The 128,307-nt window shown below is 37.3% G+C and overlaps 1 non-coding gene and 1 pseudogene across 1 annotated transcript; one reads left to right on the plus strand and one right to left on the minus strand.

The window, feature by feature from the left end:
- The first annotated feature begins 37,851 nt into the window (after positions 1-37,851).
- On the plus strand, positions 37,852-118,525 carry LOC109109200 (annotated as a pseudogene).
- On the minus strand, positions 112,154-112,227 carry trnaf-aaa. Its single transcript has one exon. It is a non-coding gene; the product is annotated as a tRNA-Phe (tRNA).
- Positions 118,526-128,307: the final 9,782 nt, after the last annotated feature.

Below are 128,307 nucleotides of genomic sequence, written 5' to 3' on the forward strand. Positions count from 1 at the left end.
CTAGAGCTGATCCGTGCTGGTCGCTGAGGAAATACATCAACTTCGCGCTCACCGTGGACGAAGCTGAGTCCAGCCCGGGGTCGTCACATGTGGTTGCCGCGAGCCCCTGCCGCTCCTTCGTCAAATCCGCCATCCGTTCCTCGTTATAGCCGCTGGCTGCCACTCACTCAAGCCCCGGGCTGTTCCTCACTCAAGCCGCTGGCCATTCCTCACTGTGAGTCAGAAGCACCAGACTGTCCTTGCAAAGGAGTAGGTAAGTAGGTTACAAATGTAAAGGATTTGTCACTGATGATTCAAACGTGAATTTTGAGCAGAGTAGAGTAGCACTTGTTGTTTGTTGTTTCTCCGATCACAAATGCAGACAAATGGTTTTATGTTTACACGGCACGATATGCAATGCAACGCGTAAAAAGACAGTATAAGTCATTATAATCAGTAATTATGTCCCCACTGGATGCAACAACTGCCTCGTTGTAATGGGTTTTATTGTTTTTGTCCTGTCTTGCCGGTGTTCTGACACGCCATAACAGTATATGTTGAGGGGCGTAACATTTCCGTCACACGCTTGAGGCATTTGGCCAATCACAACGCACTGGATAGCTGGCTAATCAGAGCACACCTCGCTTTTCAGAACAATGAGCTTTGTAAAAATCGAGGCATTTCAGAAGGCGGGGCATAGAGGAGAAACAATAATGTACATTATGTGGAAAATAATGTGTTTTTTTTAAACCTTAAAAACCGCAATAAACACATTTCATTACACCAAATACACAAAATAATTTCTTTTTAGCAGCATCATATGACCCCTTTAAAATGTTTCTTCCTAACTTCAGGTCTTATTCTCTATGTCATATATAACTGTGATGTTCTGCAAACAACAAACTTTAAAGCACTTTTTTCTTCCTGGAGAAAATCAGATGGTTAAATCTGTATTTTCTCTCAGGACTTTGTACATCACAGTGTAAGTCTTCACAGTGAACATTACTACATCACTCTCGTAAACGTAGTCCATATCGGTCGGAGTCGGAGGCTTCATGGGCCCTCTTGGTTAGTCATTTGCCCTTTGCCCACTGATTAGCAGGGGCTCATCAGCCAGTAGGGCCTGTCCGCCAACACCGTGACCTATTCCAGTCGAGGCAACTTGGGCCCTCCTAGTCGGGCTATTCAATCACATTGCTCCTCCCTCATCGGCCGGTAGGGCTCACCCGTTCTAACGCTGTGAGGTGCTACTGGTGAGCATTGGCTTGTGCCCTCCCTCCCCAAACCATGTAGTCCAATACCAGCAGCCGGTAGGGCCTACCCTTCCAAACCCATAAGTCGCTCCCACCAGAGTACGTAGGCTCTTCCAGCCTGCCAACCAGCTGACTTCCCAAATAGTGACGTGACATTCAGCCAAGTATGGTGACCCATACTCAGAATTAGTGCTCTGCATTTAACCCATCCGAAGTGCACACACACAGAGCAGTGAACACACCACACACTGTGAACACACACCCGGAGCAGTGGGCAGCCATTTTATGCTGTGGCGCCCGGGGAGCAGTTGGGGGTTCGATGCCTTGCTCAAGGGCACCTAAGTCGTGGTATTGAAGGTGGAGAGAGAACTGTACATGCACTCCCCCCACCCACAATTCCTGCCGGCCCGAGACTCGAACTCACAACCCTTCGATTGGGAGTCCGACTCTCTAACCATTAGGCCACGACTCCCCCACAAAAAATATCAGCCCCTGCCAGATCTCAATGCTATATTGGGGGGGTCCTTAGTCTGGCGGCTGTCCTTTTGCTATTGCCTTTTGTGGGTTATACAGGGTTCGGACCATTCCCGAGCTTGGAGCTCTTCCCCGGACAGCACGCCAAATATGCATTATAATACTTCAGCTAATTATACAGGTGCTTCTCAATAAATTAGAATGTCGAGGAAAAGTTCATTTCAGTAATTCAACTCACATTGTGAACTCATGTATTAAATAAATTCAATGCCACACCAACTGAAGCAGCTTAAGTCTTTGGTACTTTTAATTGTGATGATTTGGCTCACATTTAACAAAAAACCCACCAAATCCCAATCTCAACAAATTAGAATACTTCATAACACCAAAAACCAAAAAAACATTTAGTGAATTGTTGGCCTTCTGGAAACTATGTTAATTTACTGTACATGTACTCAGTACTTGGTAGGGGCTCATTTTGCTTTAATTACTGCCTCGATTCAGCGTGGTATGGAGGTGATCAGTTTGTGGCACTGCCGAGGTGGTATGGAAGGCCAGGTTTCTTTGACAGTGGCCTTCAGCTCATCTGCATTTTTTTGGTCTCTTGTTTCTCATTTTCAGATTCTCTCTGGGTTCAGGTCTGGTGAGTTTGCTTGCCAGTCAAGCAAACCAACACCATGGTCATTTAACCAACTTTTGGTGCTTTTGGCAGTGTGGGCAGGTGCCAAATCCTGCTGGAAAATGAAATCCGCATCTTCAAAAAGCTGGTCAGCAGAAGGAAGCATGAAGTGCTACAAAATTTCTTGGTAAACAGGTGCAGTGACTTTGGTTTTCAAAAAACACAATGGACCAGCACCAGCAGATGACATTGCACCCCAAATCATCACAGACTGTGGAAACTTAACACTGGACTTCAAGCAACTTGGGCTATGAGCTTCTCCACCCTTCCTCCAGACTCTAGGAACTTGCTATCATCTGAAAAAAGGACTTTGGACCAATGTCAACAATCCAGTTCTTCCTCTTCTTAGCCCAGGTAAGATGCCTCTGACGTTGTCTGTGGTACAGGAGTGGCTTTAAAAAGAGGAATACGACAACTGTAGCCAAATTCCTTGACACGTCTGTGTGTGGTGGCTCTTGATGCCTTGACCCCCAGCCTAGTGTTGTTTTTGGCGGCCTGTTTTGAATTTTAGTTTTAGTCTAGTCTTTTTGTGAAGCTGTCATTTCAGTTTTTTATTAGATTTTAGTCCACGTTCATACTCTTTTTAGTCTAGTCTAGTCTTAGTCGACGAAAACTGATGACTGTTTAGTCTAGTTTTAGTCGATGAAAACTGATGACATTTTAGTCGTTTTAGTCGACGAAAACTGATGACTTTTTAGTAATGCCATTCTATTTTACCCAGTCAATATAGTACAAGTACCTACAAGTATAGACAAAACCAACATTTTCTTTTAGCCAAACCCATTTCAAACAAGGTTATCTGAATATATTATTTTACCTTATAGACTCAAGAATACATCCATTCCAGACACGGAAGACGCTCTGATTTGAATTTACAACATTTATTTTACCAACCAAACATGTTTAAAAGTACGCACACATAAATTTAAATAAAATAAATAAAAACAATAAATAAACTAAAATTAAATCTGCTAATTTTTTTCCCAAAAGACGAACCCCGGCTGGCCAGTCATTGGTCCCTTTCTCTGTGTCAAGGCTGATTTATACTCGACGCGTCCGCAATTTCGCTTAGGTGAGCGCGGAAAATATGACGTCATCACGGTGTTGCCGGGAAGTTCTGCTGGAAGTTGCTTTGAGTGCACCCCACTGATCTATAATATAGAACATATAGTCATATATAGATGATTGGTGATTTCTTGTTGATTTGTTGTGGGGGTTTTTTCAGCATTTTTGCATAGCTCCGCATCTGAACATGCACGAGTTCAGGGCAATGTAGCCGAAAAATGCACGTCTGTGCCGGCGTTTATTTGAAACAGAAGCCGAGTTTAATATGAAGTTCAAACTCCATAAGGTGAAGGGGAAATTTTTTTTTTTGCATAGTTTGTCCAAGGCTTCTTATTTGAAGTATGTTTTTTTTATTGTATAAAATAGAATTAGAATTCATTTAGATATTAATTATACAGTATTGCTTAAAGTGTCTTGTGTTTGATGCAAAATACAGCCAATAGTTTAAGATTGTTTTAAGTTTGTACATAAAGAAATTATTAATTCATCAACTCATTCATCACAAGACTTGTACTGGCAAATGACTTCTCACCGGTGATTCCCGACGGTTTTAGAGGACAATAACTCCTCGTCGCTCCCCTGTCGTTTCAAAGAATAGTACAACGGCGAACGCGACAAGTATAAAAGCCTCGTCGTTTGGGACGGTGCGCTCGCAGTCGCAGTCCAGCGGAGCCATGCGAAAGTATAAATCCTGCTTAACTTTGTTTGTAGTCATCTTCTTAATAATGCCGCGGGGGAAGTGACCGTCAGTTGCGCGCTGTGCAGTGTGACCTGATGCAGCCCTGAAGTGAGACGCAGGAAACTGAAATACTGCAAAATAATAATAATAACGCAACTAAACGAGACGAAATAACGTTATAACATTGCGTTTCGTCTCGTTTTCGTCAATGAAAATGAAGAGACATTTTAGCATAGTTTTTATTTTGTAAACCACATTTAGTCTCGTTTTTATTCGTCAACAATATTGCATTATACATTTAATTATAGTCATCATCACATGACCAGCATTTTCGTTACGTCTCGTCTCGTTTTCGTCACGTGATAAAGGTTTGTTGACGATGATATTTAGTCATAATTTTCGTTGAAGAAAGCAACACTACCCCCATACTCAGTCCATTCCTTGTGAAGATCTCTAAAATTCTTGAATCGATTTTGCTTGACAATCCTCATAAGGCTGCAGTTCTCATGTTGGTTGTGCATCTTTTTCTTCCACAATTTTTCCTTCCACTCAACTTTTTTGTTAACATGCTTGATTCTGTGAACAGCCAGCTTATTGGCAATGAATTTTTGTGACTTACACTCCTTGTGAAGGGTGTCAATGATTGTCAGAGACCATTTTGAAGGCTCAGGAAACCTTTGCAGGTGTTTTGAGTTGATTAGCTGATTGTCATGTCACCATATTCTAATTTGTTGAGATAGTGAATTGGTGGGTTTTTGTTAAATGTGAACCAAAATCATAACAATTAAAAGAACCAAAGACTTAGACTACTTCAGTCTGTGTGCATTGAATTTATTTAATACATGAGTTTCACAATTTGAGTTGAATTACTTAAATAAATGAACTTTTCCTCGACATTCTAATTTATTGAGAAGCACCTGTATGTAAGCGTGAACTCGTGCAACAGATGTTTACATACAGTCCCCATTGTGTTTCCTTCTGGAGCATCAGTAAATGTTTGCAACCCTTTGTAATAGTTGTGTGTGAGCTTCTCAATTGTTCTAAAGTTTTGTAAATGGAACCAAAAGAAATGTGCAGGATCCTGGAGGATGTTTTCCACTGAAGAACAGTGAACAGTTTAACTGCTCAGGACAAAGAGGGAGTCATGAACAACCATCACAAAACAAAAACAAACAGTTGTTTATCATCAGCTGGTTTTAAAGCTCACAATATGTTGGATCTTACATAAATTTTCAATTCAAAACCGTTTTCCATTAATTATCTAGACTCTAGGCAAACCATCTGTGCATGAGCTGTTGCATTTTGGGAACACAGTTTGCGCTAGTTATGTTTTATTTTAACATTTGTATAATTTCCAAAATTATTGTGGACAGATGATTACAGGATTTCACTGGATTTGTAAAATAAAATAAAATGTGAACCTTCAGTTGTATTACAATAGTAATATACTTCTGTTTTAGAGATAATAATAATAAAATTGTTTGACTTGCTAAAACTCCAGTGTGAATGTAATGTGGACTGAGACACTATCAAAACTAAAATGAGGTTTGATTTCACTTTTAAGTATTTCGATGCATTTACTCAATTTTTTCAATTTGGTCACTCGAAAGCGGTTTTTGAGCTCAAAAATATTGAAATCGGACATTGCTCTACCATGGAAATGGTACTTTAAAATCTTTTGGTGGTCTCCTCCATCTTATTGGGTGGTGTCAATGTGACGGTCACGGAAAGACCGCACGTTCAACATGGACTTTAATACGCACATACTCACAAACACACACAGAGACTGTTTAGTGATACAAGAGTTTATTGTAATTATTGATCAGAGAGTGAATGCAATACCTGTAAACTATGTGTATTGTTCCCATGTAGCATAACCATTTGTCCCGTGATTTTTTAGAGTAGGAAACAATGGCAGGAATTATTGGTTCCGCTTAGGGGGGGGAATCTACTATGTATTAATTGAGCGTGGGGGTTTCAGGGGCAACGCGGCCGAGTTGTTGCTGTTATTTCCTGTTTAATGTGAATGACTTAATAACATCAAAGTAGATATATTAATTAGAACATCATGCCAATGTTTCTTTTAGACTCTGTATATTTAAGGGAACATGTGTAAAAGTGTTGTATGTGAGTTTGTCCCTCCCCATGGGGTAATGGTGCTGGCCACCAGTATAAATGTGAATGACTCTGTAATGGAAGGCAGTCTGGTGTTTGTTGCTGCAGTGGAGAGTGTGGCCTGAGGGTTGCAGGTATTTTGGGCACTTTGTTTATGCTTTTATTTTGAAATTGACCTTTTTTGTTAAGGAAGTTATTTTTTGGAAACTTTATTTTGCATTTGAAATTAATTTGGATTTTTCTTTTTGGTTAAGACTTTGTTCCTTCTATTTTTTTGTCATGTTTAATTATATTATTGGGCTTGGATGATTGTCCTTTTGTAAGTTTAAATAAATATTTATTTACATTTCAAAATTGTGTATTCATACTGCCTCTGTTTAATTTGGCTACAAAATTTGTGGTGCCCATTATTGGGGTTACCATTACAGTCAAGTGTCATATAGTCTTGACAGAATACATATGATTGGAAAGGTCTGAGTCTCACGATTCCATCGAAAAATGCATTAATAAAATTCAGTGGAGTTTGGATGGAACCCGGTGGCATAACGCCCTAAATCAAATCTCACAGGAACCTCAATTTTTTTTATATCAACTTCGATATGGAACATAACTTATTTAGTCAAAAGGCTTTAATTTTATAGCAATTTTAGATAAAACCTGTTATGAAAAAATATTTATTTTATATGAATAAAAATAGTGCATTTTCTTTACAGTAAATTTAAACTTCTGATAGCTTTTTGATACTTTCATATTTTGAAGTAATTCCACTTCAGTGCAATTGTATGCAATAATTTGGTCATTGTTTTCTTTAAAAACTGTCCAGCTTTAGGTCTGTATTCAAAAGCGTTCATGAATTATAACAATTTAAGTTTGGATAGTGCAACTTTCATGTCTATGTTCAAACATGAGGGGTGACAGTTAAAGGGTTAAAGGTAATTTTAAATAAGTGTTTCTGGTAATTACTTTAATTTTCATTAATGCTTGTTTGTTTCTTTCTTTTCTCTTTTTTTTTTCTTCCTTGAACGGGTTAAGAGCCCTGATTCCAAGAAATTAAAAAAGGAAGAAAGTAAAAAAAGAAAAAGAAATAAGAGAGAGAAAAAAAAACAGAACCGAGAGGATACTTCCAGATTTTACAGAAAAGGGTATTTTAATGCCTTTGTCTTTGGAAAACTTAATTTTAATGAATTCTTGACATCTACACCAAATTGTATGATATTCTGTATTCTTTTCTCTAAATATGTATCAAAATGTTGATGCTAAAACATGAAGCCAACATGTATGTATCATTTACCGTAAACTGGATGTTTGATTCAAACATGTATAATATGATGCAAGACAAGTTCCACAACACAGTAGGTGGACAACCAAAATGCCTAACAGTGGTGTGCACAGACCTCTGGAGGGGCAGGGGTGAAATGGCGTTACGAGGGCACAATCGCGGACCGGGGGAGGTGGGGGTGATGGTTGGGGGGGATGGGTAGGGTGTATTGGTTTGTTCGGGTGGGTGATATGATAAAAATGTAAAAAAAATTTTTTAGAAATATGATTTTATCATGATTGTTTGTCATGTTGGTTTTTCTATTTTGCAAGCTGTTTGAGCATTACAGCCAAACTAATATCCCTATAAAAAAGACAAAGCTTGTTACATTAAGGTAACAAAATATGAAAAAGTATGGCGGATATTTAGACCAAAGTGGGAGAAGATAAAAATCTTTGTCATTACTTTTTATCTTTGGTATTAAAAAAAAAATAGAACAAAGATACACTTACAAATACACAAATAAAAATAAACAGTGGTTTTATTTTCAGGTACAATAGGTATATTTAGCAGGAGCATTCAAAAAAACTGAACAAATCAAAAATAAAACCACTATATATACTGATCCTATTAAAGCAACTGTTTTAAAGTTTTTCAGTCAAGAGTATTGAGTGATTTTTCTCTTTGTGTTTGGTGTTTTATTTAACATTAAAGGAATAATTCACCCAACAGTTTAAACGTACAGTATGGAATTTTTGGCCACCAGGGGTCACTCAATCAAAATAATAACAAAAGACGTACTTTGAAGATGTCGGGAAAGAGCGTGGGCTCATGGTACAGTATGGAATTTTTGTGAAAAAGGGGTATCTAGCTTCTCCAGCAGAAAACATGTTCACTGACGAGGTAATGTATTGTTATTTGTATTATATTTCTATTCTTGTTACGTTTAGTTATGGCTATTCCACTTCATGAAATGCCATTCTAATGAAATTGCCCCGAAGTAACGTTAACTAATAAAACGTTAACTTGCTAGGTTTTCAGTAACATTAGCTAATGTAAGATGAGTCTACTAACGTTAATGTATTCAGGCGTCTCCTACCCTGGTCCTGGTGAAATACTGTCCGGACTTTTTGCACTCCAACCCTATTTTATCACACCAAATTTGAATGATTAGCTGTTTGATACGCTGAATCAGGTGACATTATGTGTGCTTGGAGTGAAAATGTTACAGTATAATGTTGATCTGTTAAAGAGCACATCATTTTGAAATTTGCATTTGAACCAAATGCTCAAAAATACATTTTGAGATGAAAATGCACCTCAAATAGATACACTACTGTTTAAAAGTTTGTGTTGGTAGGATTTTTTATAGAACAGATGTGGATTTACATTATACTACACATGAGAGCTAGTCCGTCTGCGTTTTACACAAGACATCATCGTTTCACAAAATATACGGATAGATATAGTTAACTGAATGGATGCATACCTGTTTATTAGATGCAATGCAAGCGAGTTCGGCATCTCTTTGTAGATTCAGCTTGTCACGAAGCTCTCTCCATCTTGGAAATGCAACTCCAATATTTACCTTTGTCTTGTTTCTTCTCTTGTCCCAAAACCTTCTCGGGTCATTTATTTCACCCGTTCGTTTGCGCTTCACAGAACGTGCAGGCAAAGCATAATCATGATCCATAACTAACGTAAGTGATTGATTGAGGTATAAATACTAATATAAAACAATATAGATATAAAATATAATAATCTCGATCAAGGCTAGCTACTACTTTTTTCTTCTTCGTCTGTTCTTTGCTTCTGTTGGCTCTGTGTTCACCTTTGTATTTGGCGGTTCCGCCGTGTTCCGCAGGAAGTTAGAGAAACTAGAGAGGTCAAAGGTTATATGACGCCATAGACGGGCGACAAAACGGAAATAAAGAAACGTGCCGTGTCTTTTAATTAAACTATAATTTTCTCCGGATTTGAAAGTTTGTGGAAACTGTCGAGATAATGTAAGTACGCAACTAAAAAAAATATATAACATAGAAATAGTGATTTCTGCTATTTTTAAAGCAGAAAAATTACATATTGTGCATTTAAAATAGGTTAGTGTTTTGTTTTTTATACCTTCATGTACCCACTCAAAAATAGTTTTAAACCTGAATGAGTTTCCTTCTTCTGCTAAACATAAACTCTATTTTGAAAGAAGGTGGAAAACCAAACCATTTGCTGGTTCACAGTGACTTCCAGAGTATTTTTCCTCCCACTATCAAAGTCAATGTGGACCAGCAACTGTTTGGTTATCCAGATTCTTCAAAATATCTTCTTTTGTGTGCAGCACAAGAAAGAAATCAATAAACTGTAGGTTTTGGAACAACATGTGAGTGAATAAACCATGACAGAAATTAAATTTTAGGGTGAACTATCCCTTTAATTACAGTCGGCAGCATGTAGCCTACTGTCCCTTTAAGACCTGCACGCATCTAATATACAGACATGCATCTGTTTCTTTCAATTTAGACATAACCAACTGAGGCTATACAATAAACCTTGTGTGTTTTGACAGTATCTAACACAAAACATAAACTTAGTTCAGTAATCAGGCACAGTTTGAAGGGTTTTTCGTTTTTTGTGCACGCGCTTTGAGTGTGCTCAGAAAAAAACGCACATCAGAACAGCACACAAATTAAACATTTAAATAACCAGTAGGGCTTTAAAGCAAATGCAAAAATTTTTACTTTTGTGAATAAGTGCAGTGTCCCATGAGAGGGACAATGGGGGATGTTAATGGTAACCTCCTGTGTAACCTCCTGTCTATGCAGGGCCGCTGCTGGCCAAATGGGTGCCCCAACCCAAATTATTATGGAAGTAAAAAACAAACAAACACCATACTATAGGGGGTCAAAAATAGAAACTTTAATAAAATATAAAAGTAAATAACTAAATTGTAATTAAATGTTATTATTTACAAATTACAATTGTAGCTAGACAGTTGCCTATGGCTAGGATTTTACTATCTGGTTGATTTTATAGTCTCAAGCATTCAGAAATGACACAAAAAGAAAAATTTTACTTCATAAAAAACAAGGATTCGTTTTTGTTAAGGGTTGTGATGTCCACATGTTTTTGTTGAAGAAATTATAGAGGCTAGTATTTCTATCGCAAAATGGGTGGCCAAAAATGAAAGATTAAGTGGATATTTGAATTAAATGAATTAAACGGAACATTGAAAACTGTAAGAGAATATTAAGGCAGATACAGCGGTGATATTATCACCGACATTAAAACACGTTATTAACTAAATGTTATCAAAATCCAAAGACGTTTAACAGGATTATAAAAGTACGTAAAAGTGATGCACGGGCCTCATCTTTGGGGCTTTTTTTTCTTGTCCTTATCTCGGTTGCCGGACTGCTGTTGTCTTTTCCCGGGCAAAGTTGCCCATCAGATCATTTGAAGACAGCCGCAAACATGAGGTGAGAGTGAGCGCGGGCATGGATGCGTGAATGGCGCGTCACGTGTGCTTTGCCTGTCTACTGTCTTCACCGTGAAACACATTTATTTACGTATACATATATGTTAATATACATATAAAACGAAAGGTTTTTTTTTTGTTTTTTGAGCAACTGGGATGGTGCCCCCCTGGTACAAACTGTGTACTCTGTGTATAGGAAGCGGCGGCGGTACTGGATATGTCGCAGTATATTAATTCCGCAGCGCCGGAACTGCAGCTGATGAGAATGTGCGCTGCAGCACAATACAACGATATTCTTTAAAAGCATATCGTGGAGACATTTTTATCGTCCACGATCAAAAATCATCATATCGCACAACACTTCCCTCGGAAGAAACAGCGGACTGAGGGCAGACGGACCGAAAGGGCACTTTTAGTGTCGGACCTCAAAGGGGCAGGGGCTCAAGCCCTGCATGTTATGTTGAGTTGTGAGAAATCAAGATTAATAGGCTAAAACTCTGACATGAAAATCTAGAAATCATACAAAAAGTACGATATTAACTTAGTTAATATTTTGGAATATTTAGATTACATTTAAGGAGGTGTGCATTATGCCATAAAAATAAAACGATTATTAAAAAGGTGGCTTATTGTTGAGTGTATAGGCTCAACAATATTTGTAAACTTCGAATTTGGAACATAACTTATTTAGTCAAAAGGCTTTAATTTTATAGCAATTTTTAGATAAAACCTGTTATGAAAAATATTTATTTTATATGAATTAAAAATAGTGCATTTTCTTACAGTAAATTTAAACTTCTATAGCTTTTTGATACTTTCATATTTTGAAGTAATTCCACTTCAGTGCAATTGTATGCAATAATTTGGTCATTGTTTCTTTAAAAACTGTCCAACTTTAGGTCTGTATTCAAAAGTGTTCATGAAGTATAACAAATTTAAGTTTGGATAGTGCACTTTCATTTCTATGTTCAAACATGGGGGGGGTGACAGTTAAAGGGTTTAAAAGGTAATTTTAAATAAGTGTTTCTGGTAATTTACTTTAATTTTCATTAATGCTTGTTTGTTTCTTCTTCCTTGACACTGGTTAAGAGCCCTGATTCCAAGAAAATTAAAAAAGGAAGAAAGTAAAAAAGAAAAAAGGAAGAAGGAGAGAGAAAAAAAAAAACAGAACAGAGAGGATACTTCCAGATTTTACAGAAAAGGGTATTTGTAATGCCTTTGTCTTTGGAAAACTTCATTTTAAATGATATCTGTTGACATCTACACAAATTGTATGATATTCTGTATTCTTTCTCTCTAAATATGTATCAAAATGTTGATGCTAAAACATGAAGCCAACATGTATGTATCATTTATCATAAAATGGATGTTTAATTCAAACATGTATAATATGATTGCAAGACAAGTTCCCACAATACAGTAGGTGGTGTTACGACCAGCTCGTTTTAACGCCGCAAACATAAGAGGGATCAAACAACAAAGGATATCAATGCAAATACTTTTATTGTATTAAAACTAATACAACAGCAGTCAGTGATAATAATAAACATAAGTCTAGGATAATAACGAAAAAGTAAAATAAATCTCACAACAAAACTTTAACTACATGATATAAGAAATGCAAAGGGGAACAAACGGTTATCATAATCAACAAGCTCTTTACAGTAGGTGGACATCCAAAATGTTGCTTTCTACCGCCGCTCGTACCGCCGCCGCGGGTCTGCAAAGTGCATTGGCAGCTTTTGACCGCTGAGTGGCGCTTTAATCACAGGTTTTCAAACAAGCACATCAAAGCACATTTTCGCAAATAGGAAGTCAGCTTTGCCTCACCCGAAGTGTTATATTTGACTGCAGTCGGGGAAAATGAAAGAAAACAATATTTAATATTCACAGATGAATGTTTAGTCCTTATGAAGACTATGTGCGTTTCTTAGAAGGAATTCAAGCAGGATAAATGTCAAGCCTCTGAGCCTGTGCTTATATTTTCTCTACACCATATTTTAGATTAGACACTTTTTTAAATAGTGTCTTGCCGTATATTATTTATATAATATGAATTAGTGTTATTATTATTAAAAACAGAAACGGGGTTTACTTTGCATCGGCAGCATTAAAAGTATGATAGCCTATTGTGAGCTAGGGCTTGCGTGTTTTATCAATTATTTTCTTTATTTTAGGTAAAACGTAAGGCACTGTATAATTTCACTCCCATTATTTAGGCCCTAATTAAAAACAAGAAACGAATAAATATTAAACCTGCACGATTTAAACTAAATTCACAATTTGCGAATAACTCTAAAGAATGGATGGATTGTGAACAACGTCATCACTTATCAACAAAGTGCACACGATGTAAAAAAAAAAAAGAGCTTCATTAATTGACAACTTCAGTGATTTTAAATGGAGTCTTCTTTGCTTGTTTTATATAATTTAAGTAAAGTAAAAATAAATAAATAAATAAAATAAATAAATAAATTGCAGCCGCATTTAAATGCAGGTTTGTATACTATTCCATAAAATAATCAGTGCAAGAGTTTGCTTCTGCATGATGCTGCGTGCACGTGCAGAATTGCAGCATTTATTCTTACCTTTGTCTACATATTTTATCTCATTACAAATTTGTTTGGTTTATTTGATGAATTGCATGTAAAAAATTATTTACTTTTGTAATGCATATGCAAAATGTGAATTATACTATTCATATTTCAAGTGTTTGTGCAAAAATTATTAATGCGCAATGCCGGAAGGGCAGGGAAGCGCCCTCTCGGTCACATAATTTTTTTCCTAATAATGAAATAACTGAAAATCTGGGTGTCTCAACATACATGAGAAATATATCTACAGAACAGCTTGAAATGTCTTTTTAAACGAATCAATTCAAAACGAAAGCATTATGTAATCTGTGAAGGTTGTATTTGTTTTTAAAGGCGCGTCCATGTGGAGGGAGTCAGCACTGTGAATTTCATATTGCAGCCGACAAGAAAACATTTGTTTATTAGGTAATTATTAGGACTACTCTCTGCCTGTGCTTTTGTGACAAACTTAATGCCTGTTCTTGAGCATGGAATATGAGTTAAGGCTGGATTATAGTTGTAAATTTAATATAAACTTGCGATTAGTTGAATAATGACAGCAATGAACGACTAGTAACTAGAACAAATCTTACGTGGGAAGCAGATCTATTAAACACCCTCTAGACATCTCTGTTAAAGTTTTTTAAGAAATTTTATACACATTTGCATAAATTCTTCCTTCAGAATGGTCTGTAACGGAGAGATGCCTTAACAATGACTTTTTTTTTTTTTTCCTCTGAAAACACACAAAAACGAAAATTGAAATAAAATCAATATATTATGTTTTGAGAATGATTGGGCTCAAGCCTCCCCCGCGCGTTTGAGACACGCTGCCGAGCAGAGTATGAGCGGAGCGGAGTGATTCTGCCTGAAGAGGAGCGGATTTTTTTTTAAAAGTCGGAGCGTCGTGGCTTGTCACTCGCTCCAGCACCGCTCCATCACAAGTACAAATTCATGCCAACAGCCCATAATATAACTGCGAATATTTTAGCAAGAATTACATGATAAACTATTTAGCTATAGCTTGATACACATAATCTCTCCGATCAGAAGACTATAAGGAACGCAGACGCAATAGTCAGAGCGGGATGTTACAGGCTAGTTCTCAAGGAGTTTGTCTCCCTTTACTGATTATTTTCGGGTAAGGTTTAAAGCATGATTTAAACAGATACCGCAACATCCACACGCAATCGCTGTCACAATAATGCATTCAAACAAATGTAATCTTACAGTACGCTACTTCATCTGTATTGATTTGATGAATGAGCAGAAATCTGTAAACAAATGCATCGATCTGTAGATAAAATAATGATGAAAATGGGTATACTGTTATTTTCATCACAAACAAAATGTGCACAGCAGAAAGCAGCAATTATATACCTTTAATGCTGACAATTTTATTAGTTTGGCGTTTGGTAGGAAAAAAGTTTGCACACAATAGCCTTAATCCCCTTTGAAACTCTCCTGTAATTTTATTTATTTATTTATTTTATTTTTATAAGCTATTATGAACATAACATTTCAACTTTAGCCACGGGGTGAAGGCGGAGCAGTGTTTCTGGTATCAATGAACGCGGAGCTTAGTGATTATTAAATGCTCGGAGCGCGGAGGGAAATTGTTGCTGCTCCACTCTCACATACTCTGCTGCAGAGTGAGAGATGTTTCGCCCTATATGAACAAGGCCGTCCGGTGTAGACACTGTTAGACAGTGTCTGCTATATTTACAAATAATTGATATAAGAAATAAAAATAAATACATAACCTAAACCATAACGAGATGAAAATATAAAAATTGATTTAGGCCTACACTTGGTCTGTCCTCCGTCCATGACACTGACTCACTGCGGAGCTGCCAGTTTTAATCTGAACAGCTCTTAACGTCGAGTGGATGGCATGATGGGCTAGTATGAGCTGCCAGTTTTTTTTTATATTAAAACTTGTTTTGAACAATTTCTTTGTCATTTGAATATTGATTTTAAGTAGGGAGGCAAAAAAAAAAATCGATTTAAATTGTAAATCGGATTTTTTTGTGAAAAAAATCGGGGATTTTTTTTTAGGTCATAGGCCTATCGCCCAGCCCTAATGCAACAGTTTTTTTTTTTTTTTTTTTTTTTTTTTTTTAAGTTAAGGCAACTTCATCTGAAATTAAGTTATAATAACTAATAAACTTTATTGCGCTGTACAGTAGTCAACATTTGAAGTGATCAAACCTTTCTTTAAAGTTGTCCTAAAACCTGTTCTGCAAGTTTGATACCCTCATAAGACTGTCCATATGAAAGAGCAAGAGATTCACACCTTTATCTCGACCCCCACAAGCTATACAGAACTACCCCCAGCCCCCTCCAGCTGAACTGAACTCGGTCTGTTTTTTGGCTGTGAGGAAAGGTTTATTGTCATGTTACTGGGTTGAAACATGCCTGCACTCACAGCAGCCCCTACACTTTTATTCATTATTTTCCCGCAGCCCATATTATTATTTTCACTAGACCAAAATAATAACAAATTATCAATTGATAATTAATCATTATTTTTGCCAAAATCATTGTTATTTGTGAACGTAGGCGTTTGCAGAAGGCTTTAAGACCAGGCGGAATCCTCCGTAAGCTGCTCCCGCTTCACAGCGCGCGGGACTCGCGCAAACTGACCCAACATTTAGCAAAACAGGAAAACACTCAGTCTGCCTGAAGGAAGACGTATTTCATTGTAAGTTAATGCTGTTAAATAGAGAGTAAAAAAAATAAAAATAAAATAAAAATACAACTAGTGTAGGCTATCCTTAAACTTGGAGCTCATTATATTGAAGTACAAATCCAAACACCAGAAGCAACCTACACTCTCAGTGTTCTTTCACTGAAAAGTATGCATTTTATTTATTTATTCACAGGCTATATGGTTGAAATAGTAATATTTTAGTTGAAAACTTTAAGTGCCATTGTTTAAAAAAATGCATCAAATGTTTCATAGACCTTCAGTTGTCATGCTTTAAAAATCCATGCCATTTGTAATTTCACTGTATTTTTAACCTCCTAAATTACTAAAATTTATTCAGACCGATGGCATTTTTTATGACATTTTTTATTTTTATTTTTAGAATAGGCTAATTGTAACATAAATTGGATGAATCAAAACAAATATAACTTTTTAACTGCAGGCAGATATAGGCCTATATTATTGTACATTACAAATATTTGGATCGTCCCTTATTTTATTAAAGAATAAATACTTATTTTCTTCAAGAATAAACATTATAAATAAATAATTAAAGAGAGAACCTCTATTAGCCCTTATTTGTAGGTTGTAGGAGATATGCGAGCGATTAATAGATTTAAAAAAGAAAAAAGTGGGTGCTTGGTTTCGGAAAATGAATACAGCTCGTAAAAAATGCTATGATGAAAAAGTCATGCTAACTTATTAATTCCTAGAAATAATTTAATTAAAAATTTTTTTTTTTCGAGATTCAACTTGAATTTCAATACTATTAAACTGACTTTAAAATCTCAAGGAGTTTATAAGTTGGAACGGTAAAATGTCACAGTGCATGTTAAATAGCCTAAATGAACTTGTATCTTATATAGTATCCGAAGACTTGATTGCATGTTAGCATAAAACTAACAATATATTTTGATTTTTTTTTTTTTTTTAAATGAACAATTCCTGTATAAAATGTGACAGCAACCTTTATATTAAACATTTTGAAATCGTCCACAGCTGAGCAACACGAGAGGCGGATCTGAAGTTATATTTGTTTGTTCACGAAGTGAATGTGATGCACAAAGTCATTTTTAGATGCAATGGAAAAATAAAGCTGGATAAAAACATACACGAAAACATGCTAAAAAATAAATTACATTTGTGAGAGTTGCATTTTATTACATTCAGAAATAATAACGGCAGGCCTAATAATGCTATAGTCTAATCTACCAACAGGACATTTTTAGTTCCCTTCACTTTACAACAAATCCTTTAAATTTAAAAAAAATTATCAGAACAGAACAAGAATTACAAATATATAATTCTAATGGATAAATATAATTGCAGCAGGCTATATAATAAAGTCACAAAGTCATAATTCACAATTTTTGGTCACACAGTAAAGGCATAATTCAAAAATGCAAAGTGTTAGCAGTTTGAAAAATCAAGAATAATAACAGAGTTAATAAGAATTATTTGTAAATGCTGGACCGTTCTCATTTCGCTCTGCAAATGGAACCTGAAGATTATTATTATTATTAAACCAAGAATGAACCGAAATGAAAACATTTTAATCCGTATATATATATATATAGTGACTGTTTTAAAACAATAGCATGCATAAGAGCCTTTGTGTAAAGGTTTATTTTTTTTTTTTTGATGAGTAGACTGTAGCCTAAGACTATCCTATTTTTTAATGGCTTTTAAGGATGTTATAATGTATATTATAATGTTATTGTTTTACGTCTTCCTTTCATTTTACAATTACATTCAGTTCGCAATCCGTCCCTTTGCGCCACCTGGCGGTAGTTTCGCGAATGATTTTAACACGCGAGTGATTTGCAGTTAACGCCGCGGCCCTGCGGCGGCGGTACGCGCAGCGGTAGTACCCATTTTGGTTGTCTACCATCTGTACATCCAGAAACTTTCCAACAACAAAAACAAGTCTCTTTGAAAGTATTTTATACAAGTTAAGTAAATATATGGTAGTTTGGAACATGTACTAATACCATGTAGAACAGGGATCCTCAAATCTGGCCCAAGAGATCCACTTTTTTTTGCAGAGTTTGGCTCTAACCCTAATCAAACACACCTGATGAAGCTAATCTGGGGCTGCATCCGAAAACTGAAAAATGCTGCCTTCGGAGGACACATTCCAAGGTAGGAAGGCATCAAGGCACGTCCGAATTTAATGTTAGCTTCAGTTCCTGTCTCCTGAGATTGCCTTTGATATCCCACAGTCCTGTGCGTTCCATTCTGTGACAGTTAAGCCAAAAAATAAAGATTTGTGTTTATATGTATGTTTTTGATCAATGTCTTCCACTTTTGATGTCATTTTCCAGCGAGAAATCAATATTGCAGTAATTAAATATCCACTTAGTTATCACCAAAGTGCTCTATATTTTGCTGTAGATCATTAAACCATTACTCTGCCTCAGAAGCCTGTACAAAATCAATTTCATGAAGTGCCTTCAAACGCTGTCTGCAAAGTCATTGCCTGATACGGCAGCGAGGCAGCAAGTCACCTGCCTAAGTTTTTGGATGCAGCCAATGTCTTCAGGATCATTAGAAAATCACAGGTAGGTGAGGTTGATCAGGGTTGGAGCTAAACTCTGCAGCGCATTGGCCCTCCAGGGTAAGATTTGAGGAACCCTGATGTAGAGCATGAAAACATAAGAACTTAAAAAATACAGGTATTACGATAGGCAGCTCCCTGAAGTAAAGTGTGTGTTTTTCCATCCATGTGCACCTGTCTCAGTCCAACACGTCACATTTCACGGCATCCCGTGAAACTGCAAAAAGCAGTTTGTTTCAACTGTGATGCAAAGGTGCAAGTCACATTTGCTGCACTTCATGCGGACGATCCATTTGCACCCAGGGTATTTGCACTTTCCTTTCTTCACCATGACAGGCCAACTCTGTACTCTTCCTATTGCCCTTTCCATAAAATATTGCTGTATTCATTTTCTGAAAAGAAGACATAATTTTGTTATACATAAATACAACTGGGATCATTTTATTGATGCTACTATCTATTAAAAATCCCAGTGGGGAAATACATTACTGCAATTCCACTGTGGTACAGTCTATTTTTCAATAGAGGTACAGAGTTGCCATATGGCACCTTTGATATTTTCTTAATTTACAGTAAAACTATGTTAGACAAAATTGATTTGTGAATGAAAATATCTAATTTACTTACCAAAGATTTTACAAAAAAAAAACCCTTGAAAAAAGATGTTTAGAAATTAGGTTAATAGAGCAATTTCTGGAGCACTTCAACAGGTGTATTCTGTGTGAGGGTGACAGAAGGAAAAGGAGTTTTGGAGGGACATTCAGTTGTTATGTGATTTAAAAACAGTGCATCATTGGCTACTTTTAGGCCTACCCTTTTAACTCTCATAATGCAATATATTGTAGTTTTTTTTCCAGAATAACAAGGAAATGAGTAGAAATTAATTGTTACCATAGAGGTACGGAGCTCTAGTCAAAGTATTTTATTAATGTTTCCACAAATGAAGCAGCACAACTGTTTTTGAGATGATAAGAAATGTTTCTTGAGCACCAAAACAACATATTTTAATAATTTATTTTGGATTGTGAGACACAGAAGACTGGAGGAATGGCTGCTGAAAATTCTAATTAAACATCATAGGATTTAGTAATATTGTAGCATCCTGCAGGTGCAATGTTTTGTTATTTTTTAAGGCCACAAAGGCCCTACACAGGTTTATGTCCACATTTCCCTTCAAAGTGTGGGCATGCTGTGAGGTCTACTGGGGCCATGGGTAAACATTTTCAGCTGGGACACTACTTAGGACATATTGAGGGCATACTTTAGGCCCACAGTGTACCCACACTCTCCCCACTGTGTCCACACCCAGCCCACAGTGTACCCAAACTCTCCCCATTATGCCCAGAGCCAGTCCATACTCTCCCCACCCGCACTCTGCTTTGTGTGGGCCAGCTGACAGATTTTCAGTGCAAGAGCGCCCTCTGGCCATTGGATGGAGATTTACTGCTGATCACAGAACTGTGCTTCACTAAAAGATATGCAAGACAATCACAGCTTCTGCCTAATCGCGATTTATTGCCTTTGCGATTTAATTTCAATTAATTGTGCAGCCCTAATGACACCTCAGCCAGATCAGATAAACCTTTACAACCTAATGGCATGTTTGAGAGTTCTCCCTCACTACATTTTCCATAGGAGAGACATATAATGCTCAGCAAAATGGACTCTTCTCTTATTAATTCATAGAAAATCCTTTCTTTGAATGAACACACATGTACTTCAGGTCATTGTGTATGTTGTTACTGTTCTTGGTTATTGTCTTTTGTGTATGGTATATGTTTAATGTATGCTTATGATAGAACCACTCATTCATGTAATCTTACCTATGTGCAGGGTGCGATTTGCCGGGGGGGATGGGGGGGATTTCCTGGTCTATGCATCCCTGCCTCTGCTGAATAACTTTTATCCCAGGTGGGGATAAAAACATCATGCAAACCTGCTCTGACGTCCCGATCTGAATCAAATGATTCGCTATACACGCTCTGACGTCCAGGGCTGCATCTGAAAACTGAAAAATGCTGCATTCGGAGGACGCATTCCAAGGTAGGAAGGCATCAAGGCACGTCCGAATTCAATGTTAGCTTCAGTTCCTGTCTCCTGAGATGCCTTCATCTGGCTGATTTCTGAAGCAAGCATAGATGTATCCTTCACTGCCTTTGATATCCCACAATCCTGTGCGTTCCATTCTGTGACCGTTAAGACAAAAAATAAAGATGGCGTCTGAAAGTTGCGGTCGGTGGTCAGTTTGTGTGTAAATGTATGTTTTTGATCAACGTTTTCCACTTTTGATGTCATTTCTAGCAAGAAATTAATATTGCAGTAATGAAATATCCACTTAGTTATCACCAAAGCTCTCTATATTTTGCTGTAGATAATTAAACCATTACTCAGCCTCAGAAGCCTGTCCGAAATCAGTTTCATGAGGTGCCTTCGTGCAAAAACGCTGCCTGCAAAGTCATTGCCTGATGCGGCAGTGAGGCAGCAAGTCAGCTGCCTAAGTTTTCGGATGCAGACCAGATCTGAATCAAATGATTCGCGATACGCAATCCGATTGGAGCGCTTCGAAACAGTGAATCATTTTGCGACGCAATGGTTTAACTGATTCAGAGTTTCAAAAAGCTCTGTTATGTTCTTTGCTCACTTTCTCGATGTAATTTGTTGTTTGAATAACCGTGGACATTAAATCGTTACAATGCATATGCCTAACGTAGGCTTACAATGTTTTTATTAAACTGAGATCACACTAAATACAATTTCCGTCGTATTAAAAACATTTCATACAATTTTTCAAAAGCATCCCCCCTTCTGTTTGTGAATTGGTGGGTTTTTGTTAAATGTAAGCAAAATCATCACAATAAAAAGAACCAAAGCACTGAATTTATGTAATACACGAGTTTCACAATTTGAGTTGAATTACTGAAATAAATGAACTTTTCCACGACATTTTAATTTATTGAGAAGCACCTGTAGATATTTTATAGGACTGGTTATGTTCCTTTGTGCTTTAAAGTAACCCAGTGCTTTCATTGTGATTTAAACAGGACTCTTTGTACAATGTAAAACCTACTGCTCCAGTAGGTTTTACATTGTACAAAGAGTCCTGTTTAAGAGTCACCCAAGCTGAAGCAGCCATTCCTTCCAACTCAACAGCTACATGTACCTCCATGGGCTTGTCCTCATCTACTTTTACAGTTACCGCTGCCTCCATGGAGTCATCCACCTCTGCTGTTCCCTCTGCCTCCATGGACTCTAACGATCCAACCGTTTCCTCTGTACACAACAAAATCTTCAGTGTTGAAATCCTAGTGTTGGGTATTTTTAGAGTAAAGTTATAAAGTTGTGGTGTTGAATTTTAGATGATTAACACTAGCTAGTGTAAACAGCCCCCTCTGGCCGGTGTTAATACGCAGAGTTACCTTTATTAACACTGTTGAGTGTTAATAGTCACATCCGGGACATTTGCTCGTGTGCGCGCCTGACCCATCTGAAATATTTTTCACAGACGTCATTTTCTTTGGTCGCGATGCGGTGCATATGAGGTCGGAAAATGAAATAAAGTGTTTAATCTTACTCATAAAATGTGTTTTGTAATATCATATCGTTTTATAATGATATGTATTTGCTGTGTGCGCATAAACTTTTCTCAACGACATTTCCTTTCACTCAAGATGCGAAACAGACGAGGACGTCAATTATTTTCTATAAGGGGATTCTGAAAGTAAGTTAACTTAAGTGTTTTTATCTCATTTAAAATATGTGTTTAATAACATTATATTGATTTAATATATAATATAAGATATTTTCTTTCACTCACGATAGGGAGAAGATGGGGAATTTGGTTTTATCAAAGGAAAACACCATAAGTAAGTGTTTTACCTCGTTTACATGTATTTTATAAGATGATTTTACTTTATGACGATATTTAAATGCTGTGCGCGCCTATTATTTATGTATTTTATGTATTTCATAAAATAATATTTAATAATGATATTTGTATGCTGTGCATGCCTTGATGTGTCAATATATTGGATTTGTGTGATTTTTCCACACACACACACACACACACACATATATATATATATATATATATATATATAATGTATGTATGTGTTTGTTTCATATGTCATATATATTGATATATTTTCATATATATTCATTTCTATATATTTGTAAATAACTTTTCAATATACTCAAACTCTCTATACTTCATGAGTTAAATTGTTCACCATTCAAAGTGAATTTGTGCCCTCACAAGACTTGGAGTATGACACATGGGTAGCATGAAATACAGATCAGATATGATTTTTTGGTATGCTTGTACTGTAATTTATTTATCTGCTGTCCCGTTTATGCGCATTCATTTTGATAGACAGAGCCCTGCCTCAGCGCAATGAGATCAGCATGGAATTCAGGAATGGCAACCTATTTTCCAGTAAGACGGACTTCTTTTTACAACAAAAATATATACTTTTACAGTGAGTTTAATGCTTTTCCTTAAAGGGATAGTTCAAATTTTAATAATCATTTACTCACCCTTGAATGTGTCTTATGTCATATGTTTCTTCCTCAGACCACAAAAGGAGATTTTAAATGAAATGTCCCGAATATGCTTGCCCATATAATGTCAGTATATGGTGAATAACATCAAGCTTTTAAAATAGAAGCAAAAGTATAATAGAGTGGTCTTATGTATCATGTGATGTATATTCCAAGTTTTCTGCGGGTATTCAATAAGGTTTGGTGAGAAACATACTGAACTTTTTCATATTATTTAACAAACATCCTGACTTGATTGTTGGTCTCTGTGCATGACTGTGTGTTCATGAGACACTATTTGTTCAGTTCACTCTGAATTGCACAAGACTTCTGAAAAAAAAAATCAAGATTTATAAAAATGTGACTCCGGACTGGAGCTTCGGTTGTTATGGCAGTCAAAATGACAGCTGATAGATGAACGTGATCACTTCCTGTTGCAACGAGCACAGCAGATATATTTACCTCAGAGAAAAAAGCACATAGATTGTATTTCATGCTATGTTTTTATTAATCTTGATTGTTCACAACTTGTGTGCTTTTTCTAGCTGAGTTAGATTGAATTGCTTTGCTAATAGATTCTCATGAACGCACATTCATGCACAGAGACCAACAGTCAGGTAAATAAATGATGACATAATTTTTTATTTTTTTGGGGGGCGAAATAACCCTTAAAACAAATTGTTCACCTGAATTGTTATTTACTTATACTCATGCCATTCTACAGACACCATGTAAGACATGTATGTCATGCAGGTTTGGAACCACATGAGGATAAAAAAAAATTATGACAATTTTTGGGCAAATGTTTTGATTAAACTATTATTGTATTGAAATTGATATTTGTCTCTGATATTTCACCTGTTAATAATATTTTTGATAAATGGATGTGAAATTATTCTGTTTTTTTCTCCCCAATTTTACAGGAGCACTTTTGTGATGCTGCAAGTGGGAGTGGATTTCTCGCTTAGCTGGAAACTGCAGAGAACCACGTCTTGTCGTGCTGAAAAAAAGAAAGAGACTACTTTCTCCAAGGAGGTCCAAACCCCATTGGCACAGACTTTGTTCAGTGATCAGTAACATACATTCAGCCAGGGCCGTCCTTAGGGGGGTGCAACTGGTGCGGTCGCACCGGGCCCCGCACTTGAGGGGTAAATGGACTGAATGAGCCACCCACCCCGGGAACGCTCCCTATTTTGCACCGGGCCCCGCATCAGATAAGTACGGGCCTGGCATTCATGGTTGATGGTAATGAATGAGATGCTTTGGTTTAAGCAGATAAATGTAAGCACTATCCACCTTTTTCCTCAACGCAGAAGTAAGTCTATGTGTGAGAAATTAGTTTGTTTGGATTCTGTTTCGTTGGGAGTTATAATGTGGAGTATAGGGTAATGCTGTTTTGTGGTACAAACAAGTGTGTTCTTAATATAGATAACAGATTAAAATAGTATGATAGGACACATCAATTGTCAATATCAAGCAGCAAAACAAACTATTTTGTATAGCTAAAAATAGCTGGACGCAAATGAGACTGGAAGCTACACCCATAGAATTTAAAAATGGCGGCATCCATTTTTACGTCAGGAATCCAGAATACATATGGACCAAATAAGAATACGTATTTTGTGCCTTTACTCTGATTTGCTTTGACATTATGTTTTAATTTTTGTAAGAACATGTTGTTTACATATATTGAAAACACTGAATGTGAAGACGTTTTGGTGCAGGGATAAAGTTAAATAAATAAATAAATAAATGAATCCACAAATCAATACATGTTTACATTTATTTATTGTCATATATACATTCCAGGAGTGTTAAATTTGACTTGAATTGAGTTAATTGTACACTGGCTTTTTTGCTGTGCAGGAGAGTTTTTGTTATGCTAACTACACTGGAGTTAAAATATCTAGAGTTAAAATCTATCTTAAAGGTGTTAAATTGTAACTCTTTACACTGGTATTAAGGAAAAATCAACACTGGACCAGAGTTGTTTTTTAACTCTATACCGTGTACATATAACTCATTCATAGTGTTAAACATGTAACTCTTTGAAGAGTGTTAATGTAACTCTGAAAAGATTGGGACAATATGCGCAGTTTTTCGGAGTTGATTTTAACTCTGCTAGAGTTGAAATTAACACTTGCAATTTTGCTTTGTATATATGGAGGCATCTACCTCCACTTCTGATGTTAGTTCTGCCTCCATGGACTCTTTTTGAAAAGACTCTATGGACTCTACAGCCTTCAACTACACCAGCACAGCAGTGAGTGATACTAGATAATTTTTACTATTTTTTTCTTCACAATTTTACAACGTAACTGTAATTGGTCATCACTATGCTCATTGTATGTGATCATTAGCAGTGGCAGTGTTCACTGATGCATTCAGTTTGTCACTGTACATTACTACAGTACAGGTGCATCTCAATAAATTAGAATGACGAGGAAAAGTTCATTTATTTCAGTAATTCAACTAAAATTGTGAAACTCGTGTATTAAATAAATTTAGTGCAGACAGACTTAAGTAGTTTAAGTCTTTGGTTCTTTTAATTGTGATGATTTTGGCTCACATTTAAGAAAAACTCGAAGTTTCATTGTATGGGAAAATTAGAATACTTCATAAGACCAAAAAAAAAAAAATTTTAGTGGCCTTCTGGAAAGTATGTTCATTTACTGTACATGTACTTAATACTTGGTAGGGGCTCCTTTTGCTTTAATTACTGCCTCAATTCGGCGTGGCTTGGAGGTGATCAGTTTGTGGCACTGCTGAGGTGGTATGGAAGCCCAGGTTTCTTTGACAGTGGCCTTCAGTTCATCTGCATTTTTTGGTCTCATTTCTCATCTTCCTCTTGACAATACCCCATAGATTCTCTCTGGGGTTCAGGTCTGGTGAGTTTGCTGGCCAGTCAAGCACACCAACACCATGATCATTTAACCAACTTTTGGTGCTTTTGGCAGTGTGGGCAGGTGCCAAATCCTGCTGGAAAATGAAATCAGCATCTTCAAAAAGCTGGTCAGCAGAAGGAAGCATGATGTTCTTTTAACCAACTTTTGGTGCTTTGGGTGCAGTGACTTTGGTTTTCAAAAAACACAATGGACCAACACCAGCAGATGACATTGCACCCCAAATCATCACAGACTGTGGAAACTTAACACTGGACTTCAAGCAACTTGGGCTATGAGCTTCTCCACCCTTCCTCCAGACTCTAGGACCTTGGTTTCCAAATGAAATACAAAACTTGCTCTCATCTGAAAAGAGGACTTTGGACCACTGGGCAACAGTCCAGTTCTTCTTCTCCTTAGCCCAGGTAAGATACCTCTGATGTTGTCTGTGGTTCAGAAGTGGCTTAACAAGAGGAATATGACAACTGTTGTCAAATTCCTTGACATATCTGTGGTGGCTCTTGAAAAGTCCATTCCTTATGAAGTTCACTCAAATTCTTGAATCGATTTTGCTTGTCAATCCTGATAAGGCTGTGGTTCTCTCAGTGGTTGTGCATCTTTCTCTTCCACACTTTTTCCTTCCACTCAACTTTCTGTTAACATGCTTGGATACAGCACTCTGTGAACAGCCAGCTTCTTTGGCAATGAATGTTTGTGGCTTACCCTCCTTGTGAAGGGTGTCAATGATTGTCTTCTGGACAACTGTCAAGATCAGCAGTCTTCCCCATGATTGTGTAGCCTAGTGAACCAAACCGAGAGACCATTTTAAAGGCTCAGGAAAACTTTGCAGGTGTTTTGAGTTGATTAGCTGATTGGCATGTCACCATATTCTAATTTGTTGAGATAGTGAATTGGTTGAATGGGTTTTTGTTAAATGTGAGCCAAAATCATCACAATTAAAAGAACCAAAGGCTTAAACTACTTCAGTCTGTGTACACTGAATTTATTTAATGCAATTTAAAAACAATTTTATAGGTGATACTACACTGTAAGATTTAATCCATTCCTGATAGCACTGCAGAAATTAAAACTGCCATTACTTCAATCTTCATTTTGACATGAGCTGTCAGACAGCTTTCAAATATGCTTATTCACCACACTTGAAACATTTGTCTTGATAAATGTTCAGTGTACTCGTTACACTCACTCTACGCTGGCAAATTCCTGTTCTTGTGACTATTGGAGCCTGTCCTCCCAAAAATAACCATGTAGGTCATTTTTGAAAGCAGCTAAATACAACCTATATTTACACATTTGAAATTTATGTGCCCTCTTGCTGGCTTAAAAATAATGACATTGTCATGTTGCGTATGTTGTCATTCATGACATATGTCCATCATTACCAATCAAATTGTTCATTTAAATGCAATGTGTGCACATAATTTGTTTTCACATAATGTACAACCCCTAGTTGCAAGACAGATAACAATCTGCATTCTTCTTCTGAATAGTATTGTTCATTCCACTTGTCTAAGCTTATCCAGAGGAACATACAAGGTGTTAGGGATGATAATATCATTCTGCATTGTTCATGGTGGGGTGGGACCCCTAGTGTTGGCTAGAAGGCTGTATTCACAGCTGTCAGGGATCCCTGCTCCACCTGTGAACATAGTAGAGGTTCATGACACTGAGCTGCATGACCAGCTGGATAAGGTAAGATATAGATTTGTCAGTTATACTGTTTTTGGTCTTTAAGATGTAAAAAAGTTGATTCTGTAATGTAATTAACACCTTAAACTCAAGGGCAAAATCACCTCTACGTATTGTTCTATTTTTTGTTTTTGAAATGGGGTGGGGGTGGGGGGTGTTGTTGGTCTGTTGAGTAGATATAGATGGATGGTTTGTAAATATGGACATATCAAACATTTATTTAAAATGTTCTGCCATGTTGAAATTCAAATTTGCACATCTAAAGGACATTTTTTTGTAAAAACAACTACAATAACAATAGAGACCCTTGTGCCAACAAGTTATTGGTTGACTACATTAGCATTTACTTTCACTCAACAGTGACTAATATTTATACCAGATGTTACTGTCATGATGGTATGCTAAAACAAAGTAAAATAACTACCCCAATTTTTTTTTACACTTTTGTATGTTCATCACAGTCATTTATTGTACTACATCTGTCATTATGTATCTATTGTGGACATAAGGATAACCAGTTCACATTGCCAGCAACAAAAGGTTATTTCTAATAAATCCTGTTCTCTTACTAACTTTTAGATCCAGTGGGCAGAAACCATTACAGAGGCACACACAGCCATGTTGGAGGTTTCACATGGTGCCACATGCAAGGTTTCAACCCTTAAAGAACGACAGGATCTTGTCAATGCAGCACTAACATACTATCTGGAGGGACGGATAGAGATGCCTCTCAAACAGTAAGATTACTTGTTTGATCAACCATTTTTTCTTAATATTAATAAAGGTGTTAAAATTAAAGGTAAAAACAACTTACATTTTAGGGGTCAAGTTTTCATAAATTTGTTACTTGTACACTTGTGTTGTATATAAAATATTGATAGAACTCTACCGATGATTAAGAAATGTTTGATTCTGACAACATATGTACTTGTCTGATTTAAAGACTTAAAGAAGGACTGGAGACATTGGGGGTGCTAAATGCTATAAAGGAGCACTCTTCCATTATGGAGGAACTCTTTTGTGGTAGTCCAAACACCTTGTCAGCTGCCTCCTTGATGGACCTCTTCACAGTACATTACTCCCCAAGAGGAACTGACAAGAGACCCTTGGAGGAGGTGGCAGTTAGTCACTGGCGGGATTGGATTATTGAAGTTGAAGGTTAGTCCATGTAATTTTACTTTTAGCACATAGTTTGGTAACACTTTATAATAATGTTCTGTTATAAGTCATTTATAAATTATTAGTTAATGATGAGCTAATCATTTACAAAACATGACTATACATTCATAAATGATTAATAAATAATAAGTTAACATTTTAGTAATGTTTTATTAATTCAGTTATAAGTCACTTATAAGTTATTGGTTAATGATGAACAAAATCATTTTACAAAACATGACTATATGTTCATAAATGATTAATAAGTGGTATGCTAACAATTTACAAATGTGTTGTAAGTTATCTTAAAAAAAGTTCAAATCATGAAATAAATCAAATGGATCATTAGTAGATGGTTTATAAGTTATTAGTTGATACATTATTTATCACTTATAAATCATTGAAGTATTTATGTCAAAATTGTTTTGTATAATTATCTCAATAAACAATTGTTAATCATGAACAAATGATGAATAAACCATTAGTAAATGATCAGTATATGATTTATTGGCAAATTTGTTAGCTGGTCTGTGTTCAAAAGCACAAACATGCAGGTATGCTAAAGCACTATTTTTAAGAAGAGTAATTCATTTGTTTTGAAGTGGATAAACATTTATAAATGCCTTAGTCAGGTGATTCCAGTGGCTTGTGTTAAATCCTTTCACTCATCAGTGCAGATTTGTGTTCTGTGTGGAGTGTGTGGATCTAGTGATGAAGTGAACCCCTTCCACTGAAGCTCACATCAGGTGCATAGAGTTAAAGACTCCATGTGTGTCAGAGAAGACAGCTGTCTGTACCCTCACCAGTCAGTACTTAGTACACACTACAAAGTGTTCAACACCTGTTATAGATGATGTGTAAACGCATGAATAAATCATTTACAAAGCTTTCTGAATCCCCTAATCTAAAGTGTAAACTATCCATCCCTTGTAAATGTGTTACATATCATTTGTAGACCTTTCTTACCTGTTACCAAATTATTTGTATATGTACACAAGTCATTTATAACACTTTCTGCATCCCCTAATCTAAAGTGTAAACTATCCATCACCTGTAAATGTGTTACATATCGCTTGCAGATCTTCCTGTTACATGATCCATCTCATTCCATCACTTTACCCAAGCTTGAACTTAATTTTTTTTTTAAATAAATAAATGAACACTCTGCCACCATTTAATCAGCACTTAATTGTTTATTTTTTATTTTGTTTCCCTTGGGACAGCTGCTCACCATAACATGAAAACGCACCATAAACGTAACTTAGTCCATTATTTTGTGCATTTTATTCCAAGTCTTCAGAAGTCGTACGATACCACTGTGTGAGAAAAAAGATTTGTTTTCCGTAATATAATCATTATACATTAATAACAGTACATAGCTGTCGTCTCATCCGTTAAAACTTTCAAAATTGGCGCTCCTACACAACGACACTGGTTTGCGGCATTGACGTCAAACCTCGCTCCTTATTGGCTGTCACTTGTGATTTGCGACCACCATAGATTGTTTGCGACATGCCAAATTGTGTTGAGTGAGATGCGGCGCGACGCTTTGAAGGATGGAAATGATCAGGAGAATGTTTGTAGTGGTTAAACACTTTATTTTCATTCTGTAACACACACAAAATTGTTTTGCCGTCAGATCACTGGTAATGTAGCACACGCGTCATTTTATCTGTTCTTTATACTGCTTTTTGTAATGTTTTAAATAAATTATTGTGACTAACGTACATTTATCTGCCTGTTACACTTTGTATATTGTCAAAATGGTTATGTTTAAGATTATAGAGTGGAGTAGGGAGCTTAAAATGATCTTTTTTATACAATAGTATATTAACTAAGATAATAGTCACTGTCAATATATCTATATTGCTTTTTTATTTTTGTGAAGTGGCTAAAACGTCATGTATAAGGGATGTGTTAGGGGCTCAAATATATCTATATAATAGTAAAATATATTTGCATAAAAATATTTATAATTTAAATATCATATAAGGGATTTGTATAGATTTGTATATCCTGTAACTAAAAGACATACCACAACCTTTGCATATGGCAAATACATGGTAAATTTACAAACTGCAGTTTGTACATAATTTATAAAGATCTGCAAATGATATGTAACACATTTACAGGTGATGAATAGTTTACACTTTAGATTAGGGGATGCAGAAAGTGTTATAAATGACTTGTGTACATATACAAATAATGTGTAACAGGTTAGATATTTTAATGATATGTAAGACATTTACAAGTGATGAATAGTTTACACTTTAGATTAGGGGATGCAGAAAGGGTTGTAAATGATTTATTCATGCATTTACACATCATCTATAACAGGTGTTAAACACTTTGTAGTGTGTACTGCAGTGTAAGTACTGACTGGTGAGGGTATAGACAGCTGTCTTTAACTCTGTGCACCTGATGTGAGCTTCAGTGGAAGGCAAAACCAGTTCACATCACTAGATCCCACACAGAACACAAGTCTGCACTGATGAGTGAAAGGACTTAACGCATTGGAATCCCCTGACTTTAAGTCATTTTAAAATGTTTATTCATTTGACAACTATTAATTTATTATTCTTAAAAAAAAAAATTGCTTTAGCATAATTGCATTTTCGTGGGTTTTAACCAACCAACTTACAACCTTAACGATGCATCAAAATATGATATACTTATCAATTACTAATGTTTTGATCATCATTTGTTCATGATTAACAATTGTTTATTGAGATAATGGTACATTGACATTTCAGTGATTAATAATATATTAACTAGTAACTTCATAACCATTTACTAAGGATCTGTTTGATCCTTTTATAATACGCTTTTTTTTAAAATAACTTAAGACAGATTTGTAAATTGTTGCGGGCTTATAACTTAATAATCATTTATAAACGTATAGTCATGTTTTGTAAATTATTAGTTTATCATTATCTAATCACTTGTAAATAATTTATAACTGAATCTACAAAACATTCAAAAAAAGTAACAATTTATTGAACATTTATGATACGTATAGTCATTTTTTGTAAATGATTAGTTAATCATTATATTATTACTCGTAAATTACTTATAACTGAATCTGCAAAACATTAATAAATAATTTACATATCACTTATTAATCATTTATGAACACATAGTCATGTTTCATAAATGATTAGTTCATTATTTACTAATCACTTGTAAATTACTTGTAACGGCATTTACAAAACATATATAAAATGTTAGCATGTCACTTGCTAATCATCTATATATGTTTTGTAAATTATTAGTTCATCATTGACTAACCACTTATTAATGACTTACAACTGAACGTTATTATAAAGTGATATCCATGGTTTTGTTATTGATTTTATTGGCAAGGTTGTAGCATATCAGACCTGAACCAGACAAATAAAAGATTCGATCAGGACCATGGTTGAAACATGAGGAGCTGAATTCCTCAGAAAAGCAACAGGATGTTGTAAATTAACTCCTAGCACCACAGTCTGAAGCAAGATAACCAACCAGCTCTTTCAGAGAACAGCTTTCAACATTAACACCATTAGAACAATTATTGATAATTTCAATTCGGAGAAGAGATTGTCAAATTTGGGGCAAGTAATCCAGATTGATGGTCAAAGAGATGCACAGTGTGACCATCACATGTAAACCCATGATAGTAATCATGATCACAAGCTCTTTGGATTGACTTCCCCCACCTAGAAGGAAACCAGACTGAAATTCCTAAGGAGACCTGTTAAACTCTCTGGTCTTCACAGGACATATCCTTACTCCACAGGAATGGCACAGAGAATGCCTTACAATGCATATATTCACCAAAATGAACTCAAAAAAGACTTCTAAATGGATATCATTCCATTGCTTAACTCCATATCATACATGTAACCCACACATTTGATTATAATGTTCTAATCACTTATTGTGTATGTCTTTTTTAATAACTCTTGAATAGCTTAAGGGATCATATTCATGTTTAGTATGGTGTGTGTTTGAATCTTCCTGTTGAAACGTTTCTGACCATCAGTTATTTGTCAAATGTATCATATTCTTGTTATAGGAAATCATGTCAAAATTATTCCCTGCAAGGGCGGGAAAATTCAGACCATGCGATTGGTAAGATAACACATGATTTATGAATGGGTGGGACAAACATCGCAACACCCCGAGCAAAGACAATATCTAATTGGTCAAGACAACATTTGAGGTGTGGCTGAAAGGCCAGTTTAAATACTCAGGACACCATCAAATTTTGGGGCTTTTAGCTTGCGTTTAGCTTTTGCTATCAGTCATGCCACCTTTTTAGCCTGCCTTTTAGCTTTGGCTTTTAGCCATGCTTTTTGTCATTACGTTTGGCGTTCTTTGAGCGCTGTTCCAGCGTGTTTCGGCCTGCACGCCTGCTGCTACTTAGCCACGATGAGAAGAAACACCACCTGGTCTAGTCAGGCTTTGCTTCTGTTCTTTTACTTTAGTTTCTTTTCTTTTCCGTTGAGAGTTTCGTGTTCTGAGTTAAGTTTTGTAACACCATGTGTCTCCGAGTTTGACCTTGCCCGTTCAACTTTAGCCAGCCCACAACTCGGCATCTTCAGCCTACGCCCATCCACGGGCTTCCCAAGACGTCACTTCAACGACTACTGAACTTCCAGCCAATCAGCAACCTCGGGAAACCCCCTTTTCAGCGATAACAAAGGGAACCCCGTTAAACAGGCAACGCAAGTAACCTTAACCTCCAGACTCTGATCTGTACTGGTTTATCTAATATAATTTTAACCTCATTGAGGAACTCAAGTGCGAGGGTTAATTAAGTGATTAAATGGTTGTTCATGTCTATGCAATTTCACGTATTGCTGTAAACTTGGGATTTCACATTTTCATTCTCTTAAACTCATTCTTCCCTAACATTCTATCTTCCTGCAACTTGTGTGAATGTGAGTGCTTATGTGTTAGATTAGTTTATATGTCTTAGATTTATCTAATAAAGGCTCATTCATATTGAAAAGAGAACTATCTTGTGTTTTGTGCTTATGAGTTAATGTCTTAAACTGCCGATCTTGTTACTGTGCTAATTAATAGTGTTGTCACTATACTTTGGATATTATATCCAGCATATAAGTGATGTTAAACGGCTCGTTCAGTGAATCGCTGGCCGTTTCAGTGATCAGCTGTGAAACAGCGATTCTGTTCAAATTCCCTTTAAAATCTTAAATGAGCTAAATTGACCTGTTTCCCTTACAAGGTATACTATTAAGCAGAGATGTGCCCGGAGAGTACCTCCAATTTTGCAAAAGCATGGCAAATGAATAGTGTTTTCTACAGTGCCCTTAAAGAAACATGAAAGGTCTTGCTATGGTAGGTTATCTCATTGTATGTAGGTATGCTATATATCATTTATCACATGAAAGTAGTAAAGACAAATGACTTACGGGACAATTTTGGAAGTTTTGCAGGTTTTTGTTGAAAAAATAAATTGTAGGCTTCAATGAGTGTTTGTTGGGGTGTTGGTATACAGTTGTAGAGCAGGTGGCTAGGGTACTAAGGGTGATAGATAGTTAGTTAGTTAGTTAGTTAGTTAGTTAGTTAGTTGTGGAACTCATGCTGTAATAAAGAGTCTGCTTCCTGTATCCACACCTGTATAGTCCTCTATATGGTTTTCACAAATTTGATGATGGGGGTATATAAGTGGTCACATTGTCCAACATCGGGGAGGGGAGTTGCTTTGTATGCATTGGGGATATTTGCATAAACATTATCAAGAGTGTTGTCTCCTCTTGTAGGGCAAAAAAAGTTTTGATAAAATTTGGGAAGTGCTGTACTGAAATTGAAGTTGAAATCAAAAGCAATGCTAAAAGCTCCATCTGGGTGCACCGTCTACAACTTACTAACAGCAGAATAGAGTTCTTTCAAAGATATTTAAACCTTAGTATCTGGGGTACAGACACTGAAGCGATTATGATAATTCAGGGGCAGTTAAAACGATCTGCAGTGTTGGGGAGGGCTCCAGGACAAGAGTTAAGAAACAGTGTCATCTATTGTAAAGTGTTACCGAAAACTCTCATGGATGGCTCCACTATAATAGAACCTGAGTACCAAGGATATCTTCTTCTTTTATTTAATGTCTTGTGTTTTCATGAGCCATAATACTGAAGACCTCACTCTGTTTTACTTCTATTATTTTTGTTCTAACCATGTCTGCTAAACAACTCAGAAACTCTTTCTGAATTGCTTTGCTGGTGTATATGCCATTATGGATAGAATGCAACCTTTATTTCACAGTTTTTTCAATTGTTTGTCAATTGTTTTCAAGATTGCTATGAAGTTACCCCTGTTTTCTGACTCTGCCGACTCACTGTGTCCTCTTCGAGCAATGTTCTGTGTGGCAGTTAGTAGTAGTACTTCAGCTATTGTTTTCATATAATCCCGGTTGTCTTTACTCTTCTTGTTGTGTTCTTTAAGAAATTTAGTTTTTCACTGCTGTCTCATAGTCTTTCAATGCAAACATGGTTTTCTTGTGGCATTCTGATCTTGCATGAATTCTAAATCCCCCTTCCTTTAGTAGGTTGCTTTCTTCCAGTTTGTAGTGATTCTTCCAGTTTGTAGGGAGTATAGTGACTCTGACTGTGATGGACTGTCAGGCAAAAAGAGGGGCAACAAGCCTCACACAAATAATCAATACACTGTACAGAATAAATCATATATTAATTACTTTTACTGTTATTTTATTTAATGTTGTCCCTTTTGGAGCATGACAGAAAAAAATCAGACAGTATAAGTTAAATATTGCATTCTAAATTTCCTTAACGTGTTACATCTGTTCTCTGGTAGCTGCTGACTCTTTGCTAAGTTTGCAAAGTCATGATTGCTTGATATGTAGTATAATGTCTAGTTCATCTCATACCGACCTACAGGCAGAAGCTGAAATCAGTTAACCCTGTATAAAGGACTGTAAAAAGATGGACTAATGAAGCAGAGCAGGATTTACAAGCCGATTTCTACTGCATTGTTTGGAGTGTTTTTGAAGCTGCAGCCACTGATCTGGACGAGCTCACAGAGACTGTAACTTCATAAATCAGTTTCTGTGAGGATATGTGCATTCCTACCAGGACTATTTAACATTCAACAATGACTAACCATGGTTCATAGCAGAACTCAGACAGCTTCGTCAGGCCAAAGAGGAGTGCTGAAAGAGTCTTGTACAATCAGACAAGGAACACACTACAAAGGAGATCAGAATTGCTAAGAGGTGCTACTCTAAAAAGCTGGAAAAAACAGTTTTCAACAAACAACCCTGCTTCAATGCGGAAAGGTCTGAAAGACATCACAAATTGCAATCTCCTCATCGGCAAGGGAGAAAGGTCTTAAGCACATCCAGTGAGACACAAACCAATGTCCTTAGTCTCCGGCCGGTGTGGTAAGAGGGAATAGCAGATACAACATGTCCTGAGTCTCCGGCCCAAGTGGGAGAGACATTAACAGACACAATAAAGTTCGCAGTCTCCAGCTTTTGAGGCAGCAACAGATATGAGACAGATATCTTCCTCATGAAGAATGACTGCAAGGCCTAGAGCAGTAAATAAAAACTTAGCATTCAATACAACATTTAGATTCTGCACTCAGTAAAACACTTACTCATTTGATGGAGTGTAATTTACTGTCTGAATAATTTACTTTGTATGCTTGAAATGGACAGATGATAGAACGATTTCCTTATTGCACTTGATATTTTATGTCTCTTGGTTGTCTTGCTGATCACTGTTTCTTGTTTGGTACCCAGCAAATTCATTTTAACTGGTGAATTTTTCTTCATCGTAATGACATTAGTTTGGTGTTTATTGAGAGCCAGATGGGAATCTTCTCGACCGCTGTGCAAACATAGTCTTGTAGACAACCTTGTAGACTGATTATATAAGACTATTGAGTCAGCTGAATTGTGTATGTAAATGAGCAGACAGAAACGTGACAGCAGAATATTACTGTATTCAGACGAGCAGACTGAATATTGTAAGAGCAGACTGAGTATATAAGACTCTGAACTTTCTATGTTTTATGAAGCAGTGATGGCACTGTGCTTGTGACTAGAGGTGCTGTAACAGAGGGTAAGATTAGGATGAAGCTTGTGTTTTGGTTACTGTTTCCTCAAATTTAATATCCTAACTCCACCCAAACATTCACAGGGGAAACTGTGGGCCGGATTTGTGCAGGACAGAGTTTTAGCCTGTCTCATAGACTCAGATAGTCCAGCACTTGCTTTCTTCACTGATACATACTGTATAAACAAGGGCAAAGAGCACTTCTTATCTCTTAAGGATTCCTTTTGTGCAATCTTTATCACTCATATCATTACTGTTATAATTATAGCCTTGTGTCATAAAACATGCAGTGAGTTTATCTTGAAAAAGTGGGTGGTGCTGTCATGAAATTTAAATACTGAAGTAGAAAAATTAAGTCTCTAAAGGTACAAATGCAGTAAAATTAGTGAAAATGAAAATAATGGATAAAAAGAAGTTTTAAGAAAAATATAATTTATTTAATATAATGAATTATAAGACCTCAATATACAAACCAGAGTTATATAATGACCATTATAATTCATAATTCACACAGTTTCTAATTCATACTTACATGTGCTAGAATATAATTTCCAGTCTATTTTACAATAGCTTGTGTTAGTTTGTACTATGACCTGAATCTGCCTGAGTACAGAAAAAAATGAAATCTTTGACCTGTGCAATCACTGACTCCACCCAATAGACACACACACACACACACACACACACAGAGATCTCTTGCTGCTTTTAATGAAGACAAACATCAACTTAACATAAAGAAACTTCACAGGTAATCTTAAAAAGACCGTTTTAATGTAACTTTGATAAATGAAACATGAATGTAAGATGCTGCACACTAAATGAACCATTTGGTTTAATCATGAGTGTATTCAATAATTGAGTAATCTATAGTAACCACATAGATTCACTAAGTTTTACTTGAGACAGGATTGTAAGAAGTACATCAGTGTCAAATGTGTTGAATGTTAGAAAGTTGAATATTATCTTCAGATTATGCGTTATGACAGAAAACAGTAGAATTATGGTCTGTGTTTATTTCAAAAAAATATAATTTACTCATGATGTAGAAAATAAAAATAAAACTTACTGAAGGAAAATAAATAAATAAATCAAAGTGATATCAGGAGTCAGAGAAGATGATCATCTGAATCTAAAAGAAAAAGACAGGAGCAAGTGTTATTTGTACTGTAATGTCATCTCAGAGGTGAATGAGACATATGGTAATCTGAAAGTGTTGTGTTTGACTCTTCACCAACGCCGTCTCTCGTAGCACTTTGTAGACTCTGCTCTGACTGTGTGTTCATGTGTTCTGGATGAGGAACGGCTGTGAGCAGATCTCTGAAAGGCTGAACATTTTATTATAGTCTATTAGAAATAATTGCAGTGTGAACAGAGTTACTGTCACTATAGAGCACTACAGTTCTGAAATAGTGGACTGTAAGTCTTAATGGGCCTGTCCCAATACCCACACTTGTGGTCTTTGCATTTAAGCGCTTGTCTGTTTAAATGATGGATTTCCTGTATTTGGCCAAAGTGCTCTAGTGGGTGTGAAGACTGCAAGTGTGTAAAGAACTTTTGATTGACTGATGAGACACACTTGAGCAGCAGAGAGTGAGAAATCCTTATTTATCCGGGAGAGCAGAAGAAGGTTGTCCATTTTGTTAGGTAGAGACTGGAGATGTGCCAAATGGACACTAGGCAACGGTGTTCGAAATCTGCATTTCTTGAGCTTGACGAGAGCGCCGGCTTGCTTCCCCCATCTGCGTGTCCTGAAGCGTTTGATCAGCGCCGCTGCTCCGCCAACTACAACGTTCAGCAAAACATCCGAATAATCAAAAACTGGTAGGAGACTTTGTGGTGTGTTCTGCCGAATGTTCAGCAGTTCATCCCTGGTGAAACTGGTTGAGTATGAAAAACAAAAAACAGAAAACTAACTAAAACAATTGGAGAGCGAAGCACCTCGGCTGCCATGTGCGGCGCCATCAGGACTATCGATTACTTTTGTGATGCAACACTGAGTCAAATATTTCTGAGACCTGAATCATAATATAACATCATAGCAATATTTTTAAGTTGACATTAGTCAAACACTATAAAAGTATGAACAAACCATAGCAGTTGGACTTATACAACAGTAGGCTTGCCTCCATACTGGAACTGATCTGAACAGAAGGGAATATATATAAGAAATTGTCACAAGTTTAGTTCTCTCTACCATTGTCACTACTTAAATATGGCTTTCATGTTGTGTGTGCATTGTAGCATGTGAAAGAAAAAGAGATCTCTCTGCAATGTGAGATCTCTCTTCTGCATCTCTCTGCTGGAAGGAGCAGGACGGGTCAGTGCAACTGAACCTTGATCAAACTCAAACTAAAGTCCTCTGGGTAAATTCATTATCTTTGACCATGTTATACAAAGTTATTAGAGTGTTTACAGGTCATAATTTAAAATCGGATATTTTACATTTACAGAAATGTTTAATATAGTTTTTTTAAGAGTTCTTTGCTCTTCTATTATATTGTTTTTATGAACTCTGTAACCGAATACTAGGGAGGACAGCCTGTTGAATAGGCAATTGAAATAACCATGTATTCTTGCAGTTGTTTTTGTAATCACAAATATTTAATTATAGTGCATTTTTGTACATCTTACAAATGAATGATAAGTTAACGTGTAGTTTCATGGTCTTAACATATAAACCAAACAAGATCAAGCTAGCTTCACTGAGTTACATCACTCACTGTCAATGAACATATTTTATTAGACTTAGGCCTCGTTAACACTGCCAGTTAAATGTGACCCAATTCCGATTTTTTGCTCATATGTGACACAGATCGGATCTGTTCTATGACAGTGTAAACAGAAAAAAAAAGTGCATACGTTTGGATACTTCGAGAACGGTTTCAGGCCTCATTCATATGTGGAAATAAATCGGATCAAATCAGATATGTGCCAGTGCGACTGTCTTGTAAACAGGCAGATCGGATTTTCTGAGGCATTGCGTTCTGTACGTCATTAAAACTGTGACAATTTGGTACTTCTCCGCAGTTTAACAACGTCATATGTGACCCGTAATGGCAAAATTAGAGTAAATTCGCACAGGCTATTTTGACCTACAGGCAAAAAAAATATAAAAAACACCCTGAAAAAATGCTCCAAGTAGTAATTAAACATCTGAAATGATCTTTATTTGTACATTTTCTGAGAGGATTACCTTTTCTCTGCTCGCTTCTTGCGCTGCCTGTCATCCGAAGTGTGTGCATATAATGGTGCTTCTGACGGTGCGTGATCCCGATAAATATGAAAATTTATTTGGTGGATATGTTATTCTTTGTTTCTACCGCCGCTCGTACCGCCGCCGCGACGTCTGCAAAGTGCATTTGCAGCTTTTGACCACTGAGTGGCGCTTTAATCACAAGTTTTCAAACAAGCGCATCAAAGCACATTTTCGCGAATAGACGTCAGCTTTGCCTCACCGAAGTGTTATATTTGACTGCAGTCGGGGAAAATGAAAGAAAAAAATTTAATATTCACAGATGAAAGTTTAGTCCTTATGAAGATATGTGCGTTTCTTAGAATGAATTCAAGCAGGATAAATGTCAAGCCTATGAGCCTGTGCTTATATTTTCTCTACACCATATTTTAGATTAGACACATTTAAATAGTGTGCAGTATTATTTATATAATATGAATTATGTGTTATATTATTAAAAAAGAAAATGTGGTTTACTTTGCATCGGAGCATTAAAAGTGGTAGCCTATTGTGAGCTAGGCTTGCGTGTTTTATAAATTATTTTCTTTATTTTAGTAAAACGTAAGGCATTGTATAATTTCGCTCCCATTATTTAGGCCTAATTAAAACAAGAAACGAATAAATTAAAGCTGCACGATTTAACTAAATCATTGCAACTCTAAAGAATGGATGGATTATTACAACGTCCTCACTTATCAACAAAGTGCACACGATGTAAAAAAAAAGAAGAGCTTCATTAATTGACAACTTCAGTGATTTTAAATGGAGTCTTCTTTGCTTGCTTTCATATAATTTAAGTAAAGTAAAAATAAATAAATAAAATAAATAAATAAATTGCAGCCGCATTTAAATGCATAATATAAAATGTATAATATTCCGTAAAATATCAGTGCAAGATTTGCTCTGCATGGTGTTGGGTGTTTGTGCGGCGTTTTTACTTATTTGTCTACATATTTTATCTTCATTACAAATCTTGTTTGGTTTTATTCTGGATAATTGCATGTAAAAAATGATTTACTTTGTAATGCATATGCAAAATGTGAATTATTATTCATATTCAAGTGTTTGTGCAAAAATTATTAATGCGCACGCATGACAGGGAGGCGCCCTCTCGATCACGTGAGTTTTTTTCCTAATAATGAAATTAACTGAAAATCTGGGTGTCTCACATACATGAGAAATATATCTACAGAAAGCTTGAAATGTCTTTTAAACGAATCAATTCAAAACGAAAGCATTATGTAATCTGTGAAGGTTGTATTTCTCTTTAGAAGCGCGTCCATGTGGAGAGAGTCAGCACTGTGAATTTCATATTGCAGCCGACAAGAAAACATTTGTTTATTAATAAATAATTAAAATGTCTCCTTTTTCACTATTATTAGGCTACTTCTGCCTGTGCTTTGTGACAAATTTAATGCATGTTCTTGAGCGTGGAATATATTAAGGCTGGATTATAGTTGTAAATTTAATATTTAATATTTAATAACTTGCGATTAGTTGAATAATGACAAATGAACGACTATATAAAAATCTTACGTGGGAAGCAGACCTATTAAATACCCTCTAGGCATCTCTGTTAAAGTTTTTAAAGAATTTTATACGCGTTTGCATAAATTTCTCTTTCAGAACGGTCTGTAATGGAGAGATGCCTTAACACTGATTTTTCCTCTGAAACACAAAAACGAAAATTGAAATAAAATAAATATTTTATGTTTTGAGAATGATTGGGCTCAAGCCTCCCCCGCGCGTTTGAGACACGCTGCAGAGCAGAGTATGAGCGGAGCGGAGTGATTCTGACTGAAGAGGAGCGGATTTTTTAAAAGTGGTTTTCACTCGCTCCAGCACTGCTCCATCACGAATACAATTCATGCCAACAGCCCGTAATATAACTGCATATTTAGCAAGAATTCACATGATAAACATATTTAGCTATAGCTTGATACACATAATCTCTCCGATCAGAAGATTATAATGACGGCAATAGTCGAGCGGGATGTTACAGGCTAGTTCTCAAGGAGTTTGTCTTCCTTTTACTGATTATTTTCGGGGTTAAAGCATGATTTAAACAGATACAGCACATTCACACGTAATCGCTGTCGCAATAATGCATTCAAACAAATGTAATCTTACAGTAGGCTACTTCATCTGTATCTGATTTTGAATGAGCAGAAATCTGTAAGAAATGCATAGATCTGTAGATAAAATAACTGACGAAAATGTAAGCTGTTATTTTCATTACAAACAAAATTTGCGCAGCAGAAAGCAGCAATTATACCTTTTAATGCTGACAATTTTATTAGTTTGGCGTTTGGTAGGACAAAAAATTTGCACACAATAGCCTAATGAAACTGAAATGAAACTCTCCTGTAATTTAATTAATTAATTAATTTATTTATTTTTATTTTATTTTTATAAGCTATTATGAACATAACATTTCAACTTTAGCTATGGAGTGAAGGCGGAGCAGTGTTTCTGGTATCAATGAACCGCGGAGCTTAGTGATTATTAAATGCTAGGAGCGCGGAGGGAAATTGTTGCTGCTCCACTCCGCTCACATAGGCCTACTGTACTGCCGAGTGAGAGAGATGTTTCGCCCCCTATATATACAAAGCCGTCCGGTGTAGACACGGTTAGACAGTGTCTGCTATATTTACAAATAATTGATATAAGAAATAAAAATAAATACATAACCTAAACCAGCGGCATAACGGAATGAAAATATAGACTAGGAAATTGATTTAGGCCTACACTTGGTCTGTCCTCCGTCCATGACACTGACTCACTGCGGAGCTGCCAGTTTTAATCTGAACAGCTCTTAACGCCGAGTGGATGGCATGATGATGGGCTAGTATTAAAAAATAATATATTGTTATATTAAAACTTGTTTTGAACAATTTCTTTGTCATTTGAATATTGATTTTAAGTAGGGAGGCAAAAAAAAAAATCGATTTAAATTGTAAATCGGATTTTTTTGTGAAAAAGTTAAGGCAACTTCCTCTGAAATTAAGTTATAATAACTAATAAACTTTATTGCACTATACAGTAGTCAACATTTGAAGTGATCAAACCTTTCTTTAAAGTTGTCCTAAAACCTGTTCTGCAAGTTTGAAACTCTCATAAGACTGTCCATATGAAAGAGCAAGAGATTCACACCTTTATCTCGACCCCCACAAGTTATACAGAACTACCCCCAGCGCCCTCCAGCTGAACTGAACTCGGACTGTTTGTTGGTTGTGAGGAACGGTGTGTTGTCATGTTACTGGGTTGAAACATGCCTGCACTCACAGCAGCCTTACTCTTTTTATTCATTATTTTCCCGCAGCCCATATTATTATTTTCACAAGACCAAAATAATAACAAATTATCAATTGTTAATTAATCATTATTTTTGCAAAAATCATTGTTATTTGTGAACGTAGGCGTTTGCGGAAGGCTTTAAGACCAAGCAGAATCCTCCGCTAGCTGCTCCCGCTTCACAGCGCGCGGGACTCGCGCAAACTGACCCAAACATTTAGCAAAACAGGAAAACATTCAGTCTGCCTGAAGGAAGACGTATTTCATTGTAAGTTAATGCTGTTAAATAGAGAGTTAAAAAAAAAAAAAAAAAATAGTGTAGGCTATTCTTAAAACTTGGAGCTCATTATATTGAAGTACAAATCCAAACACCAGAAGCAACCTACACTCTCAGTGTTCTTTCACTGAAAAGTATGCATTTTTATTTATTTATTCACAGGCTATATGGTTGAAATAGTAATATTTCCGTTGAAAACTTTAAGCGCCATTGTTTAAAAAAATTCATCAAATGTTTCGTAGACCTTCAGTAGTCATGCTTTGAAATCCCATGCCATTTGTAATTTCACTGTATTTTCACCTCCTAAATTACGGCCCCAATTCTATAATGGTAAAATTTATTCAGACCGATGGCATTTTTTATGACATTATTTATTTTTATTTTTAATTTTTAGAATAGGCTAATTGAAGCCTACATAAATGGATTTATCAAAACAAATATAACTTTTTAACTGCAGTCATAGGCCTATATTATTGTACATTACAAATATTTGGATCGTCCCTTATTTTATTAAAGAATAAATACTTATTTTCTTCAAGAATAAACATTGTAAATAAATAATTAAAGAAAGAACCTCTATTAGCCCTTATTTGTAGGTTGTAGGAGATATGCGAGCAATTCATAGATTTAAAAAATAAAAAAGTGGGGTGCTTGGTTTCAGAAAACGAATACACCTCGTAAAAAATGCTATGATGTAAAAGTCATGCTAACTTATTAATTCCTAGAAATAATTTAAGCAATTAAAACCTTTTCTATACTAGATTCAACTTGAATTTCAATACAATTAAACTGACTTTAAAATCTCAAGGAGTTTATAAGTTGAAACGGTAAAATAACACAGTGCATGTTAAATAGTCTAAATGAACTTGTGTCTTATATAGTATCCGAAGACTTGATTGCATGTTAGCATAAAACTAACAATATAATTTTTTTTTTTTTTTTTTTTTTTTTTTTAATGAACAATTCCTGTATAAAATGTGACAGCAACCTTTATATCTAACATTTTGAAATCGTCCACAGCTGAGCAACGCAGGAGGCAGATCTGAAGTTATGTTTGTTTGTTCACGAAGTGAATGTGATGCACAAAGTCATTTTTAGATGCAATGGAAAAATAAAGCTGGATAAAAACATACACGAAAAAAAAACGCTAAAAAATAAATTACATTTGTGAGAGTTGCATTTTTATTACATTCAGAAATAATAACGGCAGGCCTAATAATGTTATAGGCTAATGTAGCAACAGGACATTTTTAGTTCCCTTCACTTTACAACAAATCCTTTAAATGTAAAACATTTATCAGAACAGAACAAGAATTACAAATATATAATTCTAATGGATAAATATAATTGCAGCAGGCTATATAATAATATAGGCTTATAAACAACAACAAAAATAATAATTAAAATAATTTAAAGCGATAGGCTACATAATGTAAGGTTGGGCTTATCGCTCTCATTCGGGACAAATCCAAACATGTTGCCCATTTGAAGCTAAACTCTTATTTATTAGGTAAAATAGACTTTGGATTTCACACGTGTTTCAGTATCGACGGGGAAAAAAAATCATAATTAGCAAAAATATGCCAAAGTGGCCCGCTGCTCGCGCCGCATGGCTCGGTGAACGACTGCTGTTTCTAATGAATATGTGCGCGTGAGGCACCAGCGCGATCAAAGTCACAATTCACAATTATTGGTCACACAGTAAAGGCATAATTCAAAAATGCAAAGTGTTTGCAGTTTGAAAAAATCAAGAATTATAACAGAGTTAATAAGAATTATTTGTAAATGCTGGACCGTTCTCATTTCGCTCTGCAAATGGAACCTGAAGATTATTATTATAATTTTTTTTTTTAACCAAGACTGAACCGAAATGGAAATTTTTAATCCATATGTATATATATATATAATGACTGTTTAAAAACAATAGCATGCATAAGAGCCTTTGTGTAAAGGCCTTTCTTTAATTTTTTGATGAGTAGACTGTAGCCTAAGACTATCCTATTTTTTTAATGGCTTTTAAGGATGTTATAGTGTATATTATAATGTAATTGTTGTTTAACGTCTTCCTTTCATTTTACAATTACATTCAGTTCGCAATCCGTCCCTTTGCGCCACCTGGTGGTAATTTCGCGAATGATTTTAACACGCGACTGATTTGCAGTTAACGCCGCGGCCCTGCGGCGGCGGTACGCGCGGCGGTATTACCCATTTTGGATGTCTACCTACTGTATACAGAATTAAAGTATTTCAGTATTCATGCAAACATAATCTGCTCTGTCTTAAGTGAACGCTTGGGGAACTGTTGGAGGAAAACATTTGATGTGTAACATTATATTAGATCTGTGCATTACAGTAGTCTATAGGACATCTAGTATCATGTATCTTTATGTTAATCTAACAACAAAAGAAAAGAGGGAATCACTCCATGCACTTCATTGAACTGCTTTTGTAGTTTTAATAATCAGTTTATTTGTAATGAACACTTAAGTTATTTTTACATTTGATTATTTGTTTTTCATACATGAATGCTTTAGATATAAAATGATAACGGTAATGCATTATTTGTTTCTTTCTTGGCTATTTTTTGCATCTGTTCTTATTTATAATAGCAAAGATAAAATAGAAAAATAGCTGTATTGTGATTATTATCATAGTAATTAATGATAAGAAAAGATGGAGGACTTCACTCTATCAACATTTTTTGTCCGGTTCTAACAAATCATAAAACATTTTGAAGATATTTTATTTGCTCATTGTGAGTCATTTTGTCAGCACAGGGTCACAGTATTCTCAGGAGGAAGTACATGTGGGGGTGGTAAATGACAACAACGCATGCGCAATGTTTCAGGTGGTATAGCAAGTGTAAACAAATGAATCGGCAATATGAATTTGGCATCGAGACCAGCAGTGTAAACGAGGCCATAGACAATAGCAATGACATAGCTAATACGACAAAATCAAGGGGTGCTGTTTTGCAGGCTCCCAGGTAGAGATGCACCAATTGCAATTTTCTCAGATTCTGTTTTTCGATTTTTGTGTAAATTTGACCTGCCAATACCGATGTTTGTTGATTCCGATTTTCTTTCTAAGAACTATAATTGACAGCATATATAAACAAAAATCAGCTTTTTTTTTTTCAATGCAAAATTTTATTTTTCATAATAAAAGTATTTATTCAACATTACAATTTCTCCCAAACTGCTCTAAGTTACAGAATGTTCTATAAATAAACAACTCTCAAAATAAAGTGCTCTGTGACTGGAAAGAGATATAAATAACAATTAACTGAAATTGAGCTACTGTATATAACAAAACAGATGTCATTTTCCACGTGTTTATAAATGGGCTTTTTTTTTTTTTTTTCCCCTTTTTTTTTTCAATATATGTATCATCTTTCACATCAAATTCTTAAATGTTATCAGTTAATTCAGAATAATAAGACACTGTAGAGTAGGGGTGTGCGATATGAAGATTTTTGATCGTGGACGAATAAAATGTCTCCACGATCTACTTTTGAGGAAATATTGTAGAATCGCGCTACAGCGCACATTCTATCAGTTTCACTTTTGGTGCTTCCGTCTCAATATACTGTACAACACCACATGCATTTACATGAAATGGTGCAGCAGAGTTACACTCACGGGACACTGAACTTATTCACAATCAAAAAAATTACATTTGCATGTGCTTTAAAGCCTTGCCGGTTAAACATTTCATTTGTTTGCTGTTCTGACATGCGCTTTTTCTGAGGGCGCACACCTGAAGCGTGTACACCTAAAAAGCCTGTCAAACAGCGCCTGATTACTGGACTAAGTTATCTTTCACATCCGATTGCGCTAATACTGTCACACAATGTTTACATATAAACACAGTTGTTTATATCTAAAGTGAAAGTAGACAGTTGCGAGAAAAATGGATCCGTGCCTGTATATTAGATGTGTGTAGCTCTTAAACCGACAGTACTAAACATGCTGCCGCTTGTTATTAAAGGGACAGTTCACCCTAAAATTAGATTTCTGTCATTATTTACACACAAACCTGTATTAATTTCTTTCTTGTGCTGAACACAAAAGATTATATTTTGAAGAATGTGAGTAACCAAACAGTTGCTGGTCCCCATTGACTTTGATAGTAGGAAAAAATATTATGGAAGTCCCCGGGGACCAGTAACTGTTTTGCTTACCCACATTCATCAAAATAATTTTATGTTCAATAGAAGAAAGAAACTTATTCAGGTTTAAAACAACTTGAGACTGAGTAAATGAATTATTTTTTGGGTGAACTATACTTTTAATGTTAATAAAACAACAAAACACAGAGAAAAATCATCGCTGCTATTGACTGAAAAACTTAATTTTAATAGTTGCTTTATTAAGAATTAATGTATAATTGATGTATATAGTGTTTTATTTTTATATTTGGTAATTCTGTTTCTTGAATCCTACTGCTACATATGCCTACTGTTCCTAAAAAATAAAGCACTGTTTATTTTATTTGTATCATGTGTATTTGTAAATCTGTATCTTTGTTGTTATTTATAAAAAAAAAAAAAAAACAAAGATAAAAATAATGACAAAGATTTTTAAATTTGCCCACTTTGGCCCAAATGGCTGCCATTCTTGTTTATTATATATTTTGTTACCTTGCAAGTTTTTTTTTTTTTTTTTTTTTTTTTTAGATAGGGAGATTAGTTTGGCTGTACTGTTCAAACAACTTAAATAGTAAAACCAACATGACTAAGAATCGTGATAAAACCGTGAATCGTGATTTTCCTGAAAAAAAAATTGTGATATGATATTTTTGCCATGTCGCCCACCACTACTGTACTGTTATTACCATTCAAATGAAATCAGTATCAACAAACTACATCTTTCCACTACAGGAAACACAGAAGCTGCATCTTAAGTGGCATTAGATGTATTTACATGTTTAATGAAGCTCAGAGGTGCCATACATGAATTTACAACACAAAATTACAAATGCATAAATGTTATAATATAAATGTTTTAAATATTTTTTGAACATACAAATAAGAAATGTTGGGAAAAATGCAAGGATGCTTTTAAATATGAAACCAAACCACCAGATGGTGGAGGCAAATGACTTAATGAGTTAGTCATGTAGGCCCAATCCCATTTCTACCCCTTAGCCCTTCCCTGTTCCCCTACCCCTCCGTTCGGCACGGTCACATGAAGGGGTGTCTCGATTCGCTTTTTGTTGGAGGGGTAGGGGTAGGGGGAAGGGCCAGATAGCCCTTCAAACAAAGATTTTTCAGGATCCACACTTCAAACGAAGGGGTATGAATTATCTCAGCATAAACCATCTGCAGCAGCAACACGCTGCACAAGCGAACATGAAGACCCATAAATGTAAGCATTGTTGGCATTAATAAAGATTTAATGAAAAGTAATAATTTGTTTTATGTTACATTCAATCATGTGTTCATATTTACAGTCATGTTATTCAAAGAAATGTTTGCAAAAAATCACTAAGGTTTGCTAATGTCATATCAGTACTGCGAGATATACCACAACATATTTTCATGTCTGATCAGGGCGATAACCACCATAGACATTGAGGGGGGCTAGTCCCCCCAATAATTAGAAATGGCTAAACTTTTTCTCAAGTATTGCCAATTCGAGAGAGAGATGTGTGTATGTGCGTCTGTGCATCTCCCTTTCATTGCTGGAAAATATAATGTAGCGAGTAGGGGTGTGTCTGAAGCCGAATACCTTATTCGGAAAGGCACGGATAATGGCTTCAAAAACGAATAACATATAACGAATAGTTCTGCCCGAATATTCGGCTGAGGCTGCAGCACAGTCTGGTGTTTGCTAGATTCACAGGTGAGCCAGTGGATCAGCGCAATATTTTACACAGACCTCTAAATTCACTCAGTGAGTGTGTGAAGTGAATGAACGTGAATTAAAAGAGCGCAAATCATGCACCGCATTGCTGTTGCCACGCGTGCATCTCTCAGAAATCAGAGCTTGGCAAGAGCAGGCCTAATATTACCTGAAATATTACATCATACATGTTCTACTATTTGTGTGTATATAAAAGGCAATGATTTAAACCTTATAGGCTACGATATGAAACGAATGAATGAAACAAGCACAGCGCGATTGCCAATCAAACTGCGCATCTCCATCTCTCAAAAACCAAACCAGCTCTGTCTAGAGTATAGACTAATAATCAACTTAAATAAAGATACATTTTCTACTAGGTCTACATGTTTGCTTCCTTAACTTTTGCTGGTTTGCGTGAGAAATGCACATTTGTTTAGCGAAGTTAAAAAAAGACATAGTTCTGCATAATGAAATTTTAGCCTTGAATTAATTAATTCACTAAATGTTTATGATGAAATCTTCCAACTTGTATGATAAATGTATTTTAGAAATTATTAATTTTATATTTAAGAACAATGAATAGGAAAAAAAAGAAAAAAGGGAAATATTTTTCCATACTCTGTTCTCTTTTTTCCCCATAGGTTTTCCAGACCTGCGAATTAAGTGAAATACTTTTTTAAATGCAGGAACCGGTGAGCCAAAGGAATTCATGTTGTTTTACATAATCCTCTAAAATTACAACACAGTAACAAGTGTGTGAAGTAGCTAAACGAGTTTATAAATTAAATAAGCGCAAATAAAATAGCAGTGTTGCAGTTGCCTTTTTCCATGCATTTCCTGGAAATGACTTAAATCATTTTCCATATTTGAAAGTGAAAGTGAAAGTGACGTGACATTCAGCCAAGTATGGTGACCCATACTCAGAATTCGTGCTCTGCATTTAACCCATCCGAAGTGCACACACACAGAGCAGTGAACACACACACACACTGTGAACACACACCCGGAGCAGTGGGCAGCCATTTTTATGCTGCGGCGCCCGGGGAGCAGTTGGGGGTTCGATGCCTTGCTCAAGGGCACCTAAGTCATGGTATTGAAGGTGGAGAGAGAACTGTACATGCACTCCCCCCACCCACAATTCCTGCCGGCCCGAGACTCGAACTCACAACCCTTCGATTGGGAGTCCGACTCTCTAACCATTAGGCCACGACTTCCCAGATGGATTGGGGGTACTAGTATTTAAAAATTTTGGATTGGCTTTCCTATTTCTAAATTGCATAGGAACCCTTACTGTTTTAATTTAGATACTTAAATATCTATTTATTGGATCACGAAAGGTCCTCAAGCTGGGACTCAAACTCACGTTGCTCGAAGCACAACCGCACTGTATCTCGAAGCACCGCCTATACGAAGAAAATCGGCTCCAACTGTTAGAAGATGTTTAAATAGGCTAAATGTTGTAATCATAAAAAAAATATTATTTTAGTTAAACACTGCATATTTGTACAGTTCTGGTTCAAGCTCTGCCTACTTCTGGTATTATCCGAATACAGATACAGATATGAATAATTTTGTGATTGATACAGATACAAATACTGGCTTTGCTGCACACCCCTAGTAGTGAGTATTTAAACTGTTATTAATAAAAGTCGCAGGGCAGCGTTGACAAGTTTCTTGGCTCCTGGATGTATGAGCTGCGCGATCTCCGATGTGTGAGTGTGTGTGTGTGTGTGTGCTTGTGTGTGTTGCAGTAAGCAGCGCATTATTATAGAACGGTAAGGCTCTAATGCACACCAGGTGTGTGTAATGTTGGAGCTAGATGACTATGATCTCGTGTAACGGTGCAGTATGGTGTCCCATTTCTTAGGGGGATATTTTCACCCCTACCCCTTGACACTCTGTTTCAAGGGACAAGGGGAAGGGGTAGGGGTGGATGAAGGGATATAAAATAGAATTGGGATTGGGCCCAAGCGGCTGATTCATTCAAAAAGGAGGTTTTATGAGTGGGTCACTGAATCATTGATTCACTCAGTTCGTTCAAAAATGTGGATTAATTCAGTAACAAAACACTGCTGTTTTGCTCTGAGACACAACCGTTCTGCTGTGGCTTTGACTGGAGCTATTTTTGACAGGAAGATTGAGTAAAAACTATTTTGTCTGAACAGTTGTAACAAGTGCTGGTGTGCTAAGTAAACACTTGACGAAGGAGATAAATAAGGCAACAAAACTGACCAATTCACCAATTTGGGCTGAGCATGCAGAAAATTGGCCAATTCCGATACCTGGCTGGTCAATCGGTACATCTCTACTAGGGTTGAGATCCTTTATTCACCTCACGATCCGATCCGATTCCGATTTTGGGAGTCACAATCCGATTCCAGAACGATTCTTGATCTGCTTTTCCCCCCCTTATTAATTAATCAGTTTACTGACTTGAGAATCTTAAAATCCTTACATTTACATATCCTAACATAAGTAATTAAGTACTTTTAAAAATAATTACAAATTGAAAGAAATAATTAAAACAGCTGTATGTTGAGAATTTTAGACTAATGTAACTTCAATACATTATTAACTAACATTAACCCTCTGAAGTCGATTAACGCGAATACGCGTTTTGTGGCATCTTCTCCTGATAACACCGAAAAGAACTTAAATTACACTTTCAGTTTTGATCGTACAGAGAAGAGCAATACATCAATCAAATCTGTAAAGGGTCTACTTTTATTTGTATACATGCATAATAACAACAAAACTTTGTGCATTTACAAAATAAAGAATACAATCAAGGTGCGCTGTCTGCAGCCTCGGTCTGCGGTGATCTTCATTTAGAAATGCGTCATTAAAATGAACTGTAACTCAGCAAATTCTCAACAAAGAGACATGAGAGATATATCTATAGAAAGCTTGACATGTCTACTTTTAAACTAAGCAAGTGCTACCGAAAACAAATATTCTATGATAAAGTAATCCATATGAAAACAACGCGATGTCCCGTCTTTTATGTCTCCCTTCATTATATCTGATGCGACTATCCCCACCCGCTGAATGCGCTATTGATATTATAATGTTCTATGTGAAGCTCGGTGCGTGTAAACGCCCATACCACAGAAAACAAAGCAGCGAGACTGTTCAAGTTTTTTTTTATATTTTACTGTTCGCTTTGCGCTGAGAGGAATAAGACATAATTCACCGCAATAAGATGCGCTGAGGATTACCTCAGGATTTGAGTTTTGGATTTCCTCAGAAAAATAATGAAGAGCTTGATCCAGCAGAGATCATAAACATGAGTAAGTCTTTTTTTTATTCATCTACTTGTATTAGTTTTCACACGTTCACATTTTACTAGTTAGACTTTTTCCAAACTATAATTCCTGACTAAATGTATAATCAAGTGAAACATTATGAAGTTTCATTCACATCATCTAAATGTTCTACTGTACTACTAGTATCATTGACCATCAAAATAATGTTAGATTAGATTAGATTAGATTAGATTCAACTTTATTGTCACTGCACATGTAAGGTACAAGGCAACGAAATGCAGTTAGCATCTAACCAGAAGTGCAATAAGCAGTAAGTACAGAATATACAAGGTCTACAATATGTACAATAACTATACAGATAAGTATTATGGACATAATTTACAGATTTAAATTTTAAAACTATCAGCATGATATACAGATAGGTGTACTATGAACATACTATACAGATGGAATATGTGAAAGTGTATATACACTATAAGCAGAAACTATGAACATATGAACAATTTACACTATTGCAATGGAAAGTAAAGTGCATAGAAATATTTCAGTGTGCAAATGGGTTATTCAGTGTTTCTGGATGAACAGACAGTAGTGCAAGTAATAGCAAGTTTACTGATTTTGTTGTTGTAAATAAATAATAATAAATAAATCGGTCAGATGTAGTGATGAAGTGGGGGAGGAGTCTGTGTGTATGGTGTGGGGGGTGTCAGAGGGCAGAGTTCAGCAAGGAGACAGCTGTAGAGAAAAAGCTGTTCCTGGATCTGCTGGTCCTTGTCCGGAGGCTCCTGAAGCGCCTCCCGGAGGGCAGGAGGTTAAATAGTCCATGGTCAGGGTGAGAGGAGTCCTTAAGAATGCTGCGAGCTCGACGTAGACAGCGTTTCCTCTGGATGTCCTCAATAGCAGGAAGTCGTGTCCCTGTGATGCGTTGGGCAGTTTTCACCACCCTCTGCAGTGCTTTGCGGTCAGCCACCGAGCAGTTCCCATACCAGACTGTAATATAACTGGTCAGGATGCTCTCGATCGCACACCGGTAAAAGTTCACCACTATGGCTGAAGACAGTTTATAATGTAGTTTATCATTTAGTTTATTTCAGAGCACATAAACAATATACACTTTGTAAATGCTAGTTATGTGATGTTCATTTATATATTTCAACATTACACAATAATATTAGTCAATACCAGTTTGCTAAAGCGCTTGATGGCACTCCAAGATGGCGCCGAGCATGGCGGCTGTGTTGCGAGCTCCGAGTAAACGTTGCAGTTTTTCGTTTGTTTTACTTGTTATTTTGTTGTCCTACGTGTTGGATGTTGTTTGTATAACTGTCTACGATAGACACGTGCTTTTAAACAAAGGTTCCTAGGTCGTGAAACGCAAACCGGACTTTGAGTTCTTGAACACTGGTGCTTTGTTTACAAACACCGCATCAGAGCCCTTTGTCTGGGCCGCACGGTCACGACCGAGGAAACGCTGCCAGAAAAGGGGGAAGAGAGGTTTTGTCTTATCCTGAATCACTACAGTACACCTATAATAAGTATTTATATTCAGACTATTTTAGTCTGGTTGGGGTCGGCAACGCTACAGAGTAGCACAGTACCTGCGTGACTCGCCATAGATGTAAACAGAGAGAAGTAGCTCCGGCTACAATGTTCTTCCGCCAGACGCGAGCCCCAAAAGTTACCAACTGCAGCTTTAATGGTTCACACAAAAATGAAATTAGTCAATTTACCCAGGTTGTTCTAAACCTGCATAAAGTTCGTTCTTCTGTTGAACACAAAAGAAGATACTTTGAAGAAAGTGTTTCAACTAAACAGCTAATGGTTGTAACTTCCATAGTAAGGTTAAAAAACAAAAAAAACAAACTTCATTAGGGGACCAGAAACAGTTTGGTTACCCACATTATTTAAAATATTTTCTTTTATATTGAACAGAAGAAATTAATTATTACAGGTTAAGAACAACTTGTGGGTGTGTAAACGATGACAAAATGCTTTTTTAGGTTAACTGTCCCTTTAAGTCAGACAGTCCACCATGAACAACTGAAATGCCTCTCTGCAAACTGCGCTTTCATCATTAGTTACTGGACGGACACATTAGCCGGGTTTCCATCCTAATGTGAAGTGAATCTTTTCAAAGTGCGCAAAAAATTTTTTAAATCCCAAATGCGAATTAGATGCGTTTCCATCAAGTTGTTCACGCGGCTGACTGATAAGTAACCCAGTAACCAACAGTAACAAGAAAAGCATAATGGAGACAGGACTGCAGTTAGTAACGATTGGGCAAGTTTTAAATCTCCTAGCAGTGCAGTTTGCAATTGCTAAAAATAATGCTATGCACAGAAGACGAAATTCAGAATTTTTGATTAATGCCCTGGCAGCAAGGGCATTAAGATGACGTCGAGGCCCATACATACGGGAAAGACAACGTCAGCAGGATTTTTGGGAGGTCGGAGTGACCAGACATTTTATGCCTGACCGGCTACAACATTTCAGAATGTCAGAGGACACATTTGAAATGTTATGCAACATTACAGGGCTCTAGACTAACTTGTTGCACTGGTGCGACTAACTTTTTTTCTTAGGTGCACCAGCACAAAAGTTAGGTGCACCCAAATTTTCGACCGCATCGCATTTAACACTACAGTTTTACAAGTTCACTTTTTTTTTTTTAATCGCTGTCCATATAGGCAATATTGACTGTAAATGATTAACTAACAATCTGGTCAACATAAAGTTCTTTATTTGAAGCACAATTCAACAAGAAAGGTAACTTACTGAAAAAGTGTTGGTGTTTAAAGTGCTTCACTGAGCTAAAATTTAAACTTAAAATATCTCAAGTTAAATGAAATAAAAAGAAGATCTAAATTAAGTGTGTTAAATGCTTCAAACTAAACATCTCAATGGACTATCCTCCATTGCAGTCACATGCCCCTGGGATGGCCAACTCCTGTAGTTTGGCCTTCTTGATCTTTGGCCTTGGCTAAACCAGCTGGCCACACTCTCTCTAGCATCAAACTCTCCAAGCTTGGCCCCTCTACACTGATTCTTGTATTGTGTCTGATTGTGTGTGTGTGATGGTGTCTGATTTGAGTTAAACAGTCCCTAAACTGCTTATACTACTAGTTCAGTTTTGTATGTAATAGTATGTCTGATATATTTTTTCCAGTTTTTTTATTAAGGTTAATTTAAATTTTTGTTTGTTAACCGTTTGTTTTTTTTCAGCGGCAGACAGTGAGCCTATGTTTGATCAATTTAGCCTTCTCAAATCATCACAAGCCTAAAATAAAAGCTATAGAATGAAAAGCATATAACAATGTTTAAACGTTAAACCTAGATAAATGTGCGCTATATCCAATAGTTTGTGCAGAGACACTTCAGGACATTGAGGTTCCAGCGTGATCAATTGCATTTTTTTCAGCAGATACGCCGTAATTTTTGCTCATAAAGGTAAGAGTAATCCAACATTTGTTACTGCAAAGGGTCTACTTTTATTTGTGTGCACTCACAATATCAATAAAACGTTGTGCTTTTACAAAATCTGAGGAGATGCGCTGAGTCTCAGGAGTATGAAAATGAACCGAAACTCAGTGAATACCTTTCACAGACACATATCTATAGATAGCTTTAAATGAATACTTAATGAAATAAAACAAATCGGAAACAAAAACTCTTTAATTTAATCATAATCCGTAAAGATGCACTTCCCTCTGAAGGCGCGTCTGAGGAGATGGCGAGTCAGGCTCGGCAACTTCATCCTTGCGACACAGACTCAGAAAACAGTAGTTTATTAGTAAATAATTCAAATATCTTACCATTTTCCCCTATCACATTTATGGTAATTACTTTTGCCGGTGCTTTGCGGCAAACTTAAGCCTATTGCGTGTATTTGAACGCAGAACTGTTCAGCTGCACTGGCCACACACACCATACTGCTGCTGGCAGGACACTAAACACTGTCGAGCTGTTCTTGACAGTCTTGGTAGCACGTCTCGTGTTTTTTCCACCAGCGCGGCAATTTTTCTTCACTAATTGATGGATGTCTAAAATATAGAAGTAAGGAGAAGTCTAAAACAGGCGGGAGGCCCGGCCCGCATCTGAACTATGACGTGAAAATTGTGGGTGAATTGGGGTGATCTAGTGTATGTTTTTGGTGTATGTTGTTGATTTAAGGGTAGAGTTTAGGATTTTTTTAGACTTTTTTTCCTCTCAAACGGCTGGTCGCACCACACCATTGAGAAATTAGCCAAATTGGTCACACTCCAGAGCCCTGCATTATTGGTCCATCCATTGCAGCAGCTGAATTCCCTGGATGACGTTGATCACAACAAAAAAAGAATTGCCATTTCGTTGTACAAGTTGGCCAGCTGTGCTGAGTTGTCGGACAGACATTCGGCGTGAGCAAAACCACCATTCACCACTGTGCCTATGCCGTATGCAAGGCTATACGGTTTAAGATGTTAAACCAATTCGTCAAATTACCCGACTTGCCTGAGGTGCAGGCAATAGCGCACCACAACTTAAGGGCACCCCTTGTACCGCAGGTGTACGGCGCACTGGATGGGACCCATATCCCGATACTTCCCCCATCAGATGGATTACGTGAACCGGAAAGGGTGGCCCTCCATAGTCAAGTTTTGTTTTTTACTCCTATCTGTTGATTTGTGAAACTGAAGTTTTTATTTGTCGTTTATTACCTTTTGTAGCACATCAGCACCCAACATTTGTAGGTTGTACCTGTGCATATGACAAATAACTCTGACTTTCAACAGATTTTCTGAGAGACACCCCCAAGCCAGCGTAGATGTAGAGGGCATGCAGGTGCCTCTACTCATAGCTGGAAACACAGCTTACCCATTACTCCCATGGCTTATGAAAGGGTTCTCCGGTCCACAGGAGGAAAAGGCTTTTAATGTTCAGCTCAGTGCTATTCGGGTTAAAGTTGTGCACAGATTTGGCCACCTTAAGGCAAGATGGCGTATTCTTGCAAAGCGATCAGATGTGCACCACTCCTTCAAGCCAACAGTTGTGACTGCATGTTCTGTATTACATAATATGTGTGAAAAAGAGAAGCAACAACGCCCACCTGTCTACCTGGACCCCCTGTAAACACCCAACCTCAGCCAAACACTATAATGATCCTCCAAACGGAGAGGCACAGGAAATCAGGAATGCCCTAGTCCGTCATGTGGCAAACAGTCTTTGTTTGGCAGTTCCCTAATCCTACAAGTACATGTAACCATTCTTATCTGAGTACAATCAGTTACTTTATTATTGTGCATTCTTTGTCATTTTTTTTTTTTTTTTTTTTTGTTCAGTATGGATTAAGATATGTAAGATATGCCTTGTAAACTGGAATATAACATTTGTTGAGAGTGTCAAAAAAATAAAAGAATTCTTAGATCATTCTATACAGTCAAATAAAACAATACTGTTTTGAGAATGAAGCATGTTTTGGTTTTATTTTGATATTGTTCAAAAGTAAAGCACACAATAAACAAGATATTTTGCTTAGGCACAAACAGTACCATTAACATTGTAATTGTAACATGTAACTAAAGCATTACAAAATCAAAAAAAAAAATTAGAGCAACAGAGCATTTTGCAATCAACATATAACTCAAGTTTTGCTCTTTCCCCGGATAATGCAATCATAAACAATTCTCTCAAAAAAAATACACTTTTATGAGTGCAGTTGCCAACTTCTTAAAATGTAGGCCTACATATACATTAAATACATACTGCTATTCCAATGGTCTTCCATAGTGCAATCTGTAAACACAGATAACTCTTTCCCTTAGTTGAAAATAAGATCAAAAACATAGCTGAGATCATCAGGTACTACAAGTAGAACAACTGGCCTTAAACAAATATAATAAGGAACTAGTGTTCTACAAAATTATTGTAAAGGGAACAGTTTCTGTTGCCTACTTCCTACTACTAGTGTTGTCAAAAGTACCGACCGCGATACAATTCGGTACTGAAATTTTTAAAAACGTCCATTTCCCACTAAGATGAATGGTATTGTGGTCGTACTTTTGATAACACTAACTACTACAGGTTTATGTATGATGTGAATGACACATTGGTATCATGTCTGTCAGCAGGGGTACTTGAACATTGGTTGTAGGGGATTGGATGATGTTGGTTGTGAGGGGTAGACTGTTTGGGGCTGTTGGAAGTAGACCACTGTTGGTTGTAAGATGTTGATGGCTGTTGGTTGTAGGAGGTAGACTGCTCATTGTGTGGGGAAAATTAGGGTGTAGGGAAATGGCCTTGTTGCCCCAAATAAGCCAGGGCCTCATAAGCACTAGCTTGTCTCTCTGATGCTTGTGCACAGCGCTCAAAGCATTGAACTGCACAACCAAGAACAGTGGAAATGGACTGAATAATCTTTGTCTTTGTCAGCTTGCTCCTGCTGTTGTCTTAAGAGGGCTTCAAAAAAGGATGTCAGCTCCCCAATTCTAGAAGTAGGCCTTGCAGATGAACGGGTCCAGACATGTTGGTGTCTTGATGTTGTGGAACCATCAAGCTGGGATTCATTTGGTGAAGATCTGTCACTGTCTGCTTCTGAACTCACAGAGTTAGAAATATCTGCTGACTCTGTTAAATTTCAAAGGAAAAACTTTATGTTAACATTAGCCAACAAAGCTCTCTTCCCATCCCAATAGTTGTAATAGCACCGATGTGGAAATATTGTGTCAGACTAGACCAGCAAATGTCAAAGTTGTATAGTAGTTCCACAGTAAACAGGCTTCAGAAGTTTAAGTTAAAAATGTAGATACAACAGCTGTAACAAGATGTGATGCAAAATGCTATGAATTAGGGCTTTATGGTACCTATTGAATCAGTGGTGCTCTGTGTGTTTTCATGCTTCATGAAAGTCCTCCACATTTACCTTTAAATGTTATCCAGTAATTTAAATGAATAACTTCACACCAACCTGAGCTGTTAATGACAGAAGACAGACTAGTAACGATAGGTCTGTGGCTGAAAATCTTATCCATTTTGTCGAAAAACTTGAATTTGCTGTTTCTCCCCCCCAGAACCGCTTTGGGAGAGCTCCCGCTTCTCGGCCATGTACCACTGTTTCAAACTTTTCCACTTACTTTCATAAAATGTTCCAGGGCTTGTCAAATCCTTTAGCTAGCATATAGTCTCGAAGTTCCTGGTAGATTGTGGCATTGTGCTGTTTACCATCTAAAATGGCTGTTACATTTTTTTCGAAAATAAGGCAGAGGAATATTTTAGTTTCCTCATCTGTCCAGACGCACATGTTGCTGCTGGCAGCCATGATGTTATGGAGGTAACGTACCTGCAAGACACCATCAGCGGAAACAGCTGATTAGTCACGTGGGTTTAATGTTCACTACGGACAAATTTATTCGGCAAATGCGTTTCCACCTAACATTTTTTACATTAATTCTTTTTCGCACAAGTCAAAAACCACCTCAAGCGAGTGTGATTTGCAGCTGCATTTAAATGCAGGTGTGTATCATATTCCTTAAAATATCAGAATGCAAGATTTGCATGGCGAGCATGATGCTGAGTGCGACACACAGCATTTATTCTTATTTGTCTAAATATTTTATCTTCATTACAAATCTTGTTTGGTTTTATTTTGGATAATTGCATGTGAAAACTTTATTTACTTTGTAATGCATATGCAAAATGTGAAACTTCCATCTTATTCGCAGTCTATAGCATTTTATAATTATCTGTACAATTATATTTAACTTAACCTGCTTTGTATGTTTATTATTTAATGCAAAAGAGATTTATTAAAACAAGTTTATGAGAGTTATGCATCCATTAAATCTTGATCAAGAACAACTAATGATCAAAGAATTGGAGCAACATCGGCCGTTAGATTATTTAAAAATGTCAAATAGCCTTCAATTTAGCCTTCATCTGTCTCTGTTGTAGACTTGTAAAGATTTATTTTTAATGCGGATCCCATACTGTAACCTAAAAGAAATGTACTCTAATAATTTTCGCACAAATACTTTAATATGAATAATAATAAAGTGCATGCATGACAGAGAGGCGCCCTCTCGATCACTTGAATTTTTTCCTGATAATGAAATAACTTAAAATTGGTATGTCTCACATGCAAGAGAAATATATCTACAGAAAGCTTGAAATATCTACTTTTAAACGAACCAGTTCAAAACGAAAGCATTATGTAATCTGCAGGAAGCGCAAAAAGACAATAAAGTGTGAGTTTATCTGTGCATCATGTATTCATTCAGATAAGGAAAAAATTAAGATGTTCATAAGAATATATTTGAGAACTTATTAAGAGTTTCTCAAGAATTACACTTAAGAACATTCTTATGAACTTCGTGGAATTTATCTTAAGAAATTTTCTAACTTAGGCCTATTTCTTAAAAAGATTTTTGTGAATCCGGCCCCAGGTTTGACTGCGATTGTCACATCAGTAACGAATTGTCCAGTAATGGAACTAAAATAATTAGGTCTACATAATGTCTTGGGATAGTTTCTTATTACTGTAATATATTTTTACATTTGTATTGCCAAAACGACTGCAGCATTTCTGCGTACAATTAAAACAGTGCAAAACTGAAAATATACAAAGCAACAAATACATTGAGAACAAAAGGTTTTGTCTCTTTGGCAGATGCACGTCTCTTTCGCCAGTTTCTTGGTCTCTCTCTCTCAGAGGTGCCTCATCTCTCCTGAGAAAAAAACCAAACATATTATATTGTATTTATGTAATACTCTGTATGCAGTTGCAAAAATTACAAAAGCCAAACCAAACAAGGCATTTGTCCTACTTTGCCTAAACCTGCTCTGCAAGTTTGAAACCCTCATAAGACACTGTCCATATGAAAGAGCAAGAGATTCACACATTTATTTCAACCCCCACAAGCTATGCAGAACTACCCCTAAACTCCTCATGACTTTCACTTTCACTTCCAAACCCTCACGACTTTCACTTTCACTTTCAAACCCCAACCCCTCCAGCTGAACTGAATTCAGTCTGTTTTTTTGGCTGCGAGGAATGGTGTGTTGTCATGAAAGTGAAAAAAAGTTAAAGTCTTGACATTTGCCAAATATGGTAACCCATACTCGGAATTGGTGCTCTGCATTTAACCCATCCAAGTGCACACACACAGCAGTGAGAAGTGAACACACCATGAACACACACCCGGAGCAGTGGGCAGCTATAGCCACTGCCCGGGGAGCAACATTTAGCAAGGCAGGAAAACATTCAGTCTACCTGAAGGAAGACGTATTTCATTGTAAGTTAATGCTGTTAAATAGGGAATAAAACAACAACAAAACTAGTGTAGGCTATACTTAAACTTGGACCTCATTAAATTGAAGTACAAATCCAAAACACCAGAAGCAACCTACACTCTCTAAGTGTTCTTTCATTGAAAAGTATGCATTTTATTTATTCACAGGCTATATGGTTAAAATAATATTTTAGTTCAAAAGTGCCATTGTTTAAAAAATGCTTTATTGACTAACGTTTCATAGAGCTTCAGTTGTTATGCTTTAAAATTCCATGCCATTTGTAATTTCACAGTATTTTCACCTCCTAAATTACTACCCTTGTAAAGTCACAATTTTATAATGATAAATTTACTCAGGCCGATGGCATTTTTTTTGTGTGACATTAATTATTTATTTTTTTTTTTGAATAATTGTACTTAAATGGGTGAAGCAAAACAAATATGATTATTTCTGATAACTTTTTAACTGCAGGCAGATATAGGCCTACATTATTGTACATTACAAATATTTGGCCCCTTATTTCTGTCCCTTATTTTCTTAAAGAATAAACACTTTTTTTCTACAAGAAAAAACACTATTTTCTTAAATAATAAAAGAGAAAGAATCACAATTAGCCCTTATTATCCATTTTTGAAGTTAATTGGCAACCCTAATGATGATGTAATTATCTTTTGACGCCCCTGACAGTGGCTACGTTTACATGCACCCAAATAACCCATTTGTAATCGGATTGACAGTTCAGTCGAATTGAAAAACGTTCATATAAACACCTTAATCGATCCGATTGAGCTCGATCGGAATGAAATTTCGATCTGATTGAACGATTGGCTCTTCCTTTTGAATAAAGTGTTGTATAAATGCGTGTCCTGTCATTTAAAACTCTCCTTTCACTCGGCAACTGTGAAGTGGCGCAGGACAACCTTGTGTTGGATACTCATCCACAGGGAACCCGGTTTGGGCGCTGGGAGGGTTTTTTTTTTGTTTTTGTTTTTTTGTGTGATAAATATGAGCAGCACAGCGGTTTATATGTATATTTATCCATAAATGGGTAAATATTAATTCTGCTGTAAAAAACAAATAAAGAAACCGTGTAGGAGATAATTATTATGTGCAAACAGTGAGAAACTATATATTATCTGTCACTTTCACTTTCACTTTCACTATTTGAGCAGTGTGCGCATGTCTAAAAAAATCTATTCCGATTTGAATCTTGTGACATATAAACACGCACATCAACCCGATCACTTTATTTAGCATAAACACTACAATCAGATTCAATTATGCTTGTTTCATTTAGATTTAAACATTAAGTGTGTATGTTTATTTAGAGATTGTGACATTTATAGGTAAAAATTATTAGGATTTTTATTAAAAAATGAACAATTCCTGTATAAAATGGGACAGCAACCTTTATATCAAACATGTTTAAATCGTCCACAGCTGAGCAACGCGGGAGGCAGTTTCTTCACGCACAAAATGCTTTTTTTGTTTCTTAGAGTAATTTTCAGATGCAATGGAAAAAAATGGATAAAAACATACATGAAACTTGTAAATAGTTAACAACATAGCCTAGATTAGGCCCAGACTCTGTTGCTAAGTATACTATAATGTAAATTTGTTAACTCACAGTAATACATTTTAACTGATTAATCGCCTATTTTTGTTTGCTGCATGTTTTTTAAAAACATGCTAAAACTAAATTAAGTTTAAAAAATATATATACAAGTCATAAGTTGCATGTTGCAAAACCGTGAGGTTTTAGGAGGGACCATCCTGGTGGTGGTGGGGTGGTTGGAGGGGAAGAAACATCCTGCGGTGGTAAGGAAGATGGAGAGAAGAAGCTTTGTTATTGGTGAGGGAGGAAACCATCTTGGTGGTGGAGGGGTGGATGGTGGTGAGTGAAGCGTTCAGCATCTGCAAACTCAGACAAGTGTAAGCACAGGTCCTTTATACTTCTATTATTAGAACGTGATTGGACAATTGAGAAGGTAAAAAGTGACGCTAACAATTGAGTCTTCCCGGCAGAACTTATGCTAAAGCTTCCATTTCCCAGGTGTGTCTCCTTAGTCCCTCGTTACCCTGTCTTTAAAACCCATGTCCTTTCAGTCTGTGTTTGTCGAGTCTACCAGTTCCATATGTGTGTCTATAGGCTTAGTTTTAAACAAACAAAAAAAAAATAATAATTTAAAGCGAAACATAAGGTAAGGTTGGGCTCTCTCATTCGGGACGAATCCAAGCATTTCCATATTCGTGATGTTGCCCATTTGAAGCTTATTATTCATTTTGTAAAATAGGCTTTGTAATTCACGCGTGTTTCAGTATCGACTGAAAAAAATCATAATGAGCAAAAATATGCCAAAGAAGAATGGCTCAGTGAACGGTTGCGCTGTTTCCAATGAATATGTGCACGTGAGGCACCAGCACGATCAAACAGCTGAAACAGAAAATACTCAATTTTTGGTCACACAGTAAAGGCATAATTCGAAAATGCAAAGTGTTAGCAGTTTGAAAAATCAAGAATAATAACAGAGGTAATAAGAATTATTTCTTTATTATGGTTTTTTTTTTTTTTGGTATGTTATTGTTTCGTGATGAATTTTTTTTTTTAACCACGAATGAACTGAAATGAAAACATTTAGCTTTTAATCCATGTATGTGTATATATATATATATATATATATATATATATATATATATATATATATATATATATATATATATATATATATATAGCCCTATATATGTAATGACTTTTTAAAAACAATAGCATGCAGTTAGAGCCTTTGTGTAAAGGTCTTTCTTTTAACTATTTATGCGTAGACTGTAGCCTTACTGTGCGTTCACACCGTGGCCGGAAGTCATTCATTTTCAATGTGAGCCAGTGGCGAGCTGAAATCAGGGCAACTTTATGGTAATGAGCTATGACGCTGTTCGGCGGCAACCAATCGGAACGTAGAAGTCCACCGCTTGAGAGGATTCCAGAGAACGCAGCTCCGACCACATTAGTTCCCAAGCAAAATGGAGGACAGGGACATGTATGTGATGTGTCCATGTCTTTGATTTGTGGCTGTTTGATTAAAGTGATATGTGTAAAAATGTTTCTTGGATTGTGGTGTCTGAGATTGTTCATGTTATTTGTGGTTTCATTATAGGAATAATAATCTAATGAATAAATAATAGTACAGTAGTCCCAGTTTACTTTTAAACAAATTTCCTTGATTATACTTACATTAAGTAATGTTTATACTTGATTATATTTACTTAAGTAACATTTTCAATGCAGGACTTTTACTTGCATCAGAGTATTTTTCCAGTGCTTTATACATTATTAGGTAAAGGATCTTAATACTTCGTCCATAACAATATTTAATGAGGTTAACTTATAACGTTACCTTTCTTGTGGTTAGTCTGCACAAGATCAACAAGCATGTTTGCTTTGTGGCCACTTTAAATACAAGATAAGCATTCGATCTACGTCAGAGCGTCCACGAATCTTTCTGCAGCATTGTTAGCAGGGCGGCCAGAGCGATTTTTGACGCTCTTGAAGGCGGCGGTGTGAACGCACAGTTAGACTATCCCACGTTTTGAAATTAACTCACTGTAAATTTTCTAATGGTTTTTAAGGATGTTACAATGTTATATTATAATGTTATTGTTGTTTTACTTCGTCCTTTCATCTCTGTTTACAAACCAACATTTAACAATTACAGTCAGTTTGCAATCAATCCCTTTGCGCCACCTGGCAGTAGTTTCACAAATAACTTTAACACACGACTGACTTGCAGTTAAAGCCGTCGCCCTGCGGCGGCGGTATTAACTATTCTTGTTGTCCACCTACTGTAGAGAATTTGCCTTAGAGTGAATGATCCTGTTCAGTGCTGTTGAATGCAATGGACAAACTTCTGATTAATTCAGTGGCCTCTTACGAAAACCAGGATGTATGCATCATGACTGTGACAGAGATTTGGTTCAGTTTGATGTCCCCCGATGGCCTGTCAAAGTCGATCATTTTACATGAGTCTTTTGTGGGTCTATGATTAGGTTAATGACTAGTATGGTTGTATCATGTTGAGGAAGTGATAGAGATGTAAGAACAGTTTCTGGCTTACATTTCAACTTGAGGGTAAATTATGACAGAATTAACATTTTTGGGTGAACTATCCCTTTAATAGTGATGATTCTGTACCTTGGCCACAAATGGAACATTGTTAAGGTTTTTAAAGGTCTTGACATCATAAAAGCAGCTAAGCCAGATAGTATTTCTGCCTCTAACCTGAAAACCTTTGCGGAGGAATAAGATGTTTTTCAGAGGTCCATTGATTTAAACATTATTCCAGATATTTGAAAAAAAAAATCCATTATAATAACTTATGTTATGCGTGAGGTTCCACCTTCCAGGAGGGGTAAGTATTGTCTGGATCACCAGTCACTATGCATGCGCACTATATTTCCCAGAATCCCTCCTGGCTCACACCTGCTGACAGTCCACAATCTCCACACCTGTCTGCCGTTAGCCCCATCAATTGGTCCCAATAAGCCAGCACCAAACACACACACATTGTCTGGTCACATCTATGCCTCGGACAAAAATAACTTATCTGATTACTAATCCTGGACTCTTACCTTCTTTTAGCCTGTCTGCAGTTCCGGTCTTCACCCTGCTTGTCCACTATGCTAACCAGTACCTGCAAAAACAAAACAAGTGCTCAAGACTTTGACTGAGCTACATAGTTGCATGCTTGCATTGCTGCTTTTCTGATAAAGCTGTTCATGTTACCACTGTGTCTTCCTCTTCTGCTGTTGAGACAATTATCATATCATAATCACTATATCTAATTGTATTTGTCAACTTCAGAAAATGCATCAATAGACATTTAAGTAGCTCCTTAACCTGTACACAGGTAAACATTTATAAAGTTATGTAGAATGACTAAAAAAAAATCCTTTTCGTTTTTTATTATGGAAGGAATAATGTATGTATATATGTATTCCACAATGTACCCTTCACAATCAGCTACAACACTATTGAATCAATTGAGCCTGCTGAGATCAAGTAATATTCAGCTGGTCATGTAATTTCAATCTTGTTAGGTGACCCACTGAAATAAAACACATCAGGCCACTGATATGGCTAGAATTTTCATCTCATTTGAGTGCATGTATGTTTTAACGTATAATAATGATGATGATTTTGGTTTAAATTTTATTTAATGTGGGGAAAAGTACTGAGGAATTTTCCATGACTTTTCATGAAAAACATCATTAGAAAAAAATAAAACTGTTATGCAATTTGTACAGAGCTCCTTTAAAGTTATGAAACTAAATCAATCTTCTTAGAGACACTTAGTCAAAATAGGCCATTGTTACAATAAAGGCAATTTTTTTTCTCTTTTAAATCATCGCAATTTCTGTTTTCAAATACAGAACTGAAACTTTTATTCAGACGCAGAAGAGCACTGCCTCTAAAATGAGCCTATATGAAGAGAGAGAGGAGGGACATGTTGTTCCCTACCAGAATCAGAGAGCAGACTCTCCAAAGCCCAGCTGTGTGTCTATGAAGAGTGAACAATCCATGGGAGCACCCATTCTCTTTAGTGATGAAGCAGTGACCTTTAACCCCAGGTGAGAGAATAAGTTTCATTGGAGACAAGAAAAAGAATTATAACTTAAACAACTTGAAGGCACAGTTTCTTCCATTTTTTGGGCTTTGCTATCACAAATGAAGGTTTAGTTTCTTCCATTTTTTGGGTCTTGCTGTGGCATGAGGAGCCCACACAAGGGGGAAAAAAATTGAATGCATGATTTTACAGCCAATTTTAAAACACATCAATATCATATAATGAAAAAACACACTTTTAACCATGAATGCATGAATTTTTCCCCAATCGTTATCTTTTGAAACTTGTAACCGATCTGTTTGAACAGATTTTACCATTATCACTGTCTTTGTCAGAATTCATTCAGCATCTTAAAAAAACAGTATTTTTATCGCTGGCAGCTTATTCACCAAATACAACATTAAGTTCCATTGACACTAATATTTGATTGCATATAGTATACTTGCTCCTCAGTAAATCACTGAACCATTTCAAGGTTTGCTGATGATATGCTTTTGTTTTGTGTCTGTGATAATTATGAGTGAAACATCACGCCATTATTGTGTATCAAACTGTGCTACCTTGAGGAATAAAGGTGAATTGCACTTATTGAGTCATCAGATCTTTAATTACTGTTGTGCAGGAAAAATATACACTATTGCATACCTTAGGTCGCTATGCACTTTTTACAATAAATGAATCAGAAAAACGATATTGTTTTATAATTTATGTTTTAGTTTTTTTCTTATTTTGTCATTGATGATTAGATTGAGGAATACTAAGAAGGATAATGTCTAACTTCAAAAAATAAATGATGGGGAGGGTTGTGAATGACGTCCTGGGTCAATAAAGACCCAAGGTATGTGTTTAAGGGTTAAAATTAAATTAACATTACATTTGAACTACTGCTACTAGATGGCTGTAGAATATAACTCAAAGGCTCATATACACTGCTTGGCTGTTTGGATTTAAATAAGCAAATACTTAAGATTACGTAAGATCATTTCATTTTTACAGCGATTAATGTTTCTGGCATGTTTATAAGCAAATACTTATAATTACTGAATCATTTTTACAGTGATATGTTTTTGGCATGTTATACATTTTGCAACAATTCTTTTAACCATAACTAATGCAGTGTAGTTTTTCATTTTTTAAGCAGCCATGTTGGAAGACACACCCATGACCATATTCCAGGATGACAAAACAGTTAGGGCCCAATGAATCTTGGCTTTGTCATCCTGGAATATGGACATGGGTGCGTCTTTCAACATGGTTGTTTAAGACACAAAAAGCTAAGCAAAGCATCAATTAGGGTTATTTATTTATTTATTTTTTATCAAATGTAACATGCCACAAACATATTAATCACTGTAAAGAATATTAAATAATCATAAGTATTTGCTTATAACTTTCCAGAAACACATTAATGCAATATATCAATATATATCAATTTTATATTTGTTTAATTAATGTGTTTGTTTAATGTGTGTTTTTTTTTTTGGCCTGGCAGTGTACCATTCCCAGGGTTTGTAGTTAGATTTATGTTTAGACTTAAAAAATAATAATAATAATTATTATTACAACAATAAAAATATGACTTGTTTTTGTAATACTTTTGTGTCATCTTCTCTTCCGATTATTCAATTCAAGGTGAGATTTGAGGTCAAAAAGTCTCCAACATGTATCAAAATGTATCAAAGCTTTTATTGTGTTGCAGCTAGTTTGAAAATGACACGCATATCTTCATAAAAAGATTCATTCTTTGTGTGGTTCTTGTTTCTGCTGTGTGGGTAGAGATGATCAGACTGGAGACCTGGCTTTTCAGCAACCATTAGATTATGAACTACAGCAAGTCAAAAAACAGCACAAAATTAGTATGAAGAACAAGTTTGAGACCATATTTGAGGGAAACAAACTACAAGAGAATCAAACCCTCCTGAGCAGGATCTACACACAGCTCTACATCATAGAGGGAGAGGGTGAAGGAGTGAATAAAGAACATGAGGTTTTACAGATGGAGAAAACAGCCAGAACACAACACTCACAAGACACTCCAATCTGCTGCAATGACATCTTTAAAGCCTCATCTGAACCAGGATATGAGGAGGAGAAAGACCAGATCAAGACTGTTCTTACTAAAGGTATTGCTGGAATCGGAAAAAAAAAAAAAACGGTCTCTGTGCAGAAGTTCATTCTGGACTGGGCCGAGGGGAAAAGCCAATCAGGATGTAGATTTCATGTTTGTGCTTCCGTTTCGAGAGCTGAACTTGATCCGAGATCATCAGTACAGTCTTCACAGGCTTCTGCTGGACTTTCATCCTGAACTTCAAGATCTGGACTCCAAGATTTATGAGAAGTGTAAAGTTGTGTTCATCTTTGATGGTCTGGATGAAAGCAGAATCACACTGATGTTTTCAGATGCTCAGAAAGTTTCTGATGTGACGGACACTTCATCAGTGGCTGTGTTGATGTCACAGCTCATGAAAGGAGAGCTGCTTCCCTCTGCTCTCATCTGGATCACCTCCAGACCAGCAGCAGCCAATCAGATCCCCTCCAAATACATCAACCGTCTGACAGAAATTCAGGGTTTCAATGAACCTCAGAAGGAGGAATATTTCAGGAAGAGAATCAGTGACGAGCATCAAGCCAGCAGAATCATCTCACACATCAGAAGATCAAGAAGCCTTCACATCATGTGCCACATCCCCGTCTTCTGCTGGATCTCATCCACTGTGCTTCAGATGCTCCTGAAAGAAGATCTGAGTGCAGAAATCCCTCAAACTCTGACTGAAATGTACATCCACTTCCTGCTGATTCAGATCAACATGAGGAACCAGAAGTATGAAAAGAGAGATCCAGAGAAACTCCTGCAGTCCAACAGAGAAGTGATTGTGAAACTTGCTGAACTGGCTTTCAAACAGCTGATGAAGGGCAATGTGATGTTCTATGAGGAGGACCTCATTGAGAGTGGCATAGACCTCACTGATGCCTCAGTGTATTCTGGGATTTGCACTGAGATCTTTAAGGAGGAATCAGTGATTCATCAGAGGAAAGTCTACAGCTTCATTCATCTGAGCTTTCAGGAGTTTCTCGCTGCTTTCTATGTGTTTTACTCTCATCTAATGAAAAAAATGGAGCCATTTGAGTTGCTTCTGGATGAGGAGTATGAATATTATAAATATAAGCTGGACAGGTCTGAGGGAAACTGTCTCTGTGAGTTACTAGCATCAGCAGTTAATAAAACTCTTCAAAGAAAAAATGGACACCTGGATCTGTTCCTGCGGTTCCTGCTGGGCATCTCACTGGAGTCCAGTCAGAGACTCTTACAGGATCTACTGACACACACAGAGAAGAGCTCAGAGAGCATCAGGAGAACCACACAGTACATTAAAGAGAAGATCAAGAGAAGTGAAAGTCTCTCCTCTGACAGATCCATCAATCTGTTTCTCTGTCTGCTAGAAGTGAATGATCAGACGCTTTCCAGAGAGATTCAGGACTTTGTGAAATCAGACAAAGATTTAGAGATTTCTCCTGCTCACTGCTCAGTAATCGCCTACATGCTTCAGTTGTCAGAGGAGGTGCTGGATGAGTTAGACCCAGTGAAATACAACACATCATATGTGGGTAGAAGAAGACTGATACCAGCTGTGATCAACTGCAGAAAAGCTCGGTGAGTAAAGTTATGTTTTTACTTGAAATATACACATCAATATACTGATTTTTTTCATCACCCTGTTTTTATTCAGATAACACAAACACAAAATTTTATAATAATAATAAATAATAATAATAATAATAATAATAATAATAGATGATTTTTATTTATTTTTTTAATGTCAGAAGCCTTCTGACTTTGCTGACTTACAGCCAAGTTTCCACATATATTTATCTTTCCATGAGCTCATTCCTCATCAAAATATTACTGAGAATCAGTGTTCTTTTAACTGAGCACTGTAGAAAAAATAAATAAATACATTTTAAAAATGGGAATTCGGAACATATTCATTATTTGAGTGAAGTCACCACCAGGTGGCACAAAGGGATGCTCTGCATCATTGCTCAATAAAGCTGGAATTGTGACTTTCACTTGGGAATGAAGATAAAATAATGAAATAAACATTGTGTAACAATAACAATAAAGCATTATAACATTTAATCTCGATAATTATTCATCATAGATAGCTGTAACATTATGCATTTAGAGTCTGAGTACTGTTACAGTGGAAATATTGCAATGACAACAGGGTTTGAAGTGTGCTTAATATTTTTAAACCGTATTAGTCAGTATTTCAGATTATTGTACATTTAAAGAGGTGCGCATTATGCCATAAAATAAATAAAGCAGTTAAAGCATTAGAAAATGATTATAGGGCTAGTCTAGTTCCCTTACAAGGGAACTTTGAACTGCGTCCTCTAGGGGTCGCTATGGGGAAACGCCTCGTCGTGATCCGTGTCTGAAGAATACATTGAAAAACACCAACAACACGATGGCCGGCGACAGTCCATGACGTTACTACCGGTGCAACTATAGTATAAATAGGTGCGGCAAGAACACATCATCCTCTTCTTTGTCTTCACTGACTGTTTTCATTGAAGCGTGCATTTTGAATGTGGTAAGAGCCAGGGGCGTCGGACTGGGGGTAAAACCAGTACTGATTACCAGGGCCCCAAAGGAAGAGAGGGCCCTTGAAGAGTCTGGAATATATTTTATTTTACCTGGATATTGGTAAAACTTGGTTGATTGACTGACAGTCTTATGATCCCAGCCCCCTTGCTAATGCGCCAAATGGTTTAGTCCATCTGCACGCAGTTTGTTTATGTTAGTTGAGCATCTGGTGGAGCGCTGTAGAAATGTCTTTCTCAAAGAAAGCCAAATCAGGCCACCAAAAAAGAAAGGAAAGACAGGAGAAGGAAAGAGAACAAAATGAGGGGAACAATTGGTTACTGACTTCTTTTCAAAGAAAGGTGAGCACAAACTAGAACACGAAATTTATAGTGTTAAACTGCTTGAATAGCCCTGCGAATCATGCTAAAAATGAACTGAGACAACCCATTGAAAGAGCAGAACATACACTTTCAGATGGCTATACATGTAATCTCAGGTAAAGGCTACATAAATAAACTGTACACTAACAATGCTGTTTGCATACAACACAACATTATAATAGCGTAATTTTGAAATGTTTAATTTTAAATGAATAGGCTATAATATCTAAAATTAGCAATAGTAGGCTAATCAGTGTCATAGGTAGCTTGTTAGCTCATCAGTAGCTACAAGTGAAACTGGAACAATTAGAATATTGTGCAAAAGTTCATTTATTTCAGTAATTCTAATATATAATATATTAATATATTGGTATAATGGTATAACTAATATATTATATAGACTCATTACATGCAAAGTGAGATATTTCAAGCCTTTATTTGTTTTAATGTTGATGATTATTTATGGCTTACAGCTTATGAAAACCCCAAATTCAAAATTAGGATATTGTGAAAAGGTTTTCATAGCTGTGTAAACCATAATCATCAAACTTATAACAAATAAAGGCTTGCAACATCTCACTTTGCATGTAATGAGTCTATGTAATATATTAGTTGAAGTAATGTAGCGTAATAAAAATAAATGTTCTCTCAATTAAAATTGAGACTATATACCAGACTATGATAAGAAAGTCTGAGATGATGACTTAATTACGTTTTGAATTAATATTAGGCTACCTTCAGTGGTATTTACTGAGAACACTCCAATGTCATATAAGCTACCTGTTCCCTTTGTCTTGTTCATTCTGCAAATAAAATATGACTGAATCAAGTCTAGGTTGGTTATCATACAGTACGCAGTTTTGTTCATAGGACTGCCTATGCATAGGGCCCGGGATCTTGTGCAGGGCATATGCAGCTCTAGGTCAGGCTGTGGCTTCATGCACACGATGGTGGTGCTCCATGCATATCAGGTTGATCTACTGAAGGACCTGGAAAAAGGCGAGGGCCCTTCTCCTGATGAAGTAGCTGAGTTGTGCCACACCACAGATCTCCCTCTCTGTGCTACGAAGCAGGCCGCCTCCGCCATGGGCAGATCTATGGTGGCCATAGTAGTAACGGAGAGACATCTGTGGGTGAACTTGGCAAGTATCAGGAAGAAAGAAAGGGGTTTTCTTCTCGATGCTCCGGTTTCGCCTTCCTAACTTTTCAGTAGTTCCGTTGAGATGGTGGTCGAGAAGTTCAGGGAAGCGAATGTGCGCTCAGCGACCTTCAAATCCTTCATTCCACGAAGGTCCAGGTCTGAGCCCGAACAACATAGGGGTCCTGGTCAGTCTTGGTCTGAGGATCAGAGACGGGCACAGAAGGCTAGTGTCGCAGCCCACGCTCCTCCCCCACCTGTGGGTAGGGGTAGGAGGAATAGCGGGTCAAACAGAGGTAGGCAAGGTCAAAGGGATGTGATCCAGACAAGGCGTCAGTGCTTTTGTCCAGATCAGGGTGATACTTGAGTATCTACTCATTCCCTTTGGGGGTTTTTACATCTGCCCTTATCTTTCCCTTCCTAATTCCCATATAACCACCAGCTCTCCATCTGACCGAGGTTAGGTGGGAACTTCCTGCATTACAGTCTCCTATGCTGGACCTATGATGTTGTGGTTGGTTCTATGGCTTCATAGTGACCACCCTACCTGAGGGTCCGATCTAAAGGCTTCTTTGGAGTTGCCTTGGGGCTCCAGTGCAGGAACCATGGTGGGTGAGTATGATCAGTTCTACATATATGTGTATGTGTGTGTGTATATATGTATGTGTGTGGATATATATATATATATATATATATATATATATATATATATATATATATATATGTGTGTGTGTGTGTGTGTGTGTAGTAATGTGCTGGAGGTTATGGTAGTTCCTCTGTGTGCCCCCCCCCCCCCCACCTTTTGGTGGGATTCAGAAACCTGGTGCTCGACTTGCAGTGTTTCCTCACTTGTCGATATTATGTCCGGCTGGTTTAATAGCCCTGGTTCCGGCTTCATACTGCCTGGATCATGCGGCCAGGTCATAGGCTTCTGTGGGAGCCATCTTGATCGTCAGGCCCATGGCACGGCACTGCAAAATTTCCTAGGTTGCTCTGAGAGGCTTCCTGGTCACTAGGATAACCCCTCTTGCTGAGGCATCGGGCGGGAAGTATAGGTGGCATTTTAAAAAACCTTCTTGGGTAATGCTGACTCAGGCAGTGCTCTCCTCGCCGTAGAGGGTTGTATTTGAGCTTGCCTCTCCCATTTGTCTCAGTATACGCGTTTTGGGGTATTTTCTCCTGATAACCCCGAAAAGAACTTAAATTACACTTTCAGTTTTGATCGTACAGATAAGAGCAATACATCAATCGAATCTGTAAAGGGTCTACTTTTTTTTGTATACAGACATAATAACAACAAAACTTTGTGCACTTATTAAATAAAGATAACAAACAAGGAGTGCTGTCTGTAGCCTTTGTCTGCGCTGATCTTCATTTACAAACGCGTCATTAAAATGAACTGTAACTCAGTGAATACTCAACGAAGAGACATGAGAGAGATATCTTTAGAAAGCCTGACATGTCTACTTTTAAACTAAACAAGTGCTGCCGAAAACAAATATTCCGTGATAAAGTAATACATATGAAAACAACGCGCTGTCCGTTTTTCACGTCTCCCTTCATTATCTTCTAATGTGACCATGTCCACGCACTGAACGTGCTTTTGAGATTCAAATGTTTCACTGAAGCGCGCGGCTTTTGAATACGCCCACACAACAGAAGACAACGCAGCGAGACTGTTCTTCAAGTTTTTTTTATTTTACTGTTTGCTTCGCGATGAGAGGAATAAGACATAATTCACCCCAAAAAGATGTGATGTGGTTGAGGATTTGAGATTTGGATTTCCTCAGAAAAAAAGAATGAAGCACTTTATTCAGCAGAGATCATAAACATGAGTAAGTCTCTTATTTATTTATATACTTGTACTAGTTTTCACATAACGTGTAAACATTTTACTAGTTAGACTTTTTCCAAATACTTTTTTCCAAACTATAATTCCTGACTAAATGTATAATCAAGTGAAATATTATGAAGTTTCAATAACAATATACACTACTATACCATTCAAAAGCTTGATGTAAATAATATAAATGTACCAATAAATGTAACTGTAACAAATGTAACAAACAATGCTGTTCTTTCAATTTATCTCCCCTAAAAAACCTGAAAAAAATATTCTCAGCTCTTTTCAACATTAATAATAATAATAATAATAATAATAATAATAATAACAATAAATGTTTTTTTTGTAGAAAATAAGATTGTTTAAAAGGATTTCTGAAGGATTGTGCGACTGGAGTAATGATGCAAAAAATTCAGTTTGAAAGTCAGCTTTGATTTTTCCTAATAAACTGTTTAACTGCACTCACAAGTGAGTATTAAATTATGTTGTGGGATAATTAAATATATTCTATATAAACTACAAACATAAAATTATATACATTTATTTTGTCCTCACATTCTTTCTTGTAACTCATCCCTCTCAGTGACACAGCTGACTGAATGGCTCATTATGCAGCTCATTATGCAGGTTTTTTGTCTTCTCAGGTGTGAATTCATGATAGTTTGACGCCTACTCGCATATGACTTTTACCAACAAAAGTGTCTTAGAAAATTTAAATCAATATATTTTTTTTCTGTAAGTGAGTAAACAAGATGATTTTCACATAATTTAGAAAGAAAAATTCTAGGCTACAAGCTCCAGTTCTCAAAAGTCCCGGGAACCAATGTTTCTGTATGTGTTTTATTACCTTATTCAAGTGATTTAACATTTTTTAGTTTTTCACTAACCACGCATAACGTTTTTTTTCTCAAAAACGCAATCATGTACATACATGCTGCTCACATATTATTATAGCCCAGTTTGTGCTGATTACAGTGAGATTAGACTTTAGCCATTTAGATATTTATAAGAAACTGAAAAAAGCACAAATGTCAGGGCATGACAAAACATCTCCAGGCCCCAAAAATACCCTTAGACTCCAGAGGGTTAACCCTCTGGGGTCTCGGGGGGTTTAGGGGGTTGTCCTGACTTTTTCTTTTCAGTTACTTATAAACATATACATGCCTAAAGTCTGAAAACACTATATTAAGTACAAACTGAGCTTCAATAATATGTAAATAGCATGTATGTACATGATTGTGTTTTTGAGAAAACTATGTTTATGCGTGGTTAGTGAAAAACTACAATTTTGAAGTCACTGAAATAAGGTCATAAAACACATACAGAACATTTGTTCACAAGTCTGTCAACCTGGATCTTGTGGCTCTTGTGTGAATTTTTGCTTCAAAATGATGTGAAAATCATCTTGTTTACTCACTCACAGAAAACAATAGATTGATTTTGAGATCATGTGACCCTTCGATGGCGGTGCAGACACTGTCCTTCGCTCTGCTCATTTTAGCAAATATTCTACAATCCTGATAGTAAATTTCTAACCACTTTCTATCAACTCCATCATGAGTACTTCAACGGTCAAGGACAATCGGAAAAGAGTGATTGAGCAATCGCCAATAAAGAAAAAATTCAAAGATTCCACCTTCACTAAAGAAGATCTCGATGGCGCCATTGCTAACAGTATCAAGCTAGCACTTAAAGAGCAGCAAAGTACTTTGGATTCGGTTGTGGCCTCGACAGTAACAGATGCGATAGACTTTGTACTGACTGGGGTATTGCGTGACCTACATAGGGACATATTAGCGACCAACAATTGTGTAAAAGAGCTAAAAGCACAAGTTGAAAAGCTAGCCATTGCGGTGAAACAAACACATGACTGGGTCGATTCCATTCAAGCAGCTGCACGTGAGGATAGGAAAACAGTCACGAACCTAAGAAAACAGCTAGAACAACTTACCAATAAAGTGACGAACATGGAGGATAGGAGAAATAACGTGCAACTAGTGGGGTTGCCAGAGGGGTTGGAAGGCTCTGATCCAGCCGACTTTCGCCGAGATAATCTTTCCAAGTGGATTCCTGCACTGAAAGGATGCAATATTGAGATTGAGTGGGCTCATCGCATGAATGACGGAAGAAAAAGTAACTCTGGCTGCGTACTCTTATCTTTCGTGTGTTGAGATGGCAAGACAGATTGGCGATCCTGAAGGGTTTCGGCAGGTATACCCGGTGAAATATACGCAAGATGGTGCCACGCTGCTGTTTTTTCCTGACTTCAGTCCAGCCACATCTGCCAGGAGAAGGAACCTCAAAGCAGTCCTTGGGAGAATGACAGCACTGGGTCTACGGCCATTTCTCATCTATCCAGCGATTATTAAACTACGGCACAATGGTGAGCAGATGATGTTTGACTCTTCTCAGAAGGTGAAGGATTTTATCAGCTCACTGCCACAGAAGAAGGCATCTTAACTGCCCAGGAGAGGAGAATAACAAGATGGACATGGACACTTAAGTTTTTGCTGCGATCTTCTATCCTGCAATCTTGTCTAGTGACTGATTATTTATATATGAGAGGAGAATAACAAGATGGACATGGACACTTAAGTTTTTGCTGCGATCTTTGTGCGATCTTCTATCCTGCAATCTTGTCTAGTGACTGGTTTTTTGTGTATAGGTTTTGCGCTGGTGTGGATCAGTCACGTATCCAAATATTATTATTTTATTTTTATTTAGGCAGACCTATATTCTCTGTAATGTGTGGCCTGCTTTGGTTCTTGTTCAAAGTTGTTTGTCGTTTCCTTTTCTGTGCTACTTTTATTTTATACAACAGACATTAATATCTTTATTTCATTTGAATTTTAAAAGGATTGCACACTCAGGTGGTTTGGCATATAGAGATACTTTAAGGAGATCTCATTTTGTGCGGGATTGGATTGCAACATCTTCTGGTCAACTATCTGTTTCCTCGGTGTGTGGTGAAATTGTTGATTGCATTACAATGCCTTTTTCTGTCAAATCTGTTTGGAGTCTGGAATTATCTGACCTTAGTTTATCTGTCGACTTGGGAGAGGGTGTGGTCTAGCCTCATTTTGACCTCTGGAGGCTTGGCTCATCTGCTTATTTATTTTAGAGTTATTTATGGAGCATGTATCGTAACTCCAAGTGTGTGAATGGTGTCTGTTGTTTTGATGTTTTATGTTTGTTGTATGTATAAAAATAAAAATTTGATCACAAAAAATAAAAAAATTGATTGCTTTAAATTTTCTAAGACACTTTTTGTTTTGAAAGGGCATATGCAAATAGGCATCAACTATCATGAATATTAGTGTGATTCACACCTGAGAAGACAAAGGCCCGCATAATGAGCTGCATAATGAGCCTTTCGGTCAGGTGTGTGACTGAGAGGGAAGAGTTACAAGAAAGAATGTGAGGACAAAATAAATGAATATATTTTTATGTTTGTAGTTTATTTAGAATATATTTAATCATCCTACAAAATAACTTGAGATTCACTTGCGAGTGCAGTTAAACAGTTTATTAGGAACAATTAAAGCTGACTTTTTTTAGCATCATTACTCCAGTCACACGATCCTTCAGAAATCATTGTACTATTCTGATTTGCTACTCAAAAAAAACATTATTATTATTATTATTATTATTAATGTTGAAAAAAGCTGAGAATAATTTTCAGGCTTTTTGATGAATGGAAAGAACAGCATTGTTTGTAACATGATAAATGTCTTTATCATCACGTGTGCTAAATAAAAGTTTTAATTTCTGAACTTCCGGTTATGGCGGCCACGTGAAAGGACGTGTTTTGAACCGCTCTGCTGTTATTGTCAAAATTTCTTCAAAAACCTCTCTTTTGGCAAAAAAGTGGTGCGTTAATACACTCGTGTGGACAGAATTATGCCTAAAGCAGCAAAAGCTAGCCAAGAAGCAAGCGAAAAATCAAAACAACCCAAGCTGACGGACTATCATCTTCGTGGTGAAGCATGGAAGGCTAATGCTAACCCGAGTCCTTGCTCTAATGCTAGCTCTGTTCTAATGGCGGCGTCCGATGGAGAAGATAAACAGAAAACCCAAAACAACAAGTAAGACGAAATACTGTCCACTGTAAACTCCATGAAAATGGATTTTTCCTCTAGATTTGACAAAGTGTTTGAGGAAAGAGATAAATGACTGTATCCGGCGAGTATCACAAACGGAAACCCGCATCTCTGATGCAGAAGACGTGATAGAAATCCTACGTGCTAAAGTGAACACACTGGAATCCAATGAGAAAGTACTGGAAGACAAAGTTATGGACCTCGAGGCAAGATCTAGACGAAACAATCTAAGACTGGTCAATCTGCCGGAGGGAGCTGAAGGACAGGACCCATGTGTGTTTTTAGAGAGGTGGTTACCGGAGATGCTCGGCACAGGGGCAGTTGTCATAGAACGAGCGCACCGAATTGGACCTAAGAGGGACAGCAACACACCACCTCGCACTCTCATAATGAGATTCCTCAACTACAAGGATAAACAGGTGATTTTTGCAGCAGCACGAGCAAAAAATGACATTCGGTTCCAAAATCAACAGGTATGGTTGTATACGGATACAGCAGCTGGACTACATCAACTACGGAAGCAGTTTGATTCGGTTCGAGTGGAGTTACGCAAACTTGGACTGCGGCCGGCACGGAGTGGCTAATCTGGCCAAACTATTGGTGACTTATAAGGGTCAGACTCATTCCTTTACCAACAGCAGCGACGGCACGAGAGTTTGTGAAGAAAGTTCAGAAGGCAGCAGAAGAGGATGAATCACTGCCAGCTTTGGACTAAATCACACTTTCTCTTTATTTTCTTATCAATGAGAAACTTCCAGGTACGCTGTGCTGTAAACACCTGTTTTTGTTTAGATTTTTGATATTGAGATAACTCGAAATGTCTGAAGTTTTGAAATGTTCAGTTTTATTGGTGGAATTATTTTTATTTATTTTTTCTCACAAGGGCATAGTGATTGGATATGGAGGCGCACTTATTGTGCATTATAAAAAGAGCACAAAGGGTGTAAACTTGCAGTGAAACAAGAGTGGTTAATTGATTGTTAATAATAGTGAACAGCATCGGTAGTAAGGGTTCTGGTTTGGCTAGAGAAAAGTGGTTAGACTGCTCCTCAATGTGTGTGGAGTGGTCACATGCGATAGCGGGAGATGTACTGTCGAGGGAGGGATACCCAAACGGGGAAGTAACGAGGGGTAGTTCGTGTTCATGGTGTTGGATATATGTTCTTATATCCGGGTTGGTTACGCTTCTACATGAAAAAATCTTATGAGGTAAATACGTATTTCTTGCAAATGTCACAAACACTGAACCTGAAGTTTGTTACGTGGAACTGCAGGGGCCTACAGCGCGTTAAGAAGATTAAACAAGTTATAACTAAAAGATATGGACTCTAAGATAATATTTCTGCAAGAGACACACCTTGTGGAGGAAGATGAGAGAAGGGTTAGGAGGAGGTGGCGGGGCAGTGTATTTACAGCAGCATTCACATCTAGAGCAATGTTATGACTCTGATCCATGATTCCATTCCATTTCATGTAAAATTTTTTATTAAAGATAAGAAGGGCAGATATTTAATAGTTCGGGGATCTTTATTGTTAGAGAACTTAAACTTGGTTAATGTATATGGTCCTAATCTAGATGACTCTGGGTTTTATCAAGATTTATTCCTTTTACTTTCAGCACTACCAGGGCGCTTTGTGATTGCAGGGGATTTTAATTGTACCCTTCACCCAGGCATAGATAGATCCGCAGGAACAGACCAATCACATAATAACTGTAGGATGACTTTACAAAGCTTTATAAAAGATCTTAGATTGCTGGATATCTTTAGGGAATTGCACCAACAAACCAAAGTCTATTCATGCTATTCGGCAACATTTCAGACATACTCGAGAATAGATTATTTCTTAATTTCATCAGAACTACTATCCAAAATCCAAGATTGCTTATACGACAGCATAGTAGTCTCAGATCATGCACCTTGTTGTCTTATATACAGAGACGACAAACTTACATGTGATCCACCTAGATGGCGCTTTCAGCATAAATAGCTGCAGGATGAAGAGTTTGTTAAGTATATTGGACATCAGATTGAAGAATTTTTTCAAATAAATACAAATCAAACGTCAGCATGCGTGAGATGGGATGCTTTTAAAGCATTTCTTAGGGGGCATATTATTAGCTACACGGGCAAAAAATGTAAGGGATAGGTTGGAATTAGAAACTAAAATCAGGACTATTTAGGAAAGGGTTTATCAAACAAATGACACAGATTTGAAAAAAGAACTGCTGTTACTAAGAGCTGAATATGATAAAAGACTAGACGCAGCCCTAAAACTAGATTGTTTAAGACTAAAACAGTCATTTTATGAACAAGGAGATAAAGCAGGAAAATTATTAGCCTGGCAAATTAAACAACTTGAATCATCAACACCAATTACATCTATTAGAACACAGGAAAAAACACTCACAGATCCTAGAGATATTAACAATGCATTTAAAGACTACTATCAGAAGTTATATGATTCCAAAGGAAATCACGATGGTAACGACTTAAAAATCTTTTTGAATGCGCTAAATATTCCAGTTATTTCAGATGATTCGAGGGTTAATTTAAATATAGGAATAAATAAAGTGGAAATATCACAGGCAATTGATGGAATGAATTCTGGTAAGCAAGCAGGACCAGATGGTATTCCTATTGATCTTTATAAAAAATTTAAAGATAAATTGCTAATACCTCTATTAGATATGTTTACAGAGGCATTTGAAAAAAGCGAACTTCCATCTTCCATGAATCATGTCCTAATCACTTTGCTGCCAAAGCCTGGTAAGCCCCCTGATAAATGTGAAAACTTAAGACCTATCAGTTTACTAAATTCTGATCTCAAGATCATTTGTAAACTTTTAGCAATAAGGCTTCAAAAAATCCTGCCGGACATAATAAATAGGGATCAGAATGGGTTTATAATTGGAAGACAAGGTTATCATAATGTAAGAAGGGTTTTGAATGTTATTTGGTCTAAGGAAAATACCCAAGACACTGCGCTCCTATCGTTGGACGATAGGAGCGCAGTGAAATTAAACAGAGCCAATTAAAATTAAAAAGGGTTGTAGGCAGGGATGTCCGCTCTCTCCCTTGCTATTTACGCTAGCAATAGAGACTTTGGCAACAGCCATTCGCAAAAGTTCATGATCTTCGGGAATTACAGTGGGACCCACGGAGCACAGGATCTCTTTATTTGCAGATGATGTCATCTTATTTTTGACAAACCTCAAGACCTCAATCCCGGCGGTGGTGAAAGTAATTCAGGAGTTTGGGAAAATATCAGGTTACAAAGTAAACAATACTAAATCCTCCATTCTTTTATTAAATGTAGCTGAAAGGAACAATCCTATTTGTGAGATTACTCAATTTAAAGTAGTGGAAAATTTTACCTATTTAGGTGTCCAGAATTTTTCAGTATTGAATCAGGTTGTTAAAACTAACTATGAGAATCTAATGAAAACAATAAATGATTCAATTAACAGATGGACAACCATGCCTATACCCGTAATTGGAAGAGTCAATATTCTAAAAATGAATGTACTGTCAAAGTTACTTTACCTTTTTCAAAATGTTCCACTGCCACCTCCTCCTGAATTTTTTTATATGGTTGAAAAAAATTACTGTGGGCTTTATATGGAATAATGGGAGGCCTAGGATTCGTCTTTCCTTACTCTATTTACCCTTCGATGGTGGAGGGCTAAAATGTCCCAACTTCAAATTCTACTATTGGCCCACACAGTTAAGGACTATCATCTTTTACTTTTCAAGCAAAAACCAATCCACATTGGGTCGAAATGGAGTCTCATGATTTAAAATTATCTCTCCCATTATTCATGTATTCTGACAGGGCAAAAAATCTACGGAAACAAACTAGAAATCCAATACTTAAAAATATGATTAAAGTCTGGCATGATGTAAGTAAATCGTTCAAAGAATCAAATATTTTGGTCCACAATTTTACCCCAATATGGGGCAACCAGCTCTTTGTACCAGGAAGGGGAGATGCAACTTTCAAACGATGGGCATCGGTAGGACTTAAAACAATTAATGACCTTTATCCATCAGAGTCTGATATATTTATGTCCTTTGAAGAGTTACAATCCAAATTTAAACTTGATAAAAAAACATTATTTTAAATACCTTCAGTTGAGAAGTTTTGTGAAAGCAAATTATAGTAATCTAAGTAAACCTCCCCTTACATCGCTTGAAAAGTTGTTGGTTAAAAATAAATTGAGAAAAGGCATTATTTCTGATTTTTATAATCTGTTGATCTCCACTGTAGCAGAGAAATTCGAGGGATAAACTTGTGTCATGGAATGTGGACCTGTCATTATCGCTTGGAGAGCAGGAGTGGGAAAGGGCTTGTGTTAAAACCCATACCATATCTATAAATAGCCGTCTTAGAATGCTACAATATAAATGGCTCATGCGCGTATATATTACATCTGTACAACTAAATAAATATAATAATATAAAGAGTGTGGCTCTTAAGGGACTCTAATACATTGCATGTGGGAATGCAGGCAAATAAAAATCTTATGGGAGGGTAAAAAATTTAATGAAAAAAAATTACTTCCAAACATTGTTTTGGACCCAAAATTGTTTTTATTAGCTTTATACCCAGACAAACATAATTATAGCAAAACTGAATGTACTTTTATAAATATAAGTTTGTTGTCTGCAAAGAAATGTATAGCTTTGTCTTGGAAGAATGTGAATGAACAGACCCAGCGCCACCCAGTGGTTAAAGCAGATGATGTCCAGCCTCCCCCCAGAGAGAATAACATACATTAGGAAATCTAAACAACATTTATTCGATAGGATTTGGGGACCTTTCATAGACTTTATTAAGGACTTAGATTTGACAGATGATTTTTGGACTACTTTTGAGACAATTTAAGCTTAAGTTTAAATTTCACTTTAAATAAAGTGGAAGAATGTACACTTTGAGATAAGATTATATGTTATACTATGTTTTTTGTTGTTGAAGAGAGAAGCGCTGTTCACTGTATTAGTTCTTTCTTGCTTATTTCTTGCCTTTTAATGGGTTTAAATTCATGTAATGCAGTCATTATGTTCACATGGACATAATTGTATTAACAAGATTGTGATTGTATTTACATGAAGAAAATCTCAATAAAAATATTTTTGGGAAAAAAAGTTTAAATTTCTTTATATACTGACTCCAAGCTTTTGAATTGTATAGTGTATATTGTTACACTTTGGACTAAGACTGGAGTAATGAAAATTAACCCCTAAAGAAAATTTAGCTTTGATCACAGGAATAAATTAAATTTTAAAATATATTCAAATAGAAAGCAGTTATTTTAAATAGTAAAAATATAGCTTTAGCAAATGCAACTTTATGTATTTTGGATTAAATAAATGCAGGCTTGTTGAGCAGAAGATAATTCTTTACAAAAACATTAAAAATCTTACTGTTCAAAAGCTTTTGACTGGTATTGTGTCATGTTGAAATACATAAATGAACATCACATACCTTGCATCCCCAAAGTGTATATTGTTTATGTGCTCTGAAGTACATACAATTTTTTTGAAGAGACTCATGGGAGTGTGTGCCTCGCTTGATCTTAGCTGTGTTCCACGTTCCTGAGTGGGCTGCTTATTTGCATTGGCTCGCTTTGCAATAGGTTATTATCACATCTAAAACAAAAAGTAAGCATGCTGTTTACACAAATAAACTGCATTATTAACATTATTGTAATGGTCACTGATACTCGTAGTAATTTATGTACCACATAGCACACATATAATCAGTGATATTTATAGCTTACTTGATACATTTATACCTCAGACGATCGCAAACACCAATGACGGGATATAATACATTGAGAATATTTACACCAGAGCAGATATTCATGAACAGAAGCTTAGTTACATTCATTAACACAAGCATGCTTTGTATGTGGGCCTGTACAATATATAGTTATAAACATATATGGCTATATTTGTGAACAGAGAATAGCCTATCACAGTAAAGTTTTGTCTAATCATTCTTACTGGCATTAATCTAGCAACATTATAACTCATATTACTTTTATACTGTATTGCAGTCTACGTTATAATACATAAAAAAAACATCCTGGCATCATGAAACATTTAGATTATGTGAATGAAACTTCATAATGTTTTACTTGATTATACATTTAGTCAGGAATTATAGTTTGGAAGAAGTTTAACTAGTAAAATGTGCACGTTATGTGAAAACTAATACAAGTAGATTAATAAAAAAAAATTTTTTTTTAAAAAGACTTAGACCTACTCATGTTTATGATCTTGATCAAGCCGCCTGAATTATGTATCATTTCTTTTAGTGCAAAGCGAACAGTAAAATTAAAAAACAAACTTGAAGAACAGTCTCGCTGCTTTGTTATCTGTATGGGCGTTTACACTCTGCGTGCTTCACGTGGACTATTATAATATCAATAGTGCGCTTAGCGCATAGGCGTGGTCGCATTAGATATAATGAATGGAGACGTGAAAGACAGGACATTGCATTGTTTTCATATGGATTACTTCATCACAGAATATTTGTTTTAGATAAGACTTGCTCACTTTAAAAGTAGACATGTCAAGCTTTCTATAGATATATCTCTCATGTCTCTGTGTTGAGTTTTTGCTGAGTTACAGTTCATTTTAATAACGGGTTTCTAAATGAAGATCACTGCAGACCGAGTCAGCAGACAGCACACCCTGTTTGTTTTCTTTATTTTGTAAATGCACAGTGTTTTGTTGTTATTATGTGTGTATACAAATAAAAGTAGCCCTTTACAGATTTGATTGATGTATTGCTCTTATCTGTACGATCAATACTAAAAGTGTTATTTAATTTCTTTTCGATGTTATTAGGAGAAGATGCCACAAAACGCGTTTGCGATTGAGGCTTAAGTACACACGCTAAGCTCTGCATACTTTCTGAAATCCACATGGTGGTAAGTGTTCACGTTGGAAACTTTGCACACTTTCTAAAATCCACGTAAGTGGTAAGTGTTCATGCAAGACTCTGCACACTTTCTGGGCTATTCTTGTGGTAGTACTTAAAACTAGTACACCTGCTGGTTCCAGGTGCTCTGGAAAAACAGAGAACTCAACTCTCACGTGAGAGGAGAACTCCGAATTCAGAAAGGAGTAGCTCACTTATAGGCAACCCTTTTGGTAAAGGTTTTTAGTTTTTTTGGCTAACTTGCAGTACGCTTACTCTTCTGATTCTAACGATCATTCTGTAGGTCAAGCTCCCTCTCTTGTTGAGAGCTGGGTTTATCCTCCTTGTCTAGGTAACTTACTGCTAGCCGTTCCAGCATTGGAACATGCGGTAGGTCGAGCTCCCCTCTCATTTGAGAGCTGGGTGTTTGCCCCTCCCCTAAGCTAGATATTTACTGCTAGCCACTTCAGCATTAAACCATAAATCGAGTTGATAATTCTCAAACATATTGGTTTTGGGATGTACCATTCCATCTATGAGCTGCTCTTTCAGAGTGCCATGAGAGCCCCTTAGAATGGTGTCCTAGAAATCCATGTTATGGTAAGTGTGCAAATGAAATCTTTGCACACTTTCTATAATCCACACTGTGGTAAGTTTGCACGCTAGTACTCTGTGTTCTTTTCAAAAATCCTATATGGTAAGGGCTTTGCACGGTTGCTTTGTACCCTGTATTTGAGCTGGTAAAAGCCCCGTTCATCTTGGGCACCACTCCACCTATTTATCCTCAGCATACCTGTTTAAACAGGGTGTGCTACTAGGGATCTGTTAAGGCAGTTCCTTCAGCAAACTTATGCGAGAGCAAGCGGTAGACCCTGTGTGACAGACCAAGACTTAGTATGATGCTAGGCTCTTGGGCGCATCCCTTTAAAGGAATCTATTCTGGATTCCAAGCCTTGAGCTCTACCCCAGGTCCAGTAGATCTGGCCCTAACAGGTAAGTTGGGTATGTAGCCTAGGCCTTTGGCCGTAAGGTATAATGTTTCGGACAGCCGTCTAACATTCTAGGGTCAACTGGTAGAGTTGGTACTTAGTGCTCACGATGGTTCTGGCCTGCACTCCCCTCAGCATGGCAGTGTGGGTATGCCGTTCCCTATAACAACCCCTAGAGGATGCAGTTCGAAGTTCCCTTGAAAGGGAACATCTCAGATTACTTATGTAAGCATGGTTCCCTGAGTAGGGAACGAGACACTGCTTTCTCTAGCTTCCTGCCATGCTTCGGACGCAAGCTTCAGACGAAGAAGTGGATGACATGTTCTCCCGGCACCTATTTATACGATAGTTGCACCGGTAGTGATGTCATGGGCTGTCACCGGCCAACGTTTGTTGGTGTTTTTCAATGTATGCTTCAGACACTGGTCACGACGAGGCGTTTCCCCATAGTGACCCCTAGAGGACGCAGTGTCTCGTTCCCGTTTTTCAATGTATGCTTCAGACACTGGTCACGACGAGGCGTTTCCCCATAGTGACCCCTACAGGACGCAGTGTCTCATTCCATAGTCAGTAGGGGTTACACAGACTAGTCGAGTAGTCGAGTGATCGACTACTTTAACCACTAGTCGGCGCTGTTAGAAACAATCGACTACTCGAGCGTGCATTAACCATAATGCATGCACAGTTTGCCTACAACACAAATTATAGGATTACAATATTGCGTGTAGATGTTACTTTCTATCACTCTATCTATGTTACATGTAAAATTAAAATATGTAATTTAATAATTAGGGGTGTGCCCGAAGCCGAATACCTTACTCGGAATGGCACGGATAATGACTTCCAAAACGAATAACGGATAAGGAATAATTCTGCCTGAATATTCGGCTGAGGCTGGCACACTCTGCTGTTTGCTAGATAACAGTTGAGCCAGGGGATCAGCGCAATATTATACACAGACCTCTAAAGTCACGCAATAATGAGTGCGTAAAGTGAATGAATATAAACTTTATGAACGAAAACACCGCATTAGTGTTTCATCTCCGTGCATCTCTCAGAAATCAGATCTTGGCGAGAGTAATATCACCTATAATAATACATCATACACGGTCTATTATTTGTATATATTTAAAAGGCAATGATTTAAACCTTAGGCTACGAAATGATACATGAATGAATGGAAAAAGCACAGCGCGCTCACCAATCAAACAGCCGCTTTGCGCGCCTCAGTCTCTCCAAAACCAAACCAGTCCTCTCTCTTAAAAGTAGGCTAATAATCAACTTAGATGCAGATACATTTTCTATGTTTGCTTCTTTATTTTTTTGCTGGTTTGCGTGGCACACGCACATTTTTTACTAAGTTCAAAAAGACTCGCTTAGAGAATTCTGCGTAATGAAAATGTGCGCCTTGAATTCATTCAGTCGTGTTCAAATGATCACTAAACATTTTGTCATGACGTCTCTGCTTATATGATTAATTTATTTTTAGAAATGAATAATTATTTTACTTTAACGCAGCATATTTGTTCAGTGATAACTACGGGAAAAAAGATCAAGTAACTGTAAGACACATGGTTTTATCCGAAAACAGATACTAATAATTTTGTGACTGTTACAGATATAAATACTGGTTACATGAAAATTAAAATATGTTATGTCATAATTATAAAGTTTTTTTTTTACAGTTAACGTATGTTATGTAATTGTTGCATTAGGCTATTAATGAATTAGTTAATTAATAAACGTTTATCGATAAAAACGATTTAATGTCTAATCATTTACAATAGCATGAACCACGATATTAATTTCACTGTTGGGTTTTACAGAATAAGTAATCGACTAGCAGAAATCAGTAGTCGTGCAACCCCTACTAGTCAGGGAACCATGATTACACAAGTAACCGGAGACATTTTCTAACAAACATTTACTGTCACTTTTGTGATCACATTAACGTCACAAATAAAATATTTGAAACTTAATTATTCAATAATTCCCTGATGCATTTCAACAGGTCACGTGCATAGTCGTTCGCTATCTGTTCATTTTTGACACATGTATTTCCATACTGCAGAGCCTCATGACCTGCCAAAACAATGTCCGTGAAATTGTTGATCACTTATTTGAATAAAAGTTATGTAAGAACATTGTATTTATTTGTTCCCATGATATAACAAAAAAAAGAATAAATGAATAAAAAAATGTAGACACAGATTAACTTTAAATAATGGAACTAAAATGCAGAGATGAAATGTTTGGCTTATGAATTTATTTTTTTTCCTACTTGTCATGTGTGGGGCTCTGTGAATTTCAACATAGGCCTACAAGTCTGTTGGCCTACACATTAATTATTGCAAGTTTTATTTAGAGTTCAGTGTTTATTCCTTGTGTGATTTGATGCGATATGAATACAAAATCTGATTTGAAGCCAAAATGTGCCATTTCTCATCACCTTGCATGTCCAAAACTGATGGTTCAAATTCACAATAAGCTACAGAATACATGGAAGACTAATAGTGGCAGCAGTGACTATGTATGATCGCACTTTGGTTCCTAATTCAGAATGTGAAAAACATTTTAATTATTATTAGAGCGAAAATTGAAGTTCAGGTGTACTATAATATAATTATTCTTATTTTATGTGGGGTTGGGTTATCCTCATAAAACATGAACAGTGCTATTATCAAAAAAGTTAATTCTGCTGTTTTCCACATCAAAATGCAGAATGATCACAGTGGATCTCATAAAAAATATATAGGCTGTAAGATTTTAACACAGCCTCTAAATCATATCTCACAGTCAATACCAGAACGGTCGCCTTATAAAAAGATGTGCATGATGCCACTGATTATTTTTATTATTGTGAAGTGAGATGAACAGCACTTCTCTCTCAGATGCATTGCTGGAAAAGGCTACTTCTGGGTATTTCCAGGAAAAGTTAATCAGTGGCCGAGTAGTAGAATGATGGTTAACAATGACAATAACACAGGTTCAAATTCTGAACAAACGTGTGTGTTTTAATGCAGAGATGTGTGTGTATTCTGCAGTTCTAAAACACATTTATTTATGTTAAACCATAACTGCTTTGCTTTCATTTAGACTAGATAGAGTTAACATGCCATTTTAGACTAAATATACTAATAGCCCACTGACAAGGCAATGTTAACTGCTACTCATGAAAATGCTATTTAATACATTCGCCTGATAACTTGTCAAATTCAGTTTAAAGCTTCAAAACCTGCAAATGCATTTTGCAGATGCAGCAGTACCCACAAAGGTAAAAAGCTTGTTCTGGTTGATTACTATCTGTAAGAACTGAACAGTAGAAACCCAGTTGTGTGGAAAAATATTTACAGTTATCTCTTAATCATTAAAATATTTTTTTCCCCCAAAGAGATATAAAGACTGGAGAGCCAAAATATGAAAAAAAAATATTTACAGTTAAAAAAATAATTAAATGGCATCCTATTATTCATAAAGTAAATGTTGTGCCATATGTTTAACTGAGTAAACAACATGTGAACATGATGAAGTGATGTTTGAATAACTGATTGTGTGGTTGATGCTGCTGGAGCGGAAGTATGTTGAAAATGGATGACATCTCTGATGGGGTGCATGACAGCAGTTTAAGTGAGTCTGAAACATTGCTTACCTCTGCGTTGTGTCGGTGCCAGTTTAATAGCAACAGTGATGAGGATCAGAAGTTTCTAGCTGTGCTTCATTTTACAATTTCAGCTCACCTCCATATTCAGATGTCACCTTGAGTGCTTAAGCTGAATGTCACTCAACGTATTAACTATTTCAGTGTCTTAAAAAGAATACAGAAAACATGACTTTAATCATCCATTTCCTCCTCATTGTACTATGTCATCCTCTGATATAGATTTGCTGCATGTCGCCTCTCTGATCAGCACTGTAAAGTTGTGGCTTTAGCTTTACAATCATCAGACTCCCATCTGAGAGAGCTGGACCTGAGTAACAATGACCTCCGGGACTCAGGAGTGGAGCTGCTCTCTGTTGGACTGAAGAGTTCACACTGTCAACTGAACATACTGAGGTTTGACATTCACGTTCACAATGTTCAGATATGTGTAATGAATACAGTAGGTAGTCAACCAAACTGCTTATTACTGCTTTAAAGCTACAGAGGTAAATAAAACCCATTCATATGTGAAACTCCCTGTTATGGAATCACCCTGTAACACTTTCCCTCTTTAAATTTATGCTGGAGTGCCAGAAAGATTTATAATCTTCCAAAATTTCATTCAAAATAGTCAGTAGTCAAGTCAGAAGGAGAGTGAACAAAGGACACATGTATTCATTACCTTAATAATTGTCACATAACATAAATCCAAAGGTTGGTAAGAGTAAACCAGAGGGGAAAAAATGATGACTACTATGACTCAAGAATGCAAATTTCAGTGTATTAGTGCACCAATTCTATCACACATCACCCTTCATTAGACATAAACACACAAAATACAACAGCATAGCAACAGCAGAGCTTTTAAATAGTCTTAAACTTGAAAAGTTGTTCAAAGAAAAAATAAGGGAAAACAAAGTCACTTTATTCCATCAATAATAGCACTTGATATTACTCCTGATTCTGTTACTTCCACAGTGTTTTAATGAAGAAGTAAAGAAAAAAAAGTCAGCTAGTTCCCACAATTAACTGCGCTTGATAATTGATATCCTGTTACTCACGCTCCACTGCTTTTACACTAGTTAACAGTCAGTTCCATCTTCAAAAAACTTCTTATAATACCTCTGGAAAAGATTGCTTAATTCCCTGTAGTCTCCATTTATGATAACTGTTATGGTGTTTGCAGTGTTAATGGAATTCCAAAGGCAGTATATTTCATAGACAAGTGAATTCATAGTAAGAATCATTAGGCAGATTAAATATCCATTTGTCGACAATCAACTTTCCATTGCAAAAAACAAATGAAAACTGCTCAGTAGAGATGAGGCTTCAAAGTAACTACCTTAATTTCATCCTCCCCGCCATCACTCTTTTCAGCTCGTGGAATCCCGTACATCATCTTGCATCCGGTATTCCCAGACCGCACCAACATAGACACCATCTTTGTTGTGGCAGTTTTTTGCCTAAATAATACATCTTTCGAACTGTGCCGTCCATCTCAATATGAACTATTATTATATACACAAATTCACTTTATAATCAAATTTATTTCATGCTTTTTAAAATATAGAATTGCATTGCCACAACCCTACTTCCGGTCTACCTTGAATACCTTCACACTGGCTTTACCTATTTGCGATTTATTGGGTCAAACAGAACCTGCGTTAATGGCACTAAATTGTTTTAACTGCATTAAAGTGCTATTTTGTGATGCATTATTATCACATTATTTTGACAGCTCTAATAACACTTGTTGAACTTCTGCTATTGAGACAAAGTCTGAGCATTCAAATAAAAGCAACCAAGATTGTTCATTATACTGCTTCCTGCTTTCCCGATGCCTTTGTCTGTCTTTTGAGCTAATACAAGGCAGTTTTCAGGCAAGACGTGCTGTTAACTGGTTTTAGGTATCAGACAAAACTTGAACTGGCTTTGAATGCAAGACAAAATTGATGTCTAATGGTAGGATTTGCTAATGAGATCATTATTTCTGATGCATCAGAACAATCTAACAAATCCTTTGTTTTATGTAGACTGGTAGGTTGTGGATTCACTGGTCAGTGCTGTGAAAGTTTGTCATCAGTTTTACAATCATCTAACACCCATCTGAGAGAGCTGGACCTGAGTAACAATGACCTGCAGGATTCAGGAATGAAGCTGCTTTCTGATGGATTGAAGAATTCTAACTGTCAACTGAACATACTGAGGTTTGACATTTTACATTATTATAAACTGTGTAAGCATATGTGTTTTGTAGTTGATGAAAATAATAAAAATTAACAACTACTTGTTGGAAGGGCCACATTCCACTATTGTAGACAGCTTGGTTCCAATCAGACCGCAAAACATAATGACATCTGTATCAACATTTTTACCAATTCTAGAGTTTAAAGTGAGCAGTGAGCCCAAAAACAACAGTGCTGTACACAACACAAGCACCCAGGGTCATTTATGGTAATAATATTTAGGTACTATATCCTTATCCTTACCTTTTAACCCTCTGAGGCCTGAGGGTGTTTTTGGGGGCCTAGAGAAGTTTTGACATGCACTGATATTTGTGTTGCTTAGTTTGTGTTGCTTAGCTTAAAAGTAGACATGTCAAGCTTTCTATAGATATATCTCTCATGTCTTTTCGTTGAGTATTCACTGAGTTACAGTTCATTTTAATGACATGTTTCTAAATGAAGATCACCGCAGACCGAGGCTGCAGACAGCACTCCCTGTTTTGTTTTCTTTATTTTATAAATGCACAAAGTTTTGTTGTTATTATGTGTGGATACAAATAAAACTAGGCCCTTTACAGATTCGATTGATGTATTGCTCTTATCTGTACGATCAAACCTGAAAGTGTAATTTAAGTTCTTTTTGGTGTTATCAGGAGGAAAATGCCCTCAAAACGCATATTTGCGTTTAGTCAGCCCCAGAGGATTAACCTGTTAAACAGACCCCCCATTATGGGACTCACAGCTGAAAGTGCCCTACCTAACAAAAAAAAAAAAATTGCAACAGTTCCTTACTTCAGTGTATTACACACATAATTTTGGTGTCTTTGAAGAAGACCCTTTGGGCTTTAATTTTCATCAACCAGAGTTGATAATGCTCAAAAAGATTAAAAGATATATACACTGAAGTGCCTTGAAATTTTTTTTTATTTGATATAAAAATACATGAAATACATCCTGGAGCAATCTAGAAAAGTAATGGGTTGAAAGTCGCATGTCTCATGAGTTTTCTAATATCAAATCTGAAGATACCATGAAAAAATTTGATTCCTGCAACCATTTTTCTGATACTATTCTAATTCCCCCCCTAACACCTAAATATAAAAAAATATTTACCAACTATATTGAAGGGTTCTACAAACTATTTTTAGTCACTAATACATACCAATGCATAGTCATTCAATTATAAAACAATAGACAGAATCTTAGACATCATATAAGTGATTTATTTGAGCTCTAGAAAAATACAATAAGAATAATGAATTTTTATTGAGTAATAAAAATAAGAAAAATAAAAAAGATTTAACTATGTATGCCAATTACAGTACATCCTGAGATTGCCAAAAATGCAGCATTTACTATTATTTTTGCTCATATAGTCAATTATCATGTGCTGATGGCCAGTTATAGAGATGGTAATCATACAAAAATAAATAATAATTGGTGCAAAAAGCCGATCGCTAGTTACGCCTCCATCAGATGACAGTGGTGCGTCACAGCGCACGTCACAAAGCCGTCACGAGAGGAGAGGCCGAATTCAAATAAACAATCTTCCGCCTATATTTTGACTTTTTTTTTTTTTTCTGGATCATCTCATTTTGGTTTGTGAACACTGTAAGCGCTACAAACAGCATCGCTGGTTTTTTACTACCAAGATGCAGTTTTCTGAGCGTGAGTTTATTCCATAACGGACACAAACAAAATACTGTCCCTGAAGAACTGAAAACTAATAAAAGCAGTATCATCCATATTACAAATGTTATTGCTTCCGGTTACACTGCTCTATGATATTTCCATTCAGTTTGACCCTTCCCTACCTTTCAACTAATCCGGATTACAGCGTGGATTTTGTTCATACTCGCTTATTTTATACGATGAATCGGATAATACTGCGTTTGATATCTTCAGGTTTTTGATGTTTACTGCTTTCCACAAATGGTCGCAATCACATTCTTTATAAGCTTTCTATTGAAAAACAGCGATCGTGTCGTCGATGCTCGAGGCTTAGCTCTTTAAGAATGATATATAGTTTGTCAGATTAATTTTGTCCTGTTTCATTTAATCTATTCGTAAACATTGACATGTGCAACAAGACCATTCATGCAGGGGCGGCCAGGTGCGGGTTAACAGGTTAATATTTATGTGCCAATTATGCTCAACTGATGACATATTTAGCTTTTTTGTGGAAAAATTCACAGACAACTCTGCTTTGGATCACAGGGCCCCAAAATCCCAAATCCTCTTCTTTGATGACTATTTTAACTTTTTTTAGGACTGTTGCACTGCAGCTGTCTTCTAGCCATGTTTCGTTTAGAAACATAAAATCCAGATTGTTTGTGGTTATAAAGTCATTGATTAAAATTATTTCTTTTTTAGTGAGCGAATGTTTAAAAATGCTAACTTTGCAGTGCTTTGTGTCTTTACATCAATCTTAGTTTGATGCATAATAGGCCGCAGATTAGATGATTTTGCCCTTCGGCTTGAAAAGGTCTTAGACTTTCTATCACTTGATAAAACAGAAATAGAGAAAGCTACAGGCACACTGGGTTCCCGCTTATTCGGTAAACATTTGTGAATGTTGCTGCTATTATAGCAGGGACCCGACACATATCACAGGAACTGCTATCAGTTGTTTTTGGTTCACCTACAACAGATGGAGGGTTTGATTAGTGTGATTTACACCTGAGAAGACAACGGCCCGCAATAATGAGCTGCATAATGAAGCCTTTCAGTCAGGTGTGTGACCGAGAGGGAAGAGTTACAATGGAAGAATGTGAGGACAAAATAAATGTATATATTTTTATGTTTGTAGTTTATTTAGAATATATTTTAATTATCCCACAAAATAACTTGAGATTCACTTGCGAGTGCGGTTAAACAGTTTATTAGGAACAATCAAAGCAGACCTTTTCAAAGCTGAATTTTTAGCATCATTACTCCAGTCACACGATCCTATCATGAAATCATTCTTATTTCTGATTTGCTACTCAAAAAACATTTATTATTACTATTATATTATTAATTTTGAAAAGAGCTGCAAATATTTTGTTCAGTTTTTTTTTTGATGAATGAAAAAAAAAAGAACAGCATAGTTTGTAACATGATTATTGTATTTATCATCACTTGTGTGCTAAATAAAAGTTTTATTTTCTATATATACGGACTCCAAGCTTTTGAATGGTATAGTGTATATATTGTTACACTTGGAGTAAGACTGGATGCTGAAAATTTAGCTTTGACAACAGGAATAAATTAAATTTTAAAATATATTCAAATAGAAAGCAGTTATTTTAAATACTAAAAATATTGAACAATATTGCTGCTTTAGCAAACTGGATTGACTGGTATTGTGTAATGTTGAAATATATAAATGAAAAATCACATAACTAGCATTTCCAAAGTGTATATTGTTTATGTGCTCTCAAATAAACTAAATGATAAACTACATTTATTAACATTATTTTTGATGGTCACTGATACTAGCAGTACTGTAGAACATTTAGATGATGGAATGAAACTTCATAATGTTTCACTTTGATTATACAAGTAGTCAGGAATTATAGTTTGGAAAAAGGTCTACTAGTAAAATGTGAGACATGTTGTGTGAAAACTAATACAAAGTAGATTAGATAATAAAAAAATAGACTAACTCATGTTTATGATCTCTGCAAGATCTAGCACTTCATTATTTTTCTGAGGAAATCCAAAACTTAAATCCCTGAGGTAATCCTCAGTGCATCTTCTTAAGGGTGAATTATGTTTTTATTCCTTTCAATCGCGAAGCCGAACAGTAAAATATAAAAAAGGGTGAATGAATAAAAAACCTTGAATAACACAGTTGAATAACAGTCTCGCTGCTTGTTTTCTGTGGTATGGGCATTTACACACTGCTGTGAGCTTCACGTGGAACATTATAATATCAATAGCGTTCTCAGTAGCGTGGACATGGTTGCATTAGATATAATGAAGGGAGAACGTGAAAGGCGGGACATTGCGTTGTTTTCTTTATGGATTACTTTATCACAGAATACTTGTTTTTGGTAGGACTTGCTTAGTTTAAAAAGTAAACGTGTCAAGAAGCTTTCTATAGATATATCTCTCATGTGTCGCTGTTGAGTACATTTGACTGAGTTACGGTATATTTTAATGACATACGTTTCTAAATGCAGACCAGGCTGCAGACAGCGCACCCTGTTTGTTTTCTTTATTTTGTAAATGCAAAAAGTTTTGTTATTATGTTTGTATACAAATAAAAGTAGACCCTTTTCAGATTTGATTGATGTGTTGCTCTTATCTGTACGATCAAAACTGAAAGTGTAATTTAAGTTATTTTTTTGGTGTTATCAGGAGCAGATGCCACAAAACGCGTATCCCCATTTGTTCGACCCCAGAGGGTTAATCAAAAACTGACTTACAGAATTTTTACTACAGGAACAATAATCTTAGTGCTTGCTTTTGGTAAAAGCACATTAAATGGGCATATAACTCAACCCTACACTAATTAGTAATACAAATTATATGGTAGAAATGTTTGAGTTATTTTATATTTCTACTGAGATCACTTCTGAAATTAAAGATTAGAAATGTGAGAGTTCCCATTTCAGTCGATCACTCGATGTCACGTCGGTGACCGACTAATTGGGATATCGCTTCGATAGACCAATCACTTTGAGTGTAAACTAAACGAGCCAATGCACATTGGCATGTAGCCATTGCATCCAGCTGCTGCTGATCACAGCGTGAGTATAATAAGGCAGCAGGTGCAATGCATACCAGCTTTTTGCTTCGGAGCCAGATTCGTTAGTATGCAGTTCTGCTAAACTGTGTCTGCTGTGAACTACGAGTTCAGCACGCGCTCTCGGAAGCTTCGTGTGTTGGCGAGACGGCGCCTTCAGCGGTGGTGCGTTCCTGAATTGAGTGGGTTGCCGCACTTCAGGCTGCACTACCCCCTGTCGTGTTGCAAGTGGCCAATTCCTCTGTGCGTGCGCCTCAGCACTAAAAGAGCATTTCCTGAAGAGCAAATTTCTCTAAAAGAGCTTCCACGGGTGTGTCTTTGTAAAGAAACTGACGGATCGATCCTATATAAGGATGACCCGTTTTATTCACCCGTGCGTTTCTGGGTGTGGTCGTTACCTGGCAATGGGTGATGGTCACAGTCACTGTCTCACGTGTCTTGGCATCAAGCACACTGAGGTGGCCTTCGTGGATGAGTCATTTTCCCACTGCACGGAAGATGACCATCTCGAGCTGCGAACCAGGCTCTGCTACCTTCAGGTGGGTGCGTAGTCCCGTTGCCCGCGATCTGGTGCTCGTTCTGGCGGCCAACAGACAAGAACCACTTCCAGTAGTAGCACGGGTAGTTTGAGGATTACAGTGGTGGCAAAACCCCGCAGGGTAACCAACCCTCTGGGGACCATCACTCCTCTTGCACCTCCAATCCAGTGGAGCACCGCATGACGCGCAGCTGGGTTCTCTCTTCAAAGAGCGTACCAGCAGTATCCAGTTGGCCTCTCCCCCGACCAGATGTCGATCTCAGAATTGGAGGAAGAGCTGTCCGAGGAAGATTCGGCCGGCGCTGCCGCCCCCCGGGACGGTGGCAAAACCTGAATCGGATCCGGAGATGACAGCTATGCTTTTCCGGGCCGCCCGAGAGAGGGTAGGGTTCAAGTGGAAACTCTCCACTGCGTCCCGAGCCCCTCAAGGCAGGATGATCAGTTCTCAGCGCCCCACCCCCGGTGCCTTTATTCCCGGAAGTGCATGAGCGAGCTCACCAGGTTGTGGATGGCTTCTTTTTACTTGTGCCAGAAACCGGCCAGTGGGCTCCTCCTCCCCTCACCACCATCGATGGCAGTGCAGCGAAGGGGTATTCGGTGATTCCCCCAGGGGGAGCGGGCGGATAGCGATGCATTGTGTCCTAAGTCTGCCTCCTGCTAGCGGGGAGACCCGGTGCTTCCTTCCCGGGCCTATAGGCATTCGTCTGGTCTAACAGGCAGAGCCTATATGACTTGCGGGGAAGCTGCTTCCGCCTTACACGCTATGGCGTTACTGCAGGTGCAACAAGGCCAAGGCACTGAAGGACCTGCATGAGGGTGATCACGATCTAGAAAGTTCTGAAAGAACTCCCGAACCGCCACTGACCCTCGTCGCTCCGAGCGACAAAAGGTCACCACTGCGCTCTCTGGGTCGATGCGATGTCCACGCTTGTGGTCCAGGAGCACCATCTCTGGCTGAGTCTGGATTTGAAATGAGGGACGTCGACAAAGATCAGTTCCTTAACGCCACTGACCTCGGCGTCCGAGCCCGAGCGACATAAGGTCACCAGCGCGCTCTCTGGGTCGTGCGATGTCCACGCTTGTGGTCCAGGAGCACCATCTCTGGCTGAGGTCTGGTTGAAATGAGGGGACGTCAACAAGATCAGGTTTCCTTAATGCCCCTGTGTCCCCCAGACCGGCCTCAATTCTGTGATGTGGTCGAGAACCTGGCCCAGCAGTTCTCAGCTGCATGGGAGCAGACTGAGGCGGTCCAACCTTCTGCCCGGCGGGCAGCTGCTGCCACCACCCATCCGCAGGTTGCAGCGCTCCAGCCTGCTCGTCGCCGAGGGCGGCCCCCTGCGTCCACTCCTCCCCTATCGTCCACTCCCCCCCGCATCCGCAGCAGCCTCCAGCAAGTGGAGCCGTAGAGCCTGGGCGAGGCAGGATCGCTCCCCACCCGGCCCTGGCCCCACGTCAACCCTGGCGGTGAGCCGGAAGAGCAAGAGGCCCCAAGGACGTTACACCCAGAGAGAGGTAGCTGCTTTCTGGGGGATGGTGAAAGCACCTCCCTCTCCCTCCCCTGGAGGAGGGCCGGGTGGAGAATCTGGAAATCTCAACAAGAGGTTTTCTCTATCTCTGGGTCCCAGGAGGGCACAGAGAGTTGCAGACGTGGCCAAAGCACCGGACCTCACTCATCCTCCTCCTTTAAGCTCGATGGCAGCAGTGGGCGGTTCGAGGCGTCAACGAAGGCCCTACTCGCACCCTCTGCCAACCTGTGGAACCAGGTGAGCCTTGCACCCCACACTCACACCCCTCTCCGGTCCGCTCACAAGCCGCCTGAGTTGGGTCCCTGTGTTCCACCTCGCTGCCCCACTGCAGGTATAGCTGTGGTTCTGCTGGTCCCACTTGTACGGTTTTTCTAAGCACCTGGTCAGCACTACCAAGCCTGTCTCGCTGGCTTCTGCGGACCAACAGCCCCGGCTTAACGATGCAGTTAAGCCTGCGTCCCCCCCAAGTTCAGCGGTATCCGCTTCACTACAGTGAAAGCGTCCGATGCCCCTGTTCTGTGGATAGAGACTGCAGTCCTACTGGCGAAGGATGCGATAGAGCCGGTCCCTCCAGCCGATATGAAGACGGGGTTTTATAGCCCTTACTTCATTGTACCCAAGAAAAGTGGTGGGTTACGACCGATCTTGGATCTGCGAGTTTTTGAACCTGGGTCCTTCATCGGATACCATTCAAGATGTTGGACGCGAAGCAACGCATCTTCCGGTGCGTCCGTATCCCGAGATTGGTTTTGCAGTGATTGACCTGAAGGGCGCGTGACTTTAATGTATTGATCCTTCTGCGCCCACACTTTTTCTTTCTGCGGTTTTGCGCTTGAAGGAGGCGGGCATATCAGTACAACCTCCTGCCCTTCTGGCTGTCCTGCCTCCCCTGTGTCTTCCACAAAGTCGTGGAGGTGGCTCTTTGTTCCTCAGAGAGCAGGGTGTTAGCATTCTCAGCTATCTAGTCGATTGGCTGATACTAGCACAATCTCGGGATCAGATTGCGCAAGCACAGGGACCTGGTGCTCCAGCACCTCAGCCTGTTGGGAGCCCTTCGGGTCAGCTGGGGAAAGAGCAAACTCTACGCCCGATGCAGAGGATCTCTTTTCTCGGTATGGAGTTGGATTCAGTTAGCGGAACAGACAGCACGCCTCATCAGAGGATGTGGCAGCGGTTGGTGCTAGCCTGCTTGAATACGCCTTCAATGGGCAGGACAGGCGGTCCCACTGAAACTTTTTCAGAGGCTCCTGGGGCATATGGCGGATGCAGCGGCACTTACACCACTCGCCTGTTACATATGAGACCCGGCGCCAGCACTGGCTTTATGGCGAAGTCCCGAGGTGGGCGTGGAAGCGGGGCACTCCCGGGTCCAAGTTACACCGCCTTGTTCCCAAAAACCCTCACCCGCCGTGGTCAGATCTTGCGTTTCTCTGGGCAGGGGGTGCCCCTAGAGCAGATGCTGTGGTTTACCACGGATGCCTCCTCCACCACCGGCTGGGGGCCACATACAACGGCATGCAGTCTCAGGGGTTTGGGACGGGCCCCTCAGCTGCAGTTGCACATCACTGCCTAGAGATGTTAGCAAGCAGTGCCTTGCCTTGAACCGTCTCAAAGTTCGCGATATGCAGGCAAGCACATGCTGGTCCAAACGGACAACACAGCAACCATTGCGTGACATCAACTGACAAGGTGGTCTAACGCTCCTGTCACATGTTCAGCAACTGCGCCTGCCACCTCCTCCTTTGGAGTCGGAAGGTTCTGAGGTCACTTTCGTGGTGTTCACATTCCGGGCCTGCTCAACCGTTACAGCCGATGAGCTGTCTCGAGCAATCACCCGGGAGAATGGCTACTCCATCCCCTGACTGTCGCCAGCTGATTTGGAGATAGTTCAGAGGCGGCTCAGTTAGACCTGTTTGCTTTCTCTAGAGACCTCACACTGCCAGTTGTTCTACTGCCCTCAACCGAGGGGACACTCTGGCATGGACGCTACTGGCACACAGTTGGCCGCAGCGCCCACGCAAATATGCGTTTCCCCAGTGAGCCTTTTCTTGCACAGACACTGTGCAAAGTCCCGAAGGACTTGAGGAGCAAGTCTTGCTAGTGGCGCCGTATTGACCCACTCGGACCTGGTTCCTCAAACTAGTGCTCCTCGTGACAGCCACTCCTTGGCTGATTCCTCTAAGGGAAGGATCTACTGACTCAGAGATGGGGCACCATTTGGCACCCACGTCCAGACCTTTGAAACTCCATGTCTGGTCCCTGGATGGGACGCGGAGGTTCTAGGTGACCTACTCCAGGAGGTAGTGAACACCATCACTTCAGCAAAAGCACCGATCCTCCGAGATGCGCTTACGCCTTGAAGTGGAAGAATCTGTTCATCGAAAGTGGTGTTCTTCTCACCTAGAGGACCCCCCGAAGATGCCAGGATTGGCGGTTGTGCTTTCCTTTCTGCAGCAAGGGTAGGAGCGAAGGCTGGCTCCTCTCCACCCCCAAAGTTCATGTTGTTGCTATTGCTGCCAAGGGCACTACGACCCCATGAATGGGAAGGTCCTTTAGGTAAGCATGAACCTTCGCCATCAAGTTTCTTAGAGGGCCAGGAGGTTAAATCCTTCCCAGGCCCCCCTCTATACCTTTCTTGGGGACCTGACTGTAGTCCCTAAAATCACTACAGCAGGGACCATTTGAGCCTTTGCATTCAGCTGAGCTATGTTTTCGTGTTCATATGAAAACTCTGCTCCATGTCTTGCACATGGCCTCCAATCAAGAGGGTAGGGAACCCTGCACGGGGCATTTTCTCGTTTGGACGAAGTCGTGCCTAGAGTTTGGGCCGGCTGACTCCCAGGTAATCCTGAGGGCCGCTGGCCCGGCTATGTGCCCAAGGTTCCTACTTACACCCTTCAAAGACCAAGTGGTGTGAACCTGCAAGCACTGCCCCTGAGAGGAGGCAGACCCAGCCCTGACTTGTGTCCGGTCTAAAACGTAGCATCTCAATGCTCCAGACGGACAGAGCAAAGCTTCAGGACCTCAGACCAGCTCTTTGTCTGGTTACTGAGGCCGGCAGAAGGGGAATGCCGCGTCTCTAAGCAGAGGATGGCCCACTGGATTGTTGGATGCCACAACCCTGGCTTATCAGAGCACAGTGTGTGCCCTGCCTGTTCAGGTTGCAAGCTCACTAAACTAGAAGTGTTGCATCTTCCTGGGCGCACTGGCTCGTGGGTTGACCTCGCTAGACAGGATATTTGTGAGAGCTGCGGGCTGGGTGACTCCCTAACATGTTTTGCTAGGTTCTTATAGCCTTCTGTTGTTAGAGCGGGGTATCCTCCTGTGTTTCATCACCTCAAACGGTTAGTGGCACCGAGAGGTGCCGGCCGGTTAGTGCGTCGGCTTGCTAAACAAACTGCTCCAGAGTGTCCATACTGTAGACCCTGTTGAGATCCTCCATCACCCTGAGGCACCAGAGGACGCATCGTAACGTCCCAGCGCCAGGCGCTTTGATGATGAATCCGTGAGAAACGGTGAAGGAATGGGGTCCATATCTAAGACATAAGCGATACTCATAAGATACATGCGTATAGGTCCACGGTATAGCCTGATAGAGTCCCTGTTTCCCTGGCTAGACTTCTGCCTTGGCCCAAGCGGATTTGAATCACTTCCGTCAGAACAGAGACGTTCCAGAGTCTTTCGTTTAGAAGACAAAATTGAGCACAGTATGTGATGCTACTGAGATCTTGTTTCAAACTTTAGAGGACATAAATATGAGACCACCAGAGTCCTTAGATTAGGAAAAAAATCTGAGCATGTTTTGTGACGTTATTGAGAGCTCTTATAAACTTTAAAGAAGACAAATGTGAGACCACATGAGTCTTTACTTTAGGAGGAAGATCTGAGCAGAGTGTGTGATGTTATTGAGATTTCTTCTAAACTTTGGTGGTCTCATATTTGTCTCCTCTAGAGTCTTTAGTTTAGGAGAAAAAATCTTAGCACAGTGTGTGATATTCTTGAGATCTTGTTTGAAACTTTGGATCTCTCACATTTGTCTGAGCACAGTGTGTGAAGATGATGAGATCTCTTCTAAAACTTTAAAGGAGACCATTGTGAAAGTGTTAGAATTTTTTCTCAGGAGACAAGTGTGAGAAGCAAGAGAATGTAGCAAAAAAATCTCCATTTGATGTTAAAGAAAATGAATTTCTGTCTAAGAAATATTTGAGATGTTACAGAAATCTAATTTTTTGATTGCTGCATATACAATGCTGGGCATTGAAGATAAATTTAAGCCAGTATCCATTTATATTCTGAAATGAGTAATGCTATTTTTTAAATGTATAATGCTAGTTATTCTGTTTCTTTCACCACATTCTCAGTTTTGACTCCTTTTCTCTCAAATATTTATCATTTCTCAATTGTGTCTACTTTTATTTCTCCCAGGGAATTATGGGGGGGGGGTCTATTAGTCAGAATGTCCATAATCCATGAGTAAAGGTCCATGTCTATTTCCAGATTGTTCAGTTTAAATACAATATTAAGAGGAATGATAGTGTTAAAAGCAGAACCAACATTAATGATAAAACACCCTAACATAACTCTTTGGCTGCTCCAAATATGTTAAAGCTATATGAAGTGCAACTGAGACAGTATCATCAGTAGATCTGAGTCTCTCGAAGCACTTCATAATAACAAGAGTCAGAACTCCAATTCTATTATTCTGGTCATCAAAGCAAAAAAAAAGAAAAAAAAGGGGTCATTACTAATGTGCAAAGAACTGTTTTTATAACCGGTAATGGCATCGTAAAAAGAGTGGTAATGGAGGCTTGTGATTTTATTATGGATATTATGTTTCAATATTGTTCTGTGTACTTACTGTATTTTAAAATGTTTAAAATGTTTCATTTTATGGCTGCTACTTTGGCCAGATCTCTCTTGTAAAAGAGATTTTCATCTCAATGAGACTTCCTGGTTAAATAAAGATACATAAAATAAAATAATAGCCTTTATTCTTTTCCACATCACGCAGTTTGTATTTCTTAGTCCTGAGATGGGCATGGCGCAGCTGCACACATTTAGTCCTTGGATAGATGTGGGGTTTCTGGGGTTGGGGGTCCCTTAGAACAGGTCTAAAGATGTATTGTTGTCACAACAAATGCATCCATCCAAGACAGGCTGGAGTGCTGTAAGCAATAGGCTCGCAGCCTTCAGGACCCTGGACAGGGTCTAGATTGCATTGGCAAGTCAACTGTCAATTGTTGATCCATGGCAAACACATGTTGGAGTACATATGTCTTGGCAGTAGATCTGCTTGTTTTTGGGCAGGCTATGTTTGTTCTGTCCTGTCCTGTCTACTGCCATTCCATGTTTGGGGATGTATGTCTTGCATGATCAAAGCAGCTTGTCTGTTGATATATTGGGAGAAACAAGTTTCTCTGTCCTAATACTGCAGCAGCAGCAATATCCAACAGCTGCAGCAGTGTTGTAGATCTCTTCTGCCAAGACCAAATATATTATCAGTGTCATAACCATTACCATGCTAAACTACTTTTGAGAGTTGTCATGATTGAAACTCACACATGTATGTTATCAATAATGACTCACCCAATCTTCAATTGATTCAAACCGATCCTAAAAGCAGAAGTGATAATGTCAGTCAGAACATTTAAATGAAAAGAGTCAAATACCGCTTTGTTGTTCTGTTTAGATCGGTCATCTGTAATCTCACTGGTCAGTGCTGTGAAGGTTTGTCTTTAGCTCTACAGTCATCAAACTCCTGCCTGAGAGAGCTGGACCTGAGTAACAATGACCTGAAGTATTCTGGAGTGAAGCTGCTCTCTGTTTGGACTGAAGAAATCTTTACTGTCAACTAAATATACTGAGGTATTTATGAACACAGTAAAAATTAAGCCATTTTTTCAGCCATACAATGACATGAAACAGTAAGATAAAAAGGCAATGAATGCTCTGCCACATATATATAATCTATTATACATGCACCTTCCATTTACAACGTCTCCATACCTAAACATTTCTCCATTAATAAATATGGACCTTTGAAAATCAGATCTACTCTAGAGTTGACAAACTTGAGCTATTTCCAAAGGTGATCTCACCATGTCTCTTCTCAGTAATCAATCATTGTGCCATCTATTTTACTGGTATGAATATAATTTAAAGTTAACCTTCACACTTGTGTACATTCTGGCCAATGTTAACATACCTCTCAGGTGCTTTGAACAGAAGCACAGAAACAGGAGAAGCAAGTTCAACACACACCAGTGGTTTCAGTGAGTTAGCACAGTGTTTTCTCAACCTGGTCCTCAAATGGTGTATCAGATAGGGGAGACATCAAAAATGGCTTGAGAAATGCTGCATTAGCACAACCAAATGCTTTTGTTGCTGTAGCGGCTCTGGAGAGTAGCACAAGAAGTATTATTTAAGAAATACATAAAACTATAGCTGAATAATGAATAAACAGAAACTGTAATTTTTACATATATTTAATGTTGTCCAATTAAATTAATCAAAATTCATCCAAATGTATCTTAATGCATCTAGATGAAAACAGGACATTAATGTTCTTGTGAACTTTTGAAAATAAAATGGATTCTTTTCTCTGATGTATTCTGACAACATATTGACGCTGCAGAAAATAACAGCTGCACATATAAACTGCTGTATTACTCTGTGATACTTATTGATTCACAAAGTAATGTAATCTGAAATGTTGCTGTGTGTGTTTGTAGATTGTCTGGCTGTATGGTGACAGAGGAAGGCTGTCGTTATGTGTATTCAGCTCTGACTTCAAACCCCTCACACCTGAAAGAGCTGGATCTGAGCTACAAATCATCCAGGAGATTCAGGAGTCAAGCTACTCTCTGAAAGACTGGAGGATCCAAACTGCTCACTGGATGCACTCAAGTATGTTGAGCAAGAGTCATCGTTACACTGTTGTGTGTTTGTGTGTGTGTGTGTGTGTGTGTGTGTGTGTGTGTGTGTGTGTGTGTGTGTGAGAGAGAGATAAATGGTTTGTCTTGTGCACCTTGTAAACTGAGGGGTTACGTAGGTAACCTAGTTCTGTGAATGAAGTCGACACGCCACAGTATGGGTCAGTCTCACTAAGGATAAGCTGTCAGGAGACAGTATATCAAATTAACCACGCCCCGCTTGCAATCACAGTCTATAAATACATCTGCAAAGTAGCTGGCGCTTTCTCTTTAGCCAACTAGTGACAAGTGCTCCTCGAGTGACTACGGGCAATAAACTCAAGGAAACCAATTCATGCTAACAGAACATTAATTCATTTTCCTGTAATTTACAGTTAAATCAGTGGGTTCATCAGATCATATCTTTTCTGCTGTTTGCAGGACAGTTAATGAGACTGTTGTAGCAACATTCAGATGATAGAATTTGGTAAATGTCATAGATGATGACCAAGCAGCTGCAACACACACTTCCTCCAGAGAGGGCCCTCTAAACTAATCCACTCCTCTTGTAGAGTGGGCGAACCACTCCATTTGGAGGAGGCATCCCTGCGCTGTGATAGGCTAGCTCTATCAGCCTACTCTTTTTGCCAGCCTCTGCTTGGACACTGCATGGCCTTGCACAGAGTCGCCCATAAGAGACAAACAGCTGATCGGTATGCCTTAACTCCTGTTGTGTAAGAAATGTATCTTCTCAGTGCCCTGACTGGACAGATTAGATGCAGTCTGGCTGATTCCACTGAATTGTGAGGAGGTGGATGGAAAGGTTCTTGCACCAAGGGTCTGGAATGGGGCAGAACTTTTGGCAGAAATGAGGGGTTTGGAAGAAGAGAAAAAGATGGGCCTTCTTCTCCTAATCCTAAACGCGCAGGGTGCACAGAGAAGGCATGGATTTCACTTACCCTCTTAACTGAAGAAACAGACAGAATAAATGCAGTCTTCAGTGTGGGAAATTCAATCCCTACTTCATGTAACAGTTCAAAAGTAGGTTCTGTCAGAGCCTTCAAGACAATACCCAGATCCCATGATGGAATTAGCCGAGCTCGAGATGGACACAGTCTGTGAGCCCCCTTCAGATAACGGCTGACAAGAGGTTGAAACTGTGTAACCTCCATAGCCTTCATGATGATCAGATATAGCAGTTACATACCCTCTCAAGGTTGATTCTGTTACTCCAGTCTCCAGCAGGAACAGGAGAAATGACAGGAAAGAATCCATTTGACATGAAAATGGGTCTATCTCCATGGACTGACACCATCTAGAAAACCTCCCCCATCTAGACGCATGAAGCTGCCATGTAGACGGGACTTTGGCTGCCTGCAAAGTGGCTAGAACTGCTTCTCCGAGATGGGACATGGCCAGACATGTAACCTGTACCACCCTGGATTTGGGTGGGAGATCTGATCCTGGGCCTGAGACAGCATGTCCTGTCTGACAGGGAGACACCATGGTGACCCTCCCAGCAAAGCGATTCAGTCTAAAGTCCATTACTGTTAAGGCCAATCTGGTGCCACCAGCAGCAAAGTGCTTCAAAATTCTCACCTTGGCTAAGACTGCAGGCAGAAGTGGGAAAGGAAATACATACAGGAGTACTGGGGGCCATTCATTTGCTAGAGCATCCACCCCTAGGGGCCCTCTGGGGCCAACCATCAAATACCACAGGGGACAGTGTGTGGTTTCCTGTGTGGGAAAAATATCTAATTTGGCTTTCCTGAAACAAAGCTAAATTGCCTGTACCACTGCTGGGTGAAGTCACCATTATCCTGGCTTGGGCTTCTGGGATGTTTTTCTCCTCTGTCAAAGTCTCTAAATAAACCAAGAGGAGACAGTTTGTGAATGCAAGTCTTGCCAATAAGGCAGAAGCATGATGCAGGCTTTCTGCAGGTGATTGTCAATTATTCTACCATGCTTGTTAGGGTGTGTAGCATCTCTTCCAGTCCTGGCCATAGCCCCAGTCAACATAGTAAATGTGGGTCCGGAAAGTATTGGCCATCCCTCTGTTTTACGATATGGAGGGCCTCCATCAAACATTGAGGTTGATGTTGAAGCAGCCTGGGAAAGCAGTTTTGCACACTCAGAAGCTCTGGAAATCACTGCTTTATTTGAAGGGTCCAGTGCAATAGCCTCTGAGGCCTCAGAAGCACTATCCCCTTTTTATGACTCAGAGATATCATCTGGTTCTGAAGGCACATCATTTTCATCCCTTCCTAACACTCCAGATGCTGCCCCTGAAAGCTCTTCAGTGTGGCAGCATGGACATTTTGACAATGAAATCCCCAAGTCTTGAGGTTCTGCCACCCATTGCTGAGCCACTAACAAAGTGTTCAGGGTCTAATGCATACCTTGCATTTGCTTCTAAAGCTGACTAATGTCCCCTTATGAATGCTTGCATTTACTAGCTTGTTTACGCTTGACACCTTCCTCCTGAGGATCCCGTTCAGACCCGAAGTGGCTCTTTGCCTGCAGGCATCTCAGAGGGTTCTCCTCTTGCATCATAAAACAAGGAAACTTAAATTCGTTAGATAGCTTTCATCTCCAGAGACGAAGAGGCCTCTTTGTCAGCATTACAATAAGACTCCCACGCTGTAATCACAAACAGCTCTCCTCTACTCTGTAGCTTTTACCTTTACAGGTAAAGAGCCCCTCTTTAGCTGTTGGTTATGAAATGCCTATTTTTTATATATATATATATATATATATATATATATATATATATATATATATATACACACAAATTAAAAATATAAATATACTCACCTTACGTTTTAAAAATGAAACACAAACACAACCATGGTAGCGTTCACCCTAGCAGGCGAAGTGGCTCCATTAATCTCACAACACACTTGTTTACAGAAAGCACATGCCAACGCAGCAGTTTAAAACCTTGCGGGTAAAGAGACTCCAGTCAGCCAGATACAACAAAACAGCTCATCCTTAGCGAGGCTGACCCATACTGTGGCATGCTGACAGATGAAATATATAATAACTGCTGACTTCCTTGATAAAAAGCCAGCTGAATCTCCAGTTGAATGACAGGGGCTTTCTGACATAATGGGACAAACAAGTTGTAATAATAAATAGTCCTGTATATATAGTAGGTGGACAACCAGAATGGGTAATACCGCCACGTGTACCGCCGCTGCAGGGCCATGGCATTAACTGCAAGTCAGTCACGTGTTAATATCATTTGCAAAATTACCGCCAGGTGGCGCAAAGGGACGGATTGCGAACTGAATGTAATTGTAAAATGTTGTTTTGTTAATATTTTGTAACAATAACATTATAATATAACATTGTAACATCCTTAAAAATCATTAGGAAATTTACAGTGAGTTAATTTCAAAAAGTGGGATAGTCTTAGGTTACAGTCTACGCATCAAAAATTTTAAGAAAGACCTTTACACGAAGGCTCTTATGCATGCTATTGTTATTAAAAAACAGTCATTACATAATAGGCCTATATATATATATATATATATATATATATATATATATATATATATATAGGCCTATTATATATATATATATATATATATATATATATATATATATATAATATATATATATATTATATATATATATATATACACGGATTAAAAGCTAAATGTTTTAATTTCACTTCATTCTTGGTTAAAAAATAAAATAAAAAATCTTCAGGTTCCATATGCAGAGCGAAATGAGAACGGTCCAGCATTTACAAATAATTCTTATTAACTCTGTTATTATTCTTGATTTTTCAAACTGGTAACAGTTTGCATTTTCAAATTCTGCCTTAACTGTGTGACCAAAAATTGAGTATTATCTGTTTCAGCTGTTTGATCGCGCTGGTGCCTCACGCGCACATATTCATTGGAAACAGTAGTCATTCACCGTGCCATTCGGCGCGAGCAGTGGTCCACTGGCATATTTTTGCTAATTATGATTTTTTTTCGTCGATACTGAAACACGCGTGAACTACAAGGCCAATTTTACCTAATGAATAATAGTTAAGCTTCAAATGGGCAACATCACGAATATGGAAACGTTTGGATTTGTCCCAAATGAGAGAATGAGAGAGCCCAACCTTACCTTATGTTTCGCTTTAAATTATTATAGTTAAGCTTCAAATGTGTTATTTTTATTATATTTTTTGTTGTTTTTTTTTTTTATTATATTTATCCATTAGAATTATATATTTTTTTAAATTCTTGTTCTGTTCTGATAAATTTGTTAAATTGAAAGGATTTGTTGTAAAGTGAAGGGAACTAAAAATACCCTGTTGGTACATTAGCCTATAACATTATTAGGCCTGCCGTTATTATTTCTGATTGTAATAAAATGCAACTTATACATGACTTATATATTTTTTCCTCTCACAAACTTAATTTATTTTTTAGCTTGTTTTTAAAAAGACATGCAGCACACGGTTAAAATGTGTTACTGTGGGTTAAAATAATTACAATATATACTTAGGAACAGAGTCTGGGCCTAATCTAGTCTATGTTGTTAACTGATAATGTCATTCATCAATTGATACACAGATAATGTCTTTAATGAGTTTTACAGTGCATTCAGGCTAACATTTTTTACCTAACATGTGTTCCCTGGGAATTGAACCCACAACCTTTGCGCTTTTAACACAATGCTCTACCACTGAGCCACAGGAACACTATTTTTTTTAAGTTGTAATAATAAATAGTCCTGTATATATAGTAGGTGGACAACCAGAATGGGTAATACCGCCACGTGTACCGCCGCCGCAGGGCCATGGCATTAACTGCAAGTCAGTCACGTGTTAATATCATTTGCAAAATTACCGCCAGGTGGCGCAAAGGGACGGATTTGCGAACTGAATGTAATTGTAAAATGTTGTTTGTTAATATTTGTAACAATAACATTATAATGTAACATTGTAACATCCTTAAAAATCATTAGGAAATTTACAGTGAGTTAATTTCAAAAAGTGGGATAGTCTTAGGTTACAGTCTACGCATCAAAAATTTTAAGAAAGACCTTTACACAAAGCCTCTTATGCATGCTATTGTTATTAAACAGTCATTACATAATAGGCCTATATATATATATATATATATATTATATATATATATATATATATATATATATATTATATATATAGGCCTATTATATATATATATATATATATATATATATATATATATATATATATATGTATATATACACGGATTAAAAGCTAAATGTTTTCAATTTCAATTCATTCTTGGTTAAAAAATAAAATAAAAAATCTTCAGGTTCCATACGTCTGGAATTTACAAGTTTTATGTATGGTTTCATCCAGGTTTTTTTTTTTTTCATTGCATCTGAAAATGACTTTGTGCATGCGCATTCACTTCATGCATGCCTCCCGTGTTGCTCAGCTGTGGATGATTTCTAAATGTTTGATATAAAGGTTGCTGTCCCATTTTATACAGGAATTATTCATTTTAAAAAAAAATCTAATTATACTGTTAGTTTCATGCTAACATGCAATCAAGGTCTTCGGATACTATAAGATACAAGTTAATTTAGGCTAACATGCACTGTGACATTTTACCGTTTCAATTTATAAACTCTTTGGGATTTTAAAGTCAGTTTAATAGTATTGAAATTCAGGTTGAATCTAGTATAAAAAAGGTTTTAATTGCTTAAATTATTTATATGAATTAATAATATGTTAGCATGACTTTTTCATCATATAATTTTTTACGAGCTTTATTCGTTTTCCGAAACCAAGAACCCAGTTTTTTTTCTTTTTTAAATCTATTATTCGCTCGCATATCTCCTATAACTGAAGAATTTTTTTGGGTTTTTTTTGAGCAAGGTGCCACTGCCAGGGGAGTCAAAAGATAATTACATCATCATTAGAGTTGCCAGTTAACTTCAGAAATGGAAAATAAGGGCTAATTGAGATTATTTCTTTTATTCTTTATTTATAATGTTTATTCTTGTAGAAAATATGGTACAGAATAAGGGACGATCCAAATATTTGTAATGATAATATATTTTTAATAGTATAGGCCTATATCTGCCTTCAGTTAAAAAGTTATCATATTTGTTTTGCTTCACCCATTTATGTAGGCTACAATTATTCTAAAAAAAAAAAAGTAAAAAAATAAAAAAAAGTCATAAAAAAATGGCATCGGCATGAGTAAATTTTACCATTATAGAATTGGGGTAGTAATTTAGGTGGTGAAAATATTGTGAAATTACAAATGGCATGGAATTTTAAAGCATAACAACTGAAGGTCTATGAAACGTTAGTCAATAAAGAATTTTTTGGCACTTAAAGTTTTCTACTAAAATATTATTTCAACCATATAGCCTGTGATAAAATGCATACTTTTCAATGAAAGAACACTTAGAGGGTGTAGGTTGCTTCTGGTGTTTGGATTTGTACTTCAATATAATGAGGTCCAAGTTTAAGAATAGCCTTCACTAGTTTTTTTTTTTTTTTTTACTCTCTATTTAACAGCATGAACTTACAATGAAATACGTCTTCCTTCTGGTAGGCTGAATGTTTTCCTGCATTGCTAAATGTTGGGCTCATGATCAATAAGTTGTATTCGCTTTAAACTGATTTTTTTTAAATCAAACCGCGGACAGTGAAGCTGGGTCAGTCGTTAGTGGTTAGTGGAGTCACACTCGCTGTGAGGCGGGAGCAGCTGACGGAGGATTCCGCTTGGCAAAGGCCTACGTTCACAAATAACAATGATTTTCGTAAAAATAGTGATTTATTATCAATTGATAATTTGTTATTATTGTGGTCTTGTGAAAATAATAATATGGGCTGTGAGAAAATAATGAATAAAAAGAATACGGCTGCCTTTGAGTGTAGGCATGTTTCAACCCCAGGCATGTTTTGGGGGTAGTTCTGTATAGCTTGTGGGGGTCGAAAAAAAGGTGTGAATTTCTTGCTCTTTCATATGGACAGTGTCTTATGAGGGTTTCAAACTTGCAGAGCAGGTTTAGATAGGACAGATGCCTCGTCATTTTGGTTTTAGGACAACTTTCAAGAAAGGTTTTGATCCACTTAAAATGTTGACTACTAACGCAATATAGTTTATTAGTTATTACAACTTAATTTCAGAAGAAGTTGCCTTAACTCAAAAAAAAAAAAAGATGCAGTTGCCTTAACTAAAAAAAATAATTATGCGTCCATACAATATTTTTTAGAGTGTGAAATATAAATTCTCACAGAATGTAGCCTATTCATTACCAATATAATGAACCATCTCTTTATGTTTTTCTAAATCCCAAACAGAGCAGACATCAGTAAATATCCGTCTATGAACAAGTTTTATGGGCTATTTTATACTTGGGAAATACACATGCGTTATAGACGTGACAAAAAAACAGTTTTGGGAGACATATTTTGTAGACTTTCTGTGATTTACAATGCACAAACCAGAAGCAACAATATCTGCAGAGAAGGGTTGGCCATTCTCAAAACATAAAATATCAATTTTATTTCAATTTTCGTTTTTGTGTTTCAGAGGAAAACCAATGTTAAGGTATCTCTCCATTACGGACCGTTTTGAAAGCAGAACTTATGCAAATGCATATAAATGTTTTAAAAACTTTAATAGAAATGTCTAGAGGGTATTTAATAGGTCTGCCCCCATGTAAGATTTTTCTAGTTAGGCTAATAGTCGTTCTTTTGTCACTCTTCAACTAATGGCAGGTTTATATTTAATTTATATCTATAATCCAGCCTTAATATATTCCGCACTCAAGCACATGCATTAAGTTTGCCACAAGGCACAGGCAGAAGTAGCTTAATAATTGTGAAAAAGGAGACATTTTAGTTATTTATTAATAAACAAATGTTTTCTTGTCGGCTGCAAGATGAAATTCACAGTGCTGGCTCTCTCCACATGGACGTACCTTTAAAGAGAAATGCAACCTTCAAAGATTACATAATGCTTTCTTTCTGAATTGATTAATTTAAAAGTAGACATTTCAAGCTTTCTGTAGATATATTCCTCATGTATGTGAGACACCCCAATTTTAAGTTATTTCATTATCAGGAAGAAATTCAAGTGATCGAGAGGGCGCCTCCCTGTCTTGTATGCGCATTAATAATTTTCGCACAAACACTTGAATATGAATAATAATTCACATTTTGCATATGCATTACAAAGTAAATAATTTTTACATGCAATTATCCAAAATAAAACCAAACAAGATTTGTAATGAAGATAAAATATGTAGACAAATAAGAATTAATGCTGCGCGTCACACTCAGCATCATGCGCGTCGCGCAAATCTTGCACTCTGATATTTTACACACCTGCATTTAAATGCGGCTCCAATTTATTTATTTATTTATTTACTCAAATTATATGAAACCAAAAGGTAAAGAAGGCTCCCTTTAAAATCACTGAAGTTGTCAATTAATGAAGCTCTTTTTTTTACATTGTGTGCATTTTGTTGATTATAATGAGAGAACTTGAGTTTAAACGTGGGGAGGTTTTATTAATCAGTCCATTCTTTAGAGCTTCAATGATTTAGCTAAATCGTGCAGGCTTAATTCATTCGTTTCTTGTTTTAATTAGGCCTAAAACATGGGAGCGAAATTATACAGTGCCTCACGTTTTGCTAAAATAAAGAAAATAATTTATAAAACACGCAACAATTTCTTAATCATTTCTTAATCAGTGTACAGACAGATATCTTTTTCCCAAGAAGTTATCTGTCAAAATAAAGGACAGTTAACGAAAAACAAATTAGTGCGTGACAAAAATGCATGCTGTTTTTTTGAAGGAATTTTAAAATAATAAATTAAAATATAGGCCTAATATGTGAGAATGTATTGACATTTTGCATATTAATCCATGTAACCTAGCTCACTAAAATAGGCTACCTCTTTAATCCTCTTTTTAAAATAATATAACACATAATTCACATTATATAAATAATACTGCACACTTTTTAAATGTGTCAAATCTAAAATATGGTGTAATACTGAGCACAGGCTCATAGGCTTGACATTTATTCTGCTTGAATTCGTTCTAAGAAATGCACATAACTTCAAGTAATAAACTTTCATCTGTGAATATATAATATTTTAACTACAGTGTTTTTCTTTAATTTTCCCTGACTGCAGCCTCAAATGTAACACATTGGTGAGGCAAAGGTGACGGCTATTTGCGAAAATGTGCTTTGATGTGCTTGTTTGATAACTTGTGGTTAAAGTGGCACTCAGCGGTCAAAAGCTGCAAATGTACTTTGTAGATGAGGTTGTGGCGGCAGAACGATCATTTTGGTTGGCCACCTACTGTAGCATGATAATAAAAAAAAAAACAAAAAAAACAGATGCCTAAATACATCAAATTGACATCAGTTGTTTTAGGTACTTTCAAGCTCTAAGTAATAGAATAATTGTAAATAAAATAATAAAATGATTGTCTTAAGTGTTGTAACCTCTTCTTGTAGTCATATTTTTTGACAAATTCCCTTTCTTATTCAGTAGGATGGTAATCGCATGGACGTGTTTGTATCGTGTGTTACAACAGACTTAAAGACTTAAGTCAATTTCTCTTTTTTATTTTAACATCACATCAAAATTCATCAGGCAGCTTTAACCAAAAAAATTAAAGGCTGGTGGATTTTGTAGGGTAAATTTGTACTCTGATTAACATTTGAATGTGTTGTCATGAATGTGTATAACTGGTGCATGAGAGAGATATTTAGTTGTTTTTATTTCTTTTTTTATATTTTACTCATAATAATGTTAAATGTGCAAAATGTGAAACTGTGTTTTTTTATAGTGTGGATCATGGAGGAGAGTTTCGGCTTTCAGCAGGTCTACACAAATGTATGTCTACACACATACACCCCCACACACCCCTTTAGAGATTTGTTGTTGTATTAAAAATGTAATTCTTCTTGTGTTCAGATGCCCGTTTTCTCACACTGGATCCAAACACAGCAAACACTCGTCTCATTCTGTCTGAGAATAACAGAAAGGTGACACTTGTGGAAGAGTATCAGTCATATCCTGATCATCCAGACAGATTTGATGAGTGTCTTCAGGTTTTGTGTCGAGAGAGTCTGTCTGACCGCTGTTACTGGGAGGCTGAATGGAGTGGATGTGGAGTTATATCAGTGACATATAAAGGAATAAGCAGAAAAGGAAGTTATGACTGTCGGTTTGAATCTAGTGAGAAGTCCTGGAGTCTGGAGTGCTCTGATAACCGATTCGCTGTCTTTCACAATAATAAGAGAACTGATATCCATATCTCTTCAGGCTTCTCTAAGAGAGTAGGAGTGTATGTGGACGTCTTGGCCGGCACTCTGTCTTTCTACAGCATCTCTGACCCACAGACACTCACACACTTACACACATTCACCTCCACATTCACAGAGTCTGTCTTTGCTGGGTTTGGGGTTTATGGTTCCTCAGTGTCTCTGTGTGAGATTAAAAACCTGTGAACAAAAATGAGATGTAGTGCTCACACCTGACTGAAATATGGTGTAGACACAGAGTAACAGATTTTCTTGTTCCAGAAGCCATTTTAGTTGGATATATGCCAAAATAGGGAAGAAAGGCAACTTTTATGCCAGCCTTAACTTTGAAAAATATGTAAAGAGGAAATGAGAGAACAATGCAGTTATGATTCTCTATGAAAAATATTCTGATTTCCAGTGCTCATAAAATCGACAGCCCTCCTCATCTAGTTCTTTTTTATGTGGCCATGGTGATCTTTAACAACTGTTAATAGTCACTAATTCATAGTTTACTGCTATAATTGGTGTAAAATCTAGTATTATTGCAAAACTGCAAGATTTGTAAATAATGCATGGTTGGGTCACATATAAAATATGAAGTGAAGTGACGTGACATACACCCAAGTATGGTGACCTATACTCAGAATTTGTGCTCTGCATTTAACCCATCCAAAGTGTACACACACAGCAGTGAACACACACCCAGAGCAGTGGGCAGCCATTTATGCTGCTGTGCCTGGGGAGCAGTTGGGGGTTGGGTGCCTTGCTCAAGGGCACCTCAGTCGTGGTATTTCCAGCCCGAGACTCAAAGCCCACAACCTTAGGGTTAGGAGTCAAACTCTGGGCCATGACTGGCCCCCGGACCGGACTTTGGACACCCCTGATAAAAGGACTGTTAAGGAATGTTAAGAAAAAAAAACTCAAATTCACAGTGTATAGTATGTATAGAGTGCAACAACAAAGAGTTTGTTTACATTTTAGGCAAGTTGTGATACCGATCAGGATCACACGGAGATGCCTAAAAAAAACTAAATCAATCACCTTGATTTGACTGTCTCCTTTAGTAATTCTGAATAGATCTGTGTGCTGTAGTAGTAGATTTATACACAGTGACAAATCATACCATTATCCTGAAGGTGTGTGGAAAAAATCCAAATATACTGAAATGTGTCTGTGCATTAATACAATGTGCCGAGAAAGTCAGTGTGTTGAGAGTACACATAAATGGTTTGTTTGTGCATCATTATAACAGACTCAAACGTGCTTACTGTACAACTCCTGAATGCAGTCGATATTACTTTGATTGTGATCTTCATCCATCACAACTGTTCTAGTGAGACGCTGGTTTCCTTTATCCAGCCGAGAGGCGTAGTTTGCACTTCTGGCCATGTTTTGATGTTCCGTTCAGTATGTATTTCAGTCATAGTGCGATGTCTGAGGAAACAATCACTGAATATGACAGGGCTCATGTTTTAAAGAAACAGAAGGGCAGCTTACATGTATTGGCCCATAAAATTATGTAACTCTTTCATGTGCTTCTGTATTATTTATATATGTATATAGGTATATAAGTTATTATTTGTTTTAATTTGAATATTTTATCAATACTTGGATGTAGCAAATTAGCTCAAAATGGAAATGTATATAAATAATTGCAATTAATTAAAATAAATTATAATTGTTTATATCAGCTGCCAGTAGTAACTGTAGCAGAATTAATATCATCATAAATGAATCTGCTCAATTTTCATTGGATGTGTTCTGTGTTCTCACGTCCTCCCGAATTCATTCTTTCAAGGTAGCCTGTGTGGAATAACAATTTTATAAAATGTTAAATCTAGGTTCCAATGTAATAGTATATAAACTGAAAAAAGTTATGTACAGTGTGTTTTACATTATTTAAGGTAAAAAAAGGATCAAATCAGGAAGCCCAGGTGTCTGAGATAATGACCTTTTGTCATTATGCTCTTTCTTGCCATTTGGCTTTTTAAGACTGATTGGATTAGCACCTATGCATTTGAATGACACTTGTTATGCTAATGAGATCAAGGCTGGGAAAATGCCAGTGTCTGGCTGATTCCTGTACTGCATTTGCATGCTTTGTTTAAATTGTCTCCACCTCTATGTATCCCTCCCCCTTGAAATGTATATAAACCACAATGTATCAATGACTAGTTAGACTTGGATGACTGCAGCGACACACAATAAAGAGTAATAAAGAGTAACTTCTGTATGAAAAATATCCCAACGTCTCCTGGTCTAGGAAAAAGTTTTCAACACCTGGCAAGACTGGTCTCCACAAGAACAAAAGTCCATTCTTTATGTTCTTGGAATTAAAGTCCCTTTAAGAAAAGTCATTTCACTTGGCAGCTATCTTTGAAATGCTTCTCTGGCATGCAAGTGCAGCTCCTATCTTTTTTCACCAACCTTACAATTTAATTTCATATTTGAATCTGACAGCAACTGCCTCATAAATGTTGTTTCTTACGCTCCAATTGCATTACAAAAGCTTATTTTTCAGGCCAGCCAATGGCGGATGCGCAGTCCTAGCACATGTCTTAAAACGCTGACTGTTTCTATAGCAACTGGAGTTTCTAATGACAGCTGCAGTGACGTGATGACTTTATCAATTGGTGATTGGCTCTTTTATTGAAAATGCGGGACTATTCTGCCATATTGCGTGTTTCACTTTCTCCCATTCTTAAGTAATAGGAGCACACCATCTCTGGTATATTTAAAGTCTTTGAAGCACTTCAGCACGGAGAGAGCAGCATGTTGCATCCCCTGCTGCTGATAACAGTTTGTAATATACACAGGCACTGGAGATGAATAGCATTGCTGTTACCAACCTTAGATTGGTTGTAAATTGTGCTCCCGTGCATCTTATATTAGTGAGTTAATCTAATTATGTTTACTGAGTTCTGATGTTCGTTGTTCCCTGTATTATCGAGCCATGTGCTACGTAACATTATGTGACTATGCTAATTCATCCCTGCTAGTTTTACAAATGTATTAGTCAATTTATAATATTCATGTGAGTCATTGTGAGCTAATTAATGCTGGTAAATGTGAAAGTTATTGTGTTCATACATGATCATGTCCATGTGTGAGGGGAGAGCCTAAAAATGTGTTCTGAGTTTGTCACACCACAGAAAAAAATTGTTATTAACCACCCAGCAAAATTTAAATGATGAAAAAATAACAAGTAAATAAAGTTATCAAAATCTTGGAAAAATAAGCAATATTCTCTGCTCTTAAACTTTGGCGGCGCTGAAACCACGCCCACTTGCAGGAAAGCTGCGTCCTCTCTCAACTGTCAAATTTAAATAACATTTACATTTAGTCATTTTGCAGATGCTTTTATCCAAAGCAACTTACAATTGGGGAATACATGAAGTGATTCTTCTTAAAGAGGCAAAAAGACACAGGAAGTGCTTGTAATACCAAGTTTTAGGTATTGTTCAAATGAGTACAAGCTAGAAAGGGAAGAAATAAAGAGAAAGACAAGTTTTTTTAAACAAATGTAATGTGTTTTTAAGACATACACCATGACAGCAATTACAGCAAATTAGTGACATACACCTCAAGACAAACAAACAGTGTTTATAATAAATATTATTGGCACAGTGGACTAGTAAATGTCCTCACTTACATTTTTTGTGGCTTCCATCTTGACATGAATAACAGCTAGTTAGTTTATCAGTGTATTTTTTTTTTCTGACAGAGATCCCAAAGCAGGCGTAACTTGTCATAAAGTTAGTGATAACAAGGCCCGCCCATTTAGATAAAATATATGATTGGTCAATTTTTTTTGTCATTCGAAATTACTCTCCCATTGATTTACTATTGCTTGGCCAGCTGTAATTTCATAGCTGGACCACCAATCACAGAGCCGCAAATGCTAGGCGGAAACATTCAAATATTCACTGAATAGGCAGATTTGGAGAGGCTATTTTTGTTTTGTTTTTTTTTTTTCAGAGAAATTGTGTTTATTTTATTTTGGAGAAAATGGGCGGAGTTCATTTAACGCATTCACTGAATTTCTTTTTTTATTTTATTTATTTTATGACATTTAAAAATATTGTAAATCAATCAATAATAAATATTGTTTTTACAATATATAATTTGAGTATTATGTTTTACAACCCTGTATGAGAGAGGGTTAAAATGGATGTGCAGTTATCTGCATCTGTTAGAGTCTGCATTCTCTAGTACAGTCATAAATTCATGGAAATAAATCAGTTTGGCATATCTGTTTCTGCTGATGAAAGCAATATCTTTAAACAACTACAGTAATAATAGTGTGTGTTTTGCTCATATGCTGTGACGCTCACACCTGTTTCACATATACTCCATCTGCAGTGCGTATGCAGTTGAAAATACAGTAATTATTCAAGTGTGCTATTAGTATACTTCTTTTAAATTAAAAACAGGAAAGTATGCTTTTTAGTTTACTCTTTATGTACTCCTCAGAAATACACTTAAAATGACAAAAGACATGCAGTATACTTGACTTATACTTACAAAAAGTCTAAATATATTTGAGCTATACTTGTGCTCCTAGAATCCATGTTTCCATTATTATATGGTAGAGGGCACCAGTACACCTCTTTCTCTGCACAGAATTTCTAAAAAAAACACAAGTGAGAAGAAAAAAAAGAAACAACAGATGCTAACAGATGTAATCTAACATGATGTATCTGACATGATGAAACAGCATCAAAACTGTAAGGTTATGGAATAAAATGTCGACTGATGAAGAGGTAATAATTACAGTCAAGCTCTGGGGTGTTGATCGACTCCATCTACATTTTGATTATCATTTTGTATCCAATTCAGTCTTTTTTCAGGTTTTTGTTCAAAATGTTATTTCTTTATTTTTTATGAAACTTACCCATGGTAAAGTGTTTTAAAAAAGAATGCATGAAGCTAGAATAAAATGTTTTTGTTTACAAGCAGCCTACCCTGTTCTTCTTTCTTGGATGTTTTGTACAGGTGCTGGTCATATAATTAGAATATCATCAAAAAAATTATTTATTTCACTAATTCCATTCAAAAAGTGAAACTTGTATATTATATTCATTCATACACACAGACTGATATATTTCAAATGTTTATTTCTTTTTAATTTTGATGATTATAACTGACAACATGAAGGAAAAATCCCAAATTCAGTATCTCAGAAAATTAGAATATTACTTAAGACCAATACAAAGAAAGGATTTTTAGCGAAATCTTTGGCCGACTGAAAAAGTGAATGAACATGAAAAGTATGAGCATGTACAGCATCCATACTTAGTTGGGGCTCCTTTTGCCTGAATTACTGCAGCAATGCGGCGTGGCATGCAGTCGAGCAGTCTGTGGCACTGCTCAGGTGTTATGAGAGCCCAGGTTGCTCTGATAGTGGCCTTTCAGCTCTTCTGTGATTCTTGGGTCTGGCATATCGCTTCTTTCTCTTCACAATGCCCCATAGATTCTCTATGGGGTTAAGGTCAGGCGAGTTTGCTGGCCAATCAAGAACAGGCATACCATGGTCCTTAAACCAGGTACTGGTAGCTTTGGCACTGTGTGCAGGTGCCAAGTCCTGTTTGAAAATGAAATCTGCATCTCCATAAAGTTTGGTCAGCAGCAGGAAGCATGCTGAAGTGCTCTAAAACTTCCTGGTATACGGCTGTGTTGACCTTGGACCTCAGAAAAAACACAGTGGACCAACACCAGCAGATGACATGCAACCCCAAACCATCACTGACTGTGGAAACTTTACACTGGACCTCAAGCAACATAGATTGTGTGCCTTTCCTCTCTTCCTCCAGACTCTGGGACCCTGATATCTAAAGGAAATGCAAAATTTTACTTTCATCAGAGAACATAACTTTGGACCACTCAGCAGCAGTCCAGTCCTTTTTGAAGCGAGACTCTTTTCTGACGCGCTGTCTGTTGTTCAAGAGTGGCTTGACACAAGGAATGCGACAGCTGAAACCCATGTCTTGCAAACGTCTTTGCGTAGTGGTTCTTGAAACACTGACTCCAGCTGCAGTCCACTCTTTGTGAATCTCCCCCACATTTTTGAATGGGTTTTGTTTCACAATCCTCTCCAGGGTGCGGGTTATCCCTATTGCTTGTACACTTTTTTCTATCACATCTGTTTCCTTCCCTTTGCCTCTCTATTAATGTGCTTGGACACAGAGCTCTGTGAAACAGCCAGCCTCTGTTTTTGCAATGACCTTTTGTGTCTTGCCCTTCTTGTGCAAGGTGTCAATGGTCGTCTTTTGGACAACTGTCAATGTCAGCAGTCTTCCCCGTGATTGTGTAGCCTACAGAACTGGACCTGAGAGACCATTTAAAGGGCCTTTTCAGGTGTTTTGAGGTTAATTAGCTGATTAGAGTGTGGCACCAGGTGTCTTCAATATTGAACCTTTTCACAATATTCAAATTTTCTGAGATACTGAATTTGGGATTTTCCTTAGTTGTCTGTTATAATCATCAAAATTAAAAGAAATAAACATTTGAAATATATCAGTCTGTGTGGAATGAATGAATATAATATACAAGTTTCACTTTTTGAATGGAATTAGTGAAATAAATCAACTTTTTGATGATATTCTAATTATATGACCAGCACCTGTATGTTCAGATATTCATATAACAAAATATATACAAATTAAAACCTAAATAGGGACATATTAGTATACTTAAAGTATGATGTAAAGTTCACTTAAAAAAAATTATGAGTATACTTGCAGTATAAAAACTACTAAACTAGTAGTTTACTGAGACTGTACTTCAAAGTGTAACAAAGTATTTAATTAGTAAACTATCAGTATACCTATAAGTTCACTTTTAGTATAATTGCAGTACAAACTACAAAACATAGAGGTAAACTAGTTGGTACTCAAAGTTTGCTACTGTTAATACTTAAAGTATACTTAAAATTATACTTAGACATGTGCACTGGCCAACTATTGATAGGAAGGTGACTAACCAGAATAATCCAGTTTTTTAGTATTTTTTTTATTGCTACATGGTAAACAAGTTACCAGTAGGTGCAGTAGATTCTCAGAAAACAAACAAGACCCAGCATGTTCATGATATGCACGCTCTTAAGGCTGTGCAATTGGGCAATTAGTGGAAAGGTGGGTGTTCAAAAAAATAGCAGTGTGGCATTCAATCACTGAGGTCATCAATTTTGTGAAAAAAACAGGGTGTGAATCAGGTGGCCCCTATTAAGTATGAAGCCAGCACTTGTTGAACATGCATTTGAAAAGCCTGGAGGAAAATGGGTTTGTTCAAGACATTGTTCAGAAGAACAGCATACTTTTGATTAAAAAGTTGATTGGAGAGGGGAAAACCTATAAAGAGGTGCAAAAAATGATAGGCTGTTCCGCTAAAATGATCTCCAATGCCTTAAAATGGAGAGCAAAACCAGAGAGACGTGGAAGAAAACAGAAGACAACCATCAAAATGGATCGAAGAATAACCAGAATGGCAAAGGCTCAGCCAATGATCAGCTCCAGGGAGATCAAAGACAGTCTGGAAGTTACCTGTAAGTACTGTAACAGTTAGAAGACGTCTGTGTGAAGCTAATCTATTTTCAAGAATCCCCCGCAAAGTCCCTCTGTTAAAAAAAAGGCATGTGCAGAAGAGGTTACAATTTGCCAAAGAACACATCAATGGCCTAAAGAGAAATAGGAGGACATTTTGTGGACTGATGAAGAGTAAAATTGTTCTTTTTGGGTCCAAGGGCCACAGACAGTTTGTGAGACGACCCCCAAACTCTGGAATTCAAGCCACAGTACACAGTGAAGACAGTGAAGCATGGTGGTGCAAGCATCATGATATGGGCATGTTTCTCCTACTATTGGTGTTGGGCCTATTTATCGCATACCAGGGATCATGGATCAGTTTGCATATGTCAAAATACTTGAAGAGGTCATGTTGCCCTATGCTGAAGAGGGACATGCCCTTGAAATGGTTGTTTCAACAAGACAATGACCCAAAACACACTAGTAAACTCGTGGTTCCAAACCAACAAAATTAATGTTATGGAGTGGCCAGCCCAGTCCCCGGACCTTAATCCAATCGAGAACTTTGTGGGTGATGTCAAAAATGCTGTTTCTGAAGCAAAACCAAGAAATGGTAAATGAATTGTGGAATGTTGTTAAAGAATCATGTAGTGGAATAACAGCTAAGAGGTGCCACAAGTTGGTTGACTCCATGCCACACAGATGTGAAAGCAGTTTTTAAAAAAAACTGTGGGCATACAACTAATATTAGTTAGTGATTCACGGGATTGCTAAATCCTAGAAACAAAAATGTTTGTACAAAATAGTTTTTGAGTTTGTACAGTCAACGGCAGACACTGCTATTTTTTGAACACACCCCTTTCCACTAATTGTACAATTGCACAGCCTTAAGAGCTTGACATCATGAATGCTGAGTCTTGTTTGTTTTCTGAGAATCTACTGCACCTACTGGTAAACTTGTTTGCCACGTAGCAATAAAAAATGTACTAAAAACCTGGATTATTCTGGTTAGTCACATTGTACTGCTATTATTTTGAACAATACTGTATATTTGTTTGCCACGTAGCAATAAAAAATGTACTAAAAAGACACAGTACACTTACAAGTATACTAGAACACTGATATTTGTATACTTACTACATAAAGTATACTTAAAAAATATACTTGAACTTTACGTAAGTATACTGAATAAAATTAACTTGAAGTATACTTCTTTTTGGTAAGGGATAGCCTATGGTCTACTTTCCTTACGTTTAAAGGTAGTAGGCTATCACAAACATTTTATTACTACATTTCTGTGTCAATCCATGTTCATTTTTACAGCGAACAATGCACTGTTTTAATTCAGCACGTGCAGCACAGCAAAAATAGAAACGATCGCTTTTTTCCAACGAGTCTATGTGTTTAGATTATGAGAAGCTCTTCCACTCAAAAAAGACTGAAACTAATCATTTCAAATAATCAGTCACCTTTATTCATCAGTTTGACTGAATGAGTTGTACTTTTACTTTCATGTTCAGCCGTCAGGAGAATAACGTAATGCTTGATATTTTAATATCACACATTATTACAGGAATATCTAGAGAATGTGTAAGCTGACGTCACGCCGCGTTGAGTTCTGGGAAACTGCTTTGTTTATCCGCCGTACTGGGAGGATCACGCTGCCTTACGCTGTGTGAGTTTAGATCAGTATTTTGATTTTCTGTCGTGATTGTGAAAAATGTCACTGTTGTATGTCATCAAGAATTGCAGTAGTAGTACTCAGATCATAGTTCTGAGAGAAAACTGGACATTGCAGTTGAGATTTTTTTTTCCCACCTTTTCTATGTGTAAAAACACCAAAGGAAGCAGGTTATGGAGAATGACGAGAAGATACCGGATAGTAAATCTATTGATAATATCACTCAATAAAAAAATCAACATTGCTGCATGTTTTTGAAAGTGTTTTGATTTGGTTTGTTTTAATAATTAACATTAACTTGTGCAGAACTCAACAGGGACTTTCTAAAACACTGAACACGAATAACACTGGGGCTCAATGTACCAGGACAGTGATAGACACCAAACTGTAAAGCATCCACTTTACTAATAAAGCATAACAATACAATTGTGCAGAAAGAAAAACATGGTGAGCCCAGAATATGATCTTTAATATAACTGAAACCTCTAATGCATAAGCCACGTTAAGTGTTTTCTTTATTATGGTTTTCTAAAGGGAGGAAAAGCTTAATGTGTAATTAAAGTTGTTGTGTTAATATTCTGGGCTCATCTGCATGTCTTTTAGCATCACTGTCAGCATTTTAAAATGCCACAAAACTGTTCACAATCTCCCAGGGATTTGATTTTGGTTGTCATTTGTTGAAATAAATATAAAAATACAGTGTGTTCATGTCTGTCCGCTGAATGTGACCCACAATCTCAGACTCTCCTCTGTGGCCATAGAAAAATTAATATTTACAATGACAACAATTATACTTCATCACTGAAACGTTTCCAACAAAGAAATGGATGGACTTCTGTCAGCTTGTTGAACACAGTGAATTATTTCTTCTGTTTATTCTAAGCGCACGTTCGTCTGGCACTTTAAATTCTCGAGCGCGTTACAGCAGGATGGATTCTGATTGGCTATCAATTTTTTATCGTTTCATCAGCTGGAAAAAAAGACTTGAGACTCAATGCTAAATCATTCCAAAACATGCTAGCAATGTGATTATAATACTAGCAACTGCATAGTGAGCCCCTAGCAACCACCCTGTGTTCCCTAGCAACAGCCTAGCAGCCACCCCAAGTACCTTAGCAACTGCATTACATTTTTTAGCCCAGTATTTTTTAAATCTGTCAAAAGTTCTTTTAAAATTAGTAAACTAAAACTTTGTGTTCACTGACTGAATGTGGCTCTGTGTTTGTTTTCTAGTTGTGGATCCATGGAGGCGAATCAGGATTACAGCATGAGGACCAAAGAAATGTACGTCTACCACA

The sequence above is a fragment of the Cyprinus carpio genome, unplaced genomic scaffold (genome assembly GCF_018340385.1).
Source record: "Cyprinus carpio isolate SPL01 unplaced genomic scaffold, ASM1834038v1 S000000006, whole genome shotgun sequence".
Taxonomy (NCBI): Eukaryota; Metazoa; Chordata; class Actinopteri; order Cypriniformes; family Cyprinidae; genus Cyprinus; species Cyprinus carpio.